The 121896-nt window shown below is 56.6% G+C and overlaps 4 protein-coding genes and 1 long non-coding RNA gene across 6 annotated transcripts in view; 4 read left to right on the top strand and 1 right to left on the bottom strand.

The window, feature by feature from the left end:
* Window positions 1-446: 446 nt before the first annotated feature.
* On the top strand, window positions 447-57714 carry GRIK5 (glutamate ionotropic receptor kainate type subunit 5). 2 transcript variants are annotated; one of them, XM_075993120.1, is made up of 21 exons: window positions 447-1464; window positions 5309-5437; window positions 5733-5897; window positions 8189-8286; window positions 8375-8540; window positions 10627-10805; window positions 12565-12618; window positions 12719-12880; window positions 14434-14586; window positions 14998-15102; window positions 15222-15329; window positions 22666-22869; window positions 40215-40328; window positions 40512-40621; window positions 41079-41252; window positions 49658-49823; window positions 50943-51168; window positions 52864-52992; window positions 53093-53214; window positions 55999-56076; window positions 56438-57714. In XM_075993120.1, the coding sequence occupies exons 2-21, from the start codon at window positions 5359-5361 to the stop codon at window positions 56864-56866; spliced, it is 3021 nt and encodes a 1006-aa protein (XP_075849235.1). In that variant the 5' UTR covers window positions 447-1464; window positions 5309-5358; the 3' UTR covers window positions 56867-57714. The 2 variants fall into 2 exon arrangements, with proteins under 2 accessions (XP_075849235.1, XP_020138888.1); XM_020283299.2 differs by lacking the exon at window positions 55999-56076 and having other exon boundaries at window positions 56438-57712.
* A 4057-nt stretch (window positions 57715-61771) lies between these two features.
* Window positions 61772-82796, top strand: ATP1A3 (ATPase Na+/K+ transporting subunit alpha 3). Its single transcript, XM_012758469.3, has 23 exons — window positions 61772-61886; window positions 67253-67339; window positions 67437-67496; window positions 69101-69304; window positions 70527-70640; window positions 70751-70885; window positions 72114-72231; window positions 72348-72616; window positions 74004-74202; window positions 74279-74388; window positions 74466-74600; window positions 76051-76243; window positions 76440-76615; window positions 76696-76832; window positions 77480-77630; window positions 77773-77941; window positions 80158-80312; window positions 80397-80520; window positions 80859-81004; window positions 81438-81568; window positions 81836-81937; window positions 82267-82358; window positions 82621-82796. The coding sequence occupies exons 1-23, from the start codon at window positions 61881-61883 to the stop codon at window positions 82647-82649; spliced, it is 3042 nt and encodes a 1013-aa protein (XP_012613923.1). The 5' UTR covers window positions 61772-61880; the 3' UTR covers window positions 82650-82796.
* A 2159-nt stretch (window positions 82797-84955) lies between these two features.
* LOC105867993 (uncharacterized) lies at window positions 84956-86821 on the bottom strand. Its single transcript, XR_001152504.3, has 2 exons — window positions 86679-86821; window positions 84956-85230 (listed from the first exon to the last, which is right to left on the bottom strand). It is a non-coding gene; the product is annotated as an uncharacterized LOC105867993 (long non-coding RNA).
* Window positions 86822-87031: 210 nt separating this feature from the next.
* Window positions 87032-89635, top strand: RABAC1 (Rab acceptor 1). The gene is made up of 5 exons (XM_012758470.3): window positions 87032-87233; window positions 87508-87720; window positions 87972-88069; window positions 89211-89312; window positions 89393-89635. The coding sequence occupies exons 1-5, from the start codon at window positions 87178-87180 to the stop codon at window positions 89479-89481; spliced, it is 558 nt and encodes a 185-aa protein (XP_012613924.1). The 5' UTR covers window positions 87032-87177; the 3' UTR covers window positions 89482-89635.
* Window positions 89636-111157: 21522 nt separating this feature from the next.
* Window positions 111158-121896, top strand: part of ERFL (ETS repressor factor like) — a 20034-nt gene continuing 9295 nt past the window's right edge. The window contains exon 1 of the mRNA XM_012758467.2: window positions 111158-111554. The gene's annotated coding sequence lies outside the window, so the exon portion shown is untranslated. The remainder of the gene's footprint in view (window positions 111555-121896) is intronic.

Raw genomic sequence — 121896 nt, 5'->3', positions numbered from 1 at the left:
CCTTGGGGCTTTCTTATCCCTGGGCCTTTCCCTGTCCTTGTCCTTGTGAGTTTGTGGGACTTGGCCCACCTTTCTGGGTCTTGATGGCTGTCTTTCATCTCTCTGCATTTCTCTTCATCTCTGTAGCCCTCTCCTCCCGTCTCCATGGCCTTCTCCCCGGGTCTCCCCGCCTCTCATCTCCGTGGGCTCCTGTGCCCAGGGCTGCCTGGGCAGGGCGGTGGCATGGGGTGGTGGAGGGGGTGGCCAGGGGTGGGCCCTCCATCCAATGCAGCTCCTTCTTCTCATCAGCATTCTCCTCGCGGGGGCCCCCAGCCCCAACCAATACGGGCTCCCTCTCCCCCGACTCCCCTCCCTCCTTGCTCTCTGCCTGCCTCCCTCCCTTCCTCCTGCCAGCCCTCCTCCCTGCCTCCCTCCCTCCCTCATCTCTCTCCCCCCCACCCCGCCCCCCTGCGCTCCAGGACCCAGCGCGGGCGGCGGGCGGGCGGGCAGGCAGGCGGCGGCCTCGGAGGGGAGACAAGCGGTGGCGGCAGCGGTGGTGGTGGCGGCGGCCAGCAACGGGAGGCAGGCCCAGCCAGGGACTGGAGCCGGTGACAGTGGCAGCGGCTGCTGCTCGCAAGGGACCAGGAGTCTGTGGCCAGGCCCTCTCGCCCAGGCCCTGTGCCGGGAGCCCCCGGGACACCCCACCCTCCTCCGCCTTCTTCCACCTGCTCCCTTCCCTCTTTCCCTCCCTCCTCCTCTCCTCCTCTCCCTCCTCCCCATCCCTCCACCTCGTCTGCCCCCTTCTCGGCCTCTCCCGGTCTCCCAGCACCCCATCCTCTCCAGCCTCTCCACTCCCAGGCCTCTCCTGGCCCCCAGCATGCTTTTCCCGTGGGGGCTGAGGGCTTGAGGACTCTGGGCCCTTGCCTCATCCAGGGCAGGGCCAAGGCTCTGGGGGGAGGGGGGAAGGGGGTGGCCCCCTCCCCCCAATCAGGCCCTCCCCTCCCCCACTCTTCCTGATGGCCGGCTTCCTTTTCTCCACCCTGTCCTCACCCCCTGTGGCCCCCCCAGGCCGGCCTGGCTAGGGGAGGGGGCGGGGGCCCTTTCCCGGGCTGGCTTCCCCCTCCCCCGGCTTTGCTTGTGCCCCCCCTTCTGTTTTCACCTTCCTCTCTTCCTTTCCTCCCTCCTTCCCCTCCATTTGCTCCTTCCCCCTCTCCTCTCTCCCCTTCTCTCCTCCATTTTCTCCTTTCCCCTTCCTCCCCTCCCTGACCCGCCCTCTCCTGTTCCACCTGTCCTTCCTCCCTGCTCCTGAGGAGCCACCGTTTTGGATTAGTTGGGGGCCACCACCGGCGGCGGGGGAGGGGGCCCTGTGGACTGCCCTCTCCCCCCCGCCCCAGCCACACCACCACCCAGCGCCAGAGCATCTCCCGTTGTCATTGTCGTTCCTCGGGCCTCGAGGGAGCCCAGCCCTCCGTCCCACCAGGATCCGTGAGTGTCTGCGGGCTGGGATTGGGCTGGGTTCTGGGTCCTGGAAGGCTGGGCTCAGTGCCGCCTGGCAGGGCCCCCACTGCTCCCCGAACTGGCAAGTACCCTCCCCCACCAGGGGCCTGCTCTGCGCCTCCATCTCCCCAGCCTCCATTCACCTCGACCTTTTCTCACCCCTCTGGGTGTGCAGCTTACCCCTGCCCCAGACCCCCAGCTTCCTGGGGGCCTAAGGGGTTGACTGTGTCTTACTTGTGGGCTCACTTTTCCCAGGCCCCTGACATGTCGCTGCCCCTGCTTTCTCCCAGCCTCAGTCCTGGTCCCAGCCCAGACGGACTCTCTCTCTCTCTCTCTCTCTTCCTTCCTCTGAGCCTAATCCCCTCTGCTTGCCCTGGGCCCTGTCCCCATCCCATCCAGACTCTTTCTCCTGGAAATGTCTTTCTGTTTTTAAGTCTCCATTTCATGCATCTCTTGGGCCTCTTGCAGACTCTGCCCAACTTCTCTCTTCTTTGCTATAGCCCAGCCCTTCCTCGGCATGTCCCTGTGGGTAGCCCTCTCTCTCTCTGTCGGAGCTCCCCGTGTCTCCTGTCTCTCTTTTGAGGCTCCCTTGGCAGGTCTCTTTCCACTTCTCTCCATTCTGTGCCTCTGCTGTCCCTGTGCTCCCCTGGCCCCCTCCCTCTCTCCGCCTCTGGGCTTGAGACTGTCCTTTCACTTTTTCCGCTCTCCCTCATCCACTCTGGGCACCAGGCTCCTCCATCCCTCACCCCTTAGCCGCTGCCGTCCCTGCCTTTTGGCGGCATCCACATTGGCTTTTCCTTGCTGGGCTCGCTCTTCCCGCCCCCGTCCTCTCTCCCCACATCTGCGTTACCTTGCATGGCCTTTCCGCTCCCATTCCTCCCTGCTCCTGGGGGCTCTGGGGCTCTGGGCCCTGGGTTCTCCTCCCCCGCAGGGCATCCCTGAGTGTCTCAGGGTGGCTGTACCTCATGTGGGCTTGTCCCCTCGAGCGGGTGCATGCCCTGTCTCTGCCTGTGCTCCTCCAGGGCACTCACTCTTCCTCCCCGCCTCAGTTTCCTTCCCTGATGCTCTTCCTCTCCTAGTTTGAAAGTGTCTCTCCCCCTGTGTGCTTCTCCCCCTGCCCCTTCCTCCTCTGGAGGCCTTCGGTGCAGCTCTGACATGCTTTCTCTCACTTTCCGGAGTTTTGCTGTCTCTCTCCTCCCCACGCTTCTTGTACCAGCTGCTGTTTATTTTTTGCCCACTCCCTCACCCCCTTTGTCCTCACTCACCTGCCTGCTTCTCACCTTGGCTGACTGATGGCTCTCATTTACTCACTTGTCTGTCTCTTTTCCTGGGTGTGGCCCCTGACTCAGTTGTTTCTTGTGTTTCTACCTTTGTCCAGCTTTGCCTAAGTCTGTAGTCTGCCAGTCTCAGGCCTGCCTGACACCCTCCCCTCTCCTCTCACACCCTCTGTCTTATCTCTGTCTCCTGTGGTATCTCACTGCTAGGCTGTGTCTGTATCTCATTTAGCCTCAGGTCCTACTTTTTGGGCTTTGCTTCCTTCTGTGTGAGCCCTCTTGTACCTCTGTGTCTGTTCGCTTACCCATAACCCTGTCCTACACTCTGTCTCTATCTTTCTGCTCCCACCTGTGGGTCCCTGTCTTTCTGCCTCATCTCTTCCTCAGTCTTTCTGTCCTTTAGTCTCGGCTCCCTGATTTGCCCCGGAAGTCCCTGGTGTCTCAGGATGACCCACCCCAATCCTGCCTTTCTGAGCCCCACCCTTCACACCCTCCCAGTGAGCTCTCCTTCCGGGCCTCCCAGCATCCCTTGCTCCTCCACCCTTGACAAGCCTTCACCTTAGATCCCATTACAGTTTGCAGCCACCAGCCTGCCCAGCATACCCTCCACCTCCAGCCTCTCCTTCCCAGAGGCCCAGAGAGAGAGAGTGGTGACTTGCTCAAGGTCACACAGTGAGTCGGGGGCAGAGCTGGGACTATTCTAGTCTCCTGTTGTTCAGGCCTGGGTTTTCCTAGACCCACAAGATGGTCAGAAGAGTTGACTTGTGTCTCTGCCCTTCCCTGGCAGTTCTCATCCCACTGTTTCTCCTCCTTCCATGGGGACTGGGTGAAGTATGGGGGAGTCCAGGCTCACCTCACTGCACTCTGGGCCCCACAGTAACCGTCCTCCATGGACACCCAAGTGTCCCTTCCCTTGGGGCATGGCCCTGAGCCAGGGGGAGCTGCACATCTGGTCAAACTCCTCCCTGCTCAGTGGTTGCCCTGTGGAATGCCAGGGGTACCTGGAGAAATCCCTGACTCCCTGGGGGTGGAGAGTTGTGAGGAGCAGAGATATGTTGTCTACCCCTGTGCTTCAGTTCCCAGAGCAGGGTGGGGGATAGCAGTTGGACACCCACTTCTGGCAAACAGCTCACTCCTGGCCTTACTTTCCACCCTCCAGCTCTCCCTGGTCGCAACCCTGATCGGTTTGTCTTCTCTCCATCGTCTATCTTCCTCTTTCTCTGTCTCTCCTGTGCCTTTGTATCTCCTTCTCCAGTCTCCTCCACTCTCTTCTCCCTGCTCTGTGCCTTCTCCATCTCATCTCTGCATGTCTCTGTCTCTTCCCTCTCTCTCACCTAGTCCTGTCCCTAGGTCCCCGTAACTCTCTTTCCATTTCTCTCCATTTCTGTCCCCATTTTCCTGTTGTCTTATCATCTTTATATTCCCTTGTATTTTTGCCTGTTTTTTCCTTTTTCCTTTTCTGAGTTTCTTCATCTTTCCCCTCTCTAAGCCTCCCTTCTACTTTCTATCTCTCTGTTTCCCCCTCCTCTCTCGTTTTTTTTTTTTTTTTTTTACTTTTTTTTTTTTTTAAAGCATCAGTTTGGTGAAAATTCTCTCTCGTTTTTTTTTTAAGATAGAGTCTCGCTTTGTTTCCCAGGCTAGAGTGAGTGCTGTGGCGTCAGCCTAGCTCACAGCAACCTCAAACTCCTGGGCTCACGCAATCCTCCTGCCTCAGCCTCCCAAGTAGCTGGGACTATAGGCATGCGCCACCATGCCCGACTAATTTTTTTCTATATATATTAGTTGCCCAATTAATTTCTTCCTATTCATGGTAGAGACAGGGTCTTGCTCTTGCTCAGGCTGGTTTCGAACTCCTGACCTCGAGCAATCCACCCGCCTCGGCCACCCAGAGTGCTAGGATTATAGGTGTGAGCCACCGTGTCCAGCCTCCTTTCTCTTTAATATATGTTTTTGGTCCTTTTGCTGCTTTAAGTTTATCCATCTGGGTTTCCATGTCTTTCCCTCTTCCTCCCCCGATCTCTCCCCAAGTTTTCTAACTCCTAGACATTCTCTCCTCCAGACCCTGGATGTCCAGGCCTCTCTCCCCATGGGATTGTGGGAACCAGGGACGTCAGGAAAGTGGCAAGTGAGGCCTGGGATGGAGTTGCTTAGCAACCACCGCATCCTCTCCAGCCAGTTTCTGTTGCCTGGGAACGGCTGCCTGCCCAGAGACAGGGGCGGGACTGGGTGGGGGGTGGCACTTCCTGGTTTCCTATTGGGGTGGGACTGGTCCCTAGAATTCACATGCTTCCCTGCTGTTTCGGTAGCTGTGCTCATCCTTTCCCAGCCTGTCCCACGCAGGCCTGAGTGCCGTGAGCTCCTCTCTGATAGTGCCCTGTGAGCCTTCTAGCAATGCCCTCAGTATTGCAAGCTTCTAACGAGAGCAGGGCCCTCAGAACTGCGAACTCCTCACCACCAATGTCCTAGGAGCTGTGGTTGCCACTTCATCCAGCAGTCCTCCAAGGGGCTGCTTCCCCCAACATCAGCAGTCTCCCCATGGGTTGGGGATCTCCCTGCAGGTGGCGAGTGGGGGCCGCGGCAGCTGCGTCCCCATGAGGAGGGGAGGAAGATGCCGGCTGAGCTGCTGCTGCTGCTGATTGTTGCCTTCGCCAGCCCCAGCTGCCAGGTGCTCTCATCACTGCGCATGGGTGAGGCCCTCAGCACCTTGCCCCACCTCCTCAGAGACCCTCCCACTAGGCCCCGGGCTCCTCTCTGGGGACCCAGGCATGCCAGTTCCTCAGGACCCAGGAGTCTGGGCCTCGGGTCTCAGCCTCCAGCACCTCCTCCTGGACCTAGGAGTCCAGACCCCCAGCTCTGGCCACCCTCCAATCCAAGAGTCCAGGCCCCTAGTCCCTACACCAGCCTCACTCCAGAGTCCAGGACCCCAGCCCCTTCCTTCCTCAGGACCCTGGAGTCTGGTCCCCAACCCCTGTGTCCCCTCAGCTGCAATCCTGGATGACCAGACAGTGTGTGGCCGTGGTGAACGTCTGGCCTTGGCCCTAGCCCGGGAGCAGATCAACGGGATCATCGAGGTCCCAGCCAAGGCCCGCGTGGAAGTAGACATCTTTGAGCTGCAGCGGGACAGCCAGTACGAGACCACGGACACCAGTGAGCGGGGCCACAGGGGCGTGGGGTGAGGCAGGGCAGGCCAGTGGCCCTCAGTGTGTCCCTGTGCCCCAGCCTCCAGCTCAGCCTTGTCCTCTTCTAGCTCCATCTGGCTCCTTCCTTCGTGTCTGTCTCTGCCTTCTCCTTCCCAGAGGCAGCTGCTGCTGGGTGAGAGCGTAAGCTCCAGTCCTACCCTGGAAGATCCCAGGGCCTCATTTGGAGGAAGCTTCACAGCTGGCTGGGGACACTTGTCAGTCCCCAGAGCTGAATATCAAGGGTCCCAGACAGCAAGGCCAAAGGGCTCAGGGCAGGGGTCAGCGAAGGCAATTTGGGGAAGGCTAGACTGAAGCTGAGCTTTGAAAGGTGAACAAGTTGTAGAAGGAGTGGCCTTGCTCCAAGCATGGCCGGCTACATGGTAGGGTTGTGTTAAGTGTTTGTTGAATAATAATGGGCTGAATGAATGTTCATAGGTCTCACTTGAACAGATGTTTTAGGGTCATAGACCTTTGGGAGATGCTATCTTAAAATGTGTTTTAGACAATTTTCTTTTCTGCAGGCCTTATCAGAGACTTTATTATGTTCATGTATGTTTCAAATCACTGAGTGGTAGAAAGGGGTACAGAGTTTCCCAGTCTTTTTTGACTGGTGCAGCGTACAGCACAATTTGGGGAAACCTGGGATGGAGGATGAGGAGGCAGATGACATTTCGGGCATGTACCTAGAGTCTGGAGCTGGGGTAGGGGACAGGGGGAGCCAAGTATTTGGAGCCAAGGAACAGTGTGTAGGGGTGAGTCCATCCTGACCACCTGGATTTAGGACACGTTTGGGGAGATTGTGAGAGACTTCTAGGCTGAGCGTGACAGGGCAGTGGGAAGTGAGGCTGGGCCGTTTGGCAGGCGGCTGGAGAGGACCGCAGTGCCAGGGGGAAAGATGTCACCTCCATGTGCAGGCAGTGGGGAGCCATCGATGGGTGTCTGGAAGGAGAATCTGGAGGCTGGATTTGGGTGATGAGTGAGGAGGCTGGTATATGCCTGAGTTGAGAATCCTAAAGTAGGGCAGGGACAGAGGGGACAGATGTGAGAAAACTGAGGACAAAGAAGAGCTAGGACTTGGTGACTAATTGGCTGTCAGGAGAGGAATTGAAGACAAGTGCCATTTCCAGGCATCTGGTCTGTGCAAATGGTGAGGAAGGCACAGAAGGAACAAGTTTGGAGGAAGATGAGTCGTTCAGTTATGATGCTTTTCATGAGAGGTGGCATAAACCCAACTCAGGCTGGTTTAAGGCAAAAAGAGAACTTATTAGGTCATGTTACTAAAAGGCCTAAGAACTAATTTCAGGTACGACTGGATCCACGTACTCAAATGTATGTCCCAGGATGGTTTCAGGCATGGCTAGATCCAGGCATTGAAATAATGTCCCAAGAATCTCTCTGTCTTTATCTCTGTGTAAGATCCTGCGGCCTTGCGAATCTCAAATATAACACTCTGGGCCCTGCTTTCTTCGGGGTTGGCTTCATTTTTAGGAATGTTCTCCCTAGCTGGTGGCAAGATGGCCCAGCAGCTCAAAGCCTGTATCTCACCAGTTTAGCAAACCCTGTAATACCTGTAGCAGACCTGATCTGAGCCCATACCCATCTCTGAACCAGTCTGTGGCTGGGGGGATATGTCTCTGCACTGACCAGGCCTGAGTCGGGTGCGGGTCAATCCTGGGAGCCACATGGACAGAAGGGCGGGGGTAGTTCCCCCAGGAGAAGTTAGGGTTCTGCCATGAGAACAGGCATTGGACAGGCAAAAGCAACAGCCTTCCTCCTCCCAGTCTTGAGACAAACACACATGTTTAAGGGGGAAAGAAAGCAGAAGAAAGAGGAGCAAGTAAATGCCATAGAAGAGTGGTGTCTGGGTGTAGAGGACCCAGGGGCCCTCAGCTGTGGGTTCAGGTGAGGGGGGTGTCTAAAAAGATTGAGAAGGACAAAGGCTGAGGAACCCAGCACTGGATTTGCAGGCCAGACTGGTGGTTCCCTGTTGTCTCTTTGTCTTTGTCTCTTCCTTAGATCTCTCTTGGTCTGACCTGTCCCTTTGTTGCTCTTTCCCCATGTCTGTCTCTGTCTCATGCCCCCTCCTTTGTCACTGTGTTGGGTGGGTCAGGGATTATCCCTCTGGGTCCCAGGTGGTGGAAGAGGACCAGGCAGCTCTGAGTGTCTGGATCCTCCACTGGGCCAGGGTGGCTCCCTGGAGGATGGAGGAAAGGACTCAGGGGGTCCCTGACTCTGTGGTCTCTTCCCTGTCCCTTGCAGTGTGTCAGATCCTGCCCAAGGGGGTCGTGTCTGTCCTGGGGCCCTCCTCCAGCCCAGCATCTGCCTCCACCGTGAGCCATATCTGTGGGGAGAAGGAGGTGAGGTGGGAGCGTGGGCTGGGTGGGTGGGGGAGCGGGTCCCTGGGAGGAGGAGCAGGATGGAAGCCGAAGCTCCCTCTCTGTCCAGATCCCCCACATCAAGGTGGGTCCCGAAGAGACGCCCCGCCTTCAGTACCTTCGCTTCGCGTCTGTCAGCTTGTACCCCAGTAACGAGGACGTCAGCCTGGCAGTCTCCCGAATCCTCAAGTCCTTCAACTACCCCTCGGCTAGCCTCATCTGCGCCAAGGCTGAGTGTGAGGGAGGAGAACTGGATGTTTTGTTTTTTATTCCTCCAAACGTCCCTTCCCAACAGATCTGGTGTCCCTCACAGTTCTTCAGTGCCCCCTGGTTAGGACCCCAGGATACCCAGGTACCAGGTTCTCCTCATCCCCACATCTTGTCCCCTTCGGAAACCCAGACTTCTGGTTCCACAGACCCTTCCTCCTTCTCCAAAAAAGACCCGTTTGGTCCGCAGATGGTGACTGAGCACCTCTGCTAGGCCCTGGAAGGTGAGCAGGGAGCAGTGCTGGGTGTGGTCCCTGAGTGCACAGGACTCCCGGTCTAGTGGACGCGCAGGTCATTGAGCTGTTGTGATACGGAGTGGTATGTGTGCTGCCAGGAGGTGTGTGGGGCCTCTAGAAGCACACAGGAGGGATCCTCGCCCATCTGGGAGGTTCAGAGCATGCAGCCCCAAAGAAGGGACATCCAGGCTGAACCTGAAGGGTGGGGAGGGAGGGAGGGAACATGTTCTGAGCAGAGGGTATGGCAGGGACAGAGGCGAAGGGCTCAGGGGAGCAAGGCCCCTTTGAGAGGCTTGAAGATGCCCCCAGTGGCTGGCTGAAGTGTGGGAGCCATGAAACAGGAGGTGATGGGAGCTGGGGAAGGTTCCCACACAGGGCAGGGTGAGGGGCCCAGGGCATGTGTGTCATAGGAAGAGCTCTTTGGCTTCAGTGTAGAGAACAGGCAAGAGTGTGACCCGAGATGTGGCAGGAGCCCAGCGAGAGGCAGGGCAGTACTGACACCGATCTGGGCTCAGGTGGTGGCAGTTAGGACAGAGGGGCCAGGATGGGCTCGGGGACGGGGGAAGGGAGAGGGCAGGGGCTTCTGCCAAGGAGGAGGAGCACAATCCTTTGGGGCACGTGTTGAGTGCGATGTATCTTTGAGACAGTCACAGGAGTTGTCGGTAGGCTGGTGGATCTGTGGGTGTGGAGCTTGAGAAAGCATTGTGCTCTGTGACCACTGGAGCAATTTCCCTTTCCAAGGGTATTTACTGGGCACCTGCTGTCTTGGTTTTAGGGATCTAGCAGGGAGGGAAGGAGTCAGGAATTCCTGCCCCTGTCGGATTATGTTCCGAGTACAAGAGTGAGGCAGTAAACACCGCACATAAGCACGTTATGTGGTGCGGAGTATGAGTTCCATGGGGAGGCACTGTGAGTAACAAGGACCGGGAGTCTGGTATGGGGGTGGGCTGCAATTTTAAATGAAATGGGGGGAGGGCCTCATTGAGAAGGTGGCATTTGAGCAAAGACCTGAGGAGGGCAGGGAGGGAGTCATGTGGGGACGTGGGAGAAGAGGGTTCCTGGCCAAGGCAGGAAGGCCACAGGATGGGAGCGTGATCGAGGTGTGGCTGGAGCCAAGCGAGTGAGTGACGGAGCGACAGGAGAGGAGGTCTGCAAGGTGATGGGGTAGGGGGTGGTGAATGGGTCACGTGGGGACTTGGAGGCTGTGAGGACTTTGGCTATTAGGACTCTGAATGAAATGAGAAGCCATCGGAAGGTTTGGAGCAGAGAAGGGACACATATGACTCACGTCATTTCAGCTGCATTGTAGGGAACAGACTCAGGGCAAGTGTGGCAGGAGGTGGCCATGGCTTGGGCCAGGGCAGTGACAGTGCCATGGTGTGATGAGGTCTGGTGTGTTTTGAAGGTGGGGCCTGGATGCACTGGACATGGGTGTGAGAGGACACCAGGCTGCCACCAAGGGTTTGTGCTGCCTGGCAGGCTGTAGGTGCTGTTCACCAACATGGGCGGGATGCGGTGGTTTGGACTAGAAGAGTAGGAGTGTCATGTGTGAGGTGCCCATCAGACATCCTGGTGGGGGGTCAGGAAGGTGGTGGAGACAGGAATCTGGAGTTCTGGGGAGAGGTCTAGGTTGGGGTTTTAACTGGGGAGGACCCAGGCTTCAGGTCCCTAAGCCCAGTAGCCCAAGGGATCCAGCTGCACTCTGGACAGCCACCCCGTCACCTCGGCACGCCCGCCAGTCCTCTGCCCAGCTGCCCATGTCCACTCCATGCCCATGAATTTGGAAGAGCTCCAACCTGAGGCCCACCCCCGCCCCCAGGCCTGCTGCGATTGGAGGAACTGGTGCGTGGCTTCCTCATCTCCAAGGAGACGCTGTCAGTGAGGATGCTGGACGATAGCCGGGACCCCACGCCACTGCTTAAGGAGATCCGAGACGACAAGGTGTCCACCATCATCATTGATGCCAACGCGTCCATCTCCCACCTCATCCTCCGTAAGGTGGGCCCCCCTTCCATCTCTTGATTCCCTAAAGGGCCAGGGGCAGGAACATGGGACAACTGGGAGCAAGTCACCCAATGCCCATGGGCCTTAGTGGTCCAACAAGGATGTTAAGACACTCTTCTTATGTGCAGATGATAATCATAAAGTTTGTCTCCCAGCCTAGCTGCTTCCTGGTTGCATGGCCCCAGACTCTCACCTCATCCCTCAGACAGTAGCAGTTCCTGCCTCAGTGGGACGCTGTGAGGGTTCATGAGGGAATGGGAGGTAAAGCACATGGGCCATGCTTGGCTCAGCTTCGCCACTAAGTCATAGCTACTTTGGAACTTTTTTTCCATTAGAGAAGGGATCTCGCTTTGTTGCCCAGACTGGAGTGCAGTGATTGTAGCTCACCGCAGCCTCGAACTCCTGGGCTGAGGTGGGCCCTTCCACCTCAGCCTCCCGAGTAGCTGGGACTATAGGCTCATGCTACCACGCCTGGCTAATTTTTTTAATTTTTTGTGGAGCTAGGGTCTCAAACTCTTGGCCTCAAGTGATCCTCCCACCTCAGCCTCCCAAAGTGCTGGGGTTACAGGCATGAGGTGCTGAACCTGGCTGTAGGATTTTTACTGAGGCTGTTGAGGCCCCATGTTGAGGCACTTTGTGTGCATTCTTTAATTTGTCTGCCTCCCCACCCTGCAGGGCAGGCGTCATGAGCATTTAGTGGGTAAAGAAGCTGGGGTTCCGAAGGGAAGGACTGGCTCAAGAGCACACAGGAGGGGCCAGAGCACCAGGACCCCCCACCACGGCCTGGCATGTTCTGTCCACTGATGACCCATACTCATTAATCACTGATTTGCTTTCCTGCTCTTAAGTTTTCTTTATAATCAAATTTGTGTTATTTATTTTTCTCCACTTAAAAAAAAAATTAAAACCAAATGTCACTGCTAATCGTAGCTTGCAGAAAGAAGTGTGAACAGAACCCATCGGGCCCCTGAGGCAGGAGGGCTTGTGGAAGAGATTGCAGGTTTGGGAGGCAGATGGGCCCGGCTGAGATCCCGGCCCCTCCCGTGCCAGCCTTGTGAGCAGTCGTCCTTTGCCGCCCCACGCCTGCTCTTCCCTGACAGCCACGTGAGAGCCAGCACCCACCACCCAGGAAATGCAAGCTGCTGCCCTTTCGTGTTCCATTTCTCGTAGAGGCACGGGATTGGGCGCTCCTGACAGGGAGAGGTTTTCCAGCTTTGTTCTCGAGGACTATGAGAAAGGGACCTCAAAAATGAATCTTAACATTCAAATTGGCTGCCTTTCATTGGAGAGTGCTTTTAGAGATTGCAAGGGGAGTTTCTCTGAACTTACGACTGGGCTCAGCTCTGCTCATTATCAGCTTACACTTGGCTTTGGAGAGTGTGTGGGGGGGGTTGAGGTTAATGTTTTCTTCTCCACCTTGTTTCTGAGGCTTCCTCTTGCCTGTCTCAAAGAAAGAAGTCTTTGAAGTGTGCTAATGAGGGACAGGGGGCATTTGAGGGCCCTATTCACTCCTCCAGCAAAGTCCCCATTCCACTTGGGGCACCAGTCAGCATGGCGGGATGCACAGGACCAAAGTCTCACTTGGCCCTCACTGTCTCCTCCTCCCTGTCCGTCTCTGGGCCTGTCTTACTGAGTTTTCCACGGGGCGTCTTCTTGCCAGGCCCGTCTCTAAATCTCTTCCCCCCTCTTGGGTCTCCCCTTCTCTGCCCGTGTCTGCCTCTCACGCTGCCTCTTCACTGCCTGCGTCCTCCAGGCCTCAGAGCTGGGAATGACCTCGGCATTTTACAAGTACATCCTCACCACCATGGTGCGTACCCTTCGGGCCCCTTCCTGCCCCCACTTCCTTCCCACCTCTGCTGCCCACTCGGGGCCAGGCCCCGGGTCTCACCACCTCCTCTTGGTCCCAGGACTTCCCCATCCTGCATCTAGACGGTATCGTGGAAGACTCCTCCAATATCCTGGGCTTCTCCATGTTCAACACCTCCCACCCTTTCTACCCGGAGTTTGTGCGCAGCCTCAACATGTCCTGGAGGGAGAACTGTGAAGCCAGCACCTACCCCGGCCCCGCGGTGAGCCCACAGACACCCTGTGACACCCTGCGCACAGACATTTGCAGGGGCCCCTTTGAGACCTTGCTCAGGTCAGGCTCAGAGTCCTTCAACACTGCCAGGGGCCTGTGGTATGGCCTGAGGGTTTGGGAGGCAGATGGGCCCGGCTGAGATCCCGGCCCCTCCCATGCCAGCCTTGTGAGCAGTCGTCCCATGATGAGTCTGACCCATGTCCTCTCCTTGCTACCTCTCATGCCGCACCACACCCAAGCACAGGTGCACCCCAGGGCCTTTGCACACGCTCTCGCTCTGTGTCCCCCACACTTTCCCAGAGAAGCAGCAGCTCACATATTTGTCGCTAGGTCATTGCATAAATGTCTCTCCGGTTGTAAGATTTTTCCTTGGTCCTCCTGTTTAAAAAATGGGAAACTACCTACTTTTTAGCCCCCTTCCCTGCCTTGTTTTCCCACAGAACTTTATTTATATGATCACCATGTGGCTTACTCTATATTATACCCATATATAGACATAGATTTAAAGATTGTGAGTTCCATGAGGGCAGGAGTTTCTAGTTCATTCACCATTGTATTCCGAGTACCTAAAACAGCCTAGCTCATAGTAGGTGTCTGCTAATATATGCTGAATAAATGCAGACATAGGAAGGATGCATATTCATGTGTATTTGTTCACAGGCACCTACTCATATAGCAAGACTTGTACACGCACAGAAGTGCACACAGGCACCCAGCCGTACAACCAGATGTATGCATGAGGGGACATCACCCACACTGACACAGACGCACATTGGAACACACCTCTGTGCACACCAACACAACACAGATACATAGACCCTCACACCCACCCTGCTAAGATACACGCTCACAGACACACATAGACACCATGGCCATTGGTCACAGCTCAGCGGCCAGGCTGCATCGGATACTCACTGTGTGCCAGGCACTGTTCCAGGCACTTCACAGGCATTATCTCACTGGGTCCCCACCACAGTGCTTAGAGGCAGAGCTTACTATTTACAGAGGAGGAAACAGGTTCAGAGAGGGACAGGGATGTGGCATGTCATGGAGTCAGGAACTAGCCCAGCTGGGCCTCCAGCTGCAACCTGTCCGTCTCTAGGCCCAGCATCCACCGTGATGCTGTCTTGCCTCCCCAACACCACACCCACCGTGTACAGAAGGGCACATTTGTCCAGCCCCATTCACATAAACATGCCCCAGACACACTCAGACAGGTATCGTGTCTGTCTTCTCCAGCCTGTGTCAGCCACACCTGCCCCCATGGGTGGCACAGCTAGCTGTCCAGGCAAACCCTGTCTGAGACACATGGCCATGCACAGTCCAGGAGAGCTACTCCCCCAAGGCCTGCACCTTCCCAGCTGTCCTCCACGTTTCCCGAGAAAGACACTAGAACCACTTCCTGGCTCCCAACCCACTAGTTTCCCATTCCTGGAGAGAGAGGAGTTGTGTGAGGGCTGGGGCGAAGCCCCACAAGGGCCTTCCGGGCTCCCCTGGCTGAGCTGCCTCTCTGCCATCCCGCCCCACCTCTCCTCACCCCAGCTGTCGGCCGCCCTGATGTTTGATGCCGTGCATGTGGTGGTGAGCGCTGTCCGGGAGCTGAACCGCAGCCAGGAGATCGGCGTGAAGCCATTGGCCTGCACGTCGGCCAACATCTGGCCCCACGGGACCAGCCTCATGAACTACCTGCGCATGGTGAGCCGGGAGCGGGCGGGCAGAGGAGACAGGGCAGTGGCTGCCTTGGGTGGCGGCACTCATTGTGTCCACCCTGTGGCCTTTGCCCTCTCCCCTGACCTCCCACCCTACCCGCACCTCTGGGCTTTGGGCCTCCTCCTTCTTTGCCTCACTTGGCCATTCCCTGCCTGTCTCGTCTGCTCCCTCTCTTTCTGGGTCTTGTTCTTTTCCCCTTGTGTTCCGTTCGTCCCCTTGTTTCCTTACACGTTGTCTTGCTCTTTTGACTGCGGTCTTCCTGGTCTCTCTCCCTGTTTCTTTTCCCCCTTACCCTGTATGCTCCTTTTTCCGTGGCTGTCTTATCCCCCTGGCCCTTTCCTGCCCGACTCTGGCCCTGCCACCCCCTCCCTCTGCCCCGCCTCCCCGCCCTGCTAGGTAGAGTATGATGGGCTGACCGGGCGGGTCGAGTTCAACAGCAAAGGGCAGAGAACCAACTACACCCTGCGCATTCTAGAGAAGTCCCGGCAGGGCCACCGTGAGGTGAGCAGACCTATGGCAATGCCGGGGCCCTGCTGGGGTGAGGGCTGGGACGGGGGCAGGCCCAGGGGCTGCCATGTCCTTGGGCAGGCCTGCACTGACAGCATGCTCTCTGTCCCCAGATTGGGGTGTGGTACTCTAACCGGACCCTGGCCATGAATGCCACTACCCTGGATATCAACCTGTCGCAGACACTGGCCAACAAGACCCTGGTGGTCACGACCATCCTGGTGAGTGGCCCTAGAAGGGGACGTAGGGTGTGTGGTAAGTGAAGGGGCTGAGTGCTGGGCATTTCCTGAGCCCAGTCCTAGCTGCCCTGTGAAGTAGGGGCTGCCTTGGCTGGCACAGGCCAGTGGGGGTGTGACCCCATGCACCCAACAACCCTAGATTGTGACGGAGGCATCACCATCCTCACCACTGCCCGGGGCGGGGGGAGGGTCAACCCCAGCTCCTCGCATGGTGTCTGGCCTGTGCTGGGCCCTCGTTAATCATGGTCACTAGAATGGTTGCTTTGCCACCTTTGCCAACCGAGTGTGTTGACACATGCCAACTTACTATCCATCTTGATGATGTGGAAACTGAAGCTCAGAGAGGGGAAGCTACTTGTCCAGGGTCACACAGAAATACCTGGCATAGGCTGTGTCTCTAAGGCTCCAGTGTCTGGGTCCTGACCTCAGTGCTCTGAAGCTCCAGTCCTCTCAGTACCTGAGCACCAGCCGAGGACATCGGCTGCTAGCCCTGAGGATGCCACTCCTGCGGTTTTCCGAAGCAGAGGCTGAGGGCCTATGTGTGGTGACAAGTGTTTACTGAGTGCCTGTTCCGCACCTGTTCTGTGCTAGGCCCTTTCCAGGTGTCATTCTTTAGACCTCACAGCTCCCCATGAAGTTGCTCTTATTTTCCTGCTTTTGAAGGTAGGGAAACAGGTCGCACAGCGAGTCCCTGGTGGAGCTGAAAGTCAGGCATGGAGCATGTGCTCTCCACCACACCCTGCTGCCTCCCACCAGGCAGGATGGGCCACCAGTGCTGGGGGTGGGGGGAGGGAGGTTAGGGGAGGTGATGCCCAGGGCCTGCTGAGCAGAAGGCTTCCCCGAGCAGCTGGCCTGGAGGCAGGACATGCCAGGCAGAGACGCCAGGCAGACACGCTTGTCACAGTGGCCAAATCCATGGCCTGCCAGCATCGGTGGTCCACGGGAGCCCCTCAGTAACTCGGGGAGCTGGGCTGGCTGAGAGCTGTGGATACTGAGGAACCAGAGCGTTCCACGGGCTGTCAGTGGTCTCCTAAAGCAGCAAGTGGCAGAGCTGTTCCCTCGGTCCCTAGGGAACTCCTGATCTAAAATGGACTTGGAGTCCCTCTGGAGAAGGGCCAGTGAGCCTGTTGCAGAGGGACAGATGGCCTGCAGACGGGAAACCAGACACTTCCTAACTGCCTCACCGAGGGGCCCTGAGGGCTGGCGGCCTGTGCCTGTGGTGTGTGGTCAATCCCTGAAGCCTCCTGGAGGCAGAAGAGGTGGGGTCCTTGCTGGAGAACAGGGGTCAGAGGTCAGGGAGGGACATCAGGATTGCTGAGCCATGAGCCTGGGGGCTTCGAGTCTCTGTCTCAGACTCCTCTCTGCCTCTCCTCAAGGGCTGGGAGCCAGTATTGTTCTTCACTTCTTGATGGATTCACTCATGCATTCCATAAATATTTACTGCGGCTGCTGTGTGCTGGCCCTTACACAAATTCTAGAGACTCAGAAATGAGTCATAGGTGCTCTCAAGTGGCACTGGGAGAGACGCTCCCAGCCTGATGGAGGAGACACACCTGGACACAATCATGTCCACAATGAGGGACTTCCAAAGAAAGGAGGGACTGACTCAGCTTTAGCAGGTTTGAGGAAGGCTTCATGGAGGAGGTGGCATTAGACGGGATTTTAGAAGTTGCGTAGGAGTTGGGTGTACAGAGAACATCACGGGCAGCAGGAGCAGCAGGGGCGGGGGTTTCTGGGCACCTGGGGATTCCAATGTGAGTCAGAATGGGTGCCCGGGGCAGGATGTGGGGCAGGACTTGCCTCATTCTCTTCTCTGTCCTCAGAGCCCGGAGTGGTGCCTGGCACCTAGCAAGTGCAGAGGGTGAGCGATGGGGCAGAGGTGGCCCAGGGGCTGTGGGACAGCAGGTGGGGAAGGGACTCTGAGGGATCCAGTTGTGCCTACACTTTGCCTTGGAGAGAGAGTGTTGGGCAGGAAAGGGCAGGGCCAGGTCTGGATGTCAGGAAGTATCTTCGATACAAAGGCAGTCAGAGTGGCTGATGTCTTTGAGCCCTGTGCCAAGCCCTGTGCCGAGCCCTGTGTGAAGCTCGATCTTCACAGCAGCCCCCATTTTCAGATAAAGAAACTCAAGCACAGCAGGGTTAAGTGACATGCCCAAGGTTGCCCAGCTAGAAGGTGGCAGAGCCTTTGCACCACGTTGCCTCTATTTCTGCTGTTTTCTGAGTCCTCATGGCTCTGTTCTGGGCCTGGCACTCTTGTCCACATGCTCTGCGATCTGAGCATGTCTCTTCTCTCTGGCCTCAGTTCCCTCCTTTGAAACGAGGGGTTAAAATATTCATAGTGGAGTGAAGAGATGAGATGGGACTAGATCAGGGTGTTTTAAACTGCACTCTATTGGGTAAACACACCTGATTAAAATAATAACAATAAAAATAAAATAAAATAAACAGCACTCCGGGAAGTCCTGCACATGAATATGGGTCCTGGGTCCATGAAGGAGTTCAGGCAATCAGCTTGTGAGGAATGTTCTAAAACACAACCTATCAATTTTTTGTTTTTACTTTCAAGAGATTTTTTGGTATACATACAGCAACTTGCACAAATTGCATTAGTTATCACTGAATTTTCAAAAACTGAACACACCCGTGTAACCAGCTGCCCCCACCCCAAGCCTCCTGTGCCCTTTCCAGGCGCTAATCCACCAAAGGTAACCACCGCCTCACCTTCTGTCACCATAGATTAGCTGTGCCACCTTTGAACATGTATATAAATGGCATCGTACCGTATGTTCTCTCCTGGTCTGCCTTCTTTGGTCAACGTTATGAAATTCATCCATGTTGTTGCAAGTAGCTTCATCTCATTGTTGTATGTTTTATGGTATGAATGTACCACAATTTACTTATCCATCAAATTTAGATGGACATTTATTTCTGTTTTTTTGCTATTAGAGATAGTACTACTAGGAGCATTCTATTCCATGTCTTTGCTGGACATGTATTGGTGTTTCTGTTGGGTTTATTCCAGGGAGTGGCACTGCTGGGTGGCAGGACCTGTATCTTAGCTGCAGTAGTTGCTACAAAAGTGTCTTCCAAAGTGGTTGTGCCACTTTCATTTCTAGTAACAGTAGGTGAATGGGAATCCCAGTGGCTCCCCATTTTGTCAGGGTAAGTGTGTAAAGGCACCGACCACGTGTGGTGGTTTTCATTTGCATTTCCCTGATGATCAGGGCAGTCAACTACCTTTTTGTGTTTATCAACTATTTGGAAATCTTCTTTGGGGAAGTTCCTATTTATGTCTTTTTCTATTTTTAAAAATTTAGGATATATGATCTTTTTGTTGATTTGTGAGTAACTTGTACACTCTGGATTCAAGTCCCTTGTCTGATGTATGTCTTGCAAGTGTCTTCTTGCTCTTTGTGGCTTGCCTTTTCATTCTTAGTAGTATCTTTTGGATAAAAGATTTGATTTTTAGTTTTACTGAAGTCCACTCCATTGGCTTTTTGCCCTTATTTTTAATGCTTTTAGAATTTAAGAATTCTTTGTATACCCCAAGACCGTGAAGATATTCTCCTATTTGTTTTTTAAAAACTTAATAATTTTGCCTTTTACATTTAGGTCTGTCATCCACCTGGGATTGATTTTTATGTGTCGTGTAAGGCAAGGGGGTCAGAATACATTTTTTCCACGCAGATATTTGATTGAATAGCACCATTTATTGAAACAATCCTTCCTTCCCCCTTCACCACAGCCTGGTCTTTGTCATAAATCAATATTCATTTATGTGTGTGGGTTTCCACACACTCCATTCTGTTGTCCATTTGTCTGTTTTTGCTCCAATACCACATTGTCTTAAATACCATAGCCTTAAATTAAGTGTTAATACTTGATGGGGTAAATCCTCTAGTTTTGATATTCTTTTTTAGGATTGCTTTGGTCTTCTTAACCCTTTGCATTTCCATATGCATTTAAATATCATACTTCAATTTTTAAAAACTTAATGCATTGAGGAGCCGAGCACGGTGGCACACACCTGTAATCTCAACACTTTGGGAGGCCAAGGCAGGAGGATTGCTTGAGGCCAGGAGTTCAATACCAACCTCCTGGGCAACATAGTGAGACTGTCTCTAAAAAAAAAAAAGAAAGAAAAATTAGCTGGGCATAGTGGCATGTGCCTGTAGTCCCAGATACTTGGGAGGCTGAGGCAGGAGGATCACTTGAGCCCAGGGGCTTGAAGCTGCAGTGAGCTATGATAAGGCCACTACACTCCAGCCTGAGTGACAGAGTGAGACCCTGTCTGTAAAAAATATATAATAATAAAATAAATAATAATAAACGCTGGGGGAGAGACTGAAGTTAATACAAACCTAGGTAACATAGAATTCAGAGAGTACAAAAGGGTTAAATCAGCCTCCTTCCCTCCCTGGTCTCTCATTTTCCTTTCTCAGAGGCCACCATCCTTCCAGAAATGTCTATCCATGTACAAGCACGTCCCCACTCTTTCTTTCACAAGCAGTAGCATATTGTACACGTTGTTCTGTAGCTTGTTTTTTTCCTCTTAATATATCTTATAGACCTTGCTATTTTCGCGGTTGCCTGGGATTCTTTTATGACATCGATAATCTTTTTAACTTGTCCCAAATTAGGTTGTTTCAGTCTTTGTTCTCACTACAAGCAATGCTGCAACGACTTTCTTGGACCTACATTTTTGTGTATAGATGCACAGCCCTTTGTGGCATGAATTCTTAGAATTGGACTTAGCAGTGTCCCGCTGTCTGTCTGCAATGTTGGGCTTCCGAATAAGATTCTCTTTGAAGAAGTCTGAAAAGCCTGGATTACAGGTTCCTTAAGGATCCTTTGGTGCTGATGGTCTGGGACTTCAAGTTCAGTTCTAGATCATTGTTGTCTGATCTTGAGTTCTGTTTACAGGTCCCAGTCTCTGTCTTTTTCTTATCGACTCAGACTCTGAGATCTTGAACCCACATTCTTCAGTCTTGAATTTGGGGATCAGCTTGGCACAGTGGAAGGAACCAGGGCTTTAGTGTGCACAGTGCTGGGTTGTGGACGCCACTCTGCCTCTCCATCCCTCTGCCCTGTTTCAGCTCTGCAGCCTTGGGCTAGATACCTAACATCCCCGAGCCTGTTTCCTCCTCTGTGTGTCAAGAGGGACTGTATGGGAGCTGGGTACTTGTCTCTAGGATTCGTGATTTCTGATTTTCCAGCTTTGATACCTGGCCTGGGTCCCTCCTCTCTGTCTGGCTTCTCCATGTCTGCTCTCTGTTTCTGGCTGTTTGAGCTCAGGCTAGCACAGGGCATGAGAGCAGAGCTGTGGAACCAGACCAACTTGTCCTTCTTGGCCACTTACTACTTCACGAACCTCAGCGTCCTCATCTCTAAAAGAGAGGTAATAATACCGTCCTCCCACGCTGACAGAAGAGCTGTCACACAGCAAGCCCACAAGAAATGCTGGCTGCTGCCGCTATTATTAGTATTATCTCACATTCTCGTTCCCAGTTCCACAATTTTGGATTTGGAAAGGCAGCTTGGGACAGAGAGAGAAACACTGACTCCCCACTACCTGTCGCCCTGTGGCTGTGGGGCTCCGTGCTGTCCTGGAGTCCAGCACTGTGACAGCACTTGGCCCCATAGTAGGAGACTCTATCGCTGTATTGCAAACTACACCAGGACCCGGAGATTGAGAACAGTAACAATTTGTTATTTTTCCTAGTTCTATGCGTCGACGGAACAGTTCTGTGGCTGGTCTTGTGCCTGGTGTGCTCTGGCCACATTCAGCTGGTGGCCAGACTGTGCTGGAAGGTCCAGAATGGTCGTTGGTGCTGGCTGTTGGCTGGTACGCTGTAGTCCACTCAGCCTCCAGCAGGCTGGTCTGGGCTTCCTTCCACAGTGGTCCCCAGAGGCTGCTCTGAAGGCCAAGGCTCTGGAAGACACACAATGTTACTTCCACCGTGTCCTATTGGCCAAAGCAGGTCGCAAGGCCAGCTCAGACCTAAGAGTCTGGACCTAAGGAATAGTGGACTCCACCTGTAGATTGGAGACCAGAGCAATATCGTGGCCACATCACCACAGAGCTCAGTAATTATGTGGTGAATGAATGAGAAGTGACAGAAGTCACTTGACCTCCATGAGCCTTGGTGTCCACATGTGTAAAACGAGTCTAATAATGCTCATTTTAGTGCAAGGCCACTGTGAGGAATTGAAGTGGTGTAATCATGGTGCTCAATACCCAGAGATCATTGTGGGTGTCATTTCCCAAGCTCTTACCCTCCCTGTTCCTTAAGTCCTCAGGCCTTTTGTTCATTGGCCCAAGTGGCACTGCACAATCATTTAGACAGTTATCTACATTGGCATAAGTTTCCCATTTCTCACCGTTGTCGTCATACACCTCACTTTACAAGCACTTGGACTCTTCTTTCTGCTTTTGCTTTTCTTTAGCTCAGTAAGAGTCAGTAAAGTTTGCTCGAACCCCTTAGAAAGAAGCATCAGTGTAGCAAACCGACAGTAGGCTAGAGATGGTGTGTTTGTATGACCTGCAGAGCATTAAAAAAAAATTGGTATTAAAATTTGAATTGGTTGCTAACATTTATGATCAGGAGATTTTACAAAATAATCTAGGTTTCCAAATTCTCTTGAAATTGCACCATCTGGCATCTCAGGCCTGCTGCCCTCATGGTGGCATTGGGCTACAACTAAATCCTTGAGGGGGTGGGGACCGTCTTTGACCCATTGGTGGCTCATGAAGTTGGTTTAGTGAGTCATTACTGGCCACGTGAAAAAATTAAGTATAGCAGAACAGAAAATATCAGTGTATTGCCCTTAGTTACTAGGGGCAAGGACTGTTCTGTGGAATGAAGTCTAGTTCCATGTGTCTGTGTGTGGGGTTGACTTGGGTTGCAAAGTAAAATGTGTATGTTACTGTTGGTCGTAATAAAAATTCGAAAGCCCCTGCTCCAGTTTGGCACAAGCTCCCTCCAGTCTGATTCACTCTGAAGTTACCTTCTCCCTCGTAGGCACTTGAGCTTGAGACCAGTGAACGTCGGGTTGGTTGGTGGAGATTAAATTGGCTCCCTGCAGTCTGGGGGCTGGCAGGTCCATGTGTGTTTGCCCTGGCTTTCCAGTCTGTTCTCCAATCTGAGCACTTGTAGGTGAGGAAGGTGCACTGCGAACCCATCATCCCCACTCTTTTCCAGTGGATTCCTGCTCTACTTGCCTGGTCAGGGCCCCGGGCCTCAGCCCGGGCTCCAGGATCCCCAGCCCAGCCCCCAGGTGCCCAGTCTCTGATCCCTGCTCTCTTCTGCCCGCCCAGGAGAACCCGTACGTCATGCGCAGGCCCAATTTCCAGGCCCTGTCGGGGAACGAGCGCTTCGAGGGCTTCTGTGTGGACATGCTGCGGGAGCTGGCCGAGCTGCTGCGCTTCCGCTACCGCCTGCGCCTGGTGGAGGACGGGCTGTATGGAGCGCCCGAGCCCAATGGCTCCTGGACGGGCATGGTTGGCGAGCTCATCAACCGGGTACGGCAGGGCTGGGGCTGGGAGGGGGCCAGGGACTGGGCAGGTGAGGGAAGGCAGGCAGGCGGGCAGCCAGGCGAGACTGAGATCCAGCCTGGCACATGGCAAAACAGGGAAGAATCATTGAGTGCTCCTCACCCCAACCTCACTGGTGGTTCACCTGTGCCTGGGGTTGCCACGGGGGTGGGGGTGGGGGTGGGGGGCGGGGGAAGAGAGGCAGGCGGTGCATCACCACCTGTGTCCAGATTGGCCAAATGCTCCCCCACTTCTTATGCCACCATGTCTTACTTGGTGCTCAAAGATTTGTTGAGTGGATCAAAGAGGCGTGGAGCACTGGCAGGTAGGGCCTGGCGTGCTGCAGACGTCGTGGGCTGCCTGCCTGCCTGCCTGCCTGCCTGCCTGCCTGCCTGCCTATCTCCTGAACACACATTCGCTCATTCAGCAGGTGTTTCTTGAGCCCTGTTATGTGCCTTGCCTCTTGCAGTTGTAGGATATGGCTGTGAGCACAGTACACCTGGACCCTGCCCCTGCCCCCAAGAGCTTAAGTCTCCTTTAGGGCACAGAAAAGCAAATGACCACAACACAGGGCCATCCGGGCCGTGATGGCGGAAACTCAGAGGGGGCCCAGGACAGACGTCTGACCTAGCCAGGGAATCCAGGGAGGGCTTCCCAGAAGAGGTGACGCCCAAGTTGATTCCCAAAGGAATCGACGGACTCAGCAGAAGGGTGTGTGGGAGGAGAAGAATGTGTTTGGAGTAGACGAAACAGCATTTACAAGGGGGGGTTTACAAGAGCAGGGTGCACTGGAAGAGCCAGCTGGGCCCAGGTGCAGGCAGGAAGGTGAAGAGGGATGAGAGGCCACGCTGTGGGAGGTGGCAGACAAGGGTGCAGTGGAAAGAATATTCTAGAGTCAGACCAATCTGGGTTTGAATCCTTGGGGGAGTCATTGTCTTCTCTGAGCCTCAGTTTCTCCTGCCCTAGGCTGGGGATAATAATACCTTACAGTTCTATAGTGAAGTTACAGGAAATAGGACAAGACCTCACATGTCGCTGGGCAGAGGGGGGGACCAATATGTAATTCTTGTCCTTTCTTTCTTTTTTTTTTTCAGACAGAGTCTCACTCTGTTGTCTGGGCTAGAGTGAGTGCCGTGGCATCAGCCTAGCAGGTCCATGTGCAACTGCAACCTCAAACTCCTGGGCTCAAGCAATCCTGCCGCCTCAGCCTCCCAAGTAGCTGGGACTACAGGCATGGGCCACCATGCCCGGCTAATTTTTTCTATATATATATGAGCTTTCCATATATATATATATTAGTTGCCCAATTAATTTATTTCTATTTATAGTAGAGACGGGGTCTTGCTGTTGCTCAGGCTGGTTTCAAACTCCTGACCTTGGGCAATCCACCCACCTCGGCCTCCTAGAGTGCTAGGATTACAGGCGTGAGCCACCGCGCCCGGCCGTGTAATTCCTGTCTTTATTCCTGGTGGGAGAAACAGTCGGCTGTGCCCTGGGAGACAGAGAGGCCCCTGCTGAGGACAGGCCCAGACCCGCTGTGCAGAGCAGGGACAGTTGGGGCGGCCTTGACGTTAGACATGGCTGAGCACACCAGAATTCTCACCCTCTTGTCTCTCACATGCCAGAATTTACTGCATCCAGGTCCCTGAATGTCACCCGGGAAGACATGAGAAGGCCATTTTGCTTGACAAGGTCGTTTATCCCTTAGGGCACTGATTTTCAAAAGTTATTTTGACAGCAGAACTTTTTTTTTCTCAATTGCAAGCTCCTTCAGAACCCTGGACAAAAGCAGAATTCTCTGGTGGAGGAGAGATAGGGTGTCTCCCACCAGCCCCAGGTGGGCCCTGAGGCACTGTCCCACGGGCTGCCAGCTGGTTTGAAAGCTGCTGTCTCCAATGGGTTTTAAGGTCAGGGGAGGACCGGGCACGGTGGCTCACGCCTGTAATCCTAGCTCTCTGGGAGGCCAAGGCGGGTGGATTGCTTGAGGTCAGGAGTTCGAAACCAGCCTGAGCGAGACCTCCATCTCTACTAAAAATAGAAAGAAATTAACTGGGCAACTAATATATATAGAAAAAATTAGCCGGGCATGGTGGCGCATGCCTGTAGTTCTAGCTACGTGGGAGGCTGAGGCAGAAGGATTGCTTGAGCCCAGGAGTTTGAGGTTGCTGTGAGCTAGGCTGACGCCACAGCACTCACTCTAGCCTGGGAAACAAAGTGAGACCCTGTCTCAAAAAAAAAAGGTCAGGGGAGGTTTTAAGTCCTAAAACCCAAAGAAGCACCCGATGAGACCAGAGGTGAGGAGTCCCAGAGCTGTAACCCTGCGCCTACCTGCCTGGAAGGCTTCCCCATGACCTGTGTCCGCAGCCCGGTCCTCAGCCACAGCTCAGAAATGTTCTTTCATCGGGGCCCCCAGAAATAAGCAGGCTCTAGGAGAGCATCCCTGCGGCTGCAGTGACTGAACTAGATGCCAGTTTACTCACCTGCAAAGAGGCGGGACGTCTGGAACAGTCCTTATTTACAGTTGCCTGGCTGTGGGCAAGAGTCTCAAGCTTTGCGCCTCAGGGCCTGCTCAGCAGGGCGGGCGGGCGTGAGAATTTGGTGCCTGGGGTGGGCAAAGCGTGGCGGATGTGAGCTTCTGTGGTTATAGTCCTGAGTGCTGCTTGAATTTGAGCTAGCCGTGCGTATAGCTGTGTGAGCTTGGGCAAGTTGTTTACGCTTCCTGTGGGCTGTGGATTTTTCAACTGTAAAATCGGGGAATAGCAGCTGCTCACACGGAGAGTGCTGTGACTTTGCGGTGACAACGTTGGAGCAGGCCCTGGTGGGTGGTGGGTGCTGTGTGCGTGCAGCTATTTTCGTTACTCTTATCGCTGTCATTCTTACCAGCATGGCCAGCGCATAGGTACATTCATGTGTTCATCTATTCTCCAGCCAGCCAGCATTTATTGAGTGCCTACTGTATTCCAGGTCCCCTGCTATACCCTGTGGATACAGTGGTGAACAAGTCCACCATGCTCTTACTGAGTGGGTTAAAGAGCTTGGGCCTTAGCCAGAGGCCCGTGGGATGCCCTGGAAAGGTCTTGAGCTGGCTCAAGTGAATGGACCCAGGGTGGGGGTGAGGTGGCGTGGCAGAGGCAGCAGGAGACCAGGGGGGAGATAAGTGGCAAGAGAGGAGAGCTCTGGGGATAGAGACTAGGGAGGGGCTGGAGAAAGAATCCGAGCATCCCTCCCGAGTCTGGCTTGCACAGCTGGGCGATGGCGATGACATTTTCAGAGAGAACACTGGAGGAGGAGCTGGCTGGAGCGCAAAGGATGGGCGGGGCTTGGCCTTGCAGAGCCTGTGGGCTGGCTGAGGGTGCGGAGCTGAGGGGGTCACACCACCACCCACCGTCACAACAGCAGCAGCTACCGTTTATTGACTTCACACCATGTGCCAGGAACTTTTCAAGTGTTCCTTTATTTTCCTAACAATCCTTCATGGCCTCAGAGCCCAGGGCCTTGCCCCCTGCCTGCCCAGGGCTGCAGCCAGGTGCGTCTACCCCAAGGCCGTGCCCTTTCCAGACCCCGGCAGGTACTTGGGAGGCCTGGAGTACGCTGATGGTGCACCTACCCTGCGCCAGGCCCTTTTCTGAGCTTTCTGACTTATATTCAGCCCTTGACTCCTCACAGCCACCAGTGAGGGAGAGACTGGTATTAGCCCTGTTTTCTTAAATGCATGGAATGAGGCACCAAGCCACCATGTTCAGGCTTCATGGCTGATGACTTGAGAGGGACAAGGTGGGCACCCCACCAGGCTGGCCCTGAACTGATGAGTGGCTTCCAGATGGAAGACAGCGTGGGGCACCAGCATCCCCAGTCACCTATGGCCAGGCACACGGCTCATCGGCTAGTCTCAAATTATGATCCGTTTATTCCTCCCAACATCCACTGCTGGCATTGGCTTTCTCCTCCCTGCCTTCGCTGCCAGACCCCAGCCCTCTTGCCAGCCTCCTCACTGCCCCCCCACCCCCCCACCCTCGCCCTCCAGTCTCTTTCCACCCCCAGTTTGTTCTCCAGTAGGGTCTTTCCACAATACAAGTCTGATCTGTCTCTTGCATGCTGTAGCTGTGGCCCCCAGGGCACTCAGGATGAAGTCTGTGCCTTCAGGCCTGGCCCCCAAAGGCAGAGCAGATGTCTTTGGTCAGAGTCCCAGGAGGCAGACTCTGAGACGGAGACTTACAGCAGGAGGTATGCTGGGGTGCCCTGGGGAACCTGCCCCAGGAAGGTGCGAAAGAAGCAGGCTGGGGGGAGTTGAGCTGCAGTGCAGTCATGACTGGGCCTCAGCCGTCCCAGGCAGCTCTGGAGCCTTCAGAGATATCTGCCCTGAGGTAAGAGGGCCAGGACTTTATACCCCCCACTATCGTGTCACTGGACATAGGATGTCCTCTGGGAGAGTCAGGGCCTTGGGCGAGGGGGCTGTTTTCCACCGATGGATCCCAGAGCTGTCAGCCACCAATGCCCTGGGTAGCTGAGGCAACAAGTGCCCCAGCCCTGAAGGAGGGTTTGGGTGTCCCCTACAGCATCCACTATGGCAGTGCACTAGTTCCCTGCGCTCCCATGTCATCCCTGGACGGCCTCTTCTCTCTCGAACCTCAATTTCCCTTCTTGAAATGGGGCTGATACTACCTCCCTCATACAGTTTTGGGGAGATTAAATAAGAGAGCATTTGCAAAGAGCCTGGTCCATGCCTAGTACATTGGTGGTCACTACCTCTGGTCACGTTTAGTGAGGCGATGTGTACAGGAGTGTGGTAGAAGCATGGGCTTTGGATTGGCTGCCCTGGGTTCGAATTTGGACTTGCTCCTTAGTGGCTGTGTGACTTGTAGGCAGGTGGTACCCCCTCTGAGTCTCAGTGTCCCCTAATATGGTGAGTAATGACCCCTAACTTGGAGGGCTATCACAAGAGACAGATGAAGTCAGCACAGGACACAGGTGCTGTCATAACCAAGACAATGCCCACCCACATCACCTAGGGCATCCTCACCATGGGGATGGAAACTTTGCTTGGCTCTGTGTCCCCGGCACAGGGCTTGGCACACTATAAATTAGCACCAAATGGGTGACTGACTGATTTTGTTAAAGGGTCTTTAGAAATGCTGTCCCCATCTTCTCCATCGAATGGAAGGTACACACACACACCAGCATAGTTTTTCTTTAGCCAAGCACACGCTGCTGAATTTGGACTTGCTTGCTTACATTTCCCATCCAACCTTCTCTCCTGGGGCTGCAGCAAATCACTTACACTGTTATTTTCTTTTTCTTTTTTCTTTTTTCTTTTTCTTTTTCTTTTTTTTTTTTGAGACAGAGTCTCCCTCTGTTGCCCAGGCTGGAGTGAGTGCCGTGGCATCAGCCTAGCTCACAGCAACCTCAAACTCCTGGGCTCAAGCAATCCTTCTGCCTCAGCCTCTCGTGTAGCTGGGACTACAGGCATGTGCCACCATGCCCGGCTAATTTTTTCTATATATATCTTAGTTGGCCAAATAATTTCTTTCTATTTATAGTAGAGATGGGGTCTCGCTCTTGCTCAGGCTGGTTTTGAACTCCTGACCTTGAGCAATCCACCCGCCTCAGCCTCCCAGAGAGCTAGGATTACAGGCGTGAGCCACCGCGCCCGGTTTATACTGTTATTTTCAAATGGCGTATAGTCTTTGTTTTTCAATTCCAAAAATTTTTTTTTTTTGAGACAAAGTCTTACTTTGTTGCCCAGGCTAGAGTGAGTGCCATGGCATCAGCCTAGCTCACAGCAACCTCAATGTCCTGGGCTCAAGCGATCCTACTGCCTCAGCCTCCCAAGAAGCTGGGACTATAGGCATGTGCCACCATGCCTGGCTAATTTTTTGTATATATATTTTTAGTTGGTCAATTAATTTCTTTCTATTTTTAGTAGAGATGGAGGTCTCACTCAGGCTGGTTTCGAACTCCTGACCTCGAGCAATCTGCCCGCCTCGGCCTCCAAGAGTGCTAGGATTTACAGGCATGCACCACCACGCCCGGACCAATTCCCAAATTTTTATTCATTGTGAGAAACATGGGTGGGTACAGAAAAGAAAGATATTATTCCAGAATACCTTGTTTTATGTTTTTAAAAAAGATAAGAAGGCCGGGCGTGATGGCTCACGCCTGTAATCCTAGCTCTCTGGGGGGCGAGGTGGGCGGATAGAGGTCAGGAGTTCGAAACCAGCCTGAGCAAGAGTGAGACCCCGTCTCTACTAAAAATAGAAAGAAGTTATTGGCCAACTAATATATAGAGAAAAAATTAGCCGGGCATGATGATGCATGCCTGTAGTCCCAGCTACTCGGGAGGCTGAGGCAGTAGAATTGCTTGAGCCCAGGAGTTGGAGGTTGCTGTGAGCTAGGCTGACACCATGGCACTCACTCTAGCCTGGGCAACAAAGCAAGACTCTGTCCCAAAAAAAAAAAAAAAAAGATAAGAAAAGAAAAGAGCAAAACAAAAGTAAATAAAATTTTCACAAGCTGTTTAAAAACAACCTCTTCATTTTCTCTGTTTACATATGTAACACACAGTGACAAAAAGTCAGATGGTACAGGTAGTGGAAACACTGGCTGTGAATTCTGGTCACACTTCAGAGATGACCACCGGGATGAGTGGTCACATTCCTCTGACTTATTTTCTACACATTCATTAATATATGCACATCTTTAAATTTCTTAAACATTTTATTTTTACAAAAATGGTATCCTGCTATACATACTGTTGTGTGATTTGCTTTTTGCAGTTGTGTCTTTCTCCTTGTGTTAGTACACATTGATCTGCCTCATTTTTTTCATATAATTAATTTAAAATTTTACAACTTTCTCTTCTTTTTTTTTAGCAGTATATGTAACTTAAACATTTGTACGATCTGCCTCATTTTTAAAAACAGCTGCATATTTAGTCGTTCATTTATACTGTTTATTGAGCAGCTATTCCGTGCCTGCTCTGTTCCAGCCACTAGGAGGCAGCATTGTGTAGAACAGACACCCCCACGCCATGCTGACAGTGGGGGAAACTGACAGCAGATATATTAATACCATGGCAGGGGGGCAGAGCATTGCTAATAGAAATAAAGCAAGGTAAGAGGATGAGAGCGACTGGAGTGCGGACGCTGTTTCAGACAAGGTGGCTGGGGAGCCTCTGAGGAGAGGCCTGAGTGGGGTGAGGAAGAAAGCCTTGTGAAGACCCACCAGGAGGCTTCACGAAGGCAGGGGTTTGTCTGTTTTCCTCACTCCTGTATCCCCAGTGCCTAGAACCATCTGACCCCCAGCAGGTGCTCAGTAAACACTTGCTGAATGAACGAAGGGTCTGGGGAAGAGTGTTTTCCAGGTCCAGGGCCCATAAGTGTAGAGCCCTTAGGGGAAAGTGAACTTGCCCCATTTCCCCGAGAGGGAAATGAAGTGTGGCTGAGGGGAGGGAAGGAGGGAGAGTTGGGGACAGTGAGGTCCGAGAGCAGGGCCCAGATCGCCGGGCCTCACAGATGCTGCTAAGGAGTGTGGCTGTTATTTTTATTGTGTTGTGCAGCTGCTGGAAGGTTTTATACGGGGAATGTGCTGCTGTGATCTATTTTTTTTCCTCCTTTTTATTGAGGTGAAATTCATATAACATAAAATGAACCATTTTAAAGAGTGCAGTTCAGTGGCATTTAGTCCATTCACAGTGTTGTGCAACCACCACTGCTATCTATTTCCAAAACATTTCCATAACCCTAAAAGAAAACCCATACCCATTAACCAGTCGCTCCCCATTCCCTTCCTGCCACCCACAACCCCTGGCAGTCGCCAATCTTTCTGTCTCCATGGATTTACCTATTGTAGATATTTCATATAAATGGAATCATCCAACATGTGGTCTTTGTGTCTAGCTCTGTTCACTAGGCATGCTGTTCTCAAAGGTCATCCATGTTGTAGCGTGTACTGCGTTCCTTTTCATGGCTGAATAATATTCCATTGTGTGGGTACACCACCTGGATCTAATTTTTAAATCATTTAAAAATTATAGGCCGGGCGCTGTGGCTCACGCCTGTAATCCTAGCTCTTGGGAGGCCGAGGCGGGCGGATTGCTCAAGGTCAGGAGTTCAAAACCAGCCTGAGCAAGAGCGAGACCCCGTCTCTACTATAAATAGAAAGAAATTAATTGGCCAACTGATATATATATAAAAAATTAGCCGGGCATGGTGGCGCATGCCTGTAGTCCCAGCTACCTGGGAGGCTGAGGCAGAAGGATCACTCGAGCCCAGGAGTTTGAGGTTGCTGTGAGCTAGGCTGACGCCACGGCACTCACTCTAGCCTGGACAACAAAGCGAGACTCTGTCTCAAAAAAACAAAAAACAAAAAACAAAAAAAAAAAAAAAAAAATTATTACTCCAGGCCGGGTGTGGTGGCTCACGCCTGTAATCCTAGCACTCTGGGAGGCCGAGGCGGGCAGATTGCTCGAGGTCAGGAGTTCGAAACCAGCCTGAGTGAGACCTTGTCTCTACTAAAAATAGAAAGAAATTAATTGACCAACTAAAAATATATATACAAAAAATTAGCCGGGCATGGTGGCACATGCCTGTAGTCTCAGCTACTTGGGAGGCTGAGGCAATAGGATCTCTTGAGCCCAGGAGATTGAGGTTGCTGTGAGCTAGGCTGATGCCATGGCACTCACTCTAGCCTGGGCAACAAAGTAAGACTCTGTCTCAAAAAATAATAATAATAACAAACAAAAAAATTATTACTCCAGCTGCTCTCTTGAGAAACACTGTAGCAGGGCAAGTGTAGAAACAGAAGGATCCATTTAGGAGGCTGCTAGAGGGTGACCAGAGAAGACATCGGCCTGGGTTTGGTGGTAGCTGTGTCAGGTGTTCTGCTGGATTGGACGTGTGTAAGAGGGAGGGAGGAATCGGGGTGACTGTGGGGTTTGGCTGGGCAGTGGGGTGAATGAAGAGGCCCATTTCCACCGTGGGGAGGATATAGGAGAAGCAGTATGGTGGGGCTGGGTAACAAGAGTTATCTCTAGACATGGATCATTTGAGATGCCTGTTTGAAATTTAAGCGGAGACGTAAGGATTCTATTGTGTGGTTGAAGCATGAATTATTTAAAGCATCAGTCCCCAACCTTTTTGGCACCAAAGACCAGTTTTATGGAGGACAATTTTTCCACAGGCTGGGGCAGAGGGAATGGCGAGCGATGGGGAGCGGCTATAAATACAGCTGGAGCTTCACTCACTCGCCCAGGCTTACCTCCTGCTGTGTGGCCCGGTTTCTAACAGGCCACGGAGGGGTACCAGTCCTCGGCCAGGGACGTTGGGAGGGCTGGGAACTACAGATTTAGAGTGTCCCCTATTGATGGATATTTGGTGGTTTCTAGTTTTTGCTAGCATAGCCAATGTCACTGTAAACTTGTCCTGTGGGTTTGCAGAGTGTTCATTCCTAAGTGGTAAATTCCAAGTAGAAGTGCTGGGTCAAAGGGCGTCGTGCATTTTAAATACACACTGCCAAGTGGCTGTGCCAAAGGTTTCACCAATTTATGTTTCCACCAAAAGTGTATAAGAATGTCATTTTCCACACTCTGGTCAATGGTGAGTATTATCAATCTTTTTTTTTTTTTTTTTTTTTTTGAGACAGAGTCTCGCTCTGCTGTCCGGGCTAGAGTGCAGTGAAGTCAGCCTAGCTCACAGCAACCTCAAACTCCTGGGCTTAGACGATCTTCCTGCCTCAGCCTCCCAAGTATCTGGGACTACAGGCATGCGCCACCATGCCTGGCTAATTTTTTCTATATATTTTAAGTTATCCAGCTAATTTCTTTCTATTTTTTTAATAGAGACGGGGTCTCACTCTTGGTCAGGCTGGTCTTGAACTCCAGAATTCAAATGATCCGCCCGCCTCTGGCTTCCAGAGTGCTAGGATTACAGGCGTGAGCCAGCATTGAGTGGTTTTGATTGGCTTTTAGCTATTTAGACAACTCTGCCATTTTTTAATTTTTACTTTAATTTTATTTGTTTTTAAGAATCTCCTGTCATTTTATAGTAGCAAATCATTTTGATTTTTCCTGCTTTGGCAGGTAAACCACAGTGGGGCTTACGTGGTTATGTGATAAATGGAGTCTGAGCCTAAGTTCTACTCAGAATGGGCCTGGTGGGGCTGTGGTCCCACCCGGTGTTTGCTAGTCCCTGGTTATATAATTGGAACACACATACATGGGAGGTGGCGTAATCCCACACTGGCGCACAGACCTGTGGAGTCAGGGCCATTATGGTAGAAAGAGCATCGTGGAAGCACCTGGAACTCTCTGTCTTTCCCAGGATAGTAATTCAGAGGCAATTCTACATCCTTTAGGGGAACTGTAGAGATTAGTGCCACCATTAACAGCTTGAAGGAAGCAGGGGTAGTGATCCCAGCCCCATTCAGCTGGCCCATTTGGCCTGTGCGTCAGGCAGATGGATCTTGGAGAGTGACTGGATTATTGTCAACGTAATCAGGTGGCGACTCCAATTGCAGTTGCTGTCCCAAATGAAGTGTCTCTGCTGGAGCAAATCAACACAGCCCTTGGCAGCTGGTGTGAGCTACTGACCTGGCAAATGCTTTTTTTCTCATACCAATTTCCAAGGACCACCAGAAGCCAGGGGTCCACACCTTCAGTCTTGCTCCAGGTGACATGCGCTCTCCTACTTGCTGCTATAACATAGGCTGCAGAGAACTTGATCTTGATGGTCCACACAGCATCACCCTGGTCCCATACATTGATGACATGATGCCGATCGGGTCTGATGAGTGGGAGGTTGTTTAGTAAGTGCAGTTGGCAAGAAAACCCCTGCTGTGGTCAGTTTGTCAGGGTCTAGACTGGGGGCAGAAATAGCACCAGTTGTTTGAATAGAATCATATCAGTTATCTGAACAGAGAGAACTTAGTGTACACAGTTGTTAACTAAAGGGAAAGTCATTAACTAGCTTACTGGAAGGGTCAAAAGAAAATTAAGGGGACTTGGAGGTAGCAACTGCAGGAAGCAGCTGCCACCCCAGGGCTGAAGGGAAGAGGTTAAAAAGGTAGAAAACTTGGTGACTCAGACCTCTGAGGAGGGACACTGGTTAATGCCAGTGACATTTGGTGGGCTTTTTGCATTTTGGTGGCAACATATACTACATTAGAGTGTGTGACTTCAATCCATTCACTTTCCAAACAGCCAGTCAGGCTTTTCATTTTAAGTGAGGTGCTGGGCGTCAAAGGCCGTGCAGTGAGTGCAGGCTGCGTGCACCCAGCAGACCCAGATGCTCAGTGTTGGCTGCACAGCCTCAGGCAGGCGCTGACAGGGGACTCACGGCACAGACCTCTGGGCTTTGGGGGCGAATGTGTGCCCTCTTCAGCAGTAACTCTTCTCCTTTCGAGAAACCATTCCTGGCTCGTTTCTGGGCTTTGCTAGAGACCAAGTGCCTGCCCATGCCCATGAGTGACCAGAGGGCCTGAGCTTACATCATGACCCGAGTGCTGCCATTTCTGCACCTGCTAGGTCCTGCTAGGAGACAAGACACGCCAGGTATTTGAACGAAGAGAATTGTTTCCTAAGTATAAAGTTAACTACATAACTGAGAGGGTAAAAGGAGAATCCCAAGTTAGGGACCAGCCAGCTTTTTCTTTAAAGAGCCAGGGAGTAAATATTTTTGGCTTTGAGGCCATAACCATCACAATTCCCCAGCTGTTCTGCTGTCAGGAAAGCACAGTACAGAAACAAGTGGGCATGGCTGTGTGACAATAAAACTTTATTTACAAAAGCAGGCAGATGGACTGGACACGGCCTGAGGGCCATAGCTTTCCCACCCTGGCTCTCAGGTGTCAGTGGAGGTAGCATGGCAGGAAGTGGCCTCATTTCCCACTTCCAAAGGAAGAAGGGGAAGAGCTGAAACTATTGGAAACTTAGAGGAAGGGGTCTGGGAGCCAAAACTCAGACCCTGAGGCAAGACGCTTAAGGCTGGTGTTGGAGTGCCTGAGAGAGGCTGGGTGAGGCCAGGTCTGTAGGTGTTGGGAAGCTGCCAACAGGAATCTTCTGTTACCATGAGAACTGCTGCTGCCAGGGGCTGCAGAAGCGGGGCTGGTGGCAGAGTTGACAGGAGGGCGCGAGCCCTTCCTCCTCCCGCCTGCAGCTCCTTCCAGCGCCCTCTGTTGGCAGAGTGGGCAGGGTGCGGCTGGTGAAGCACGAATGTGGATTGCACGCGGTCTGGTGTAGAGGGCAAGCTGAGAGCTGAAGGAAATTCACAAGTGCTTTGATTGGCTTTGGGGCATTCGAGGACCCCATTCTTGTCATTTCTACAAGTGGCTCATTATTCGAATTCTTCCGTACTTCATTCCAGACATTAAACCACTGTCAGGGTCCCCTGGGGGCGGGAGTGGGCTGTGTATGTCAGGGTGGGGAAGACTTCTCTAAGAAATAGGTAATTTTTCTGCAAAATGAAGGGTAAGGAGGTGGGGAGGGATTCTAAAGGCTCTGAGGTCCCAAATCACCCAGACTCAGAAAAATAAAAACTTAAAATTTATAATAATTTAAAGGAAAAAATAAATAAAAATAAAGTCTCTGAGAGGAGCCTAGAAGGCTTGCAGTGTTTAAGGCTTCTGTCTTCAGAATGAGAGCCGGATCTGTCCACCTCTCCCCACTGCCACAGCCGTCACTCGTTCCTGCCTCCAGCGTCTCCACAGGTATCTTCATTAGGCTTACTGGTCCCCATGTCCACGTGGTCTGTTCTCACGTGGCCATGGCGGCCAAGTCATGTCACCACCCTGCTTGTACTCTCAACTGCTATGTCTTTTATTGCTTCTGGTCCCCACAGGGCTCTGGTCCCTGCCCTGGGGCATTTCCTGCCCTTCCCATTCTGCTCCAGCCTCCTGGACACTGCAAGCCACTTCTCTCCTCAGGGGCTGGACCTGCTGGTCCCTCAGCCTGGAAGCTTTGCCCCAGCTCTTCTCCTGCCTCGGCCCATACTTCCTTCATGTTGGTACTCAAATAAGAGCTCCCACAGCAGGGAGTATATCCCAGGCAGTGTCCTCCACCAGTCTCCATCTTGTTGCCTGCTTTATTTGTCATTATAGCCCTTGTCACCACCTGACATCGTATGTTTTATTCATTACTTTGTTCCCAGAGCTAGACTGGTGCTTGGCCAGTGGAGGGTACTTGACAAATATTTGTCAAGCAGGTGAATAAATGAATGAATGAACAAATGGAAAGGGCAGAGTGTCTGCCACGTGGGGATAGAGGGCAAGATGGGGGGCTGTGGGGGGGGGAAACAGGTGAGGTTGTTGGAGTCAGATGGGACAGGACTTCATGGGGCCAGGTGAGGAGTTTGGATGACCGTTTAAGAACAAGGAGAATCAGGCTGGGCGCAGTAGCTCATGTCTGTAAGCCTAGCACTCTGGGAGGCCAAGGAGGGAGGATTGCTCAAGGTTAGGAGTTCAAAACCAGCCTGAGCAAGAGCGATACCCTGTCTCTACTAAAAATAGAAAGAAATTAATTGGCCAACTAAAAACATGTAGAAATAATTAGCTAGGCATGGTGGCCCATGCCTGTAATCCCAGCTACTTGGAAGGCTGAGGCAGAAGGATTGCTTGAGCCCAGGAGTTTGAAGTTGCTGTGAGCTAGGCTGATGCCACGGCACTCTAGCCCGGGCAACAGAGTAAGACTCTGTCTCAAAAAAAGAACAAGGAGAATCATTGCAGAATTTAAGCAGGGGAGTGGTGTGACCAGACTGTAGTGCATTAGGATCCCTTGGGCTGCTGACTCAGTGGCCTGGGAGGCAGAGACTCCTTTCCAGCCAGTAGGGTGACCTGGGCAGGGGCAGTGGAGGCAGAGAGGAGGTGTTTGGGGGCAGAATGGAGGGGCCAGGGGATGGATGCAGTGAGGGGTGAGGGACAGGGGCATGGGCAGGACCCCAGGCTTCTGCCTGGGATGGTGTTGGAGAAACTGGGAGGGTGGAGGGCAAGGCTGAGCCTGCCGCATGCTCATCAGAAGTTCAAGGACTGGCTCACTCCGCTGGTCAGTCAGTGCTCATTTCCTAAATCCCTGGGACCCGGAGAGGAATCACACACCTAGACCTGACTCCGGGTGCCCCGTGCTGTAGGGAGACAGAGGCAGTAGGCAGATAAAGCCAAGCAATTCTGAATCCCGGGGTCAGCTAGAGCAAGGTACTTACTGTCTGTGCCTCCATTTCTTTGCGAGCAGAATGGTGGGAATGGGACCCTGCACGTGAAGTTGCTCTGGGGAAAACCCTGGAACAGTGGCCACGATGGTGCGAGTTGTGTGCGGGGGAATGTCTGACTTGTGTGAGGTTCCACTGCAGGGCCGGAGAAGAGCTCTCTGCATCTGGGAGCATCTGGGAGGGCCCCAGAGGAAGTGGTGACATTCCCGGGCTTTCGGCAGAGGACGGGATGTGAGATGCAGCAGACCCCGCTCTGAGCCGGCCCCTGAGCAGTGCCAGAGACACTGGACGTGTCCAGCTGGCCTTGCCTTTGAGGAACCAACAGATGTTTTCCCAGTTGAGCTATGTGTTGAAATCAAGTGGTGTCCAGGACGGGAGGGGTCCGTGGAAGGTGTCCCGGAGGAGGGAAGGCACCAGGGAGTGCTGGAGGGATGGGCGGGCTCCAGCTCTGCAGGGCACTGGGAGTGCTTCGGGCAAAGGAAGTGGCGCGCTCAAAGGTCGGTGGCCAGAAAGAAGCTGGCATGAGAAAGAAAGGGGTGGCAAGTGGCCCAGGAGCTCGGTGGGGAAGCCGTCGGCAGTCTTGGATGCCATTCAGAGAGCCTGGACTTGGTCAACCTGAGCAGTATTTGTTGGGAACCTACTCTGGGTAGGCTCTGGGGTGCCCACTGAACCAGACAGGCCAGGTGCTTGTGACACAGTCGGGAAGACAGCCATTACTGCACAAATAAGCAAGGTCGCCTCCAGTCGTGCTAAGAAGGATATCAAACAGGGTAAGGAGGAATGTGAGAGAGAGGACCATGGGTGGGAGTGAGGTGGCATCTGGAGGCTGCTTTGGGGAGGTCTGAAGGGGGAGATATGATCAAGGCCTGGAATGGTGAGAGAGCTGGGGAAAGAGCACGTGCAAAGGTCCTGAGGTGGGGTGTGAGCCCGCTGTGCTGAAGAGCAAGAAACAGACCACGTGGCTAGAGCAGAGAGATGGGGGAAGAGCACAAGGGGAGGCCAATGAGACAGGTGGTCTTTCTTTCACCAGGGCCTCCTGGCTGTGAAAAGGTTTGTCTCAGGTGCTGTGGGCAGCCATGATGGGTTTTAAACAGGGAGCTGTCCCTTTGGCTTATATGTGCGGAATGGATTGGGGGTTATGAGTGGTGGCGGGGGCCAGTAAGGAGACAAATGAGGTTGTCCGGAGAGAGATGTTGGTGGCCTGGGGCCAGGTGGTAGGGTGGGGAGAAAGGGACAGACCCAAGGCGTGGTTCGGGAACAGAGCTGCTGTCCCGGCTACTGGGGAAGCAGGAAGCAGGGCCTGGCCCAGGTGTCTGGGCAGAGGCTCAGCCCCAGGCGTGGGTGAGGGGACTACTGAGTCAGTAGGGGAAGCTGCAGAGAGGGGCAGGGGGCCCTGCAGGCCTCCAGGAGACAGTGGGGTCCTGAGCAGCTTGCCCAGGGACCACCAGGGGCCCCCTGAGCCCATCTGAAAGGCCACTGCTTCCTTCTTGTAGAAACAGGGACTTGGCCACTGTGGAGGGCCTTGCCAGGGTAGACCTCCGTGGGTGCATGAAGTCACAGGGGTCCCGCATTAGCTGTGATTGTTCCACGGCAACTCACATATCAGTCATAAAAGTGGCAAGTGTGCAAGAAGGGGAATTAAAACTCCTTACTCTCACACCCAGCGATTCCCAAAGATATTCTCAGCATCCAGTCACGTTTAGGCCCCAGCCACACATTGTCAACTCTGGGTCATGCTTTGGGGCTGTGCCCTCTCTCTCTGCTCGTAAGCAGGGGCTAGTGCCATCTCTCATGCACCCTGCGTTAGTCATTTACCTGTGCTGTGTCTCTCCGTCCCAGGTCATTTCTGGGGCCTGTGTGCTCTCTCCCTGCCCTGCCTTCTGCCTGTGCCTGTGTTACCTCATGTGCTCTCAGCCTCAGCTCTCTTATTACAGCCCCACAGGGAAGTCTCTGCTTGAACTGGGGTTTGGGGGCCCTTCCACCTCCATGGCCTGGTGCTGGGGCCCAGCTGAGGCCTGAGGGATGGAGTCTGTGTGCCCAGGAGGTGACATCCTGGGAGCCAGGCCCCCACCCAGGACGCAAAGAGCTGTGGGCGACTTTGGGCCCGACCCCCTCGTTTTCAGATGATCCAGCTGAGGCCCAGAGATGCGAAAGCTCTCCAAGGTCACCCAACACACTGGGGCGCCCTGCCCCACCTGTGCTGTCATGTATGTGTGCGTGTGAGTGCCACGTGTGTGTGCTGGTGTGTGCTGTGTGCCTCTGGGGAATGCCCCCGTGTGTCTGTGCTGTCATGCTGCGTTAGCCGCGTCACTGGGTCAGCATGAGTCTTGGCACGTGTGCGTGCGTGGTGTGTTGGATCCATCAGCGGTGTCGCAGATGGGAGGACACAGGATCACACGTGCGTGTGTGTGTGTGTGTGTGTGTGCAGGAGGGTGTGTGAAACGCCAGGTGTTTTCCCACCTTGTGCCCAGCCCTCAGCTAAAGGCTGGCTAGTATCCCCTTGGGCCAGAGTGAGATGGTCCTTTTGGATCAGGGATTTTAGGGACATCAGCACACAGCCTTGCTGACCTGCCTTTACTCACCAGTGCTTTGCCTCTCTGAGACTTAGTTTCCCCATCTGTCAAATGGGGCTGGTGGTGGCCCGCAGGAGCTGTTGGGAGGAGTACAGAAGGGAATCTATGTAAAGTGCTCTCTAGCGTGGAGCCTGGCACACAGGAAACGCTTAATAAATGTTACCTATTTGCCATTAAGACAGAAGAGTGAAACCAAGGACCAAAGAGGGTTGTGGGGTGGGTCGGTGTCTAGGTGTCCAGACTCTTGTCCTAAGCTGTCTGCCCGACGCCCAGGGGGGTGGGGAGGGTGGCGGGGTTTTGCAAAGCAGGCCTTCGGGAGGACTCCACAGGGGAGGGGGCAGGAGGGCATGGGGGGCTGGGTACGAAGAGGCCAGAGGAGACTCTTAACAGTGGCCATGAGGTGATGAGGGTCCGATTTCAGGCCAAGGTGGGCTCCTGGCCCCCTCTGTTGTCTACCTCTCTCTTCCTCTCTCGCTGTCAGTCGCTGGTGCTCAGGGCATTTCTCTCTAACTGCCCCTGTCTGTCCTCTCCTCTGCCCCCTCTGTCCCACCCCGCTTCCCTCCAGCAGAAGGCAGACCTGGCTGTGGCCGCGTTCACCATCACAGCGGAGCGGGAGAAGGTCATCGACTTTTCCAAACCCTTCATGACCCTGGGGATCAGCATCCTCTACCGGGTGCACATGGTATGTTCCCCTGGAGACCGTGTGCTGTTTCCTGGCAGAGACAGGGGCCGGGGGCTGCAGGAGGAGGCTGATGCCCACTGGACCTCAGCTAGGCCCTTGGCTCCTGGGTCTCCGGCGGCAGCAGGGCCTGGGCACGTGGCTTGGATCTGGGGTGGCTCTGGGTGTCACTCCCTCTCCCTGCAGGGCCGCAAGCCTGGCTACTTCTCCTTCCTGGACCCCTTCTCCCCTGCTGTGTGGCTCTTTATGCTTCTCGCCTACCTGGCTGTCAGCTGCGTCCTATTTCTGGCCGCCAGGTGAGTCCACTGCCTGCTGCTTGGGGAGGAGGGCTGGGAGGAGCCGGGGCCCCTGTGGCCAACCTGCACATTCTGTCTCCTGTGCGGACCACCCTCAGCCTCCACTTTGGGGGCTTGGATCCCCTGCACCCCCCTTTCTCTGTTTTTTGCCGTGTCTGGGTCTCAGTCTTTCCCCTTGTGGCTCTGCGTCTCGGGCTCTCCCCTTCCTGTTCTTTCTGTCTCCTTTTTTGCTTCCACTGTCTTCTGTGTGTGTGTCTTTCTGTATCTTTTGTGTCTCTATCTCTGTGCGTGTCTCTCTCTGTTTCTCTTTCTGCTTATTTTCTGTGTGTATCTGTGTCTGTCTCCTTTTCCCACCTCTCCTCCTTCTCTTGTGATCACAGGCACCCTATCTCCTTCCTCTGCTTCTCTCCTCTTCTCCCCACCTCGGCCCCTTCCACCTGCCCCTGTCTCTCCACAGGCTGAGTCCCTACGAGTGGTATAACCCGCACCCCTGCCTGCGGGCGCGCCCCCACATCCTGGAGAACCAGTACACGCTGGGCAACAGCCTCTGGTTTCCCGTGGGGGGCTTCATGCAGCAGGGCTCGGAGATCATGCCCCGGGCGCTGTCCACGCGCTGTGTCAGCGGAGTCTGGTGAGGAGCTTTCTGTCTGCCCCTGCGGGCTGGGGAGGGGCCAATGTGAGGCTGGACAGGGTTGGGGGGCCGCCGCAGTCTCCTGGGTGGATTCCCCGTTTCCCCACCAGGGGCTGGGTGACAGAGCATGGGGTGGGGAGGGCTGAGCCCCACCTCCACCACTGTGTGACCTGGGCTGGGCCAGAGCCCCCGTCCATGCCTCGAACTCCTTAAAGATGCCCACGTCTCAGGGCTGTATGGATTTGGTGAGGCTGTTACAGAAATTGCTCTGTGAGTTGGACAGCCTCGTGCTGGTACCAGAGGGATGGCCGTAACAGGATTGGTGTTGCTGTCACTGTCTCGGACATTGCCCTGGTTGTCTCCGCCGGGACAGCCTTGTGTCCAATGCTCCCTCGAAGCCCCACAGGGGCCTAGTGTCTTGGGCAGAACTTCTTTGCCCCTGACACAAGCCCCAAGAAACTGTGCATCAGAGAGCAGACACAACAAGTTGCCTATGGTTTTTTAAAAAATTAGGAATTAGATACCAACACTTTGGGCAAATATGCTCTCACAAATCCAGATTCCATGCTCTCCTTGATAATCTGGGAGATCTGGCAGTGCTCGGCTGGCATTCCTGCCAGGTGTCAAGGTCTGCTCCCATCTGCCTTTGTCCCTGTCCCCGCTGCCTGCTTCAGCCATCTGGTGGCCTGGCCTCCTTAAGCACCTGCATTTGCGACCCTGGTCTTTTAAATAGCAGCTGGGCTTGGTTGCAGTTCCTATAACTCTTCTCTCCTCATTTTCCTCATGAGGAGAATGCGTAGATCAGGGAATATTCTCCCTCTTTTATGGATGAGGAGACTGAGACCCAGGGAGAGGGAGTGGCTGCTGGGGGCAGCGCCAGGCCAGAACCCGGCTCTCTGCCCCTTGGCACTGCCTGGACCTAGCCCAGCTCCTGTCAGTGTTCCCGCGTCCACAGTCATCCCACAGATGGCCTTGAGCCCTTCCAGGTACCAGGCGCTCAGGTGAAGAATCAGCCCCGTCTCTGCCCTGGAGGGGCAGAGGAGCCAAGAATACACAAGTAAACAGAAAAATAGACACTGGGCACCATATCTTATTCAAAGAGTACGTCCCAAAGATACTGTCTCATTTGGAACTTGATCAGGTCAAGACTAACCTTGATGGGTAGCAGGTTTTTCCCTCTCCCAGCTAAGCAGCACTAACTGACCTATGGCAATTGTTTGCGATCCACTTGGTCCACTGGCTTAAAGCCAGCAGTGGAACAGCTTCAGATCTCTCAGGTACTCTCCCCATCTTAAGATCCTTAACTTTATCACACCTACAAAGTCCCTTTTACCACGTAAGGTCACATATTCATATCGTAGGGATTAGAATGGAGACATCTTTGGTGGTGGTTGTGGGAGGGGGCTCATTCTGCCTACCACACACCCCAGGTGAGATGTGTTCATAATGTCACTATAAGGCCAGGTGCAGTGGCTCACATCTGTCATCCTGGCACTTTGGGAGCTGAGGTGGGAGGATCACTTGAGGCCTGGAGTTCGAGACCAGCCTGGGCAGCGTAGCAAGACCTCATTTTCTAAAAAAAATTTTTTTTTAATTAGCTGGGCATGGTGGCACATTCCTATAGTCCCAGCTACTCAGGACGCTGAGGCAGGAGGAGTGTTTGAGCCCAGGAGTTCAAGGTTATGGTGAGCTATGATGCCACTGCACTCCAGCCTGAGTGACAGAGCGAGAGTCTGTCTTTAAAACAAAAAAAAATTGTCAATATAATGATATAGCAGATGAACATATAATGTGCTACTGAGGAACCAAACCGATGACAAAGAGCAGTAGAGAATGGGGTGATCAAAGAAGGCTCCCCGACGAGGTGATTCTGGGCTGAGTCCTAAAGGCAAAAATGGAGTTGCCCATGTCAAGGAGAGGGAGGAGCATTCCAGACAGGCAGGAGAGAGCCAGATGTGTGAGGAGGGGGCTCAGAGGCCACTGAGGAGACCAGCCGTGACAAATCTGGCTGAGTCCCCACGGCAGGGGTGGGGGCTCCCGTGGCCTCCTCTCTGTTGGCCATCCTTTCTGCTCCCCAGTCAGGGGCTCTTCCTGAGTGAGGATCATGCTCTCCAGCCAGCTGTCACCTGGGAAGGCCCCGCTCACGTCCCCTCCCTCACTGGAGCCTTTGACCCTGGGGCTCACTCTGTTCTGTACCCCACGTCCTCCCACACATGCGCTCACTCCGCAGATGTTTGTTCGTCTCTAGATGTGACCCAGCACGATGATTCAGCAGGCCAGGTCCCCGCCCTGGTGGGACTCACGTTCCAGTTGGGGGTGGGTCTGGGGGGCTTGGCTGGTGCAGCAGTCTGGCCGGAACCTGCCTCATCGCCAAGTCCAGTCAGCCAGAGCCTGCCGCGGCCACACCCCAGGGCTTGTCGTTATCTGGGACAGCTCTGCCTCAGATGTCATCATTTCCAAGGTTTCTCTCTGACCACGGGCCCTGTCCCTCCCGACTCTCCCTTGGTCACTTGATGCAGTGAGTCCTCTGACCTCCCTCTTCTCCTCTGAGCCCTGCCTGCTTTCACGTCATCCATCTCCAGGTGGTTCCCAGGCCATCCCTTCAGCCGTTGTCCTCGACCCTTCCCCAGGTCATGTTTTCCTCACGCCCTCCCGGCAAGAAAACCCCAAAACCTCGGATCTAGCCAGCAGCTTGGCTTCACTCCCTCCCCGCAACCCCAGCTCTACCCCAACTCACATGTGACCCTGTCATCCGTATGTCCAATCTCTGTCTTATCTGCAGGTAGCGTTGGCCCTGTCACCACTCGTCTTCTAGAAACGCTCTCCTTGCTTCTAGGCTCTGCGTCCTTCTGGTTTCCTCCTACCGCTCTGTCCCTGCTTTATCTGTGGGTTCGCTCTGCCCTCGCCACCCTCGTGTGGTGCTTCTCACCCGCACCAGCGGGTTTTCAGTGTTCACAGACCCAGTGCTCTCTTGTTGTAATAAATATTTTTTAATATCTCCTTTCCCACCCCAAGCTGAAATTCAAGGGTAAAATATCTACCTACACACATAGTTTTTAAAAAAATCAATATCAGTCCCCAATTGTAATACGAAGTAGACAAAGACGGGAAGCAATCGCTAATAAAATAATATGATGGCAATACATAAATGCTTGGGCGTGGCTACGCAGAAGACAGAATGTGACAGTCAGGTGGCACCTAGATAAGCTTGAAATGATGAGAAAGTAGATCACTTAACAGAATTTTGTCAACACTTGATACGTGACACTTCGAAATAGTTAGCAAATGAGTGTGTTTGCGCAGACACGAGTCACCATGAACGAGACAATTTACTACTGCAGCTGGGGCAGGTGTCTTGACTGGGTGACTCAAATATGAGTGGAGCTGCTGTCAGAGATGTGACTTCCCAAAATGGTGAACAGTTCTCAGAGCCAAGTTCCAAACGAAACAGCATCCAGTGGTTCCTCGATGTAAACAAGAGGTGCATTTCTGGAGATTTCAGTTTATATCACGATCATGCAAAAAATACTTAGGTTTTTATGAACCAAGGAGTTAGGCTCAGATAAGCATGTACTGGATTTTCACTGTTGTTCAGACTGGGTCTCACGGTGTTGGACACCTGCCCCATGCACTGAAGCCACTCTGACCACCAACGTACCCTACGCCTTACCAAACACCTCCCGCGGGAGACCACTGCTCTGCACTCTCCATCCGGGCCGTCTCACCCACTCTTAGGCTGACACTTTCAAAGTCCTCATCTCTAGACCTCTCCATGTACCCAGCCTGACAGGCATCCCCAAACTCACCTTGTCCAAAATAGAGCTCACGTCTTTACTCCCAAATCTGACTCCCCATCTGTGTTTCCACTGTTCTCAGGGAGTGGCCCCATCACCAACACCAGTCACCCACACAGTATCCTCTGGGGTTAGGGGGTTGTCCAGGACGTACCAGGCACTGAATAATTTTATTTTGAGTGAATGACAACATTAATCCATGGGGCGGATTTGGAGAGACTTGCTTTCTAGACAGGGTGTGTCAGACGCTGTTGGAGTTTTGATTTTTATTTTGCAGGAGGCTGCATCATTCAGCCCTCTATCAAGCTCCCCCCCCCCGTACACCCCCACCCCAGTGCCTAGCACAATGCTTCTCACGTGTGATCAGCGCAAGACAGCTGCTGTTTTATCATCTGCTGGGGATATAGATGTGGGGTTTCTGGGAGGCCCTCCCAGCATCTCCTCTGTCTTCAGGCCCCACAGATCTGTATGGTCTGCAGGGAGCCTGTCCACTCTTACTTGCCCAGAGGGAGGACAGAGAGAGCCAGGATAAGGCAGGTGGCTGCCCTGGGGTCCCACAGCCAGACCGGTAGGTGCCTCTTCTCTCCGGTCAGTCTCGTGTCACCAACACGATGAGAGTGAACACTTCCATAACACCTACTGTGTGCCAGATTAACTCACTTACTCATTACAAACCCTGTGAGGAAGGGCCTACAATTGTACTTACTTGACAGGTGAGGAAATTGGAGTACAAGTCCAAGGTCACACAGCTAGGCGGTGATGGAGCCAGGATTGGGGGCTTTCCCAGAGAGCTTTCTATTATTGATTTCTAACTTAGTTTCATTGTGGTCAGAGAACATTCTCTGTAGGACTTTAATCCTTTTAAATTTACTGAGACTTGCTTTATGGCTCAGCATATGGTCTGTCCTGGTAAATGTTCTGTGTGTACTTGCATTGAATATATATTCAGCTGTTGGTGGGTGCAGTGTTCTAAAGTGTCAATTAGAGCCAATAGGTTGATAGTGTTACTCAAGTCTTCTGTATCCTTACTGATTTTCTGTCTGCTTGTCCTATCAATTATTGAGAGGGAGTTTTGAAATCTCAGCCTGTAATTGTGGAGAAATTATGTCTATTTCTCTTTCAGTTCTATCAGTTTTTGCTTCATGAATTTTGAAGCTCTGTAATTAGGTGCATAAATGTTTAGAATTGTTAATGTCCTCTTGATGAATTGACATATAATGTCTCTCATTCTTGGTAACATTTCTTGTTCTGAAGTTAACTTTATTTCATATTAATATAGGCAATCCAGCTTTCTGATACTTAAGTGGTTTTACATTTTGTTTCTTACAAACAGCATATACTTAGTCCTTGAAGCAGGGGTTGGCAACTTTTTCTCTACTGTGCCAGATAGTAAATATTTTTAAAATGTTTTATTGGTATATAATAGTTGTACATATTTGGGGGATACATGTGATATTTTGATACCTGTACACAATGGGTAATGATCAGGGTAATTGGAATATCCATCACCTCAAACATGTATCTTTTCTTTGTGTTGGGAACATTATAATTCTTCTCTTCTAAGTAAATATTTTTTAATGTCCCCCCAAAATTCATAGTAAATATTTTTTACTTTGATGGCCATATGGTCTTTGTGCCAACTAATCAACTCTGCCATTGTAGTATGAAAGCAGCTGTAGGTATAATATGTAAATGAATTAGTATAGCTATGTTCCCATAAAACTTTATTTATAGATACTAACATTGAAATTTGAAGTTTATATAAGCCATGTGTCATGAAATACTCTTCTTTTGATGTCTTTGTAACCATTTAAAAATGTCAAAAACATTCTTAGCCTGTAGGCTGTACAAAAATAGACGGCAGGCTGGATTTGGCTTGTGAACCATAGTTTGGCAACCCAAGTATAGACTATTTATCTTTAATGTAATTATTGATGTGGTTGGGCTTTAGTTTACCATCCTGCTATTTGTCCCAGCTGTTCTTTCTTCCTCTTTCCCTCTTTTCCTACCACCTTTTGGGTTTATTGGCATTTTTAGGATTCTGTTTATCTCTACAATTGACTTTATAACTATATTTCTTTATTTTTCTTAGTTGTTGCTCTTGGCTTACAATATACATCTTTATTACAAAATACTTTCAAGTAACATTACATTAATACCACTTCACATAAGATATAAGACCCTGAAAATAGTATATGTTCATTTCACTCTCCCTTCTTTTGAGCTATTATTATACATATTACTTCTATATATCTTATGAACCCCACAATATATGAGACTTTTGTGTGTGTTTGCTTTAAACAGGTAAATATAGTGACATTTTTAAATGAGGAATGTGTCTTTTATATTCACCCATATACCTACCCTTTCTGGTGTTTTTCATTCCTTCTTGTACATCCCCATGTCCATCTAGTATTATTTTCCTTTTACATGAAGAACTTCGTTTAGCATTTCTCAAAGTGCAGGTCTTTTGGCAGTTAATTCTTCCAGCTTTATTTGTATGAAAGATGTGTCAGTGTGTCTTCTTTGATGGATATTTTTGCTGGATATGGAATTCTAGGTTGACAGTTTTGTTTTTATTTTTCTTTTGTGCTTGTCCTTGGGCTTGTACACTCTCTTATTCTGAAGTTAACTTTATTTGATATTAATATAGGCAATCCAGAAGTCTCCTGTCACTGTTATCTTTGCTTCTCTCTATATCATAAATTTTTCCCCCTTCTAGCTGCTTTTAAGATTTTTCTCTTTATCACTGGTTTTCAGCAAAGGATTATAATATGCCTTAGTGTGTTTATGAATATGTGTTTATCTTTCTTGGGGCTTATCAAGTGTCTGGGATCTGCAAGTTTACAGTTTTCATCAAATTTGAAAAATTTTTTGCTATTACTTGTTCAGATATTTTGTTACCCTTTTCTTTCCTCTCTTTGTGAGACTCCAGTCACATATATGAGGCCATTTGATACTATTCCTCAGGTCACTGAGGGTCTTTGCTAATTTTCAGTCATTTTTTCCCTCTCTGTGCTTTGTTTTAGGTATGTTCCATTGCTGTCTTCAAATTCCCTGATCCTAGGCTGGGCACAGTGGCTCACGCCTGTAATGCTAGCACTTTGGGAGGCCAAGACAAGAGGATCATTTTAGGCCAGGAGTTTGAGACCAGCCTGAGCAAGAGTGAGACCCCATCTCTACAAAAAATAGAAAAATTAGCCAAGTGTGGTGGCACACACCTGTAGTTCCTGCCACTAAGGAGGCTGAGGCAGGAGGATCATTTGAGCCCAGGAGTTTGAGGGTACAGTAAGCTGTGATGATGCCACTATGCTCTAGACTGGGTGACAGAGCAGGATCTAGTCTCAAAAAAAAAAAAAAGAATTCCCTGATCTTTTCTGCTACAGGGTCTAATCTGCATAAGCCCTTCCAGTAAAATTTTCCTTTCAGATGTTTGTATGTCATTCTCTAGAAGTTCCATTTACTTCTTTTTTATATCTTCCATTTCTCTCATTATGCTCATGTTTTTCTTTATATCCTTGAGCCTTCTGAATATATTTACAATAGCTGTTTTAATGTCCTTGTCTGCTAGTGCCATCATCTCCATCAATTCTGAGTTTGTTTCAATTGAGTGATTTTTGTCTTGGTCGGTCTGGGTCACATTATGCTCTATCTTTTGCATATCTGGTCATTCTTTTTATTAGATGATAGACATTGTGAATTTTTTATTATTTACATTGTTGAATGTGTTTCTTTAAAGAGTCTTAGACTTTTTTAGTCAGGCCGTTAGTTACTTGTGAATTATTCTGATCCTTCCAGGCCTGTTTTTAAGCTCTTCTAGAGCAGATCTAGCATTTCCTTTATTCTAGGGCTAACTTAACCCTATTTCTAACATATTGCACTTTTAGGCCTCTACTTAAAGTCTCATGTATTCAGTGAGATCTCTCTACTTTGGCTGGAGGGAGCTCAAAAGATTCCCAGCCATGTGTGAACCTAAGAATTGTTCTCTTCTTGAAAGTTTTTCTTTCCGGCCCCATGGAGTTTCACCCCCTGCATGTACAGATTGATATTCAGCCAAAGACTCCAGGGCACCCAGATTTCTGAACCTTCTCCCTGTGCAGCCCCTCCTCTCAAGCACTCTTCCCCACAAATTCCAGCCATCTGGGCCCCCTGATCTCTGCTTTCTATCTGCAACTCTGCAGGATTGCTGGGCTGTCTGGGATTCCCTTCCTGGTGCCTCAGTCTGTAAATTAAATCCAGCCAGACGGCCAGGACAATGATAAGACTCACTTTGTTTCTCTTCTCTGGGATCACGGTCCTGTGATACCTGTTGTCCTATGTCTTTAAATAGTTTCCTGTATTCTGTCCAATTTTCTAGCTGCTTGCAGTAGGTGGGTATTTCCAGACCGTCTTTCTCTCTTATACCTGGAAGTGGAAGACTCTAGATGCAACATTTAAATCCAGGGAGTCCGGCTCCAGAGTCCACACTCCTGACCTCTCCACTAGTCAGCAGTCGTGGAGCCTTCTGGATGCCAGGGGTCACTTGTGGGGGGACCACCAATGGGGTACATGGGCACTGGGCAGGACAGCAGGGGTGGCTCCAGCCTGCAGCTCACCCCTCCCACCCCTTAGGTGGGCCTTCACCTTGATCATCATCTCCTCCTACACGGCCAACCTGGCCGCCTTCCTCACCGTGCAGCGCATGGAGGTGCCCGTGGAGTCGGCCGATGACCTGGCGGATCAGACCAACATTGAGTACGGCACCATCCACGCCGGCTCCACCATGACCTTCTTCCAGGTGGGCCACCCAGAACCTCCCAGGCTTGGTGTTGAGATCCCTGCTACGCCCAACAGCTCAGGGTGGGGCTGGGCAGGGCCTCCTGGGTCCAGGGGACTATCGATGACAGTCTGGCAGGCTGAGGAGCAGAAAACACACTTGCAAGGGAACTGGACTTCTACCAGGGAACGGGGACAAAGAGGTAGATATGGGATCTAATGTCAAATCAGAGCCATCCAGGTCACGGGGGGGTCAAAGAGACTGCTGGAAGGGTCAGGCCCAGGAAAATGGGCAGCAGATAGAAGGGAAGGTTCTTTAAGGTGAAAGGAGCTTGATTCTGTGTTTTTTGGGGTGGTGGGAAGGAAATGAAAGGAAAGCAAACCCGGTGAGGAGGTTCAGGAGGCAGAGGCCTCACCTGCCAGGACGGGACACTTAGACTGGACCCCGTATATGGGGAGCATTTAGAGCTGGAAGTTCCCTCCGTGGCCCGGTTGTGGGTAGACATACTTGTTGTATGTCTTTAAATAGTTTCCTATATTCTGTCCAATTTTCTAGCTGCTTGCAGTAGGTGGGTATTTCCAGACTGTCTTTCTCTCTTATACCTGGAAGTGGAAGACTCTAGATGCAACATTTAAACCCAGGGAGTCCGACTCCAGAGTCCACACTCCTAACCTCTCCACTAGTCAGCAGTCGTGGAGCCTTCTGGATGCAGGGGTCACTTGTGGGGGGACCACCAATGGGGTGCATGGCCACTGGGCAGGACAGTAGGTAGACAGCCAGAGACGGGCAGGGCCCACTGGCTGAAGGGTTAAGGATTGCGGGGAAGGAAACTCCAAGGGCTCCCAGGTGGGTGGTGGGTATCACCCAGGTGAGAAACTAGAGGAGCAGATCTGGGCAGGGCTGTGGGACCTCTAGGAAAGATAGTGGCTTCCTCGCTGGACTGGTGGCTGTGGGGATGACTTGGACCTGGCCATGGCCAGTTTGTCTGTTCTGTCTCCTCTGTCTTTAGCTCTTTCTGTGTTCCTCTCATCTCCTCGCTCTCTCTCGGATTGAGGGACTTCCTGGAGGATAGGGGACAGGGCTCGGGGAAAGGCAGGGGATGGAAAGGCCTCACCTTTTCCTTGTGTTCCCTGTGCCCAGAATTCTCGGTACCAGACATACCAGCGCATGTGGAACTACATGCAGTCAAAGCAGCCCAGTGTGTTTGTCAAGAGCACGGAAGAGGGCATTGCCCGCGTCCTCAACTCCCGCTACGCCTTTCTGCTTGAGTCCACTATGAATGAGTACCACCGGCGCCTCAACTGCAACCTCACGCAGATCGGGGGCCTCCTCGACACCAAGGGCTACGGCATCGGCATGCCGCTGGGTATAGCATATGGCAGGGCCCTGGACACCCCCAAACCAAAATGTGTGAGCAGGCCTAGGGCCAGGACAGGCCCTCCCTGAGGCAGGCTGGGTGTGTTTTGTTGTGGCTTCCTGGCTGTATGGCCTTGGGCAGGTGACACCACCATCCTGAACCTCTGCTCCATCAACCTGCAAAACTGGGCCTAGGAACAATGAGTTCTAACCCTGCAGGGACACTGGGAGAATCCAGTGACACTCTGTGGGCAATTCAGAACATGTGGGCCATGAAGTGGCCGCCTTCCCCCCCACTGGCCAGAGGGCCCCTCGAGGGTGAGGAGCTGGTTATATTTGTGTCATATTCTCTGCACCAAACCCTCAGCCTGGCTCAGAGCAGGTGCTGAGAACATGCTTGTTGGATGGCTGGCTGGCTGGAAGGATCTGCTAGGGAGACTTGGGTGTGCCTATTTCCCCTTCAGGACATACTTTCCTAGGGCTCAGTGTGGAAACCCACTATGGATTTATCACCAAATTTTGGCATTTTGGCTTTTAAAATCATCAATATGCTGGTGATGCCTGTATTAGTTATGTATTACTGCACAGAAAATCTTAGCAGCCTTGTAGGAGTGAGGGCTGTGCCAGGGAAGCAGTGTAGCCTGGCGCTTTGGGGACAGGCTCTGGAGTCACACTAACCTGGATCCAAATTCCAGTCCCTCCCTAACTCAGTGTGCGACCTTACCTAAGAGTATCACGTTCCTCACTCAGAAGTGCTTATCTCAGATGGTAATAACTGCCTCCCAGGATCACTGGGAGACTGAATAAGCTCAGGGTCCGGCACACAGTAGGGGTGATAAGATTATGAATATTAATCATGTCCACTTGCCATATCCCTAGTTCCTGGCATGTGGTAGATGCTTAAGAAGTACCTTAGTGACTGAAGAAGTGAGTACAGAATAGGGTGTGAGGGGTGTGGGGGTCTAGGATGGTCCGAGGGTGGGGAGGAGAGAGGTGGCCCAGAGGAGACGGTGCATGGGGATTCACACGTGGTGGGCCTGTCTGGCACCCTGCCACGTGCAGCCCCCTCACTGGCTGCCAGGATTCCAGGGTGGGGCAGCCACCAAGTCCCCACCCTTCTGATTTCTGCCAGGGGTGGCAGACGACAAGCAGGTCATAAACATGTAGCTATATAACTTGATGTCAGGCAGTGACAACTGCTCTGAAGTAAATTAAGGGGAAGAAATTGATGGGAGTGGGGTGATTGGTGCCATTTTAAAGAGTCAGAGAAGACCCTCAAGGAGCCAGCCTATGGGCAGAGACCTGAATGGAGTGAGATCAGAAACATTCCAGGCAGAGACAAGGGTCCTATGGTGGGATTGTGCTTGGTGGGTTCAGGGGGCAGCCAGGAGGCTGCAGCTGAGAGCGGGGGGTTGAGTGGGAGGCATCCGAGAGTGGCAGGCCATGAGTGCAGGGTCGTGAAGGCTGAGGGAGGACCTTGTGCCGGCTTCAGCGGGAGGCCACTGGAGGGCTCTAGGCATAGGAGATGCTTATGACTGTTCCTAAAACGGTCTCCCTGGCTGTTGTGCTGAGACGAGACTGGGTGGGGGGAGAAGACCCTGGGCACGTGACAGAGAAGGCCATGGTGAGGGGTAGCTTGGGTGGAGCAGGCAGTTCTCCAGGTCCCCGAGGAAGGCCAATCCACCCCGCCGTGTGCCCGGCGCAGGCTCCCCGTTCCGGGACGAGATCACGCTGGCCATCCTGCAGCTCCAGGAGAACAACCGGCTGGAGATCCTGAAGCGCAAGTGGTGGGAGGGCGGCCGGTGCCCCAAGGAGGAGGACCACCGAGCTAAAGGTCAGCTGCCCCCGCGTGCGGCGCGCCTCTCCCTGGGCTCCCTTGAGGTCCCTGCGCCCACACAGCCCCGACCCCGTGGCTCTCCCCCCTCCCCACCCAGGTCTGGGCATGGAGAACATTGGCGGCATTTTTGTCGTGCTCATCTGTGGCCTCATCATCGCTGTCTTTGTGGCGGTCATGGAGTTCATATGGTCCACGCGGCGGTCAGCGGAGTCTGAGGAGGTGAGGAGTGGGCCAAGGGCGGGGTGGGCGGGAAGTGCGAAAACGGGCTGGGCCCAAAAGCTGGTGGCATTGGGAGCCTGAGGGTGGTGGACTGGAGAAGGGGGAGGAGGGGTCGGAGGCGAGAGAGCAGACAGGGCCAGAGAGTCCAGGCAGGAGAGGAGGGAAGCAGGCACAGGAAGCCAGGAAGGGGTGCGGGAGGCGAGGGAGTGGGATATGGGGAGCCACAGGGGCAGCGAGGCCAGAAGGAATGAGAGAAACAAGGGGAGAAACAGGCGATGAGAAAGCCGCTGGTGCGACTGGAAAAGGACGCAGCCTTGCTGGCTGGGGTCTCACGCTGTATGTGCCCAGGGGCTGCAACACCCCTACGTTTCTAGAGCATTCTTGCTGCCACGCCCCTGGGCTGCTAGTTCCCAATTCCCTCTCTCTGCCAACCTCCTGCCTCTCCCCCCCTGCTCACTTCCTGTGGCTGTCCTTCTATCTACTCCCCAGCCGGCTCAGCGTCCGGCCCAGTGTCCAGCCGCCTGCTGCGGTCCCCACTTGTCCGGGCTCCTCTGAAGGAGCCTCCGTGCTGCCAGCAGAGGTGCCCTCCCCCTGGCGGCCTCCTCTCTTACCTTCCCAAGGACGTCCCTCCAGCAAGTCTTTCCTCCCGCATCATCAGCTGTCTTCTCTTCACTGGAGCCCAGCCATAGGCAGGCAGCTGTGCTGTCATTTCTGCCTTGGAAGGAAACCCTCTCTTGACCTCTCCTCTCCTCCCAGCCACCACCTGATTTTCCCCTGCCGTTCACGGCCTTGGAAGGGCTGTGTCTCCCTGCTGCTTCCAGCCTCTTCGCTCCCATTCACTTTTGGCCTGCTCCAGTCCAGCTTCTGTCCCCACTACTCCACTGAAGCCACTCTTGTCACCAGTGCCCTCCACGTCTAAAATCCAATGCCCGAGCCTTAGGCCTTGTCTACGTGAGGCAGCAGTGGGCTTCAGCACAGCTAATCCCTCTCTCTCCCCAAAACCCACGCCTCATTTTCCTCCTCCTTCTCTGGCCTGCCTTCCTAGGCACCATCATCGGGCTCCTCTTCCTGCCCTGTCTCTGCGTGTTGGGGGCTCTGGAGCTTGGTCCTTGGACAGCCTTTCTACTCTGTCTTTCTCCACTCGGTGACTCCAGCAGCCAATTGGCTTTTAAGACCATGTCTGTGCTGGTGACTCTTGTACTCATCATCTGTTGCTACTGTAACAAGTTACCTTAACAGCTTAAAACAGTCCCTTCAGTCAGGCAACTGTCAGTTCTGTGGCCGGGGAGCCTGGGGGCATAGGCTGCTGGGTGGCTCTGGCTGCCCCAGTCCCTGGTGAGGTCACAGTCATGTTGTTGGCCGGGGGCTGCTGTGGTCTGAAGGCTGGACCAGGGCTGGAGGGTCCACTTCCAGGGTTGCTTACTGTCTCAAATGTCCCCATGGGATTTTAAGTTATAGAAGTGTCTGAATGCCAACATTAAAAGATTTGGTAGATTCGGGTTTGGTAACGGGTGGACGGTTGGGGGTATAGACTCAGGATTGGCTGGTTTACCTAGGATAGGCATCCAAGCCTTTTGTTATTTCTCAGAATGGGCTAGTTCTGGGAGGGGCAGTCTGTCCCCAGTCTGCAAGACTTTTAAGATGTCAAAATATCCCAAGACAGAGGAGGAGGAGGAGGAGGGACCAGGTAAAAGAAAGAAAGAAAGAAAGAAAATACCCCAAGACAGAAAATAAAAACCATGGTGAATACACTCACATCGCAGTTGGCGGGAGGCCTCAGTTCCTCAGACAAGGACCTTTCCGTGGGACTGCTTGAGTGTCCTCACACCCTGGCAGCTGATGTCCCCCAGAGTAAGAGACCCAAGAAAGCAAGGCAGAAGCCAAATGGCAGTGTCCGAGCCGTGTTCTGTTGGTCACACAGGCCAGCCCTGCTAGTGTCAGGGTGGGATCTTGGAGGATGCCTACCTTGATCCCAGATGCTTGTGTCCCGAAGCCGGGGCTTGTGAGGTCAGCTCCATGCTCGGCCTCCCCACGTGCCTGTCCGGAGGTATGTGCAAAACTTGCAGCTCCCAGCTCCTGCCCACCTGCAAGGCAGTGCCATCCTGCTGGTTGCTCGGGCCACAGTATGTGGTGTTATCCTTCCCTACTTCTCTTTCATGCTCCATATCTGATCTCCCAGCAAATCCTGCTGCCCCACCTTCAAAATGTAAACAGAATCCAACCACCTCTCACGTCTCTCTGGTCTAGCCTCCACTGTCTCCTGCCTCGGTTACTGTGGCTCTTCCTCCCTGCTCTTGCCCTTGGCCTCCCTGCAGTCTGTGGTCAACTGTGATTCCATGAAGACACAACAGGCCTCTGCTTAAAACTCTCCAGTGGCTCCCATCTGACTCAGAATAAAAGCCAAAGTCCTTCCCGTGGCCTTCAGGCCTCACCCATGCTGGCCTCCACTGCTTCTCTGACCTCATCGCCTCCCTCGCTCTCATTCCAACTGCCCTGACCTGCCGGGGCGTCCTCAGAGCTGCTCCCACCCTGGCACCTTGGTCTTGCTGTGTCTGCCCAGCCACTCTCCTCCTGGGCGCCACATGACCCCCCCCCATCGCTACTTAAGAGTCCTCCTCTCAGTGAGGTCCTCCTTGACTGTCCTGTCTCAAAATTCAGCGTCACTCCCCACCTCTCTTCCCTATTTTATTTTTGTCCAAAGTGCTCACGGCCATCTAACATACTACACACATTTACATATTTGTTATTTTCTGTCTCTGCACACTTGAATATAACCTCCACGAGGGCTGGGACTTCTGTGTGTTTTGTACTCTGCTGTATCCCCAGTGCCCAGAACCATGCCTGGCACACAGTAGGCTCTCGGTAAATATGCCTTGCGATACTGACTGCATGACTCAGGGGCGGAGCATGGGAACTGGCTAGGACCAGAGGCAACAGGAGCCTAGGTAGGAGGTGACGGGCAGATTCAGAATGAGCCCGAGGGAGAACGGAGACGTGGGAGAGAAGTGGGGAGAGACAGGAGTGGAGAGGTGGAGGCGACAGAAGACACAGGGAAAAGACTGCGGAAGAGGAGTGGGAAGTGAGCAGAGGGAGAAGGAAGAGGAGAGGAGGAGGAGTGGGGTGTGGAGCGAAGCTGGGGCGGGGAGGGGAAGGAGGCTGCAGGAGCCGGGGGAGCCGGGGGAGCCAGGAGAGCGCCCGGACGGTGACTGCCCCGCGCCCCCAGGTGTCGGTGTGCCAGGAGATGCTGCAGGAGCTGCGCCACGCCGTGTCTTGCCGCAAGACGTCGCGTTCCCGCCGGCGCCGGCGCCCGGGCGGCCCGAGCCGAGCCCTGCTGTCGCTGCGCGCCGTCCGCGAGATGCGCCTCAGCAACGGCAAGCTGTACTCGGCCGGCGCGGGCGGGGATGCGGGCGGCGCGCACGGGGGCCCGCAGCGCCTCCTGGACGACCCGGGGCCGCCCGGCGGGGCCCGGCCCGCCGCCCCGACCCCCTGCACCCACGTGCGCGTCTGCCAGGAGTGCCGGCGCATCCAGGCGCTGCGGGCCTCGGGGGCCGGCGCGCCCCCGCGTGGCCTGGGCGCCCCCGCCGAGGCCACCAGCCCGCCGAGGCCGCGGCCCGGCCCTGCCGGTCCCCGCGAGCTTGCAGAGCACGAGTGACCACGGGCGGGGCCGGGCGGGCGCCCGGACTGACCGCAGGGACAGGGCCCGCCCCGGGCCCCGGCCGCCCCCGCTTCCCCAGCGGGCGGGGTACAGGACTTGCGCGCCGGCGCCGGGGACGCCGCGATTTTGCCTTCGGTTCCCTTCGAAGTCCGAGCCCCGGCTCGGGAGCCTGTCTGCGCCCCCTAGTGGACTCGCGAGAGGGTGCTGCGGACGCCCGCCCTCCGCCCCCCGCTGCGGGCAAGAGGAGCGCAGGCACCGAGGACTCCGGGGGGCAGGGACTCCAGGACTCCGGGGGGCCGGGGACTACGGGGCCATTTCCGGAAGCGGACAGAAGTCTGCGTAGAGGACCCCATCCTGGGACTGCTCAGGCCCCCCAAGACTTGACACAGTCCTCCATGCTTCTGGAGGTGGGGAGGGCTTCTGGACAGATGGGTGTCTCCTGGTGCCCCTACATTCTTCTCTTTCTCTCTTTTTTTGGGGGAGAAACCTCGGAATTTCTATGAGATCCCCCCCCCGGGGAGGGGGTCAGTTGGGCCCTCTTCCCTTCCCGTGCCACATCTCAGCCCCTGTTGGAATAAAAAAAGAACAAAACCCCAAAACTGGGAAAACCGGTTCTTGTTTCCTGGGGGTGTGAGGACATTGGAGGCTTGGGTCCCTAGGGTGTCTGCTGAGAAGCGCAGCCTCCATGGTCACGTCCACACTGTCCACCCTCCGCCCTACCCACAGCCGGCAGGTCAGCCCAGGTCCCAGTAGCTGGCCACTCTCCACTCCTCCTCTCTGAGGACAGAGGAAGGCTGCGACAGAGGCCCAGAGACAGATGGAGAGAGATGCAGGGATCTGGAGAGGCGGAGACACCGGAAGCGGAGACACAGAAAGACAGAAACCAGATGGGGCTGCGGGTGGGGAGTGCCAGCGTGCTGTTCTGTGCGGGGGCCTGGGGTGGCCCCCATGGTGGCGAACGTGTCTGGGTCAGGGCAACTCGTGGACTTTGTGATCATTTGAGTACATGTGTGAGGCCATCTTGAACTGTCCCTAACTGTGACCCTGTGTTTCTGCTGCAAATGTAGCTCCGGGCCCCAGGAGAGGAAGTGAGGAATCCCAGTTGGGGTGGGGGGAGAGGCTGGAGGGCTGCAGGCAGGGAGAAGGGTGGGTCTACCTCTGTCCCTCCCTCCCCCCGCCCCACTGGAGGTTTCTGTGGAGACTGCAGCTGAGAAAGGACAAGTGAAGGTCACACAGGAAGAGCCAAAACGAGCCGAGTAGAAAGGGCAGAGGTGGAGGGGTGAGGAGAGACAGGGATGGGGAGAGAGAGAGTTAGGGGCAAAGGGGGTGAGACAGGGAGAGATGCTGTGATTATCTGAGAGAAGTAGAGGGCGGGGCAGAGGGGAAGCAGGGAGGGAAAGAGACATGGGGAGCTGGGGTGAGAGACAGGAAGCCATAAACAACTTCCAGCCACAAACGGCGCCTGGAAAGGCCGAGAGTGGTGAGCAAAGCCAGAGGAGACCCGAGACAACAGGGCGAGGCCGCCCGCCCCTGGCCGCGGCGCGCGGGAGCTGTCCGTTCAGCACCAGCCGGCGCGGCGGCCGGGCCTCCCCTCCAGGGCCCAGCTGCCTATGGCTGCCCTCGGCAGGCGGGCCACACCCCCGACACCCTCCTACGCGCAGTACCCCCTGGTCTCTACCCGGCCCCTTCGTGTCTTGGACACTTGCTGCCCGTGTGCCCTCCAGGGGCAGGTGTGAGGGCCAGCACCAGCCTCTCACCGGTCTCAGCGCCTCTGTCATCTCCACATCTCTTTCACAGTCTCTGTCAATGTCTCTGCCCTTGGGCCGGCTTCCGATTCTGCCTGTGGAGGTGACTAAACTATGACTGCAGATGTTTCTGGTCTCTCACTTTCTCTGTCCCAACACAGAGGCTAGTCTCCTCTGGGATCTCTCCCCCATTGCACAACCCCCCTCCCCACCAAGTTTCTGCTCAGTCTCTCCCCAGTATTATTATTATTATTATTATTTTTTGAGACAGAATCTCACTCTGTGGCCCCTGCTAGAGTGCAGTGGTGTCATCACAGCTCACTGCAACCTCCAACGCCTGGGCTCAAGTGATCCTCCTGCCTCAGCCTCCTGAGTAGCTGGGACTATATAGGTGTGTACCACCATGCTGGGCTAATTTTTCTATTTTTGTAGAAACAGGGTCTCACTCTTGCTCAGGCTGGTCTTGAACTCCTAACTTCAAGTGATTCTCCCGCCTCAGCCTCCCAGAGTGTTAGGATTACAGGCATGAGCCACTGCACCCGGCCTCTCTCCTCAATCTTTCTCTCTGCATCTCCCTAGTTTGCCAAACCTGTCTCTGCCTGGCTGTCTGAGTCCTTGTGTCTCTCTGTCACCTTCACAAGTACTTCTGTTGCTCTGTCTCCCTCGATCTGTTTTCTTGTCTCTGTCTTTGCCAATATCTCTGTCTTTTTCAGTCTGTCTGTCTGTATCTGCCTGTCTCTGGTTTTGGACTGTGTGTCTGTTTCTGTTATTCCTCTTCCCCCATCTCTCATGATGAGCTCCCCTGTCCCCCTCCATCCCTATGACCTTCCTGAGTCTTTCCTCCTCACCCCCACCTCTGCAGAGCCTCGCTGGGAGCATAATGCACAGTCATCAGTCTCGCCTGGCTTGTGTGGGAGGAAGGAGTGCATGAGGGGGGACATGAGCCTGTGTCTGAGGTGGGATGTGTACGGCCTGAGGCCTCCCCCAGCCCAGCTGGAGAGCAGGAGAGACAGCCCAGAAGCTCCTGGAAACCAGACTTCCCCCACCTCCCCAGGCTTCTCTGTCTCCCAATCCTATCCTCCGTGGCCCAGGCCCATACCTTCAGGCCAAGGTGTCAGGAGAGGGAAGGGATGATGTGTTGACAAGCTCTCCCTCCCCCAGGAAGGGGGTGGAACTGGGAAGGGGGCATCTGGGGGCGATGCACCTGGGTTAAAAGATGTGGCTCCTCCCCCTTTCCCAGTCTCCGTGGCAACGGCCTAGTCTGCAGGCCCAGCCTCCTCTGCTGCAGAGTCAGCCTCCTTGTTACCATGGCAACACTGGACCGAGGGAGGGATGAGGATGGGTCAGAGTACAGGATTGGGATGAGGCTCCTGGTTCTGGGAGAAGCCCTTGTACCTCCTACTGTGTGGGGGGCATTGTCCATGCCCACCTCTCTGTGGCTCTGAATCTCTGTCTCTGTCTCTGTGTCTCTTACTCTGGCCTTCAGCCTTTCACACTTGTCCCTGACCAGGTCCTTAACCTTCAGCCCCACCCCCATGCGCCAAGCTCCCTCCCTCTCCTTGCCTGTGTCCCCCACATCTCCACTCCCATATATGGGGAGGAGCCCACATTCTGAGAAAGCTGCAAGGTCAGGTGCTCTCTGTCTCCCTGTCTCTCTCCTCCTGCAATCGCCAGGGAGAGTCTGGGGTGTTCCTCATGGAGCAAAGTGGGGCTGGGGCGGGCGCGGGAGGCCCTGGCCCCGAGGGCCCCAGTGGAGTGGCTGATGGGTGTGGTGTGTAGGTGGCAGGCCTGGGGTGTGGGTGCTGGCCGTGCAGCTGCGTGTGTGCGTACACATACTGCAATGGGGGTGTGTGGTGTGAGCGTGAGGGTGTGCTTGGAGTTGCCACAAAAGTGTCTGTGACAGAGATGCAGTACGTGATGCGTGTGTGTGGGAGGCGTGTGGGATCGTGTCACGTGACCCGTGTCTGTGAATTGTGCTGTGTATGAGTGTGCACACCTTTTTGTCTGTCATTCACGGTTAGCAAGGAATTTACACTGTGGGCCTTTGCTCATGCCCAGACACACTGGGGAGCTGTGTGCGTGAGGGTGTGTGTGGATTGTGTGATCATGCAACAGTGTCCACAAAGACTCAGGTGGCGTGGCTGGAGGCCATGAGGCCTTTGCGCTTGTGGCAGTGCTGAGAGCAGGTGTGTGTTGGTGCATGGGTTGCACAGTGTGAGTCTCTAGGTGAGATGGAGTGAGGTCGGCTGTGGCAGAGTGTGAGGTGTGAGTCTGCGATGTCGTGTTCTGAGGGTGTGTGTTAGTCTACATGGCACTTTATGACTGCGATTGTGAGTCTGTTGTGGTGCGATGGGTGTGCAAGGTGTGTGCTCTATGTGCATTTCATTCCTGTTTGTGAGTCTCTGGGTACAAACTGGTGTGTGATGGAATGTGAGTGTGACCCCGCGGTGGTGTGTCTGTCCCTCGTGTCAGGGCTATCTGGGTGACGGTCGCGTGTAGCGGGGCATTTTCTGGCCCTCCCAGATCAGTCCTAGGCTATGTTGTGTCTCATTGGACAGCTCAACCATGGGGGGGCACACAGTGAGGGGTTGTCAGGGCTCCTCCCCCCAGCACCCCTCCTCAATTCGGGGGTCTTCCTTACTCTCTTGTGTCTTTCTCCAACTTCCTCTCCTGTAGGGCCCTCCCCCTGGAAAGCACCCCGCAGTCTCCGGGGACCCTCCTGCCACACTGCAAAGCAGGGTGCTCCTCTGCGGCCCTCGCCTTACTGCGGCGGTTCACGGGGCTTCCCCCCACCCCAGTGTCACCCGCCCTCAGAGCACCCCTCTCCCTGGTGAGGGGATTTCTGGAGCTCTTTCCCTCAGCACCCCCTCCTTGGAGGCTCCACCCACACTTAGGGGGGTCTCCAGGGCTCCCATTGTGGGGGGTCTCCGGGAATCACCCCGCACCCCCTGCCCGCAGAGCTCCCCCTTCTCAGCCGCGCCGCCACTTTGCGGAGACCAGGGGGAGGACAGCTGCAGTACTGGGGGCGGGGCCGCGGGCCGTCCGTCAGCGCGGCGGCGCCCCTGATTGGCCGGCGCCGCCCCCCCCCGCGCGCGCGGGCATATGAGGAGGCGGAGGCGCGGGCCGCCGCAGCCTCTGTGCCGCGGGACCGACGGACGGACGGACTCACGCCCCGACCGAGGCGCGGGCGCTGCAGAGGCCCCAGCCCGAGCCCGCCCTGAGGCGCCCGCCCGCTCGCCCGCCCCTCTCCCCGCCGAGCCGCCAAGATGGGGGTAGGTGCTGGGGCCGGCCGGGCGCTGCATGTGTGTGACATTGTGGGGCCAATGACATTGGGTGTGCGCAGGGGGCGGGGGCTCCGGGACTCCTGTGCCCCAGGGCCGGGTCTTCCGGACCCCAGCAGCCGGCTGACCCGCCGGTCCTTGTGTTTGTGTGGCTGGCGTGAGCGTGCGCGGGGCCGCCTGGGTTGGCGGGGGCCGGCGGCGCGTGCATGTTGGCTTGGCTTTGTGCGCGGGGTCCGCGGGGGCGTGCACCGGCCCTTAGCATCTCTGCCTGACCTTGTGCTGTTGCATGTGTGCGGTCGCGTGTGTGTGTGTGTGAGCTCCTGGCCCGGTCAGGCCCTGGCAGCGGCTGTGTGACCCGGTGGTGTCTGAAAGTCTGCAGTCGTGTCTCGGTGTGTCTGAGGCTTGTGGTAGAGCGCCTGGGCTTAGCGGAGCCCCCAGCTCTCCTGGCGGGGTGGGGATAGGTCCAGGCTAGGGGATGGACACCAGATGACCTCTCTTTCTCCTTCCAGGCCTGGATGGGGGTGGCTCTGCAGTGCGTCGGGTCTGGGGGCTGTGCCCTGTGTGTGCAGCCCCTAATCTGGGGGAGCAGCCAGGGGGGCTGGGAGGACGGGGAGGAACTGGAGAGCCATGGCCAGGAGACCGACTGCACGGCTGAGGGTGTATGTGTGCAAATGTGCGGCGAGAGGAGCGTGCATGCTTGCTATGTCCTTGCCTCTGTGTCCGTGTGTCCTTGTCTGTCTGTGAGTCTCTCCAGCAGATGCCGCCTTCTCCCCTGGCTGACCACCTGACCCCTGCTGCAGCCCTGGATCCCTCCCTGTGTGTCTGGGACAGGGGTGTGGGGAGGGGGTCGGGGAGGAGGTGGGTGGGTTGGGGTAGGTGGGGTGAGGAGGCAGGGTGGAGAGGGAACATGAGGGATGGGGAGAAAGATGGCGGATAAAGGCTGATGGGCCTAGCGACTGAGGTGGGGGATGGGGCCGCAGATCCAGGGGGTGGGGTGGCTGAGGGGGATGGGAGGAGAATTGGGTTGGGGGAGGACTAGGGGAGAGAAGGGAGGAGGGGGAGTCAGTGATGGCTTTAAGGTAAGTGGAATGGAGGGAGGGAAGCCGGGGACAGATGGGGGAGAGGACAGAGGCTCACTGCCCTAGAGAAGGAAGGGCAGGGGGTTTTAGGAAAAGAAGCGGGGACAGGAGGAGAGGCGAAGCCTGCTTAGAGATGGAGGGAGAGACAGAGACACATGGAGAGACAGAAAGAAATGGGCAGAGACAGGGAGAGACACTCTGAAAGAGATGGACAGAAAGAGACATAGACATAGAGACAAAGAGGGAGACAAGCAGAAAGGCACAGAGAGATAAAGAGACACACAGATGAGATAGACATGAAGAGACATTGGGAAAAACAAAATGGGAAACTGAGGCTGAGATGATGAAGAGACACAAGGACAGCCATTTCCTATCCAGGCACAACCAAAGTCAGCCCTAATGACGGCAGGAGGAGGCAGAGGGCAAAGGGGGAGGTCGGGGAGAGATGCTCAGAGACATTGGCCACAGGTCCCTGGGGGGTGGCAAGGTGCAGAGGCTGCATGAGCTGCTGCCGGCTCAGGGAGAGGCGGATGGCACGAAAATGGCGAGGCGCTGCAGAGGCGGGCTACAGCGAGACAGGCGTGTCCCCCACCCTCGGAGGTGCTCCCGCCCCACAGTGTGCCCATCTGGGCCTCCTGCCTTGACTGGGAAAGCCTCCGCTGCCCACTCCACCAGATGGAAGCCCGCCCCCAAGGGAGTCTGGTCACGGCAAGGGCAAGCGGGAGCCATGGCTCCCCTGCCAGCGACTGCAGGTGCTGCAGCCCCTCCTCCCTCAGGCCTGGGGGTCCAGCCCCAGCCCCTCCCCCCCAAACCCAGGGGTCCAGCCCCAGCCCCTCCCCCCTCAGACCCAGGGGTCCAGCCCCAGCCCCTCCCCCCCCAGACCCAGGGGTCCGGCCCCAGCCCCTCCCCCCTCAGACCCAGGGGTCCAGCCCCAGCCCCTCCCCCCTCAGACCCAGGGGTCCAGCCCCCGCCCTCCTCCCTCAGACCCAGGGGTCCAGCCCCAGCCCCTCCCCCCTCAGACCCAGGGGTCCAGCCCCAGCCCCTCCCCCCTCAGACCCAGGGGTCCAGCCCCAGCCCCTCCCCCCCAGACCCAGGGGTCCAGCTCCAGCCCTCCCCCCTCACACCCAGGGGTCCAGCCCCAGCCCCTCCCCCCTCACACCCAGGGGTCCAGCCCCAGCCCCTCCTACCTCAGACCCAGGGGTCCATGTCCCCAGCCCCTCCTCCCTTAGACCCAGGGGTCCAGCCCCAGCCCCTCCTCCCTCAGACCCAGGGGTCCAGCCCCAGCCCCTCCCCCCCAGACCCAGGGGTCCAGCTCCAGCCCTCCCCCCTCACACCCAGGGGTCCAGCCCCAGCCCCTCCCCCCTCACACCCAGGGGTCCAGCCCCAGCCCCTCCTACCTCAGACCCAGGGGTCCAGCCCCAGCCCCTCCACCCTCAGACCCAGGGGTCCATGTCCCCAGCCCCTCCTCCCTTAGACCCAGGGGTCCAGCCCCAGCCCCTCCCCCCTCAGACCCAGGGGTCCAGCCCCAGCCCCTCCTCCCTCAGACCCAGGGGTCCAGCCCCAGCCCCTTCTCCCTCAGACCCAGGGGTCCAGCCCCAGCCCCTCCTCCCTCAGACCCAGGGGTCCAGCCCCAGCCCCTCCTCCCTCAGACCCAGGGGTCCAGCCCCAGCCCCTCCTCCCTCAGACCCAGGGGTCCAGCCCCAGCCCCTCCTCCCTCAGACCCAGGGGTCCAGCCCCAGCCCCTCCTCCCTCAGACCCAGGGGTCCAGCCCCAGCCCCTCCTCCCTCAGACCCAGGGGTCCAGCCCCAGCCCCTCCTCCCTCAGACCCAGGGGTCCAGCCCCAGCCCCTCCTCCCTCAGACCCAGGGGTCCAGCCCCAGCCCTTCTCCCTCAGACCCAGGGATCCAGCCCCAGCCCCTCCTCCCTCAGACCCGGGGTCCAGGACCCCACCCCTCCTCCCTCAGGATCCCAGCGCCCGGGCCCAGCCCCCACTTTCACAGAGACCCAAGCATCAGCTCCCAAGCCTTCCCTAAGGTTTCAGGGGTGGGCAGCTGGCTTTCTCCCCAGCTCCTGCCAGACCCCTTTGCTCCCCTCTCCTGCCTCCCTTGACATTTCTTGACCCCGTGATTTCCTTGCTTCATGTCTCCCCATCCATAGTCTACCCCATCTGTGAAGGCTGAGACCACCCTGGCACTGGGGTTGCGTGGGAGGTGGCCTCCCTGTGCCCTAGCCTCTGTGCCTCCCTGTCGGAGACTGAGACGCAGTGCTGCTGCAGGGCTGGCCCCCGGCCAAGCCTCCCTCCCACCCCGTGCCCCTCCTTGAGGCTCCCAGATCTCCAGGCTGCAGCCCCTCCCTGCGCCCCGGACTCAGCATCCGGGGCTGGGGGCAGACAGCAGGCAGCTCAGGCCTCTACAAGGTCACGAGGAGATTAGCGCTGAGCCGCGCTGAGCCGCGGATCCCAGCTTGGCCCTGGGCCCACAGGATCTGTCGGCCCTCTGCAAGCACCCGCCTCACTGCCCCCTTCCCGCCGGCCCGGACACTGCCCCGTCCTCGTCTCCCCAGGCCCCCAGACTGGGACTTCAGTCCCCCTCGCACCACGTCCAGGTCAAGCGAGGCCCCAGGGCTCCTGCCTCTTGCTCTCTGCACCCCAACCCCCACCTGGCTCCTGCCTGGCCCCCAGGGACCTACCCGCACCCACACCACACACAGGGCTACCCATGGGCCCGCACATGGGAGATCCCAGAGAGACACAGAGAGCAGATCCCAGAGAGACACAGTGAGATGGAAGGGAGAGACCAAGCTAGAAAGACAGAGGCAGAGATATCCAAGAGAGAGATAGAAGGAGACAGATATCCCAGAGAGAGATAGTAAGACAGAGACAGAGAGATCCCAGAGAGAGACAGTGAGGAGAAAAGAGGGAGAGACAGAGGTAGAGAGACAAAGACAGAGATATCCCAGAGAGAGATATAGTTGGATAGGAGATACCAGGAGAGACAGAGATAGAGAGACCTAAGAGGGAGAGACAGAGACAGAGATATCCGAGAGAGATAGTAAGAGAGAGATGGAGGAGATCCCAGAGAGAGACAATGAAGAGGAGAGAGGGAGAGACAGAGATAGACAGAGACAGAGATATCCCAGAGAGAGATACAGATATAGAGAAGATACCAGAGAGAGACAGAGATAGAGAGACCTCAGGGAGAGACAGAGATAGAGAGGAGATATCAGAGAGACAATAATAGACAGAGAGAGATAGAGATAGAGGAGAACCCGGAGAGAGACAGTGAGGAGAAGAGAGGGAGAGACAGAGATAGAGAGAGATAGCAATAGAGATAGCCTAGATAGAGACAGAGACAGAGAGGGGAAGATCCCAGAGAGAGACAGTTAGACAGAGAGACCAGCAGGTTGAAACAGGAAGGAGACAGACACCCCGAGTGTCTCCGCGAAGGAGACAGCTTGAGAAATGAAGCTAGAGACACGATGACAGAGACAGAGAGAGCAAAAGCTGGAGAGACACAGAGGCAGAAAACACTGACCCTTGGTGACAGTGTGAGAACCCAGAAGACACTGAGTCAGGCATTGAGGACCAGAGCCACAAACACAGCCAGCGCAGGGAGCGGCCGGCAACAGGCAGGGACAGATGTGCAAGACAGAGAAACAGAAGGAAGCAGAGATAGGAGAGACAAAACTGCAGAGAGACACATGCAGAGAGACCCAGGGACAAAGGAAAGAGCTGCAGAGTGACAGAGACATGACATGAGGAATGAGAAGAAGAGAGAGCAAGGGACAGAAATGGCCTTGGGGAGACAGAGAGGCAGAGATGGAGAGAGAGAGAGACATCGAAGGAAACAGAGACAAACCAGAGCAGAAAGACCTGGAGAGACAGACGGACACGGGAAGGGATGGAGAGAGACAGAGACATGAAGGGACAGACATAGGACAGGGAGGGGGAGAAAGAGACACACAGAGATATAAAGAGTCACGTTGAGAGGGAAGGAGAGAGACCCACAAAGATGGGCACAGAAACAGAGAGAGACACAGCAGAAGCCAGACAGAGACCTTCAGGGACAGAGACCCAGAGATCCACAGGGCCAGAGACCGAGGCCAGACGCCAGAGACACTGGGCAGAGACAGGGAGGCCCTGGGAGGCAGCAGAGCCCCTGGGAGGTGCGGAGCCGCAGGCCAGGAGCAGAGCCGGGGCACGGAGGGCCGGTGTCCCCCTGGAACCCCTTCTCGCCCGCAGTCCGGTCGCTCTGACAGCTATCGTGTCGCCACCTCGCAGGACAAGAAAGATGACAAGGGCTCGCCCAAGAAGAACAAGGCCAAGGAGCGCCGGGACCTGGATGACCTCAAGAAGGAAGTGGCTATGGTAAGCCCTGCCCTCGGAGCCCCAACACCCTCCCAGAGAGCCCGCCCGCCCCGACGGCCTGGGCGCTCACCTCGTCCCCTACACTCCTGTCCCTCAGACAGAGCACAAGATGTCAGTGGAAGAGGTCTGCCGGAAGTACAACACGGACTGCGTGCAGGTACGGCCTGGGGCGAGGGCGGGGGGCTGGACTCTGGGTCTGAGGGAGGAGGGGCTGGGGCTGCACCCCTGGGTCTGAGGGGGGAGGGGCTGGACCCCTGGGTCTGAGGGGGGGGGGGCTGGGGCTGTACCCCTAGGTCTGACGGGGGAGGGGCTGGGGCTGGACCCCTGAGTCTGAGGGAGGAGGGCTGGACCCCTGGGTCTGAGGGAGGAGGGGCTGGGGCTGGACCCCTGGGTCTGAGGGAGGAGGGGCTGGGGCTGGACCCCTGGGTCTGAGGGAGGAGGAGGGGCTGGGGCTGGACCCCTGGGTCTGAGGGAGGAGGAGGGGCTGGGGCTGGACCCCTGGGTCTGAGGGGGGAGGTGCTGGGGCTGGACCCCTGGGTCTGAGGGGGGAGGGGCTGGGGCTGGACCCCTGGGTCTGGGGGGGGAGGGGCTGGGGCTGGACCCCTGGGTCTGAGGGGGGAGGGGCTGGGGCTGGACCCCTGGGTCTGAGGGGGGAGGGGCTGGGGCTGGACCCCTGGGTCTGGGGGGGGAGGGGCTGGGGCTGGACCCCTGGGTCTGAGGGGGGAGGGGCTGGGGCTGGACCCCTGGGTCTGAGGGGGGAGGGGCTGGGGCTGGACCCCTGGGTCTGAGGGGGGAGGGGCTGGGGCTGGACCCCTGGGTCTGGGGGAGGAGGGGCTGGGGCTGGACCCCTGGGTCTGAGGGGGGAGGGGCTGGGGCTGGACCCCTGGGTCTGAGGGAGGAGGGGCTGGGGCTGGACCCCTGGGTCTGAGGGAGGAGGGGCTGGGGCTGGACCCCTGGGTCTGAGGGAGGAGGGGCTGGGGCTGGACCCCTGGGTCTGAGGGAGGAGGAGGGGCTGGGGCTGGACCCCTGGGTCTGAGGGGAGGAGGAGGGGCTGGGGCTGGACCCCTGGGTCTGAGGGGGGAGGTGCTGGGGCTGGACCCCTGGGTCTGAGGGGGGAGGGGCTGGGGCTGGACCCCTGGGTCTGGGGGGGGAGGGGCTGGGGCTGGACCCCTGGGTCTGAGGGGGGAGGGGCTGGGGCTGGACCCCTGGGTCTGAGGGGGGAGGGGCTGGGGCTGGACCCCTGGGTCTGGGGGGGGGAGGGGCTGGGGCTGGACCCCTGGGTCTGAGGGGGGAGGGGCTGGGGCTGGACCCCTGGGTCTGAGGGGGGAGGTGCTGGGGCTGGACCCCTGGGTCTGGGGGAGGAGGGGCTGGGGCTGGACCCCTGGGTCTGAGGGGGGAGGGGCTGGGGCTGGACCCCTGGGTCTGGGGGGGGAGGGGCTGGGGCTGGACCCCTGGGTCTGAGGGGGGAGGGGCTGGGGCTGGACCCCTGGGTCTGGGGGGAGGAGGGGCTGGGGCTGGACCCCTGGGTCTGAGGGGGGAGGGGCTGGGGCTGCACCCCTGGGTCTGGGGGAGGAGGGGCTGGGGCTGGACCCCTGGGTCTGAGGGGGGAGGGGCTGGGGCTGGACCCCTGGGTCTGAGGGGGGAGGGGCTGGGGCTGGACCCCGGGTCTGAGGCACAGGGGCTGGGATCTCCTGGATGCTGGTGAGGGCTGGCATGCTGGGGCCTCTTAGGGACGGTCTTTTATGAGTCGTCGTCGCCCAGGGTCTGACGCATAGCAAAGCCCAGGAGATCCTGGCCCGAGACGGGCCCAACGCGCTCACGCCCCCGCCCACCACCCCGGAGTGGGTCAAGTTCTGCCGCCAGCTCTTCGGGGGCTTCTCCATCCTGCTGTGGATCGGGGCCATCCTGTGCTTCCTGGCCTACGGCATCCAGGCGGGCACGGAGGACGACCCCTCTGGTGACAATGTGAGTACCCTGGACCCTGCCCTTCTCGAGGCCCTGCACATTCTGGAACACACCCGCCCCCGCTTCTCCCTGTCCCTTTAGACCTTTCAAAGCCCATTCTCCTTTCTCACCAACTTTCCCAATCACCCAGTGAGAGAATCAGATCAGGAGAGAGGAAAACTGAGGCTCAGAAAGGCCAAGTAACTTGTCCAACGTCACACAGCAGGATGTGTGAACTGGGGCTCTGACCCAAGGCTGTGTGACCTCGGTGGCCTTGGGAACAGATACCGTCAGGTGGGCATGGCCTGACAGATACCCAGAGAGTACGTGCGCTCACGTAGAGACCCAGGATCACCCACGTGCTAACACGTCAGGGCCCGTCCACCCAGGGAGGGAACACATGTGGGACATGGTCTCGACAGATCCTGTGCCCGTAAACACAGACATGCACACGGGCTACAGAGAGACCCTCGCACATGTGGGCACACGCACGTACACACACACAGAGTCGACCCAGACGGTCACCCTGGGATGCAGATTCAAACACCTCATCACACCCACAGGCAGACCGGTAGACAGACAGACACAGGGACTCACACAGCGACAAGCACACCAGAGATGCAGGTGTAACCTGGTAGTAGAGACAGGAAAGGCGAGCACAGACTGGCGGTATTCTCGGAAATTAAAACCTAAGCAGGTTGGGCACTGTGGCTCACGCCTATAGTCCCAGCACTCCGGGAGACCGAGGCAGGAGGATTGCTTGGGCTCAGGAATTCGAGACCAGCCTAAGCAAGAGTGAGACCCCCGTCTCTACTATAAATACAAGGAAATTAGCCAAACAACTAAAAATAGAAAAAATTAGCCGGGCATGGTGGCACATGTATGTAGTCCCAGCTACTTGGGGAGGCTGAGGCAGGAGGATTGCTTGAGCTGTCTGGAGGAGTTTGAGGTTGCTGTGAGCTAGGATGATGCCATGACACTCTAGCCCAGGCAACACAGTGAGACTCTGTCTCAAAAAAAAAAAAAAAGCCTAAGCAGACAGACAGACAGACACACACATACACGCAGACACACAAAGACAGACGCAGACACACAGAGCCTCCCAACCCTGAGGTCAGACACACAAGTACACACCCCCCTTGACACAAAGCTCCCTCCATAGATGCCACCAAACTCAGGGGTGGGCTGGCAGGTCGTGGCTCTGGGCAGCCCGTGACCCCGCCTCTCGCCTGTGTCCCCTCAGCTGTACCTGGGCATCGTGCTGGCGGCCGTGGTGATCATCACTGGCTGCTTCTCCTACTACCAGGAGGCCAAGAGCTCCAAGATCATGGAGTCCTTCAAAAACATGGTGCCCCAGGTGAGGGGTGCCCTGGAAGGGGCCAGATAGGGGTGGGCAGGTGGGTGGAGGCCAAGTGATGCCCAGGCAGAGGAAGGCTTGGAGATGACTCTTCTCCATCCCACCTCCAGCAAGCCCTGGTGATCCGGGAAGGTGAGAAGATGCAGGTGAACGCTGAGGAGGTTGTAGTTGGGGACTTGGTGGAGATCAAGGGTGGAGACCGAGTCCCAGCTGACCTGCGTATCATCTCGGCCCACGGCTGCAAGGTGGGTCTGGGCGTCCAGTGCCTCCTCCCTCAGACCCAGGGGTCCAGCCCCAGCCCCTCCCACCTCAGACCCAGGAGTCCAGACCCAGCCCCTCTTCCCCTAGACCCAGGGGTGCAGCCCCAGCCCCTCCTCCCTCAGACCCAGGGGTCCGGCCCCAGCCCCTCCTCCCCCAGACCCAGGGGTCCAGCCCCAGCCCCTCCCCCCTCAGACCCAGGGGTCCAGCCCAGCCCCTCCCCCCTCAGACCCAGGGGTGCAGCCCCAGTCCCTCCTCCCTCAGACCCAGGGGTCCAGCCCCAGCCCCTCCCCCCTCAGACCCAGGGGTCTAGCCCCAGCCCCTCCTCCCTCAGACCCAGGGGTCCAGCCCCAGCCCCTCCCCCCTCAGACCCAGGGGTGCAGCCCCAGTCCCTCCTCCCTCAGACCCAGGGGTGCAGCCCCAGCCCCTCCCCCCTCAGACCCAGGGGTCCAGCCCCAGCCCCTCCTCCCTCAGACCCAGGGGTGCAGCCCCAGCCCCTCCCCCCTCAGACCCAGGGGTCCAGCCCCAGCCCCTCCCCCCTCAGACCCAGGGGTCCAGCCCCAGCCCCTCCCCCCTCAGACCCAGGGGTCCAGCCCCAGCCCCTCCCCCCTCAGACCCAGGGGTCCAGCCCCAGCCCCTCCCCCTTCAGACCCAGGGGTCCAGCCCCAGCCCCTCCTCCCCCAGACCCAGGGGTGCAGCCCCAGCCCCTCCCCCCTCAGACCCAGGGGTCCAGCCCCAGCCCCTCCCCCATCAGACCCAGGGGTGCAGCCCCAGCCCCTCCCCCCTCAGACCCAGGGGTCCAGCCCCAGCCCCTCCTCCCTCAGACCCAGGGGTGCAGCCCCAGCCCCTCCTCCCTCAGACCCAGGGGTCCAGCCCCAGCCCCTCCTCCCTCAAACCCAGGGGTACAGCCCCAGCCCCTCCTCCCTCAGACCCAGGGGTCCAGCCCCAGCCCCTCCCCCCTCAGACCCAGGGGTCCAGCCCCAGCCCCCACCCCTCTGAGACCCTTGGGTACCTTAAACCTTGCTGAGCAACCTGTATCTGCCCAACCTCCAAGATTCCAGCCTCTGGCCTCCCAGCACGACTCACTCCCCTGGCCATGGTGGCTTCTAGCTGTGACCTCCAGGGACACAGGGTTCAGCCCCACTGCCCTCTGGACAGATGCCCTCTGGTCCTAGGCTATGGGCTGAGTCCTGTCTCTGCTGTACCCACCCCCAGGTGGACAACTCCTCCCTGACCGGCGAATCCGAGCCGCAGACCCGCTCTCCCGACTGCACCCACGACAACCCCCTGGAGACTCGGAACATCACTTTCTTTTCCACGAACTGCGTGGAAGGTGAGGCAGGGCGTGGAGGGGACACTCGGGGGCAGACGGAGGGCCGTGCCTCAGGGTCAGGCCCCTGGGAGCCTCCCCGAGCCCACCCCACCTCCATCCAACCCTCTGGCCCACAGGCACGGCTCGGGGTGTGGTGGTGGCCACAGGTGACCGCACTGTCATGGGCCGCATCGCCACGCTGGCGTCGGGGCTGGAGGTGGGCAAGACGCCCATCGCCATCGAGATCGAGCACTTCATCCAGCTCATCACCGGCGTGGCCGTCTTTCTGGGCGTCTCCTTCTTCATCCTGTCCCTCATTCTCGGATACACCTGGCTCGAGGCTGTCATCTTCCTCATTGGCATCATCGTGGCCAACGTCCCAGAGGGCCTCCTAGCGACTGTCACCGTAAGGCCCAGCCCCTGGGCTTGAGGGAGGCAGGGCTGGGGGCCCGCATCACAATGTCCTCGACGAGGACATCTGTACCCAGAGGACTGAGCTTCCTAGATCCTGAGTAAGGGGGACTCGCACTCAGAGGGCCTCATTAACTAAGCAAACAAACAGAAATCTTGAGAAAGATTTCTGTAAGACATAAAGAGCTAACAAGCCCATCACTTTTTAAGTTAACTTACAAAATTGAGACACACACATATATGGTGGGCACATTGGCTCAGGCCTGTAATCCCAGGTCGGGAGTTCAAGATCAGCCTGGGCAACATAGCGAGACCCCATCTCTACACAAAATTTAAAAATTAGCTGAGCTGGTGGCACACGTGCCTGGGAGTCTCAGCCACTTGGGAGGGGGAGGGGGGAGGATCTCTTGAGCTTAGGAGGTGGCGGTTACACGAGGTCATAGTGAGCTGTGATCAGGCCACTGCACTCCAGCCTTGGTGACAAAGTGAGACCATGTCTCTTAAAAAAAAAAGAAAAAACAGAAACAAAAAAAGAAGTACACACTCATGGTCAAAAGTCTGAAGAATATATGCAAGTTGAAAAATAAAATAATGGTTCCCCTCCTGGTGCCCAGCTACCACCCGTACCCCAGAAGTACATTCTCCACGCTGTGCCCCGAGAGCAGCGGGCATATGGATGACGTTGTTTTCAAGACACCTAGAAGGAACCGTCCTAGAGCGACCCTTGTGCTCCTTGCTGCTTTGGCTTAATATAGTGCAGTTTGCCACGTTCAAAGCCAGCCTGTGCCAAGAGGCTTTCCACACGCGGATGACACACACACACAATAGCCTGGAGATTCTGGGCAAACTGAACTCGCTCCTGTCAACTGCGCCCAGACTGTGTCCCCCTGAAGCCCCTCAAGCCCTTGTTCAGCCCCTACCCCCTACCCAAGGGTAACCCCTGACTTGGCTTCTAACAGCCTAGATTAGCTTTGCCCGATTCCCAAACCTCGTATTCGTGGAATAATTCGGTAGGCACTCTCATTTCCAGCTCTTTTTTGCTAAACATGTTGCTGAGCTTCATCCACGCAGGCAGCAGTGATGTATTCTTTGTCGGCGATGTATAGTATTCCATCTTTTATTCCACAATTTATCCCGCCTGCTGTCAGTGGACATCTGGGCTGTTTTCAGTTTTGGACGATGATAAATGCTGCCGTAGGAACATTCTGGTGCATGTCTTAGGGGCCACCTCTGACCCTGTTTCTTTGGTGTGTATCTGCGGGTGGCATTGCTGGGTGCTCCCCCATTCTTCCCGGCACCCCAGGATTCTCTCTGGGCTGTGGCCACTCAGCCACCCCTACCGCCAGGCTGCTGCCGGGTGACCTGCCCGCCCTGTCCTTTAGGTGTGTCTGACACTGACCGCCAAGCGCATGGCTCGGAAGAACTGCCTGGTGAAGAACCTGGAAGCTGTGGAGACCCTGGGCTCCACGTCCACCATCTGCTCGGACAAGACGGGGACCCTCACCCAGAACCGCATGACGGTGGCCCACATGTGGTTCGACAACCAGATCCATGAGGCCGACACCACTGAGGACCAGTCAGGTGAGCGGGGCCCAGGGTGGACGCCGTGGGGGCGCGGCCCCAGGGAGCCCCCAGCCCTCACACGTGCCTCCCTCAGGGACCTCGTTCGACAAGAGCTCACACACCTGGGTGGCCCTGTCCCACATCGCCGGGCTCTGCAATCGCGCTGTCTTCAAGGGTGGTCAGGACAACATCCCTGTGCTCAAGGTGGGTCCGGCTGCCGGCCTCCCCTGCCTGTGCCCGCCCCTCTGCCGCACCTGCCCTGATGGCCCCTGTCCCCGCAGAGGGATGTGGCCGGGGACGCCTCCGAGTCCGCCCTGCTCAAGTGCATCGAGCTGTCCTCGGGCTCCGTGAAGCTGATGCGTGAACGCAACAAGAAAGTGGCCGAGATTCCCTTTAACTCCACTAACAAATACCAGGTACGCTGGGCTTCTGGGAGAGCTGGGCTGGGCCTCAGTTTCCCTAGGACGCCTGTAAAACAATCACCTCTGCCCCACTGCCCTCCTGCTTTGGGCAAGTTACTAATCTCAGAGCCTCAGTTTCCCCATCTGTAGAACGGGAATAATGATATCCATCAAGGGTGGGGAAAGCGACAGGGAGAACCCAAGAGCGAGAGCGAGAGGCAGAGGAGCAAAGATATTCCTGCGGCACAGGGTGGGAACCAGCCAGAGAGCTTGGGGGCAGCAGCTTTCATTCATTCAGCAGAGTTGGTTTTGAGTAGCCGCCGCATGTCCTGGGAGACACACAGCAGTGAGCGAAAGAGCGAGTCCCTCCTCTCTGGAGCTCATACTCTGGTTCCAGAAGACAGATAAAGACAGAGGCAGGAGGAGATCTGCACAGTTGGTCCTGACGCAGGAGCCGTTGACTTGTCTGAACAACGGCCAGACGGGCAGCAGGGAGCCAGGGAGTGTGGCAGGCAGATGCTGGGCCGGATCCCAGAGCCCGCTGGGCTCCCTGGGCCACAGAGAGGACTTGGCAGCCACTCCAAAGGGGACACAAGCACCGAGAGGGCTCCAAGCAGAGGACAGACAGGAGTTAACACACATGTTTTCAAATAGTTTTATTAAGATATAATTCTCACACCACAGACCGTCCGTTTAAAGCGTGTAACTCTGTAGTCTTCGTGTACTCAGATGCAGGCAACCATCTATACAGTTTCAGAGCATTTTTGTCACCTCGAAAAAGAAACCACACACCCTTAGCTGTCACCCGCCCCCTCTTCCTCCCGTACTCCCAGCCCTGAGCAACCACTAACCTACTTTCTGTCTCTGCGGATTCTCCTGTTCTGGACACTTCGTAAAAACGGAATCATACGACATGTGGCCTTTTGTGACTGGCTCGGTTCACTGAGCGTAATGTCGCCAAGGCCCGTCCCTGCCGTAGCGAGTATCAGTTTCGTCCCTTTTTTTTTTTTTTTTTGGCCGAATAATACTCCACGGTGTGGCTCTGCACACGTGGTTTTCCAAACTGGCTGCCCCCTTTCCACGGACTCACACTTTTTAAAGGCTCCTTCCGGCTGCCGTGGGGTGGGGACGTCAGCGTGTGAGGGATGGCAGGGCTGGACGGGGGCGAGGGGCAGGGAGGGGAGAAGAGGCCAGATTCTGGGTGTATTTCAGAGGTTGATGATGGGTCAGAGAGGACGGGGCGCGGCCAAGAGAGAGAGGCACGTGACCGAGGGACAGCTGAGTTTTGCGGAGGACACAGAGGGACAGAAATGTCTGTGAGAGGGACGGAAAGGGGTAGGGACGAGCAGAGATCTCTGTGAGGGAGTCTGAGAAACAGGTGGAGATCGCTCTTGGGCAGAGAGACGTGGGCAGCGCCGTGCCCCAGCCAGGCGCACGCAGGTGACCTCCGGGGCTCTGTCCGCAGCTCTCCATCCACGAGACCGAGGACCCCAACGACAACCGGTACCTGCTGGTGATGAAGGGCGCCCCCGAGCGCATCCTGGACCGCTGCTCCACCATCCTGCTGCAGGGCAAGGAGCAGCCGCTGGACGAGGAGATGAAGGAGGCCTTCCAGAACGCGTACCTCGAGCTGGGCGGCCTGGGCGAGCGCGTGCTTGGTACGCACGGCGGGCGGGGGGGGGCCGCGGAGGGCCAGGAGGGGTGCCCAGAGCCGGGCTCAGAGCGCACTGCGAATGAATGAATGAATGAACGAACGAACGAACGAGACGGGAGGCATCCCCAGGACATGAATGTTGACCCACCGTCTGGAGACGCTTGTCCAGGAGCCCCACGCCCGCCCTGTCCCCGCTGCAGGATTCTGCCACTATTACCTGCCGGAGGAGCAGTTCCCCAAGGGCTTCGCCTTCGACTGCGACGACGTGAACTTCACCACGGACAACCTCTGCTTCGTGGGCCTCATGTCCATGATCGACCCGCCGCGGGCGGCCGTCCCTGACGCCGTGGGCAAGTGCCGCAGCGCAGGCATCAAGGTGTGGCCGGGGTGGCCGGGGAGGCGGGGCCAGGGCCTGGGGGGGGACGACGCAGGGTCCCTAAAGAACAACGCCCACAGGTCATCATGGTCACGGGCGATCACCCCATCACAGCCAAGGCCATCGCCAAGGGCGTGGGCATCATCTCCGAGGGCAACGAGACCGTGGAGGACATCGCCGCCCGGCTCAACATCCCCGTCAGCCAGGTCAACCCCCGGTGAGCCGCCGCCCCGCCCGGGCCCTGGATCCACGGAGCCATCACGGGGCTCACACGGGGGTCCACCTCTGTCCAGCCTCCCCGGGCACTGCCCATCCCCGTCCTTCCTGGGGCCCCCTCTGTGCGCTCCGGCCCGGGGTCCCAGTCCTCCCCCCTGCCCTGGGTGGGCAGCCTGTGTCGCAGCCACAGGGCTCAGCCAGGTATGGGTTTGCATCCCAGCTTTGCCACGCACGCGCTGTGTCATTTAGTATCCCTGAGCCTCAGTTTCCCTATCTCTAAAATGGGCTACTATTAATAATAATTCCTATCTCAAAGGATTCAGTGAAATCCCGTATTTCTCTGCATCTCTCTCTCTTTTCCTGTCCGTCTTTGTCTCTCCCTTTCTCTGTTTGCTGTTCTGACATCCTCAGCGTTCCCGTCCGCGTGCCTGCCTCTGTGTGTCTCCCTTCCTGTTTGTCTATATGTCTCTGTTCCTGCAAACCCACTGTCCCACGGGCTTCCTGAGGTCCGTCCTCCCTCCCTGCTGCTGCAGCCCCCCCTCCCGGGCCTGGGCCTCTGGCTCCCCCGTCTGTCTCTGTCCCTCCGGCTTCGCTGCTCCGCTGCTCACACCCCCTGACCTCGGCCACCGCCCTGTCTGCTCTTCCCAGGGACGCCAAGGCCTGCGTGATCCACGGCACCGACCTCAAGGACTTCACCTCCGAGCAGATCGACGAGATCCTGCAGAACCACACTGAGATCGTCTTTGCCCGCACATCCCCGCAGCAGAAGCTCATCATTGTGGAGGGCTGCCAGCGGCAGGTGGGCTGGGCCGGCCCCGCAGAGGAGGGGCCCAGACTCTCCACTCCTGGGTCCTACTGAGGAGCAAGGGGGGCCCCTGGCTCTGAGGGAGGGGGGCTGGGGCTTGGCCTCTGGGTGCCATCCTCACCCTCTGTCCCTCCAGGGCGCAATCGTGGCCGTGACCGGGGACGGTGTGAACGACTCCCCCGCTCTGAAGAAGGCTGACATCGGCGTGGCCATGGGCATCGCCGGCTCCGACGTCTCCAAGCAGGCAGCGGACATGATTCTGCTAGATGACAACTTTGCCTCCATCGTCACGGGTGTGGAGGAGGGTGAGTTGGCCAGGGGTGGCCCTGGAGCCCGAGGGTCACTGCAGGAGCCCCGAGCGAGGTGAGGGGACAGGTCAGGGTTGCGGCAGGATGGTGGGGGAGACCACAGCGCCCCAGGGCCACGGTGGGGCTTGAGCCTGTCCTTTTCTGTCTTCCTCCCCCATGTGGTCAGAGCTCCCTGGGGGCAGGGCCAGGCTGACGCCTTTCTAGGTCCCCAAGCTGCAGATCCTGGGGGAGGCCTCAGGGGGCCCCTCACTCGCTTCCCAGCGTGGACAGGGAAGGCTGAGCTGGGTTAGGGGCCCGGCTGGGATTTCCACAGAGAGCAGTGCCAGGGACAGGGGACGCAGGCAGGAGACACCGCACAGGGCTGGTGCTGGGGTGCGGGCCCGGAGCCCCGCAGGACGGGCAGAGCACCCCCAGACCAGGCCGCAGAGACGCTGGTCCACATTCAATTTTATTCTGATCATCAAAGTAACTCACGATAATTACAGGCCATACAGAAAAGCATTAAGGAAAACACTGGAATCGCCCATAACCTCACCATCCATAAATAATTGCTGTTCATGCCCTGGTGTGTTTTCTTCTAATTTCTCTCTCCCACTTGAAATGTACTAGAGTAAGAAATAGTTCACGTCAAGTGGTAAAGCTGAGCCCAAAGTGACAAATTCAATGCCCTTGGCCCTTGTCTCCTGTGTCCCAGAGGAAGCCACGGTTAACACTTTCTTGCCCATGACACACCTTCTCTGCATACGCAGCGCACACGCTCCTTCCAAACCCGGCGCGTGCGAGGTGCAGGGTGCTCGGGCAGCGGCGGGCCGAGCAGAGCAGACTCGGGGTGGGAGGAGACAGCCTTAAACGCATCAACAAACAGAGAGACACTTAATCACACACTGTGATCTGTGCAGAGGAGAAAACAGCTGGCGGGCTGGGATAGGCACTAACAGGACAGGGAGGACAAGGAAGGCCCAGACAGGGTGGACAAGGAAGGCGTCTGCAAAGTGGGGAGGAAAAAGGTTTAACTTTTTTTTTTTTTAATTCTTTTTTTTTTTTTCGGCATATTATGGGGGTACAGATTTTAAGGTTTCAATAAATGCCCTTTCCCCCAAGGTTTAACTTCCATTGGGGGAATCGCAGGCAGGTCCAAGGGCAGAGTGACGAGCCCCGCCCTGCGCCCCAGTGGCAGCTGGGATTGGCTCCTGCCCCGCCTTGGTTCTTGCCCGCCCCCTGCCCCCCACGCGGGACATGCTGCCGCACATGGAAGCTGTCGCTTCACCCATAACTATTTTAGGATGAGAAAGATCTAGTCTGGGATAGCAGCCACCGCGGGGAGGCAGAGCACCAGGAGGGAGCACCCAGGTCTTCTTGTGACACCGTGGGCAGTCCTTTGTTCCCTCCTAGCTCGGGGGCGACCCCCAGCTGGTGGGGAAGGCGGATAGTTTGTAGTGTATAGTTTACACTATGCACACTGTACTGGCCCAGTTTTTATTGAGAGAGAACATTATAACATACAGCAGTGGGTCGGGCAGGCAGCTTGATGAATTTTTACGCGTGTGCACGCCCATGCACGCGCCAGACCCCAGTCACGACAGAGAACGTTCCCAGCCCCCATTCGGGTTTTGTCTGGTCCCCTCCCAGCCTGTCTCCCCCTCCCAGAAGTAACCAGCACCCTGGCTTCTGCGCCAGAGATTAGAGTCGACCCTCATCTGGGTGGAAGCTAGTGGTGTGAACACGCTTGTGTCTGGCTTAACCCGGCATCTGCAACTGGGCCGTGGAATTGGCCGTGTGTCCGTAGCCTGTCCCTTTTCCTTGCTGAGTAGTATTCCACTGTGTGCAGGTACCTCAGTTTACTCGTCCCTCACCTGCTGTGGACGTTGGCCTTGGCTCTGGGTTTTGGCTTTTATAATAGGGATCGTGTCACGGTGAACATTCCTGCACTTGCTTCTTGGCGGACACAAGCACTCATCTCTCTTGGGGACAAGCCTGGGGTGGGATTGCTGCGTCGATGGTGCAGGGGAAATGTTTAATAGAAACTCCCAAACCATCCTGCAAAAGTGGCTGCATTTCAAGACTGTTCGAGCAGAGGCGACGCAGTCAGATGTCTGGGTTGGGGGGCACAGGTGTGAGCGGGATTAGGAAGGATGGTGACTGGGCAGGGGAGGGGCGGAGGGAATGGGGCTCCCTGGGTGGGCACCCGAGCTCGGAGCCCGCGCCCGCTGCAGGCCGCCTGATCTTCGACAACCTGAAGAAGTCCATCGCCTACACCCTGACCAGCAACATCCCCGAGATCACGCCCTTCCTGCTGTTCATCATGGCCAACATCCCGCTGCCCCTGGGCACCATCACCATCCTCTGCATCGACCTGGGCACCGACATGGTGAGCCCCGCAGCCACCCCGGCCCTGGGAGGGCAGGGTCCTCCCTCCCCTCCCCTCCCGGCTCACCTGGCCTCTCCCGCCCAGGTCCCCGCCATCTCCTTGGCCTACGAGGCTGCTGAGAGTGACATCATGAAGCGACAGCCCAGGAACCCGCGCACGGACAAGCTGGTCAATGAGAGGCTCATCAGCATGGCCTACGGGCAGATCGGTGAGGGGCTGGGGGGGTCGCTCCAGCCCCGGGGCCCCCTCAGACTCAAGCCTGGGTCCCCCAGGATGTCCTGGTGCTCAGGTGGCCTGGGTCACATGGGAGAGGGGCTCCAGGTTACCCATCTGTGAGAGCCCCTCCCCGAGCTCCGACCCGGGTGGCGCATTCAGGGGCTCAGCGCCAGGAAGGACCCTCAGGCTGCCTCTGGGCTCCCGTCTCCAGACGGCAGGGCTTGGTGGCTGCGCCTCTCTGTGGGGGTCGCAGGGGGTCCCCCAAGTACGCTGGGTTGGCCGCCGGCTCCCGCCTGAGCCTCTCCTCGTCTCCCCTCCCTCCTCCCCCAGGAATGATCCAGGCTCTCGGTGGCTTCTTTTCCTACTTTGTCATCCTAGCGGAAAATGGCTTCTTGCCCAGCAACCTTGTGGGCATCCGGCTGAACTGGGACGACCGTACCGTCAACGACCTGGAGGACAGTTACGGGCAGCAGTGGGTGAGTGGGGCCGGGCACCACAGCGTCACGGGGGCCTCCAAGTCAGTGTCCCCGCCCACCACAGGGGCCTGGGTGAGCTGTCCCAGCCAGCGTGGCCCCTCTGCCCCGGGGGCAGCAGCGAGACCCTCGAAGGGTTCATGGGCCCCCTGGTGCTCTGGGCGCTCTGCCCCACCAGGCCTCCTTCCCGCTTTTCTGTCGCTTCAAAGCCCAGCCACCATCTGTCCTCCTGGGGGGGCCACGGGGTCCTCATCCTCTTCCCTGGCCCTGTTGACCTTCCTCCTTCCTTGCACTCTTCCTTCAGGCTGTGAGCCTGAAGAAGGGAGATACCCCTGGGGCCCTGGGGACCCTGTGCAAGTCGCGGGGTGGACAAAGAGCATCGGTGGCGGGGTGGCGGGTGGGGCTGACCGACAGCCTGTGCCCATGTCACCCGCAGACGTATGAGCAGAGGAAGGTGGTGGAGTTCACGTGCCACACGGCCTTCTTCGTGAGCATAGTGGTCGTGCAGTGGGCCGATCTGATCATCTGCAAGACCCGGAGGAACTCGGTCTTCCAGCAGGGCATGAAGTGAGGGCCGGTGGCTGTCTGTCCTGTCCGTGTGTCTGTGTCCGTCCCTGTCCCTCCATCTTTCCATCTTTGTCTTTCTGCTTTGCCATTGCTCTCCCTGTCCCTGGGTCTGCCTCGCATCTTGGTGTTCCTGTCACTCTCTGTGTGCGCGCTGCTGTCTCTGTCTCTGTGGGCCTCCGCGTGTGTCTCTGGGTGCCTGTGTCTCTGTCCCTGCGGAGCGGAGCGGGGGGCTCTCTGGGCCCAGCCCTGCCTCTCCTGTGCCTGTAGGAACAAGATCTTGATCTTCGGGCTGTTTGAGGAGACGGCCCTGGCTGCCTTCCTGTCCTACTGCCCCGGCATGGACGTGGCCCTCCGCATGTACCCTCTCAAGTGAGTGTCCTCCTGTCCCCTGCCCTGGGAAGGAAAAAAGGAGACTTCCCCATGGGACATCCTCACAGGCCCTGCCACCGCCCGTCTCAGCCTGGACCCAGCCCGCCTCTCCTGGGCTCCCTCTGGAGGCCCCGCGCTGTGTGCGCCATTGCAGTCCCTGTTCTGAGGCCACCGAGCCTCCCACACGGGTGGGCCTCACGCTGGGCTGCTCTTCAGGCCCAGACCCCAGCCAGGGCCCGGCACCCCTCGCCTGTGCGCGGAGGATGCTGGGGACGGCCCGTGCCCCCACAGGGCCCCACGCTCACGCCCTCCCCTCTCCCCCTCTGCAGGCCCAGCTGGTGGTTCTGTGCCTTCCCCTACAGTTTCCTCATCTTCGTCTACGATGAAATCCGCAAACTCATCCTGCGCAGGAACCCCGGGGGTGAGGGGGCTGGGCGGGCAGAGGGCGCAGGGCGCCCAGGCAGGCGGGCAGCGGGGAGGCGCGTGCACGGCCCCCTTCTGGCTGTCCTTCCTTGCCCTTCCCACCTCTCTCCCTGCCTCTCCCGCCTCCTCTCGGCCTCTCCCGCGTCTCTGTCCCTCCGGTTTCCCGTGACCTCCTTCCCTGGCCCCGCTCTGGCGTCTGCTGCTCTCTGGGCCTGTCTGTCCATCTCTCACTCGGCCTCTTTCCTTCCTTGTCTCTCCAGGTTGGGTGGAGAAAGAAACCTACTACTGACCTCAACCCACACATTGCCGGCTCTGCCCCAGCCCAAGCCCAGGACAGTCCCCTCCAGTGCCCCCCTTTTGTATTCTGGGGGCAGGGGCCCTCTCCCCCCACGGCTGTACCTTGGCCCCCCCTCCCCTCCCCTGCCACTCCCCTCTGGCTGGCTTCTCCCCTGCCCCCCCTTTTCTGTCTGTCTCTCTCTCTCCCCCCCTTCCCCCCAGTCACCTCCCTGGGTTCTTTTTTACTCCCCACCACCCCCGGCTGATGCCATCTCTGGTTCTGGACAATTATCAAATATATCAGCGGGAGAGAAGCGTGCGTGTGTTGTGCTTGCTGTCTGGACGGGGCTGCGGGCGGGATGGTGTCCCCTCTGCTGTCACTCGCTGCTGCCGGCCATACGCAGCCCTGGGAGGCATGGCCTCTCTGAGTCATCGAATCTCGGAGTAATAGGCTCCACTTTGTTAGAGCAGCCTGAATCCACCAGGCGATGGGACTGTGGAGTCAGAACGGGGAGAGGAAGAGACCCCGGCAGACCGGGGACCCTGTCATGTTGGGGTAGGACCCAGGGGGTGATGCCGGTGATCCTCTGAGTGCCCACTACATGCCCTGCCCCCTTCTGAGCACTCGGTGTCTATTAGCCCATTTAACCCTCACAACCTGTGGATTAAATGTGCACAGAGAGGGGAAGTGACTTGCTCAAAGTCACACAGCGAGGAGAGAAATCTAGGATTTGAACCAAGGCTGTCTGAGCTCTAGGTCACTGTGCCAGTCTCTCCCTTTCTATCGAGATGAACTTTCATACACCGAAGTGCACAAATCTTAAGGGTACAGCTCAACGATTTAAAAAATTACACCCATGTAGCCACCACCGCGATCAAAGTATAGAGCCTTTCCCTCCACCCAGAAAATTGCCTCGGGCCTCCTTCCAGTTGCCCCCACCCCCAGGGACAGCCACCAATCTGATCTGTCACCACACGATAGTGGCGCCTGTTCTTGATATAAATCAAACCTCACAGCACGTGTGTCTGTGTCGGGCTCCCTGTCCCCCACGTTGCGTCAGAGAGTCACCCACGCTGTCACAGGTGCGGGCAGCCCGCTCCTTCCACCGCTGTGTGGTGCTCTGTCGTGCGGCGGTCACACAGTTCCTTTATCCGTTCTCCTGTTGAGGGACGTTTGGGCTTCCAGTTCGGGGGCTGTTACAACTGGTGCTACCAGGCATAGGAACTTTCCAGGCATGTCTTTCGATGACACGTACACGCACTCTGCTGGGTACATTCGTGCCTAGGAGCGGAGTTGCTGGATTGGATCATGGGACGGACTGTATTTAGCTCTCATGGGAACTGCCAGACCCTTTCCACAGCGCTGTGTGCTTTTGCATGTAATAGCATATGGATGTTCCAGTTGCTCCACATCCTTGCACCCCTAGGTATGGTCAGTCCTTTTCATTTTAGCCATTCTGGCTGGGCAGCTCGACCACGTCCCGGAAGGCAGCCTGTCTCAGGCAGCCCAGAGATGCGTGTCAGAGCAGGGGCCGGGGCCGGAGCCGGGCCCGCCCGCCCCTCGGTGCGGCTGTCCGGGACGCTGAGCGTGCACGTGAGTGTGGTGGGCGTGCGAGCGTGAGCACACACCGACATGCAAGACAATGGTGAAGGAGAAGCTCTCGAATCGGAGGGGGAAGCAGCCAGGAGGCAGGGGCCGTGCGCGCCAGGCACCTCTCACGCCCCCAGGGCGGAGCCGGGTCCTGGTAGGGGCTGCATGAGCCCGGGCCTCTCCGAGGGAGCCTGTGGACACTGCTTAACTCACCTGGTGCAGGCGGAGAAACACTCCATACACAGAGGGGCAGACCACGGCCAGGAGGGGAGGCCACGCAGCCAAGACTCTGAGCCAGGTCTCTGGCTATTGGTGCTAAGGTCTTCCTGCCCTCCCAGCTCCACTTCCTCGGGGGACCCAAGAGGCAGGAAGGAGGCCTCAGGTGGGTGGGACCCCACGGCCTATCTCCCACAATCTTCTGAGGTGTTCTCTGGTCTCCCACCACCCCCTGATTTGGGGCCCACCTGCCATAGGCCCCCTCTCTCTGGCCCCATCTCCCACCATCTCTCCCATTCTCTCCACAGTGCCCATGTCCAGGCCCCATCTCCTGAAATTCCCTTATTCAAAGTTCCCCCTAATCTTCCTGCTGAGAGGACCCCCCTCAATATCCTTGCTCTGGACCCCGATGTCCCCCTCCTTTGAAGCCCCATCTGGCCGTGGCCCACACTGTTTGATATCACCAGGCCTTTTTCTGTGTCCAGCCTCTGCTCAGGACAAGAACTGGTATGTGGAATGAAATTACTTACATTCAGTTTCTACAAGGAAACCCACCAACTCTCACGACAAAAGTCCAACCCAGGTTTTCCAAGGCCACCATGGAAGAGGCGACTGGGCCTCCACCTCCAGCTGTTCCCCAAGCTGCTCCCACTGGTCACCTCCTCCATCACTCTGAACGCAGGGGCTGCTCCCTCCTCAGTGCTCTGGGCTAGCTGCGCGTTCACAGTCCTGTGATTTTCTGGAGCAAAGTGGGACCCAGTTGGAAAACCTGAAAACCACCAAAAGCCTAGGAGGGACAAAGAGGAAATTAATAGCAACCAGCCAATCTGATTTTCAAAGTCTGACTCTTTCGTCTTCAGCTTGGGACGCTCCCACAGGGACCTCCCTGCTTATTTCCACCCCCAAGCCCCTGTGGCAGGGTCCATCTTCCCCCAGCTCCTGGGAGTGCCTTCCAGCAGGCCTCAAAGCTGGAACCCTACGTGGGTGTAGATCTTGGAAGACAGGAGCTGAGGCAACAAGAGTCACCTGGGTATTCCGTGTGGATATTCTCCCTGCAGTCCCACCCAGTGTTGGAAAATTAGAACCTCAGTCCATGGAAAGGAGACCACAGGCTTCCCAATACTTCCACACACATTTCTTGAGGCCCTGTTCTTTAGAACTCTGGCCCTGTTTTCCTACAGTTCACTCAAGGGCAGGGGCAGGCCACTGAGTATTTGTTTAAAGACAGAGAGAACCATGGGTATGGGAACTGGGGAAAAGAAGGGGACATGCCTCAGACACCAGTCACTCCTTGTGACATGCAAGGGGCCAGCAGCCCATAATGTGTTACTGTTAACTTTGAGAAGGCTGAACTCTAGAAATTACAATCATAACACTCCTCATAATGTAGTGGCAATAACAATGACTATCACTTATTGAGCAGTTACAAAATGTCAACACTCCTTTAAGCACTTTACATGGACCATCTAACTGAACCATCATGACCCCGAGTCTGGTCCCATTAGGATCCCACAGTCCACATGAAGACACTGAGGTTCAGGGAGGTGATTTGGTCAAAGCCGAGTAGCCTGGATTTTCTTGTGAGTCTGAATCCAGAACTTCAGCTCTTTTAGGTATAATAACTTCTTCTTCTTCTTTTTTTAGACAGAATCTCACTCTGTTGCCTGGGCTAGAGTGCCATGGCGTCAGCCTAACTCACAGCAACCTCAAATTCCTCAAGCAAGCAATCCTTCTGCCTCAGCCTCCTGAGTAGCTGGGACTACAGGCATGCACCACCATGCCCGGCTAATTTTTTTTTCTTCTGTATTTTTAGTTGGCCAATTAATTTCTTTCTATTTATAGGAGAGACAGGGATCTCACTCTTGCTCAGGCTGGTTTTGAACTCCTAACCTTGAGCGATCCTCCCGCCTCGGTCTCCCAGAGTGCTAGGATTACAGGTGTGAGCCACTGTGCCCCGCCAATAACTTCTTCTTTTAAAAATTCTCAACCCTCTCCTTTCTCAACTTCCCTCCTACCCAAAGGAATGTGTGAGGGGGTGTCCCGAGTCCTAACCCATTTAGCCGTGGGAGTCCCAGGGTGGAGAGGGGGGCTTTGCTCCCAACCTCAGACACCCCCCCCTCCAGCAACCATGGCCCCCGCACTAGCCTCTGCCTCTCGAGGAAGGAATCAATCCCACACATTCTCTACAATCTCCCTACTCAAAATGTGGTCCGCGGGCAGCAGCTGCAGCATCACCTGGACACTGAGAAATGCAAATGATGGGCTCCACTTGCTGAATCAGAATGTTTTATCAAGCCCTCCAGGTGTTTTTTATGCCCTCTAGAGTCAGAAGGACAGCTCTGCACGGACCCCATTGTGACCCCCACGGGAGAGTACACAACGCCCGCTTCTGCCATTACAGGCCATAACGCCCTCACTCCTGACAGCCCACCTGCCCCGAGTCCACGCGCCAGCGCCTACAACTCCCACAATGCCCAGAGACGCGCATCATCGGCGCTTCCTGGGACTACATCTCCCAAGGTGTCTTGCGAGCCAGACCACCATCATGGTGCCTATTCTCCTCAGCACAGGCAGGACTACAACTCCCACAATGCTCGGCGGCAGAACTACCGCCCCAGCAGCTCCCGGGCGGTGCCACGTCCGCTCGGCTGGGTGAGGCCGGGCTCCGGCAGGACCGGAGGGGTCTGCAGGGCCGGGGGCTTGTCACCGCAGTTCTACCCCTCACATCGCAGACATGGCGGCCCAGAAGGACCAGCAGAAGGATACCGAGGCTGAAGGGCTGAGTGCCACGTGAGCGAACCGGCTCTAACCCCCCTGCCCCGAGGCTCGGGAGTCCCGGCCCCCTCCTCTCTCCAGTCCCAGGAGTCCCGGCTCCCAAACACAGGAATCTAGGCCCCCGGTCTCCTCTTCTGGGACCCTAGAGTCGGGGCCCTCCTCCCCCTCCTCCCCTGGGATCCTGGAGTCTTGGGTCCTCTCCCCGACCCCGGAGTCCGGCCCCCGCAGCCCTCTGCGTGGGCGGGGGTCTAGGCCTCCATCCCGGTCTACCGCTGACCTGCCCCCCCAGGACCCTGTTGCCGAAGCTGATTCCATCCGGCGCAGGCCGTGAGTGGCTGGAGCGGCGCCGCGCGACCATCCGGCCCTGGGGCATCTTCGTGGACCAGCAGCGCTTCTCGCGGCCCCGCAACGTGGGTGAGCTGTGCCAGCGCCTCGTACGCAACGTGGAGTACTACCAGAGCAACTATGTGTTCGTGTTCCTGGGCCTCATCCTGTACTGCGTGTGAGTGCCTCTCCCGCCCTGCTCTCGCCTCCACCGGCCCGGCCCCGCCCCCATAGGTTATTTTTGCCAGACCTTGTCACCTAAGGGCCAGGTCCCTACCCCGCATCCGCCTGGCCAGGATGCAGTGCGAATGTTACCTGGCCCTTCCTGGCCTCCAGGATGTAACCTGCCATCCCCCGATGTAGAAGGCTAGGGCCCCCTGGTTGGCCCAGCCCCAGCTGCCTGACCACTGCCTCCCTGCACTTCTCCAGGGTGACGTCCCCTATGTTGCTGGTGGCTCTGGCCGTCTTCTTTGGCGCCTGTTACATTCTCTATCTTCGCACGTTGCAGTCCAGGCTTGTGCTCTTTGGTGAGAAATCCCCTGCCCGGATGGATCCCTGAGTCCTCAAATCCCGGTCTTATGGAATGCAAACCTCAGATCACACAAGTCCTGAACCCGAGTCTGCCCAAGCCTAGATGTACACTAGGTTGCCCAAACCTGATCCCTTAAAATCTCAGAAACCCCCGATGCTCCCATCCAGTCCCAGCCCCCCAAATTGCTATTCTCCAAACCAGAATGAGATACCCCAGAAGCCACCCTCCACCTGGCTGCTGTGCCTTAAACCTGCTCCTCTCCAAACCACTGTCCCCTCCCACTCCCTGCTCCGGAACCTCTCTGCAGAAAGCATCCTCTGCCGGTACCCACATTAGACACCAGGTGGCGACCTTCCTCTGGCCTAGATCTAGATCTGTCCCAGTCCCCTTTCCTGCTTCCTGGGATGGGACCAGAAATGTCTAGGGACTTCTCAGAGAGGGAAGCCGAGGACTGTGGCTCATGCGTTTCCAGACTGATAGCAAACACCCCTGGGAAGACAGGATGCCAGGGGAAATTCGCCTCCAGGGGAGAGTCAAGGTTTGGAGTGGGGTCAGGGAGTTGGGAATCAGACAGACATTCAGGTAGACTCTCTGCCATGGTTCTTCTTTGTCTGCACAAAGTTGGGCTCGGGAGAAGGGGTGTGGAGGGAGCGCCTAAGCACAGCCACTGCTTGGCATCAGCTGGCTGCTGTCACCGCAGCAGCAGATCCGAGTTTCCAGCCTTCTGTGCGAAGCCGGAAGTCTGTATTTTTTATGTGAAATCAGTTTATCAGCCTCAATCAAATTCTTGTGAAACATCTCAGAAAACACAGCCACAGGTCAGACGTGGCCCTTGGGCCACCAGTTTGAGACTCCTGGTCCACGTGAGTGCTGGCACAGGAGAACCCTCGTCTGGGGCAGTGGGAGGCCAGGAGCTTCTGGGGCAGAGGGCAGATGGCAGGGGCTGGGGAGGGTGAGGAAGGTGTGCTGCGTTCTGCGTGGCAGCAGGGACATCAGGGGCCAGGACTTGGAGGGCCTTGGCAGGAGGAGTTTGGATTAGATTGTGAGGCTCCCCGAGCTGTGGCACAGATCGTTGGGGGGCTGCAGGAGAGAGCATGGAGAGCTGGAACAGCTGCCCCAATGCCATCTGTCCCCAGGCCGAGAGATGAGCCCAGCCCATCAATACGCTCTGGCCGGAGGCATCTCCTTCCCCTTCTTCTGGCTGGCTGGTGCGGGCTCGGCTGTCTTCTGGGTGCTGGGTGAGTACAGGGTCTGGGGGGTGGGGTGGGGGTGGGGCCAGGTGAGGGAGCATGGCCCTGAACTGGCCATTTGCCTGCAGGAGCCACCCTGGTGGTCATCGGCTCCCACGCTGCCTTCCACCAGATCGAGCCTGCGGATGGGGAGGAGCTGCAGATGGAGCCCGTGTGAGGCGTCCCCAAGGACCTGTTGGCCCCCTGGGCCAGCTGCCCCATCCCCTGTCCTGCTTGGCTCCCCTGCTGCTTGGGCCCAAGGTGCCTGTCCCATCACAAGCCCAGGGAGGGATTCCACCTTTGAAAATAAAGCTGTTACAGTTGTCATTCAACACGTGTTCCCCAGTGTCTTCTGTGGGACTCTGAGTAGAGCTGGGACTACTGCAGAGACCAGGATGGGTCCTGGCGCGGGAAAGACCATCAGCGAGGTAGACGAGCGAAACATCACAGGGTGTCAAGTGGAGGCAAGTGCTAAGGAGGAGAAAAGAGTTGAGAAGGGACAGTGTGTCGGGGGTCCCTGAGACCCCCAGGTTTGATGATTCTCTAGGACTTAGGACACAGTCGTACTCACAGCTGTGAGTTATGATGACGAAAGGATGCAAACACAGCAAAGTCAGCAAAAGGAAAGGCCACATGGGGCGAACTCAGGAGGAAACCAGGCCCAAGCCTCCCAGAGTGCCCACCCGGCAGTCACCCAGGATGTGCCTGATTCTTCTAGCAATGGATCGTGACAAGACGTGTGAAAGGTCAAGCAGGGAAGCTCCTTGGTTCCAGTGCCCAGGGTTTTGTTGGGGTGGCTGAGTAAGCACCTTCTGTCTAGCACAGGCCAAAATGCCAGACTCCCAGAGGAAAGCAAGTGCTTGGCATAAAGGATATTGTTGGTACAACAGTCTAGACACAGTGAGCTGCTCTTATCAGGGAATGATAAGACACCCCCCACCACTAGATCCAAATTCCTAGCCCCAGCCAAGGGCCAGCTGTGTGCACAGGCCTGCCTAAGGACAGCAGTCTGGAGCCTGCTATGTTAACTCTTTCCTGCACAGAGAAATGTCTTTCTATTTTTTTTTTTCTATTTTTTTTAGTAGAGACGGGGGTCTCACTCTTGCTCAGGCTGGTCTCGAACTTCTGAGCTCAAACAATCCGCCCGCCTAGGCCTCCCAGAGTGCTAGGATTACAGGCGTCAACCACCACGCCCGGCCATGCACACAGAAATTTCTGGAGTGAATTGCAGGTGAAAGAGGCTGGCCAGGGCGGGTCGTGGTGGCTCACGTCTGTAATCCTGGCACTCTGGGAGGCCGAGGCGAGCAGATTGCTCGAGGTCAGGAGTTTGAAAACAGCCTGAGCAAGAGGGAGACCCCGTCTCTACTATAAACAGAAAGAAATTAATTGGCCAACTAATGTATAGAGAAAAAATTAGCCGGGCATGGTGGCGCATGCCTGTAGTCCCAGCCACTCGGGAGGCTGAGGCAGGAGGATTGCTTGAGCCCAGGAGTTTGAGGTTGCTGTGAGCTAGGCTGACGCCATGGCACTCACTCTAGCCTGGGCAACAAAGCAAGTCTCAAAAAAGGAAAAAAAAGAGGCTGGCAGAGAAGTCTTCCCTGAGGTGATACTGAGCAAAGGCCTAAACTGAGAAAGGGAACAGCCTCAGATCCTTTGAGGAGAATGTTCTGGACAGAGGAAGCCGTGGTGCAAAGGCCCAAAGAGGCAGCAGGCCGGAAGCTTGAGGTCAGCGAGGAGGCCCGTGTGGCCGGAGCAGATGAACGAGGGGATGGCATGGGGGACAAGGGGCCTAGTGGGCCATGGTGGGGGCTTTGAAAGAGCCTCTATATCATTACGTGAACATATAGAAACGCTGACAAAAGAGAAACAAACTTGGAAAGCGCTAGGCAGATAAAGACGGCGAAGTGAGGTGGCTGAAGGGCCTGAGGAGCTACTTTAGCTGGGGCTGGTCGGGGTGGGGGGAGCTCTCTGAGCAGCTGGCATTTCTGTGAGCCTTGCAGAAGAGCCACGGGTGAAGTCCCCTAAGCAGAGGGACAGCAAGTGGCAAAGCCTGGAGATGTGCCCCACCACTGCCTCTCCAACCTCCTGTCTCATCACCGAGAACCACCCCTCCTCTGCGATTCAGCAAGTGTTTTTCCACAGCCCACTGAGTACCCAGCGTTCTGGAATTCTGCAGTCAGGTGTGGCCGCCATCAGCCACATGTGGCTCCTGAGCACTTGAAACGTGGGTGGTCCTAGCTGAGACGTGCCGTGAGTGTGAAATCCACACCAGAGTTTGACCACTTAATATGAAAAGAGGGTAAAATATCTCAATAATTCTATATTAATATATTGAGCCAGGTGTGCTATCACACACCTGTAGTCCCAGCTACTTGGGAGGCTGGGGTGGGAGGGTCGCTTGAGGCCAGGAGTTCAAGGCTGCAGTGAGCTGTGATAGCACCTGTGAACAGCCACTGTGCTCCCGCTGGGGCAACACAGCAAGACCCGGTCTCCAAAAAAAAAAAACATTTTTTTTAATGTTTTATATTGATTATGTCTGTTGGAAGGATAATTTGGGGACATATTGGGTTAAACTATTATTAATTTCGCTTTTTTCTTAATTTTAAAAATGTGATTAAGTAGCAAATAGAAAGTTACATCTCTGGCTTGTATTCTGCTTCTGTCTGACACACTGGCTTAGACGCTGGGCAAACAGCAGCATCCGAGCTCAGGTTCAGGGCGCACACAGTGCAGGAACAACCAACAGACAGGAAACTCCCAGAAGGCTGAGCACTCTGAAGCCAATCAGACAGGACTGGGCGAGACTGGGGAGTGGGGGGGGGAGGGCCTTGCTAGGGACTGAGGGCAGCTTTCTCCTTGGAGGTCGGGAGGGGTGGGGGGAGGGTGCTTCAGCCAGAGGAAGCAGGGAGTGCAAAGGCCCTGAGGTCTGATCTGTAGACCATGGTAAGGTCTTTGGATTGTACCTTACCATGTGGAACCATGCAAAGGTTTTGAGCTTGGAAGAGACAGGGTCAGGTTGAATGTTAGAAAATATCCCCACACTAATCCAGGCAACAGAGTGAGACTCTCTCTCAAAAAAGAAAAGAAAGGAAAAGATCCCCCTGGGGTCATGTGGGGGATGGGCTGGAGGGAGTGAGACCAGGGAGGATGATCCAAGCTGGGCAAGATGAAGCAGGGACATGGGGTGCAGAGGAGGGACAGGGAAGACATATGCAGGAGGAGGGTGGACAGAGCTTGGTGGCTGACCTGTGTAGGAGCTGAGTGGGAGGGAGCAGGATGACCTCCATGCTTCTGGCTAGATAGGAAGACTAGGGGGCCTGGGTCTTACGTCCACATGGGTGGGTACCAGTCACTGGGAGTGCACTTCCAGCAGGTGCCACCAGAGGGCAGGCGAGGACTTCCTCCAGACTCTCCAGGGAGGGAGCCAGAGGTGGACTTATCCCCGAGAACAGGCGGGCAGGGACTTGGGGTGCCCAAGGCCGGGAGTCAGGTCACCTGGGTCCACTCAGGGTCCCAATCCCTGGGGTAGCAGAGGGTGGTTTGTTTGTTGATACCAATGCCGGTGTTCCTGGGGGAGACTGGCTGTGCCCACATGGGTGGATGCTACACCCAGCTTACACTGTAGGGCCTGGAGCGAATGTGGTCATGCTGCCTTGCTTGGAGGTGACTGAGGACAAAGGGCCCAAGTGCCCAGTTCTCAGATCACTGAGGCAGGCTGGGAGCCAGGGGGAGGTTGACACTCCGGCCAGAGTCCTATTCTGGGGATGACTGACTACAGGTTCCTAATTCTGGTGTTGAGTTATTGAGATGCTGAGACCAGAAGCTCCCAGAAGGGGTGATGGAGACAGGGGGCCCATGTCCCTGTCTGTCTCCCCAGGATGACCTTGGGATTGAGAGGTTTCATTTGGGGAACAGAGTATAAGGTCCCTGAGTATATTTAAGGTGATAGAGACTGGGGTCTGGTTGTCTACTTTTGGGAGACAGACCTGACAGACCTGATGTGTATATTATGGGTAACAGAAATGGGAGCCTCAGGCGTGGTGGCGTGCGCCTACAGTCCCAGCTGCTTGGGAGGCTGAAGCAGGAGGATTGCTTGAGCCCAGGAGTTTGAGGATGCTGTGAGCTATGATCACGCCACTGCACTCCAGCCTGGACGACAGAGCAAGACCCCTGTCTTTCAAAACAAAACAAAAGAAGTGGGGGCCTAGTTATGTGGGTTGTTGGACAGACACTGGTGTCATAGAACATTTGGGGGGTGACAGACTGGTTAAGACCAGAGGTTTGGTTGTCTAGTCTGGGCTGGGGACTGGGTGCTCAGCTTGCTAATTTGTGGTGACAGTTTGGGTCTGGTTGTCTATCTTGATGTACCAGACATTATTCATCATTGTCATGTTTAGGGTGACAGAGACTGTAGGTTTAGTTGTCTAGTTGGGGGTGACAGAAATTATTGGTCTAGTTGTCTAGTTTGGGGTGACAATGACCAGGGTCCTTTTGTCCAGTTGAGGTTGACAGTGATTGGGGTTTATTTGTCCATTTGTGGAAGGCAGAGCCAGGGATCAGTTGTCTAGCTTGGTGTGATGAGGACAGATGTCAAGAGCCCTGCTTTGGGATAATATATATGGGGGACACAGTTTATTGGTTCCCTGAGACAGAGACTGCCAAGCTTAGGGGGCAAAGACTGGGGTATATAGCTGCATAGTTGGAGGTGATGAGGCTGAGGATTGCCTCTTTTTAGTTTGGGGTGGCAGGGATCATCGTTCCAGCCTTAGTTTGGGGTGCAGAGCCCAAGGTCCTGGTGCCTTCTAAATATGGCTGAGTCTGAAAGTGCTGATGCCTGAGTATTCCCAGGGCAAATGAGTCGGGGGTTTCCTGCACCCAGGAGTGAGGTCCCACAGTAAGTGTGGCCAGGGCTCTGGAGCCTCATTTGGGGGTCACTGAAGGTGGGAGCCTGGTCATTTGCAACTGGGCTGGCAGGCAGCCAGGACCCAGGGCCCAGGATCCCCTGGAGGGGGCCCAATGGGGTGAGGATGTCATGAAAGGCCAGTGCTTCCCAGGCTGGTGCCACCTCAGCCTGACAGGGGCAGTGATGGAGACTAGGGTAGAGACACCGAATTTGGGGACTATTGAGGCCGGGGCCCTAACGCCTAGCTGAGGGGTCTCTGAGGCTGGGGCACAATTACCCGTGGGGTTTCTGGCCCTGGAGGCTCAGCTGCCTATTTGGGGCACAAGAAGATCCTTTGGGTCCAAAGCCTAGTTCAGGGGCAAATGGTTACAGTGGTCGAGATGCATGTTTCATGGGTGACTTAAAACTGGGGACCCAGATCCTCACTTTGAGGAGATGGACCCTGGGGTTTAAGATACTGAATTTGGGGTGACTGGATTTCCTCCTGCCAATTCTGAGTGTTTGTGAACCCACGTTCCTGGCCTGGGGTGCCTAACGCTGAGCTCTGGACTTCGGCAATAGTGCGGACTGGGCCAGAGGATTACTGGCTGGTGCTCACATTAGTGACAGCTGTTGGGGGACCCAGGTGTCTAGACTAGAAGTGACTTCCTGTGGTGCTTCACCTGCCACGTTTAGGGCGAGTGAGTCTGGAGACTCAGATGTCAAGTTTAGGGTGACTGGTTTTGGGGTTTAGTAGTGACCAAATTTGGCAGCCCACATGTTGATTTGGGGGTCCTATTGATTACTTTAGGGCTGACTGAAGTTTGGGGTCCACTTGCATAGTTTAGGGTCACTGAGCCGGGGAGTCCTAGACCCTGGTTTTGGGGGCATCTGAGAATGGGAGGCTTGATGCCAAATTTGTGGGTGACCAGCTGTGGAGTTCAGATGCCTATTTTGAGAGTGACTCATTGTGGTTTTACTGACTGTGAGGACCTGAAGGTTAATTTAGAGGTGAGTGAGCCTGTATTCTAATTTGGGGACAGACTGCGGCTGGGACCCCAAGTCCAAACCACAGGTAACTTTTACAGTGCCCATATGAGGGGTTCTGAGGCTGGGGGCCCAGAGCCCTAGTTTGGGGGTGATTGAATTTGGGGCTCAAATTCCAAGAACCTCTAGCTGGTGGGTAGTTGAGGCAAACCACTCTGCCCAGATGTTGAGGTTGGGATGACCAATCTGGAGTCCAAACATCAGTTAGGGGTGCCAGGTGGGGCCCAGATGTTCCCTGGTGGGTCCCGCACCAAGCTGGGGTTGACTGTGTCATCAGATGTCTCCCGGGGGATGGTCATTCTTGTGCAAGAGAAGTCTGGTTTGGGGGGAAGCATTTGAGAAGGGGCAACCATATGCCTACTTTGAGGGTTACTATGTTCCTAACACTTATGTACAACTTGGGGCTGAGTCTCAAGACCTGGTTGCCAAGGTTTGAGGTGACTATTGCTGGGGGATCCTTGTACCTAGTTTAGGGGTGATGGAGTTTGGAGTGTTGTTGCTTAGCGTGGAGGTGTCAGGTCTGATCACCGAGATGCCCAGTGAGCGGTAACCGCCGTGAACCTCCGATCCTGGGGAGCCTGGATGCCTGGGTTAGGGGTGGCTTTATCTGGGGGACTTACCCTGTAGCCCATTTGCTGGGTTTAGGGTTTACCAACTGGGGGACCTAAAGTTTATTTCACTTTAGGGGTGCTGAAACTGGGTTCCCCCGCCTTCTTCTGAGGTGTCTCAGTGTCAGGTGTCTGCTGCTTCGTTTCCAGGGCTGCTGAGGCTGTGGCATGACTAGGCTGGAAGCTACTGCTGGGGTAGGGCCCGTGCTTATTTCAGTGGTGATGGTGGCTGTGAGTCCCCATACATGCCTTGCGGCTGGATGAGCCTCAGGACCTCATTAGCAAATTTGGGGGTGACTGTGGGTCCCTGGTGCCACGATGGGGGGCAGTCGGGTTAGTCCTCTGCACTTCTGGGTCTGGGCTCTGTTCTCCAAAAGCCTAGTCTGGGGGACAGAGGCTAGTTCAGGGCACCTGACTGTGGGAGTCTACATCCCTAGTTTTGGGGCTCACTGCGTCTAGGAATGCAGAGGCTTGGTCGAGGGGAGTCATATTAGTTTCCTGTGGCTGCCGTGACAATCTTGGTGGCTTAAAACAGTAGAAAATTATTCTCTTGCAGTTCTGGAGGCCAGAAATCCACAATCCAGGTGTGGGCAAGGCCAAGCCTCCTCCGAAGGCTCAGAAGAGGACCCTTCCTTGCATCTCCCAGCTCCTGGTGGCTCCTGGTGTTCCTGGGCTTGTGGCCACATCACTTTGGTCTTATCCTCTTCTTTTCTCTGTGTCTCTGTCTTTTCTTTTGTCTCTTCCCAGGGCACTCAAGAGTGGCTCTGGGGCCCACCTGGGTAGTCCAGCATGATCTCATCTCAAGACCCTTCATTTGATTGTATCTGCATAGAACCTTTCCCCATATGGTCACATTAGCAGGATCCGGGGTTAGGGTGTGCTGTGGACATATCTTTTGGGGGCCACCATTCAACCTGCTATGAGGGTGTTTGAGGCAGGCACCCTTACTCCCAAAGTTGGGTCTCACTGATGATGAGATTCCTGGAATTTGGATTAGGATGACTGACCTTGAAGGTTAGCTCCAGATACCAGATGTGGGGGTTCCTTACTTTTGGGGATAACAGCCTATGGGGTTCTAATGGCTAATGGAGAGGTAACTGAAGTTTGGGGACAAGAGGTGTAGGAGATCACTGAGCTTCAGTACCACAGAGTCCTAACTTTAGGGGTATCTGGGGTTGGGAGGCTAGGTGCTGAATTTGTGGGATAACTGATTGAGGCGTCCCTAACTCTTATAAGTGGAGGTGACTTAGAGTGAAAGCTCTGATGTATATTTTAAGGGCAGCTGATTCTGGGGTTCCAGATGCCAAATAGCGGGGTTATTAAAGCTGGTTGTCTAGATGCATAGATTAGGGTCACCAATGATTAGGTCCAGGTGCAAGGTTTGGGGGTGATAGTGGAGACCTAGATGACTAGTGTTAGGGGGACTTGTTGGGGGCTCTTGATCTTGGTTTAGTGGAAACTGAGACTGGGAGCCAGATGTCTATTTTGGGGGAGTCTTTCACTGGGTGGGGCCCAGATCCCCATTTTGAATTCAGTCTGGGGGTCCAGTTGTCAAGTTTCAGGTTGCTCAGTTTAAGGGTGACTGAGTTTCAGTCCCATTTTCTAATCTGAGTGTGTTGAAAATGGGGGTCACATGCTGAGTGGGGTGACAGCAGCTGGGACCCATTTGTCTAGATGATGGGTGACTTACCTTGGGGTCCTGATGAGGGTTTGGTGAGAGAGCTGAGTGGAGGTGTGCCAGCTTTGGGGCCCCTGATGCCCAATTTTGGGGTGACTGAGTCTGGGGGGGATAAATGCCTGGTTTAGGGTGACTTGTGGAGTTACTGAGGCATATTTTCGGATGACTGAGCTAAGGCCCGTTTCCTTCGCCCTACAAGTAAGTGTCTTGGGTTGGAGGACTTGTTTGGGGGTGTTTAGGGTACAGCCCTCTGCGTTTCTGAGACCATTCACATAGCCTGGGGTGATCTGGCTCCATGTCTAGGACTGATTCCAGGGGTCTCCAGTCTATGTGGGGGCTTCTGAGGAATCTGGGGGCTCACAAGCCTGGTTTGTGGGTATCTAGACACCTTCTTTAGGAGAATCTGAGACTAGGACCCAGAAGTCCTAGGAACCTGGCCAGCGGGTCTGGGGGGACCCTCACTGCCAACCCCTGAGGCTGGGCCCCTCCTGGGGGTCTTCACGGGGATGGTCCACTTGGGGATGACTGACTAGGTGCTCACGCGCCCGCCCGGCATGCGTGGTCCTGGCGGGGACTGAAGGGGTCCGGGCCGGCGGCGGGGGTAGGGGTGGGGGCGCTGCGGCAGGGAGCTGGCTGCGCCCCCGGGCCGGCTGCAGCGGGGGTTCCCGCGGGAAGCGGAGCGCGGCGGGGCAGCCGGCGGCGGGAGGGCGAGCGCCGGAGTGACAGCAGAGGAAGAAAAATGGGCCGAGAAATCAGAGTGGACGCGCGGGGGGCGCGAGTCCGGGAGCGGGCGGCGGCGGCGACGGGCGGGGGCCGCGCCTCTGCCTCCAGGGACGCCGCCCGCTCGCCTTCTCGGACCCCCGCCCTGCAGGCCGCGCCGGCGATCCGACCCTGTCCCCCAATTCCAACCCTGCGTCCCCCACCCCGCCTCCCTGCAGTCCCCGCGCCGCCCGCATTCCAGGTCCCCTCCCGCGCTCCTTTCTCCTCCAGGGAGTTCTATTTACTTTCTGCACCTTCTAACCCTCCCCACAGCGCCCTTCTCCCTCCGCCTGCGTTCTGCCCCAGTCGCCCGCCTTCCACCCCGTCTCGGCCCCCTCCCCCTCCCCTCCACGCCCCGCGCCCCCTCCCCCTTTTCCAACTCTGCCCCTGCCTTCGAGCTCCCTCCTCCGCCAGTTCCCCTTGGGGACCCCCCCACGTCCCTTGCAAAGGTTTGAAGCGGAAATGGGGCGCGCGGCGGCGGGGGAGGGGCGGGGCGGGGGCGGCGGCCAATGGAGCGGGAAGCAGGACAAATGAGGCCCGGCCGGGCCGACAGGCCCCTCCATCTTCCCATTAGCGCCTAATGGCCCCCCCGCCGCCGCCTGATGAAGATTTATCGGCCCCGGAACCCCCGCCCCCTCCGCCCCCGCCGCCCCTCCCGGCCCGGCCTCACCCCGCCCGCCCGCGCGGACACCTGATGAAGCCGTCACCTGCGGGAGGGGCCGCGGCCCGCCGGCTCTCTCGGAGACCACGAGACAGCGACGCTGAGAGACGACCGGGAGAAAGTTCCAGAGATGCGGAGTCGGGAGACCCCGGGGGCAGTTGAGGGAGGGTCTGACCGACAGCCTAGGGAGCCCCCCGGCTGTGATCCGGCTTCGGTTCTGTGCCCGGTTCTGTGCCGGGACGGGACGGACGCCAGGGGAAGAGGCAGGGTGGAGTCGGGGTCCTCAGGCGTCTGAGGAGGATAGAGCCGGGGTCCGGAAACCTGGGCCTGGGAGAGGAGTGGACTGAGGCCTGGACCCCGGGACTGGGGGAAGAGGGGCTGGGGCTGGACCCCTGGGTCTGAGGGGGGAGGGGCGGGGGCTGGACCCTGGGTCTGAGGGGGGAGGGGCTGGGGCTGGAGCCCTGGGTCTGAGGGGGGAGGGGCTGGGGCTGCACCCCTGGGTCTGAGGGGGGAGGGGCTGGGGCTGCACCCCTGGGTCTGAGGGGGGAGGGGCTGGGGCTGCACCCCTGGGTCTGAGGGAGGAGGGGCTGGGGCTGGACCCCTGGGTCTGAGGGGGGAGGGGCGGGCGCTGCACCCCTGGGTCTGAGGGGGGAGGGGCTGGGGCTGCACCCCTGGGTCTGAGGGAGGAGGGGCTGGGGCTGGACCCCTGGGTCTGAGGGGGGAGGGGCGGGCGCTGCACCCCTGGGTCTGAGGGGGGAGGGGCTGGGGCTGGACCCCTGGGTCTGAGGGGGGAGGGGCTGGGGCTGCACCCCTGGGTCTGAGGGGGGAGGGGCTGGGGCTGCACCCCTGGGTCTGAGGGCGGAGGGGCTGGGGCTGGACCCCTGGGTCTGAGGGGGGAGGGGCGGGGGCTGCACCCCTGGGTCTGAGGGGGGAGGGCCTGGAGCTGGACCCCTGGGTCTGAGGGAGGAGGAGCTGGGGCTGCACCCCTGGGTCTGAGGGAGGAGGGGCTGGGGCTGCACCCCTGGGTCTGAGGGGGGAGGGGCTGGGGCTGGACCCCTGGGTCTGAGGGGGGAGGGGCTGGGGCTGCACCCCTGGGTCTGAGGGGGGAGGGGCTGGGGCTGCACCCCTGGGTCTGAGGGGGGAGGGCCTGGGGCTGGACCCCTGGGTCTGAGGGAGGAGGGGCTGGGGCTGGACCCCTGGGTCTGAGGGAGGAGGGGCTGGGGCTGCACCCCTGGGTCTGAGGGAGGAGGGGCTGGGGCTGGACCCCTGGGTCTGAGGGGGGAGGGCCTGGGGCTGGACCCCTGGGTCTGAGGGGGGAGGAGGAGCTGGGGCTGCACCCCTGGGTCTGAGGGAGGAGGGGCTGGGGCTGGACCCCTGGGTCTGAGGGGGGAGGGCCTGGGGCTGGACCCCTGGGTCTGAGGGAGGAGGGGCTGGGGCTGGACCCCTGGGTCTGAGGGGGGAGGGGCTGGGGCTGGAACCCCAGGTCTGAGGGGGGAGGGGCAGGGCTGGCTCCTGGGTCCTGGGGGAAGAGGATGCTGGGAGCCCAGACTCCTGGGCCCTAGCTGGGAGCTTGGGGGGGCTGGGTTGGGAGGCCCCTGATTGATTTCTGTTTACCGGCTGTCCCCGCAGGCGGAAGAGCGAATCGCGCCCCATCCATCAACAGGCTCGCAGCCTCCCTAATAAAAACATTTTACTCCTAAATGATCTCGAACTAATTAACTCAAAGTGTTAATTAAAGTTTGCGCAGACAGCATTGTCATCAGGGAGGGCGGTGGATCCATCTTCTTGAGAGAGACAGGGTTTGGGGGGGCTCCCCATCCCCCTAACTGCTGAGCCCTGTCCACTGCTGGCCCAGCCCCTCCAGCCTTCCCTCCAGCGGCTCTCTCTGTGTCTCTCCCCAGTCTCTGAGCGTTCTCTCTGTGCTCTTCACAGGTCTCCGTCTCTTCCATCTCTGTCACTATGTCAGTGTGTCTCTGAGTTTGTGTCTCTGTCTCTTGCTGCTCTTGCCAGAATGCTGTCTCCCCATTGTTCCCACTTCCCGTTAACCATGGAGCATGTATGTGTCTGCGTGCAGACCCATGGGCGTGTGTCAGAGTTTGTGTGTGCACATGTGTGTGAGTCCAGAGGTGTGTGTGGATGCATGTAGGTTGGAGTTGTGTGCTAGGATTCGCATGTACACAGGTATGTGGGAGCCCAGGGGCATGTGTGCGTGTGTGTGACCAGTGTTGACAGGCAGGCTATGGGACTCCTCCAGGGTGTCCCTGAGACAGTGCTTGGCAGGGCAGGCAGAAGCAGGGGCTGCGGGCACACTGGGTGAGCCAGGAACCAGGCTCAAGTTCACTGGGCCCATCTCCCTTCCCCCCCTTCTGCAGACCACAGCCAGCAGGGCAAGGGAGCTGGGGCCAGGACAGGCCACCAGGCCATGGGCATTGGTGGGGTGGCTGGCTGGGCGGCCCCAGTGTGAGCTCATACATCAGGGCTGACAGGCTCCGAAAGCCCCGGAATTAAAACCTAAATCGAATATTGATCACCCGCTCCGGCCGTGGCGCCCAGATGCCCCCCCAGCTCCCTCGTGCTTGCTCTCTGCTCCCCGGCTCTCAGGCGTCACCGCTGTCCTGTCTCTCTGTCTTTCTTACCTCCTCTCCCCCTGGCCTCTCCCTACTCCAGCCTTATGGTGACTCATCCTTGGCCCCGGCAGGTGCCCCCCTCAGCCAGAGACAGAGACTGAGAGAGGTAGACGCAGAGACACGCAGATGCACAGAACAGACTCAGGCATAGAAGCAGTTAGACACAGACGGGCAGACAGACCCAGAGCAGGCAACGCATAGACACAAACCCAGGCAGACAGACAGACAGACAGCCCAGCACGCAGCCACCCACAGATGCACACACAGGAAGTCATGCACAGTCACATCCTGAAAGTCACACTGACACAGACACACACCACATGAAAATGCTATGCATAGGATGCACACAGAGAAAGTGACACTCAGACACAGACAGGCAGGCAGATAGACACCCGCAGGCCCTCAGAGTTGCAGTCGCACCCAGGGTCACCCAGACTTGGGGTAGTGACACAGAGAGGGAGGCACAATCTCAAAGCAAGTTACATCAACACAGGCAGAGCAAGACAGACAAAGTACACAGTCATCCATGCTGGCAGACAGACACACAGACACACCGAGCTCTGGCATGGCAGAGAACACACGTACAGGCACTCCCCATCTCCCCATTTCCACTCATCCTGACATAATGGCCCCCTCCCTCTGACTCACCCCCCAGACACCACCCCCACTCTTGGATCCAGAACCCAGAAAAGTGCCCGCATGGGGAGGAGGCTCCCAGACCTCATCCCCCCACCCTGGGCAGCTCCTTCCACGTCCCAAAGGTCCAGGGCTGGGCCAGGAAGACAGCTGGAGAGACGGACCCCAGAGAGGGCAAAAGGGGCTCCCCATCCAGAGGGGGGGGACAGGGCCAAGGTCATGCTGTCCAGGGTGGTCCCGGATCTGGGGTCCCGGTCTCTGAAACCACCTGTAGGATGGAGGCCAGACAGTGGAAGGAACTTCCCTGGGCTGTGAGGGCTGCGGCCCACAGAGTGGGCAGAGGTGCTGCCCCAGCCCCCATCCCCACCCTGAGGCTTCCTGGCTGGGGCGGGCAGCGTTGGAGGCGGGCGGTGGCGGCTGCCGGGGAGAAGATGAATCTTTCATGAGTGATTTGCGGCCGCCTCTTCTCGTCCCGTGTTGTTTAATGTTTCAATTTGGGCGAAAGCAAAACATTCAATCAGGCGGATTAAGTGCGTAATGCGTCTCATCGCTCAATCTGTCGCCTCCGCCGGGCAGCCCGCCGGGTGGGGGGGAGGGTTGGGAGGGGTGGCGGGCAGAGACCCCGGCTAGGGTAGCCCGTTCCCCAGCAACTGTCCTAAGCTTTGCCGTGGGAAGCCCCTCAACCTGGACCCCCGCCGGGTCCCAGTCTTCCCCAGTCCAGCCTCGCCCCACATACCGCTCTCTGCTCCATCTTGGGGTGTACACTGGCATGGGGGCCCTGGATCCTCTGTATCCCCCTGTCTGCCTGTCTGTCCATGTGTGTCCACCTGTCTTTCTCTGTCCACCTCCTTGTCTTTCTGGGTGTGTCCGCCTGTTCCTTTCTCACATCCACCTGTCTTCTCTCTGCCTGTTCCCTGGGTTTTCTCTCTCCCTTCTTTGCATCTATCTGGTGTCCCTCTGTCACACACACTGTCCTTCTGCCCTCATTCCCATTCCTTCTCTCACACTCTCTGTCTGTACCCGTGTAGCACCAGCCCAGCCTGTCTGTCCGACAACAGCCTCCCTGCGGCCCTCGCTCCCTGCCCACCGTCTGGGGCAGACACTCCTCGTTCCTCCGTCTTTCCCTGTCTCTCTGCAGTTCCCCCCGGCCTCATGCCCTCTGCCCCTTTCTCTCTTTTTTCAAGCAAGCTCTCAAACCCCTGTCTGCCTGGCCCCTGCCCACTTCTCTGCTCCCTCTTCATCTCTGTCCCTGTCTGCGTCAGCCTGGCTCTGTCTCCCTGTCCATCTCCCTCCATCCCTCTCTCCCCTCTCCACTCTGTCTTTTCTCTTCCTCCATCCCTCACCTCTGCTCCCATCTGGGTCAGCACCTCTGGCTTCTCTTCCCCGTTCCTTGACCAGTCAGCTCCCTGTCCCTTGTCTGGCCTGATCTCCATGTCCACTAGGGGGCAGCAGGTCCAGGCTTTTCTGGTGGGGAAGCTGAGCCCGGCTGTGGAGATTCCCAGCCAGCCCTATTGCCTGGGGGCAACCACCCCATTCATGGAGTGTCCAGAACCCAGCCTTCGTCCCTCAGACCCAGGGGTGCAGCCCCAGCCCCTCCTCCCTCAGACCCAGGGGTCCAGCCCCAGCCCCTCCCCCCTCACACCCAGGGGTGCAGCCCCAGCCCCTCCTCCCTCAGACCCAGGGGTCCAGCCCTCCTCCCTCAGACCCAGGGGTCCAGCCCCAGCCCCTCCTCCTCCCTCAGACCCAGGGGTCCAGCCCCAGCCCCTCCCCCCTCAGACCCAGGGGTCCAGCCCCAGCCCCTCCTCCCTCAGACCCAGGGGTCCAGCCCTCCTCCCTCAGACCCAGGGGTCCAGCCCAGCCCCTCCTCCCTCAGACCCAGGGGTCCAGCCCCAGCCCCTCCCCCCTCAGACCCAGGGGTCCAGCCCCAGCCCCTCCCCCCTCAGACCCAGGGGTCCAGCCCCAGCCCCTCCTCCCTCAGACCCAGGGGTCCAGCCCCAGCCCCTCCCCCCTCAGACCCAGGGGTCCAGCCCTCCTCCCTCAGACCCAGGGGTCCAGCCCCAGCCCCTCCTCCCTCAGACCCAGGGGTCCAGCCCTCCTCCCTCAGACCCAGGGGTCCAGCCCCAGCCCCTCCCCCCTCAGACCCAGGGGTCCAGCCCCAGCCCCTCCTCCCTCAGACCCAGGGGTTCAGCCCTCCTCCCTCAGACCCAGGGGTCAGCCCCAGCCCCTCCCCCCTCAGACCCAGGGGTCCAGCCCCAGCCCTTCCCCCCTCAGACCCAGGGGTCCAGCCCCAGCCCCTCCTCCCTCAGACCCAGGGGTCCAGCCCCAGCCCCTCCCCCCTCAGACCCAGGGGTCCAGCCCCAGCCCCTCCCCCCTCAGACCCAGGGGTCCAGCCCCAGCCCCTCCCCCCTCAGACCCAGGGGTCCAGCCCCAGCCCCTCCTCCCTCAGACCCAGGGGTCCAGCCCCAGCCCCTCCTCCTCCCTCAGACCCAGGGGTCCAGCCCTCCTCCCTCAGACCCAGGGGTCAGCCCCAGCCCCTCCTCCCTCAGACCCAGGGGTCCAGCCCTCCTCCCTCAGACCCAGGGGTCCAGCCCCAGCCCCTCCTCCCTCAGACCCAGGGGTCCAGCCCCAGCCCCTCCCCCCTCAGACCCAGGGGTCCAGCCCCAGCCCCTCCTCCCTCAGACCCAGGGGTCCAGCCCCAGCCCCTCCTCCTCCCTCAGACCCAGGGGTCCAGCCCTCCTCCCTCAGACCCAGGGGTCAGCCCCAGCCCCTCCTCCCTCTGACTGGGATCCAGACCCCCCAGTCACCTTCTTTCTCAGAACCCAGGGGTCCTATCTTCTAGCCCCTCCTCCCTCTCTTCCTCCCAGGTGGCCTGTGACCTATTCAGGGATAAATGGAGATTTCAGCTGGGGGAACTGACAGGCTCTAACCAGAAATGTTGTCACCACTGCCTGCTGCTGAGACCCATGGGGCTGCCAGACCAGGGACCCACAGCGTGTGCGGGCACAGGAGCAGGGACACACACACAGATGGACTCGGGAAACACACGAGTAATGGGATTCAGTCAACATGCAGGGACACAGAGGGACACCAGTAAACACGCATGCACACCAGAACTTGGGGACACCCACCCCTACACACATTGAGCTTTTGTCCATTCAGAGTGACTTTGGGGGGCAGCAGAGGTAGGGTAGGAGGGTCTCCCTAGACCCCATCTCCACATCTGCCCTCAGTCCTGACCCCTAGCCTCTGACCCTCTCCTGGTCCCTGGGTCTCTCCCACTCTCTTCTTCGCAGGCTGGCAGCCTTTCTGGAAGCTTCCTTTGGGCCCCTCCCCTGCCCCGCCCCCTCCTCCAGGCCTCTCCTCTGGGGCTCTCTCCTGTGTGGCTCAGGCTCCCCTCAGACCTCAGTGTCTCTCTCCCCCACTCCCTAAGTCCAGTCCTCAGCCTCACTGCTGTCCGTCTGTCTGTCTGTCAGCTTCTCCTGCCTCTTTCTCCATGTGTCCCTTTCTCTGAATTTGTCTTTGTCCATTTCCAGGCACCTCTGGGGCAAGTAACTGGCATCTGGGGTTTTCTTTCTGAGACACCTCGATTTGTCCCTCTGTTGTGCTTTCTTAGGGGTCTCTCTGTCTGTCTGTCTCTCTGTCTCACCTCCTCTCTCTATCTCTGAGTCTCTCTTGGAGTGTCTCTCTCAGTCTCTGTCTCTCTGGCTCTAGGCTCTACAGTCTCTGAGTTTGTCTCTCCATGTCTCTGCTTCTCTGCGTCTGCCCCCATCTCTGGGCCTCTCGCACTGTCCGTCCCTCCCTCTGTCTCTCTGTCCATCCATCTCCCCCCTGCCCCCCCTGCCCTCCCCCTCTCTCCCTCTCTGTCTCACTCTTCGCCTCTCTCTTTTCTCTCTCAAGTGTTTTCAATTTTATTCTGAGTGGAATTAACTACCCCTGATGTCAAATTGCCGCCGAAATCGATAATAATATCTTTACAAAAGAGGATATTCTTCTCTCGGAGAACGGCCTCTGAAAAATGGAAAATTTAGTCGAAATTGATTCATTACTTGACACTTTATAGAACGGCTGCGTATTGATCGCACCTGTCATGTCCCATCTCCCCTAATCGAAGCTGAAGGCCGGCTCCGATGCCTGCTATTTTTCATAATTCCACCGCAGCCGACAGCTCCACAAACACCGCGGCTCGCGCAGCCTCCGCCTCCCCGGCCGGCCGCCACCGCGCGCCCTCGGCCTGGCCCTGGCCCCGCGGGCCGCGCCTGCACGGCCGTCGCTCCGTCCATCTGTCCACCGGTTCCACGGACGCCCTCTGTCCGTCCTCCCCCCCCCTGGGGGGCCACTCTCCCCTGCTATCTGTCTGTCCTCCCTGGCCCTACTCCTGTCCTTTCCCTGGACGCCCCCACCTGTCCAGCAGTCTTTTGACACCCTACCTTTGCCTGGAAACTGTGCCCTCCTCAGCCCTGTCCGTCTGTCCGACTTCCCACCCCCACCGGCATGTGCAGCCCCTGGCTGGCTGTCTCCCCTACTCTCCCTCGTGGCTGGCTGGCTGTCCTGCCTGAACTCAGCCCCCTGCCTTTATCCTTCCACTAGGTTCCAGGGCCCTCTGGGTCTGTCCTCTCTCTCGAGTGGGGAGGTGGGGCAAGGGAGGGGGTGGGGATGCCCTCCGTCTGCACCCTCCCCCCGCAGATGTGACTCCCCCATTCCCTCTGCTCCCCCACCATGGCCAGGGCACTTCCCAGCCTGGTTCCAGCCCTGGCTCCCTGCCCCCTTCAGCCCCCAGTGCTCCCTGCTCTCCTACTCCCCCCCCTGCTCTCTTTAACACCCTCTCCCTCCCTCCCTGCCTGCTCCCCACGCCTCGGCAATGGATTAGACCCAGGTCCTGCCCTCAGGGAGCCTTGAGCCCCTAGAGGATCTCCTGGGTAGTCAGATTGTGCCAGGGGACACAGCGGGTAGGGTGGGCTCTGCTCTGGGTGCCACAGAGCTGAGTGGGGCTGGGAGCTTGTCCGCAGCGAGCTCCTGGTGGAATCTTTGGGAGGGGGTGGGGAAGTATCTTTGGGAGGGGGTGGGGAGGTATGCTGCAGGGTTAAGAACACAGACCCACACCCGCTTCCAATGCTAACTAGCTGTGTAAAAGCGGGCAAGTGACTTCCGTGCCTCAGTTTCCTCACTGGTAAAATGAGAATGACACTTAAAATAGTACCTGTCTGGTAGGGCTGTTGTGAGAACGGAATGAGTTCATCGGCGTATAGAATTTAGTATAGAGTTTAGGCCAGTGCTTGCACCAAGCAAGTACCATTAAAGTGCCAATTATCATGACTGTTGTAATTGTGCTTGGACTGCGCCCCATTCAACCTCCTCCACCCCCGCCCCCCACAGCCCCCTTCTGCTCTCGAGGTTTGGGGATGTTAGGGGGGGCGTGGGTTAGGGAGATGGAATCTTGGGGTGAGGGGGTCACCTTACACTCATTCTGGTTTCAACCTCTGTCACCTCTAGTGCTGTCAGCTGAGGCATCTTTAAAGGTGTTAAAGGCAATCTTTTTTTTTTGTAGCGTATTGTGGGGGTACAAGTGTTAAGGTTACATATATTGCCCATGTCCCCCCCCCCTGTTAAAGGAAGCATTAACCCTCATGGGGGGGTCCTCTTGCTCCTTGGGGGTTTAAAGAATCTAGTGGATATTACAGACCCCAGAAGTATTCTCTCTCCTTCATGGGTAATAAATTCAGTCCTTTGGGTGTTACAGGCTGGTGATGGTGATCTCTCTCTCTCTCTCTCACCTAGGGGGCATTAAACACCCTGAGGGTGTCATCTCTCAGTGGGGTATTAACTACAGCCTTCTGCTACTGCAGCCTCCCTGGGGATGTTAACTACAGCGTAATGATCCCCCTCCTGCTAGCGGCTTCCTCCAGTCCAGCGGGCGTTGGCGATACTGCTCAGGAGCGAACCTGCAGCCCTGCCCGCCTCGGGGATGCTCTCGCTCTTACTGAGTGCCAGCTAAGTGCCTTCCACAGCGGCACTGCACACTCGGACATCTGACTTCTCCTGAATCCTCACCCCCCACACACCCTGGGGCTCAGAGAGGGGATGTAAATTGGCCAAAAGGCACAGCCCAAAAGGCTTTACAGGAGTCAGGAAGGCGCCCCCGGGGAGGAGCAGGCTGGAGGTGCTCTCTACAGTCAGATGGTGCTGTTCCCACGGGCGTGGCGTGCAGTGCAATGGGTCCTGGTCCCCCAAGGGCATCAGAGGGGGGTCCTGCACACCCTCTAATTTGGCCATTATAAGCCCCTCTAAGGTGTTATATACGGTCGAATGGGTGTTTCTGACACTCTGGGATGTTATTCTGTCTCCTAGAGACGGGAGTTTTAGAGACTAAAGAGTGTTACAGCCCTCCTGACTGACGTATTTGCTGGCTTGTGGGTGTCCCTAACATTCCAAAGATGTTCTATTTTCCAGAAGGGTGTTGTGTACAGTGTGATAAACTGTATCTTCCCAGAGGGTGTTCCATCTTACTGAAGGGTGTTACCCACAGTCAATTGAGTTCTTTCTGCTCAGGTGTTGTGAGTGTTTAGTGGTCATGGAATGCCTTCCAGCCGGTGTTCTTGATGCCTTGTGGTGTTCTAACTCTTTTGAAGGCTGTAACCTACAGGCCAAAGAGTTGTATCTACCCAGAAGGTGTCATCTTTCTCCCAAATGGTGATCGTGCAGAGGAGGGAATCCTGCCCCATAAAGGGTGTTCCAGAACCTTTTCCCTGGCATTCAGAGCCAAACACTGGGAAGGCACTGGGGGAATGTTAAAGACATTCAAAAGATATGAGTCTGGAAGACTGGCTAGTTGGTGAGCTGTCTTCAAGGAGGCTGTGTATAGCCCAGGGGCTGTTGTAGACATCAGGGGATTATGGCTGTCCTGGGAGAGCTTTTTTATTTTTGAGACAGAGTCTCGCTTTGTTGCCCAGGCTAGAGTGAGTGCCATGGCATCAGCCTAGCTCACAGCAACCTCACACTCCTGGGCTCAAGCGATCCTCCTGCCTCAGCCTCCCAAGTAGCTGGGACTACAGGCATGCGCCACCATGCCCAGCTAATTTTTTCTATATGTATTAGTTGGCCAATTAATTTCTTTCTATTTATAGTAGAGATGGGGTCTCGCTCTTGCTTAGGCTGGTTTCGAACTCCTGACCTCGAGCAATCCTCCCACCTTGGCCTCCCAGACTGCTAGAATTACAGGCGTGAGCCACAGTGCCGGGCCAGAGAGCTTAAATGTGGCCTAATGAAGCTGTATAGACACCCAGTGCAGGGTGACTCCTTGAAAGAATGTTCCATACAATCTAATAAGAAAAGGTAGAAATAAGTAAGGGAATTCTTGTTTTCTAACTGAATTTTTAGTATTTTTAATACGATTATTCTAAAGTAACAATGCTCACAGCAAATGTGTGTTTATTTGGTGCTTGGCATGGTACCAATAGCCCTTCCTGTTGTTTAACCCTTCTAACCACCCTAGGGGGTAGTAGTGGTCATTATTGCCCCATTTTGCAGATGAGAAAACTGAGGCTCAGGGGTGTTTAGCGACTTGCCCAAGTGAGTGGTGATTAGCAGTGGAGATCAGCCCTGTCTGTTCTGGGGGGCTGAAGTTCTCTTCCAGCCCCTCAGCACCTTGGTCTCAGCACCTGGGGGTCTGTGGGGCTGGTGAGATCCCACAGAGCTGTCTTGGGAGGGGCATGCCCACTTTGGGTCTGCCATCCTGCCCCGAGACATACTTTCCCCTCCTGTGGCAGGTGGCTCCAGGGCGGTCCTGGGGACAGCAGCCTTTCCTTGGAGAAAGTGGCATTGGGACTTGGTGGGGCAGAGTCTGACCTGGGAATGGGAGAGAAAAGTGGGGGAGGGCAGCAGGAAGCGGGCAGTGAGGGTGAGGGGCAGGCTGGGCCAGCAGGGCCATGGGGAGCTGAACTGTGGATCTAGGGGCTGCTGCTCTACCTGCCCTGAGGCCTATTGATATTTACTTGGCATTTCAATGGGAGCAGATCTGGCTGGGCTGGGCCCTTCCCTGTCACTGCAGGTGTGTGTATGATTGTTCCTACACCTGTGACCTCCTGGGCGTGTCAGTGTGTCTGTCTGCCCTGGGTTCTGTCTGTGATTGCCTGTGTGTCAGTGAGGGTTTGTGTGTCCAGGCTGTGCCGGGGGTGGATCTGTGTGTCTGTGTGTGTCCATATGTCCGGCTTGTGGGCCAGTGGTTCAGGGAGTGGCTGTGGGTTGAGACAGGTATGGTGTTCAGCCTGTGTCCATCTGTTTGTGTGTCTCTGTGTGTGTGTGTCGCATGGATAGGTTGTGTGTTTCCGCTGTCTGTGTTATGGTATTCAGGTGTGTGCTGTATGTACAGATGGCGGTCTGCGTCTGTCTCTGTGTACGGCTTTGCGTCCCGCGAGTGTCTGCACTGTGCGTCACCGTCTCCATGTGTCCCTCTGTCCGTGTGTCCTCCACTCAGGCCCTGTGTCTGCGGGTCTGTGTTCCAGTCCGGGTCCAGCTTTGCACGGCCAGCAGGGGCCTGGCCACGTAGTTGCTACCCCCCGCCTCGCGCCCGTCCGTTTGTCCGCGTGTCGTCCTCGGGCGGGGCGGGGGCGCAGGGGGGAGGCCAGGGGAGAGGAGGGGGTCTCTCCACCTCTCCACCCACCCCCACTCCCTCAGTCCCGGGATCGAACCTTATTTAGAGTCGCGATTCGACATCTGTTTTCAAATTTGATCAGCTCTGAACTTTATTTTCCGAGTTTGAGGAAAATTATATTCCATCGATCGCGCTCCCGCCCCCTCCCCCGCACCGCCCGCCGCCGCCGCCGCCGCCTCCATATATCTGCGCGCCGAGCGGGGCCGGCGGCCGCGAGGGCGGGAGGCGCGCGGGCGCCGAGGAGGAGCAGAGGGAGGAGGAGGAGGAGGAGGAAGAGGAGGAGGAGGAGGAGGAGGAAGCGCAAGAGGCAGGGCCGCCCCGCGCCCCGCGCCGACCCCGCTGCCCGGGCGCCCGCCCGCGCCGCGCTCACTGCGCTCCCGCCCGGAGCTCGGTCCTCTGCTTTCCGCGTCTGCATCTCTCTGCGCGTCTCTGTTTCGGTGTCTCTCCCTCTCTCTCTGCATCTCCCTGTCTCTGCTCGCCCCCGTCTCTGTCCCCTTGGCTGTCTCTCTGGGTCTCTCCCTGGCACGGTGTCTCGGAGACTCCCTCTCCGCGTCCTCTTATCCCCGTCCCCCGGGTCTCCGGGCGTCTCCCCCCGCCCGCCCCCTGCCCCCGTGCCCCCTCCCCAGGACGCCGCGGGGGCCATGGCTGCGGGATCCGAACTTTAAACACTTCTCCGGGACCGGAGCGGATGCGCAAATCCCAGAAAGTGAGTGAGCGCCGCGGGCCGGCGCAGGGGCGGGGATGGGGGGCGGGGATTCCTGCCCGAGGCGGGGGCCGGGGCGCGGGAGGTGGTCTCGGGAGACCTCGGGAGCTGGGCTTGGGGAGCGGGAGACGCGGAGGCCAGGGGGTCACCAGCCCCGGCTGGGGGGACGGGATGGGGCTGCGCCCAGTTCTGGGGAGGTGGGAGGGGGACAGCGCTGGAGGGGCGGCCTCGAGACGGGGGTGCGATGCGGGGAGGGAGAGTGTGTGACAGCGACCAGGATGGGGTCGGCGAGAGACTGGGGTCTGAATATTTGGGAATGGGGGCTGGCGGGCCGACCTGAGGGTGTGTCTGGATATTTGGGACTGAGGAGTCTGGATATTTGGGGCGAGGGTCCGGGTGGGGTTTAGAGGTCAGGGCTGAGGGCTTGACTGTTTGGGACCTGGGGGCTCAGAACCAAAAGACTGGATATTTGGGGCTGAAGACGTAGATATTTGAGGTTGGGAGTGACTGTCTGGGGTCAGGACTGGGGGTGTGGATATTTAGGATTGGGGTAGGCATGGGGCTTTGGATTGAGGGAAGCCAGGAAGTCTGGACTTGGAGTTGGAGTTCAAGGCTGAGGGTCTGCAAATTTCGATCTGGGTATTTGGAGTCTGGCTATTTGGTATGAGGGGTCACAGGGTCTGTGGGAAGGACATCTGGCCAATTCTGGGGTCTCCCCACTTTGTGGCAGGGAGCACAGGCCTGGCCCTGACCTTGGAGGGGTTGTGTTCCCCTGGGACACCCTTTCTGTCTGTCATTCCACCACTGTCAGGGCCCTGCTGGACCACCTCTGCCATCTCTCCCCTGGCTAGGTGTCTCCTCACTGCCTCTCTGTCTCTGTCTCTGACAGTGTCTCTGTGTCCACCTCAACTCTCCCAGGATTCTCTCTCACAGCCTCTCCTCCACCTCTTTGGGTTCAACTCTTAAGACTATTTCCCCCCAATCTCTGTGCCTATGTCCCTCCATCTCTCTCTCTCTCAGTATCTCTCTTTCTGCCTCTCAGTCTCTGCCTCTCTCTGTCTCTCACTGTCTCTCCATCTCGGTCTCTCCCTGCATCTCTGTCTCTGTCTCCCCCTCGCTGGTTTCCGCTCAGATTAAGCCGGGGACCTAATTCCAGGCCCAGGATCGAATTTTCTGGCAACAAAGGGAAATAGCGAATCGATCGGTCGCTCCGGAGATTAAGAGACAAGCGGCGCGCGGATCTATCACGGCTAAACGGCCCCCCCGCCCGCTCCCCCCGCCTGGCCGGCCCGCCGAGGCCCAGACGCGCTGCGCATCGCCAAGCAGCCTCAGGAGCCTCGGCCGCCGGCAGGCTGGGCCTGGCTGAGCCAAGAGCTAACTGCGTGTCCTGCGGAGCGCAGGAGCCCTGGGAGGGACCTGAGAGCTGGAACTGGTCCCCAGGGAGGGGAGGAGAGGGAAGCAAGAGAAACTGAGTCAGCAAATCACCCGGCAGAGTCACCCTGCACACACCTGTGGCCTCAGGTAACACCTTTCACTCACACCTGTTTATCAACACACCTGTCACATCCATGTTTCCCCTTCAGCTCCCCACATCTGGACCTCCAGGTAGCATTTGTCTCCCTATACCTGTCCCCTGGCGGTAACAGCTGTCCTCCACACCTGTTTCCTTTATCTGCCCCTGTAGGTAACACCTATTTTTTCTCTCCTGCCCCTCCAGGTAACACTTGTCCCCCTCAAACCTACCCTAAAGATGTCTGTGATTTTTCAGGTAACACATGTCCCCTTTTACCTGCTCCTCCAGGTAACAAATGTGACCCTTCCCACCTGAATCCCTGCATCTGTCTCTTTTCATGCCACACTGTCCCCTTCCTACCTGTCCCTGAACCATTCCATCTGTCCTCTAATGCTCTAAACACACCTGTTTCTCACACATCGCTATTTCGTCACCTCTCCCTTTCCTCAAGGACGTAGTACCTGTTCACCACACACACACACACACACACACACACATTCTCACACTCGCACTTTTAAACTTTTAACCTGTGCCGCTCAGGTAGAGCGCAGGCCCTGCCCACCCTCCTGGCTCCCACCCATTCTTCTCCCTTATAATGCTGCACCTCCCCCTCCACCCCTACCGAATCCTTCCAGAAGAGCTTCCAGCACACACCTGCTGCTCACACTACTCTCTGCCTCATTCCACAGAAATTGCCAACTTCATTCAACTCCAACACAGTGCCCCATACCTGTCCTTCCTGCTTGTCTTGCAGGTAACTCATCCCAGAAAACAGAGGCACCGTCTTCATCTATGTCCTAACACATCCACTGATCCCTGGGTGTCGTGCACAACCTCCTTCCATAGATCCCTCCTCGGCCACAAGCCTCCCCACAAGCCCTTGTCCTCTGAGTCCCACCTGCACACCTGCTACTCGCCCGGGTCTGACTCTTCCTCACTCTGTCTCTGCCTTTCCTGGTCTCCCACTTCACACATATACAGGTTTGGACAGGAAGTGCATCCTTGGCCACAGGTATCTGCTTTACCTGTATACCGGTTTCTCCACATCTGTCCCCCAGGTACTATCTATCCATGTCTCTTCTTTTTTTCCTTTCTCATGTTTCTCACTTCCTCTTTCCTTTCTGCCCAAGGTCACACCAACACCTCCACACACCTGCCATTGCTCACCTGTTTACTTCAAGCTTCCTCTGCTCAGGTGCACATTCATTCGCTTCTTCAGCAAACAGGTAGTGAGATCTCCACACACCCCACGCCCCCCTCCTTAATCTCGCTTTACATGTCTGCAGCCGGATCTCTGCCACACTCCTGTCCTTAGCAACCTGTGCCCAAAGGGGACCGCTCCTCCTGGACACAGCCCTGCCCCACAGACAGGAACCTGGCCCCCCACTTGGCACCAGCTCGCTCCTTTTACTCCCTCCAAACATCCACACGATGCTTGTCCCTTCGCCCCTTTTGTGAGCATCATCAACCCACTGTCCACCCCCAACTGCCTCATTCTCTATGTTCGTCTTCTTCACTAACTATCCCTGCAACCTGTCCCTCCCACACCTTTAGGACCTGAAGGTTTTTCAGATCCCTCACACCTGTCTCTAGCCTGCTTTTCTCCAGAAACACCTATCCCTGCTCATAGCACGTGTTTCCAACCAGCTATCTCCTCAGGGAACGCCTCTCTCCGTGCACATAGTAACACCTGTAGCGTGTGTTAACACACGTGACACCTGCTCCTTGCGCCATACAGAATCCCTCAAGTCCAAGTTCCCCAACTTCAGCATTGGAAACACCTGGTGGGCTCCTTAGAGTGCAGACTCCCGGGCTAAGGCCTGGGACTGGGGCAGAGCCTGAGGGTCTGCATTGCGGAAGTGCTCCCCACCTGTTTCACCAGGGGACGCCCGCCCTCCCCTATACATACCAACATTGAGGAGGAGGAGGCAAAGGAGGAGGAGGAGGGGGAGGAGGAGGTGGAGGACTACAACACCTCCAGACCCTGTGACCTGTGACCAGCGCTGTTTAAGATCTTCACACCTATTGTCCCATTGGTCCTCAAGGGACCCCTATGAGGCAGGCATTTAACGCTTATCCCCATTTTACAGAGAAGGAAACTGAGCCCAGAGAGCTTCTTTGCGATCCCAGAGACTGGTAGATATTGGAGAAGTGGGTCTAACCCGGGCCATCTGATTTCGGAGACTGCTCTCCTGTCGTCCAGGTGTCCCTGCCTCCCACACCTGCCCACCAGACATACCTGTCCACCTAGTGACTGTGGCAGCACTTTCTTCGCCATCACTGCCTGGGTTTGTTCCCCCAGGGACTCCTGGGGCCAAGGCTGTCATTGCATCCTCCCCCACCTGCCCCCAAGCCCTGCGGAGCCAGCAAAGCCCCTCCCAGCACACACCTGCCTCCCCCCACGCCCTGGCCTCCTGCAGCCCACCCCCCCCACCTTCTTTCCTTCCCCATCTCCACATCCCCTCCTCCGCTGGGCTCTGCCTGTCTCTGAGTATCTCCTTGTCTCTGTGCCTCTGTCTCTTCTCCATCCCTCTGTCGCATTCTCCTTTTTTTTTTGCCTTTCTCAGTCTCTCTCTGTCTCTCTTGGTTCTCTGTCTCTGTGTCTCTGCTTTTCTCCATGTCTCTGTATATCTCTCTGACTCCGTTTCTCTGTACCCTTCACTGTCTCTGTCTCATTCTCTGTCTCTTTCCCCTTTTCTGTCTCTGTCCCTTGCTTTCTCCCCTAACAGTGCAAGTACTGCAGGGCTTGACGTGGTACTGCCCTGCGTTCAAGTCCAGCCTCCACCACTCACCCCTGAGGGACTTTGGCCACGTCACATGTCACGTTCCCTGTCTGAGCCTCTGTGTCCACATCTGTGAAATGGGCACCTCGGCGGCGGCATGTCCTATCTCCCAGGTGGTGGAGAGGATGGGGTGCTGAGGGAGGGAAAAGGCCGGGTCAGAGCCGGGGCTGAACCTCCCTCTGCGGGTCCCCCTCTGGTCCTGCCTTGCCCCAGTGCTGCCACCCGCCTAGCTGTCAGTGGGAGAGAGTGCGCGCGGAGAGGACGGAGGGAGCGGTGGGCAGAGGCATCCCAGCCAGCCCAGGCCTGGGCATGGGACCCGGTGTGGGGCTGGGGACAGGGATCGATCCGCCTCGGCGGCAGTGCGCGGGCCAGGATTGCATCTTGTCACAATAATTTATTGCTCTCATCCCGTCTGATCGATGGCGCTGAATTAGCACCGCGCCTGATGCCCCTGGAGCCCTAGCCTCCCCAGCCGGCCGGACCCTGGCCCGCGCGGGATCCCCGCAGCCGGGGCACCCAGCTCCAGCCGCTCCCGGGCCCTGGGGCCTTGTTCGCTGCCTCTGCCTCCTGCTTCCTGTCCCTCCTCGAGTCCAGACCTGCCCCTGTTCCCACTCTCTGCCCCTCACCTGCGCCCTCTGGGGGTCTTGGCCCCTTTTCTCTGTTCCTCCTTCTCCCTAACCCTCAGTCGCCCACTTCTCCCCATTTTGCCCCCATTTCCTTGTCAGTCTATCTCCCTGTCTCTCCCTGCCCCTGTAGCTCCCAGCTCCATCCCTAATTCCCCATCCCTGTCCCTCTCCCTCTGATTCCCTGCCCTGCTCAGTTTCACTTACACACTATTTCCTCAGCACGCACTTGGTGCTGGCCCCGTGATGGGACACGAAACCCCTGGCCCTCAGTGGGTATGGTCTGGAGGGGCTCTGGTGCCAGGACAGTTTCCCCTTTGGCCCTCCGTCCTCCACCCCTGCAGCAGCACTGGACACCAGTCATTTCCCTGGTGCCGGAGGTGGGGCTGGGGTCTAGCCCAGGAAGTGGGGCAGAGTCTGGGGACTTGGGTGTGGGGTGCCGGGTGCGGGGAGCCGGGTATGGGGTGGAGCTGGGGTTAAGGAAGGACTTGGGGTTGGGAAGGGGATGAGGAGGAGGAGGATGTAGTGAGGTTGGAGTGGGGATGGGGGGAGTGAGGAGGAGGAGGGGTGGGCAGCTTGGTATTTGGGGTGGGCCAGGCCCCAGGGGACACTGCCCCCAGGACTGAAGAAGGACGGGTGGGCTGGGGCCGCCTTGGAGCCTTCTCCCCGCCGGCCCCACCCTCCGCATCCACTCTCCTGCCTTCGCCCTAATCCCTCAATTTTCCGCATCTCTGCCCCTCCTCTCCTCCACGGCCTGTGCTCTCCCGTGACCTCGGCCCTCTGATTCACTTCGTCTCGGCCTCCCCCACCCGCTCTCGCTCTCGATCTTCCTGGGGTCCGCAGCTCGGCCCCCCCCCTGTCTCTTTGTCTCTCTCTCTCTCTGTATCTCTCATCTCACTCTTCCTGTTTTTGTGGGACTTGTCCTCCCTCTGGTCCCCCATCTCTCTCTGTCTCTGCCCCTCCTCCCTCTCTGGGGTCAGGGTCCACCTCTCCCCCATCACCCCTTCCTCGCTCTTGCTCCCCTTTCTCTGTCTCTCTCCATCTCTGCGTCTCTCCCTCTCCGCATGTCTCTCTGTGTCCCCTCCAGCCTCCTCCATCTCTCTGGGTCTCCAAGGGGAGGGGGCTGCAGGCGGTGGGGGAGCATCGAGAGCCAGAGCCTGGCGGTGGCGCCTCCCGCCCTCCCGCTTCCCTCCCCCAGTGCTATTTGGTAGGCGGGGTGCGTGGCACTGCGGCTCCCACCTCCCTGGGGACGCTCCCTCGCCAACCCCCCCACTGACACTGTTCTGAGCGCTGGCTGCAGCCCCAGGGACATCCGTGCAGAGACTGGGACTTGGGGAGAGAGACAGAGACTCAGAGACATACACATACCATACAGGCCCAGACAGAGACGCCAGCGAGAGGGAGAGACAGAGAGGGGCTGGGAGTGAGTCACTCGCTGCCCTGCCCGCCTGGCCTGGCGCCTCCCAACCACCCAACCTGGGGTCACAGACCCACCTGCTCCAGGCCAGGAAGCCGGTGGGTGCCTGTCTGTGTGCCAGGCTGTCCCTGTGTCTGTCCTGTGCAGCAGGCCAGAGGTCCCCGTGTGTGTGTGTGTGTGTGTGTGTGTGTGTGTGTGTGTGCGCCTTCTAGTGCTATGTGTGTACGTGACTGTGTGACTTGTGTCACAGTGTATGTAGATGTGACAAGTGTAGATGTGCCTGTTCCCGGACACAGGTGACTAAGCATGGGGCCAAGTAAAGCCACACGTGTCATGTCTGTGAGCACGTCCGTGTGACTTGTGTGTGGGGTTTAGCTGTGTCTGGTGTGACCGTCCAGAGCTCCAGAGTTGTGCTGTGTCTGGTGTCCCCAAATCGTGTGGTCACAGAGGTGGGCCCGAGTGAACAGGGCAGGATGGAAAGGCTGAGTCTCAGAGAAACAAGGTGGAAGGACCAAGTGGGTGTGACCCTGAGGGGACACCAGTGGCTGGGCTGGTGAGTGGGTGTGCAGATGGAGGAGCCCCGATCTGTGTCAGAGGCTGGCGGTGTGAGTTTGCGTGTTTGCCTTAAGGGGCTGCTGTTGTCTCTGAGCCGTGGGCCTGTGTCTGAGTGTGGGTTCGGACGTGGGCAGTGTGCTCTGTGCAGGTGGGGCAGGAAGAGTGTCGTTCGTAGCAGTTGAGAGTGAGACGGTGGGTCCGGCCCTAAAGAGTACCCGTGGCTGTGTGTGCACAGTGTGCGGCTACATGTCTTTGTGTGGCTGTGTGTTTGTGTGTAGCTGCTGGATGGCGCGTGTGGGTGCAACTTGTGTGAACCTGTGTCCAATTCTGTGTTTGAGGCCGTGTTCTGTGCCGATGTGTGTTGGTGTGACTGTGTGTGCTTTCCTGGTCTGTGTGTTATGAGTGACTACGTGTTTTTGTCCTTTTGTTTTGTGTGCCCGTGTGGAGATGACAATGTGTGGCATTGAGAGGAGTAGCAAGGTGCGTCTGTGAGTGTGTGGTGTGTGGGTGTGATGTGTGTGTGTGGTGTCTGTGTGTGAGATATGCATGTGGTGTGTGTGGTGTGTCATATGTATGGTGTGGTGTGTGTGATGTGTGTTGTGTGTGTGATACGGTGTAGTGTGTGTATGTGGTGTGTGGGTGGTTTGGTATGTGTATATGTATGTGGTATGTGTATGAGATGTGTATAGTATGTATATGTGTATGTGGTGTGCGTGTAATGTGTATATGAGATGTGTGTGGTGTGTGGCATGTATGTGATGTGTGTGATGACATGTGTGGTGTGTGTGTGATATGGTGTATGTGATGTGTATTTTGTGTTGTGTGTGTGACATGGTGTGTGTAGTGTGTGTGGTGTGTGTGCAGTATGTAGTGTGATGTGTGATATAGTATGTGTAATGTATGTGGTGTGTGATGTGGGTGATGCATGTGTATGTGGTGTGTGTGGTATGTGTAGTATGTATGTGAGATATGGTGTGTGTGATGTGTATGGTGTGGTGTATAATGTGTGTGGTATGTGTATATATGGTGTGATGTGTGTGGTGTGTGATGTGTGTGATGCTGTGATGTGTGTGCGATGTGGTGTGTGATATGTGTGGTGTGTGTGATACGGTGTGTACATATGATGCGTGTGGTGTGTATGTGGTGTGATGTATAAAGTGTGATGTGTGTGGTGTGATGTGTGTGTATGTGGTGTGATATGTGTGGTGTGCATATGTATGTGATGTGTGGCATGGTGTATATGTGTGTGTGATATGTGTGGTGTGATGTGTGTGGTGTGGTGTCTATATGTGTGTGATGTGTGTGTGGTGTGATGTGTGTGCATATGTGGTGTGATGTGATGTGTGTGTGGTGTGATATGTGTGTGTGATGTGTGTGGTGTGATGTGTGTGTGGTGTGATGTGTGTGTGATGTGTGTGTGGTGTGATGTATGTGTGTGATGTGTGTGTGGTGTGATGTATGTGTGTGATGTGTGTGTGGTGTGATGTATGTGTGTGATGTGTGTGGTGTGGTGTGATGTATGTGTGTGATGTGTGTGTGGTGTGATGTATGTGTGTGATGTGTGTGGTGTGGTGTGATGTATGTGTGTGATGTGTGTGGTGTGGTGTGATGTATGTGTGTGATGTGTGTGGTGTGGTGTGATGTATGTGTGTGATGTGTGTGTGGTGTGATGTGTGTGTGGTGTGATGTGTGTGTGATGTGTGTGTGGTGTGATGTATGTGTGTGATGTGTGTGTGGTGTGATGTGTGTGTGTGTGGTGTGATGTGTGTGGTGTGATGTGTGTGTGTGTGGTGTGATGTGTGTGTGTGATGTGTGTGTGGTGTGATGTGTGTGTGATGTGTGTGTGGTGTGATGTGTGTGTGGTGTGATGTGTGTGTGATGTGTGTGTGGTGTGATGTGTGTGTGATGTGTGTGTGATGTGTGTGTGGTGTGATGTGTGTGTGGTGTGATGTGTGTGTGCCCCCCAGGCACAGAGACATCCCCACCTGTGGTCGGGCCAGGGCCTTTGGTCCATGTGGGCAGGGCAGGAATGGGGTAGCACTGGGGGTGAGGGGACAGGTCCGTACAGGAAAGCCCTCGTCACCCCCGCCCCTCCTCTCTAGGACGGCCTCAGGCCTCCTCGGTGCCTGTGGTGGGACGGCCCCTGAGCCTGGGTGGCCCTGATCTGGGTGGACAGGTGCATGTGCACAGGTGTGGAGTGGTGACCGCCGGGAGCCGGGCTGCTGCGCCCAGCTGCACGGGGCGGGGGCTGGTCCTCCCTCATCCGTGGGGAGACGGGGTGGGGGGCAGCAGGCCCCCCCAGGCTGTGCGTGGAGCCGGTGCCCACTGGTGGGCGTTGCTGTGGTCTCCACTGTGTGCACAGATGTGTCCTACACGGGCGTGTGGTGGAGGGAGGGTGTGTCCCCAGATTGTGTCTGGGTGTGCGGCTGTGGGGGGGCGGGGTGCAGCCAGGGCATGGCATGTGCATGCGGGGGGGGGCAGGGCACGGCATGTGCATGGGGGGGGGCGGTGGCGGGAGAAGGGTCTCGGGCCGCGTCTCTCTCCTCTTTAGACAGAGCCCCGGAGAAGATATGAAATTTAAAAAAAAAATCAATTTTCATTCCACTTGTGCAGATTGTGTTAAGGGGAGGTGGGGGGCCGGGCGAGGGATGAAGGGGCTGGGGGGTGCGAGGCCCGAGGCGGCTCCCGAGGCGGCCGGCACAGCTTAGAGAAATCAAAACAACTGGTTAAACCCCAGCCCGGGGCGGGTGATGGGGGGGCAGGAGACGAGGCAAAGAGAGACAGTCAGAGAGGCCCAGAGACAGAGACAGAGACAGAGATAGGTAGAGACAGAGACACTCAGAGATGGGGATATTTGGAGAGAGAGGCAGACAGATGAGCAACAAAGACCTTCGGTGGGAGAGACAGAGAGGGACACAGAGACGCTGACACTCAGACGGGCGCTGGGGGACAGCCGAGACCTGTGTCATGAGAGACAGTGACGTTGGCAGGTGTGAGACAAGTGCACACTTCACACACACACACACACACACACACACACACATGCAGAGGTGTGCTTGAGAAGTCCACAAAAGGAGGGAGGGACAGGCAGACAGATGGACAGATGGCACCAGGAGCAGCAGGGACCCTGGGGTGGGGTTAGCTCGGAGGGCCCCCCCACCCCGACTGAGCTTTGTGTGTGTCTTGTCTGTGTGTGAGTGTGTGTCTGCGGGAGCTGCCGTACAGGATGTGCTGGTCCTAGGATCTTTGTGCGAGTGTGAGTGTGTGTGTGTGTGTGTGTGTGTGTGTGTGTGTGGCCAGGCGTGCCTGGGGTCTGGCTGTGGCTGTCTAGGGTGGTGTTGGTGTGCACACCTCTACCGCTCCACGCCTGACTAAGTACAGGTGTGCTCACTCAAGGGTCTCTGGTGTGACCTTGCGTACTTTTGCGTCACTGGCGTGTGGCCGTGCACTTGTG

The sequence above is a fragment of the Microcebus murinus genome, chromosome 16 (genome assembly GCF_040939455.1).
Source record: "Microcebus murinus isolate Inina chromosome 16, M.murinus_Inina_mat1.0, whole genome shotgun sequence".
Lineage (NCBI taxonomy): Eukaryota > Metazoa > Chordata > Mammalia > Primates > Cheirogaleidae > Microcebus > Microcebus murinus.
The sequence above is the reverse complement of the archived record's forward strand: the minus strand, read 5'-3'. Positions and strand labels throughout refer to the sequence as shown.

What these genes read in the sequence shown, in the direction of transcription:
- RABAC1 (XM_012758470.3), top strand. Translation starts at nt 87,178, where the DNA reads ATGGCGGCCCAGAAGGACCAGCAGAAGGATACCGAGGCTGAAGGGCTG. An exon ending in GCTGAAGGGCTGAGTGCCAC is followed by an intron (nt 87,234 to 87,507) that starts GTGAGCGAACCG and finishes CTGCCCCCCCAG; the next exon opens with GACCCTGTTGCCGAAGCTGA. An exon ending in GGCCTCATCCTGTACTGCGT is followed by an intron (nt 87,721 to 87,971) that starts GTGAGTGCCTCT and finishes GCACTTCTCCAG; the next exon opens with GGTGACGTCCCCTATGTTGC.
- ATP1A3 (XM_012758469.3), top strand. An exon ending in TCAAGAAGGAAGTGGCTATG is followed by an intron (nt 67,340 to 67,436) that starts GTAAGCCCTGCC and finishes CCTGTCCCTCAG; the next exon opens with ACAGAGCACAAGATGTCAGT. An exon ending in TGGAGGGCTGCCAGCGGCAG is followed by an intron (nt 77,631 to 77,772) that starts GTGGGCTGGGCC and finishes CTGTCCCTCCAG; the next exon opens with GGCGCAATCGTGGCCGTGAC.
- GRIK5 (XM_075993120.1), top strand. Translation starts at nt 5,359, where the DNA reads ATGCCGGCTGAGCTGCTGCTGCTGCTGATTGTTGCCTTCGCCAGCCCC. An exon ending in CCCACCTCATCCTCCGTAAG is followed by an intron (nt 10,806 to 12,564) that starts GTGGGCCCCCCT and finishes TGCGTCCTCCAG; the next exon opens with GCCTCAGAGCTGGGAATGAC. An exon ending in TCCTCTACCGGGTGCACATG is followed by an intron (nt 40,329 to 40,511) that starts GTATGTTCCCCT and finishes CTCTCCCTGCAG; the next exon opens with GGCCGCAAGCCTGGCTACTT.